The 144,179-nt window shown below is 40.6% G+C and overlaps 1 protein-coding gene across 1 annotated transcript; it reads right to left on the bottom strand.

Moving 5' to 3' along the window:
* Positions 1-59,009: 59,009 nt before the first annotated feature.
* On the bottom strand, positions 59,010-128,362 carry LOC149313145 (alpha-synuclein). The gene is made up of 6 exons (XM_089527105.1): positions 128,040-128,362; positions 119,599-119,745; positions 107,948-107,989; positions 100,440-100,585; positions 65,726-65,812; positions 59,010-59,580 (listed from the first exon to the last, which is right to left on the bottom strand). The coding sequence occupies exons 2-6, from the start codon at positions 119,717-119,719 to the stop codon at positions 59,548-59,550; spliced, it is 429 nt and encodes a 142-aa protein (XP_089383231.1). The 5' UTR covers positions 119,720-119,745; positions 128,040-128,362; the 3' UTR covers positions 59,010-59,547.
* Between the last annotated feature and the right edge of the window lie 15,817 nt (positions 128,363-144,179).

Below are 144,179 nucleotides of genomic sequence, written 5' to 3'. Positions count from 1 at the left end.
TTAAGATGTTGACCTGAGAAATGTAAGCTATGCTCTGCAGAGCAAGAAGGAAGACACTGGTGATGAATTTATCACCACTGGTAGAGAAAAAATTATATGTGGCACAGGGGAATTATATAATTTAGATAAGGAGGATAAAACCCTGTGGGCTGACCTGTAAAACTGGTTTGTGCACATATGTGTGGTATGTCAGTGGCTGGAAGGAGAATGTTAATGTAGAGGAAATCGGGAGGAAACAGAACAATGTTGTATGCCTGGTGCTGAAGGCTGTTCCAGAGACAAAGAAACAATCTGTTCAAATTGGCTCTCTTTCCAGTTCTGAGTACAATTCCATTATTCTTTGTGCAATAATAGAAATGTGTTGTTTTTAATATAACCCAATGGAAATCTACCACCTTCATGACCTCCATCTCCCAAATGTGAGAATGAACTTTGGGAAGGCTGATAAATCATGAACAAAATAAATAATTTTTAGACAAAGTATACCCTCTACTCACAATTATCCTTGCTAATAAGGAATGCCATAGGATGCCTTAAGGCTACTAAGGGGAAAATAATACTATGGCAAGTTTACTAAAGAGAGAACTCCTATGAGGAATGCTGTCAATGACCTCCCAGTTTGAATTCAAGGTGGTTGTGAGGACATTTAAAGCCCTAAATGGCTTCAGTTTCGATACCTGTGAGGATATGTCTCTCTATATGTACCTGCCTGAGGACTTCTGGGAAGTGTGTCCCATCAGTTAGATCAGTACACTGTGTGGGGACACAAGAGAGGGCCTTATCAAGTGTGGTTTCCCAACTATAATTTACTCAAGTAAAAACATGACTGTTTCTTACAGCCTTTGGGCCTCACTGATTTGTGTGAGAATGCTAATGCACATGATTTTAAAACTGCTTTAATAATTTAAACCTGCTTTAACTTCTTGATTGTATTTAGTAGGATTTTAGTTTATTTAATTTTGTATTGTTTTAAATTGTTTTGTTTGCATAGGTTTCACTTGTATGCTGCCCTGAGATCTTTTGATATAGGGCAGGATAGAAATATTTTAAAATATAAATAATAAAATAAATTATTGTTGTTGTTGTGTGCCTTCAAGTCATTTCTGACTTACGGTGACCATAATGTGAATCTATCACAGGGTTTGCTGGGGCTGAGAGTGTATGACTCACCCAAGGTCACCCAGTGAGTTTCCATGGCTGAATGGGGAATCAAACCCTGATCTCTAGAGTCATAGTCCAACACTCAAACAACTAAACCATGCTGGCTCTCAATAAAATAAATATAATAAGTAAGTTAGCAGAACACTCTGACCATCAGAGTTAGCTAATTGGTTAACTTCAGGATATGGGTTTTGGGTTCTGAAAAATGACTTCCATGACCTAAGAACATGAAAGTTCTTTCCTTATATCTTTTATTTAATGCTAAAAATAGAGGCTAGGCTTCTACACTATACACAAAGGGATCTTGAAGTACTTTAAACACTAACAAAGAGAAAGATGTTGGTAGCATAAGCTTTCATAGACTTAAGTCTACAACATTAGATACATGGAGTGAAATGCCCAAGAGCAGATGTTTATAGCTTTGAACAAACAGGTTTTATGCATGAATAGTAATAGAAATACAAAACATGTGGGTATGGTGATGGTGTGACAAGTTCAGTTCTCAAGATAGTAGTTGGGGGACAGAGGTGGAAGGAAAGATATGGCCTAAAGCCAATGTGAGCAGATAACCATATGAATGGTGGAGGCAGTTATTGGAATGTAGTATGGAAGGTTATCGCATGGGGGCAAAACCGTCCCCCGATGTGTTCTAACGAGCACGAGCGCGGGCGCGCACGGAGCGTGATGGGAACCCGATGGGAACCAGAACGCTAGTTTACCGCACGGTGGAATGCCGCCGCTGCCGCCGGCGTTCCCATCGGGTTCCCAATGTGTTCCAGGAGGCGCCCATTGGGAACCCGATGGGAACGCCGGCGGCAGCGGCGGCGTTCCACCGTGAGGTAAACTAGCGTTCTGGTTCCCATCGGGTTCCCATCACGCTCCGTGCGTGCCCGCGCTCGTGCTCGTTAGAACACATCGGGGGACGGTTTTGCCCCCATGCGATAACCTTCATGGTGATGGCCGGGAACCAGAAAGGAGAAGAGATGAAATGGACAAGAGAGCCCTCATGAGGCTGGCGTGTAAATGTGGTTGTTGTAAAGTTGAAGGCTTTCATGGCCGGCATCCATAGTTTTTTTGTGGGTTTTTCGGGCTATGTGGCCATGTTCCATAAGAGTTTCTTCCTGACGTTTCACCAACACCTGTGGCTGGCATCTTCGGAGAATGCTTTGCCTGGAAAAAGTTGGGTGTATATATACTGTGTGAGCCTGGGAATGCAGGAGTGATTTGCATGTGTATTGTTCTGTGCTGATGGCCGGCCTCAGGCTGGGAGGCTAATGCAAAAGAGGATTAATGTCTGCTAATTGGTGATCATTATCTGCTGGGAAAGCCCCTGACTCTGAATGGTTTCCCATTTGCATTTGCTGAGTCCTTATTTTGCTGTTCCTCAGGACTGGTAGCCAAATTTTGTTCACTTTAAGGGTTTCTTCTTTCCAGTTGTTTGTGGATTTCAATGGCTTCCCTGTGCATCCTGACATGGTAGTGGTTGTGGCATGAACTACCAATTTTTTTCTTTCAGTGAGTCTCAAAGGTGCTACATGATCCCTTTCTATACTGATTTTCCAGACCAATATGGCTATGTCTTTGAATAGTTAAGCGGTGCTACACCACCTTTCTGCTGAATAGTGCCAATGTGTGTATCTATGCGTATGCTTGATGTTTCTGCAATCCCAGTTAATCTAGAGAAGGCACTGGCAAGTAGGTTCATGCTGTCCTAGAATGTGTGAATGTTACACTTGAGAAAAACTGCCTAACTCTGCTTATTCAACCGTGAAGTTACACTATGACTAAAAGGGTACCACTGCCTATGTAAGGGAACACATGCATTTGTGAAACACCAGCAGGATATCAGCCATCAAAAGGATTAGGCTGATATTATGTCCCACCACTGTGCTTGTACAGTAATGCCTCAAGCAACCTTAACAGGAAAAGCCAATGAATTTCATTAGGATGACCTTGTGGGTACAAAATAAATTCCATGGCTTTCTAGCATTAGGTCCTTGGGATTTAATTATACTTGTTCGGCACTGCTGGCCAAAGGATGGAATCCATTTCCAGTTCTGACTGTCATTCACATGAGTTATAGTGTGTTGTCTTGTGATGTAAAGGAAAGAGGAGGCAAATATTTCTGTTGCTTTTAAAATTACTGTTGCAAGTGAATGAATATTGATTTATTTAGCATTGGAGGATGAATTTTGGTTATGTGTAGGCCGCAGAGAAAAACAAAACTATTTGTATTCCAAATCTGTTAATTATACCTGCTTGTTTTTCCTCTTTTAGTGCTGGAAACTGAAAGCAAACAGGGAAAGCTGTTTGAGATAAGGTTTGTTGTGTATGGTATGGGTAAGGGTAACTTTCATTGAACTCCCAGCTTTGGTGAATGGATTTTGGAAGATTGCCATGAAAGCTAGGGACTGTGATATCAGTGGAGCAGTATATAATATATAATAATAATATAATAAATATTTATTTATATTTTCCCGCCTCTCCCGACGGATTGAGGTGGGGTTACAGTTATTATCTGCTCCAGGTAATAATTTGAACGTTAAGTTATCCAAGGGACTCAACCTGTTTTGGGGATAGGGTTCACACCTTGGCAGCTCATTTAATGTTGAGAATAAAATCTGAAGTAGAGTCACTACCCTGCTGACACTGGAGCCACCAATGCAAACGTGTTTTAGTCTCAGAATCCCTACAAAAACCATTTGCTAAAATAGGGGTGTAATTATTCACTAATGGATTGTCTGCACTGACAACAGCTTCAAGCTAATCTGAGCCCTACCTGTTTATATGACACATGAGGCCCATACGGGATAAAAACAGGATGAAATCATGCTCTGGGGTGAAAACCAGAGCAAAATATTGTCCAATTTGCTCCACTCCAATGCAGAAAAGTGTGCTCATTCGCCAATGTGGAGAAGTGGAAAATCTGTAAGGAAAGGGATCTTGTAGCACCTTTGAGACTAACTGAAAGTCCCTAATTACAGCATTTTCTGCACAGGAAATGCTGTTTTCTGCACAAAACAACAGTGTGTGAATTTTGCACTGAATGAACTGTGAACACTGTCATGCAGTCCAGGATTCTTCTCATCAGGGTTTCTCAGAACTCAAAAAACATGTTTGTAGTTATTTCAAAAATTATGTCTATCCTTTCACAGAAGGGACAATGTGGGTAAAGAAATGTATGTATGCCGTGGGAAGGAATCTCTCAAATCACTTTCACCTCTCATAAGAAGTATTATTGCTCAAGCTTTGGGATGATTTGAACACATCTCTTTCCCTTTCCCCTGCAGTCACTCATAAGGGTTGTTTTTTCCCTTTTCTTTGTAAAGATGGTGAGCAACAGAGGGAAAAGAAGAGGGAAAGGAAGGAGAAGAATTTCTCCAGTTGAACTTTCCGTCACTTTGGACCCCCCCCCCCTCCCCATACATTTTAAAATTTATTTTACTTGGAAATTGACACTAAAATGTATTTTGGGTCACACTTCACTTCTCTGGGTAAGAATAAGACCTGTTGAATGTTGGAAACATTCACAGGAAGTTAATAATAATAGATATTTAATTGTTTATGATTTGATTTTCTGCCACAAACTCATTAGTTGAACACTTTCAGTCCCGGCTTGGGGGGGGGGAGTGGGATACTATTATTATTACTACTAGTAGTAGTAGGATTATTTTTAACATTATTGCTCACCTCAGAAACCATACAGAAGTTTCTCTGCAGGGGTAAAATGAAACTGCCTGGGATACTGCATGTTATGACAGCACATTATCCCCTTGATGAACCGGTTTGCTGTTTGCTTTGGGGCAGAATTTAAAGTATTGATCTTAATCGACACATCATCACATGCTGTTTTGGAATGCAATCACTCCAGGCTTCCACATCTTCCTTTAACCTATGGCCTCATGGGAGAGGATGGCTGGAGGGCAGAACATGCTCCATAATGATGGACCAAAGATTTTCAGAACTTCCTTCTCTGTAGTTTTAACAATCTTGATTAGTCAGTCTTTAGAAAATGGACTGGATATCTGCAACGACAACTCCAAAAAAAATAAACAAATAAACCCCCCATGTCTAGAGGAGCAATATTATTGTTGGGGAAGTATTTAAATCATGCTGTCTAGCATTACTACATTGGCTGGAATCCCTTTACTGCCATATTTATGTGTACATTCTCTAATGATGTAGTTGTACTTTTTGGCTATTGTGAAATGGTTGTATTCAGTTCACAGTTTCAGAAGCAGAGTTCCACAAGGGCTTAAATTTTGTTGTTAGTCTTGATTAGAGGGTTGCTGTCGAATAATTTATTTATTTATTTATTTATTTATTTCTCAGCACTCCTCAAGGCTGAAGGTGGGGTGCAACATGTTAAAATACAAAAGGCAATTAAAAAAGAAAACACACAAAACCATCAGTTAAAATACAATACTATAAAACTATTAAAATACACTCATACAATGCATTCTTTAAAATATACAAATTAAAATGTCATGATTTAAAATTGACTTGGTAGAGCTTCCTGGAAGAGATGTGTCTTTAATTTTGTTTTAAATGCTGTTTAAATCAACTGTTTTTAATACTAGCAAATGAACTGGATTTACTTACAGATTGACTTATAATGGAACAACTGACACAATGAATCTATTCTAGACTGAGCAACAGAATCCCAGTCATGTAGCTGTGCATTCTTAGATGATGCACAACTATTTGTCAGTAATATTTATTTATTTATTTACATTATTTATACCCCGCCCTTCAGCCCTAATGGCTCTCAGAGCGGTTTACAATTATTATTTTTAATAAGACAGTTCCCTGCCCTCAGGCTGACAATCTAAAAGTAATGTCAACATAACACTTTATTTATTGGGTTTGCAGAAAGACCCACTGTTAATTTCTCACTGAGCAATAGGGGCAAGAAGCAGGTACACTGGCAGAGAGACAATTAGTTGTACAAAGTCAGTATTCAGAGTGGCATAGTACAATTATGTTAGTGTAGAGATGCACTACATGGACACAGAAGTATCATTAGGGGTGTGTGGGAGATATGGCCTGCACTGGGTGACACCCTAAGGTGGGAAAACACATTTTGGCAAAAATGAATTGTAACATTTGTCATGTGCCTTTAAAATCCCGGGGCTCAGTGAAAGAGAAGGCATGAATGAGGTGAGGGTCAGTGGGAAAACAAAGGAGAGGCCCCAGGTTTCTTTAATTTTTTTTACTCTTTTAAAATTTTCTTTTAAAATATTAAATCTTACCAAATGTTACTTAAATCAGATGAAACTATTTAAATGTAAATACATTTAGGCTGTGGTTATGGTCTTGTAATTTAAAGGTATAATTTTAATTTTGCTAGTTGTTTGTGTCACAGCTATTGCCATTCAGTGATACAGTGGAAACTTGCCTTATGCGGGGGATCCATTCCAGACCCTTCGGTGTAAGATGAATTCCGCCTATGCTGGAGCCCCATTCATTTGAATGGGGCTTGTGTGCATGGTGGCATGGCGGCGCAGGAGCGTGCGAGGCGCCCCAGGCGCATGCCTCATTAATCTGAATGGGATGTGCAACCCTTTGCACCCTGCGCTCTCCCCATGCGCTCCCTGTGGCTTGAGCACGTACACTCAAAGCCACGTATAGCATGCCTACATATAACGCGGGCACACTGTATATGAGAATTACAATTTATGAGTAACATCAGCACAAAAAACATTTCTAAAGATTCTGTCTGATGTGATATCAAAGGGGGTCAGTGGGGGATGACACCGTGAGTTACCGCACCGGTAACCAATGCTAGTGAAGCCACTGAATAGGCACAATGTAGGATCTCCAGCAAAACAACTGAGAACTTGAATGAAGGAACAGAATATATTTTTTGCAAGCTGGAAGAATGCAAAGTCCCAAGTTATTATTTGGAGGGGAAAGTGTCCTTGACATCATCCCTGAGGACCTATTGCAAGGGATCCTGTGCTACTGTAGCATAGTCTGGAGATCATACTTCTGCTTTATCATTTGAGTGATTTACTGCATCTGTTTATCATTTTTTCCTAACCACCCAAAGTGGTGCTTAGGCAAGCTAATGATGATAAAATAAAATTTAACGAAATACAATTTTATCTACAACAGAATGTAATAATTTAAAAAATACATTAAAATACCATTTTAAAGATGAGCTACAAGAAATAAGCAGTGGCCAAAGAAATGAAAACCAGCGTAGCATTCTGCTCATAGCACAATGGTTTATTTTTATTTATTTATTTTTTAAAAAATCCAGCTCATCGATAGTAAACCGAAACAAAATTACAATGAAACCAGACAAGTACAATTCAAAGTGGTAAATAAAATTACAAGTATAAAAACAATCCAGTCACCAGAGAGTGGTCTAAAATTAGAGCACAAGAAGGACAACAGAGAAGGGGCCAAATTAGTTACCCTCTACAACTCTTACCCACCATTTGTCTTTGGCCAGCCAAGTATCTGACATTCCCCTTTTATTGTTGGTTTTTCCCCAGTCCCAGGCAATCAGAATTAGAAATTTAATAAGCTCCTATATAGGCCACTGTGTTCGGCTGCTGTTAGGTATGCCGAAAGTACTCTATGCATGTGTTCCTAGAAAATACTGGGTCTAGGTGCTGATGCATTTTGGTAAGAGAGGTACACATGGCAATTGCTAAGATTCGTAAAGTGGCAACCTGCAGTGTTTGTTTAAAATGAAGCACTTGTTTTAGTTTTGGGTCTTGCTGGACAGAAGCCCTTGTGAAAGATCATAAGAAATGAAGAGTAAAAATGGAATTTTTGTTTGTTTTCAATTGGAGGAATTCAATTGAAGGAAGGAAAGGGAAGATGGAAATGGAAAACTGTGTAACATATATTTGGCCCCAAATACAAGCCACAGGTGTAAATGCATATGGGCGTGTTTCTTTTTGATAGCTATGTAAGCAAAGTAGCTGGACAAACATTATGAAGAGTACCTACTTCTAAAAACAACTGATTTCATTGGGTAAACTCTAGAAAAGGGACAACTCTCCACACACCACTTTGCCCATGCCTCCCTTAAGGGGATGTAGATACCCAGATTCGTTCTGATGTTTATCCTGTCCGCAGTTCTGCCCACATTGAAGCTACTGAAAGGAATTTGAAATACTGTATATGTGGCATGTTATTTATCCATGTATCAGCACATTGGCCATCCCAGTGTAGCTGATACTAAATTCAATTGCTAGTCCCAAAGCAAAGTAGACTGAGCCAACTGCTGAATGGTAAGTCAACATTTATGCAAACATAAATACTATGAATTATGATTTGGCTCAGTGAGTGTGCAGATCCCAAAGAAGGGGCTGTTGTTATTAGTTCAGAATATGAGAAAAAATGGAGAGAAGAGGAAGTGGGATTCCAGTTGCCAGTTCTTGTACATACTCATATATAAGTCTCAAAATTTTAGTCAAAGAATTGACCCCAAAAACCTGGGTCGACTTATGCATGAGTCAATGTAAGTACTGTACTTTAACTTTTAAAAAGGAATCATCACTTGGTTTAGCCAGGCCTCACCTGGAATACTGTATCCAGTTCTGGGCACCACAGTTCAAAAAGGATGTTGACAAATTGCAGCGGGTCCAGAGAAGGGCAACCAAAATGGTGAAGGGTCTGGAAACCATGCCCTATGAGAAATGGCTTAGGGAACTGATATGTTTAGCCTGGAGAAGAGATGGTTAAGGGATGATATGATAGCCCTGTTTAAGTATTTGAAGTGGTATCACATTGAGGATGGAGCAAGTTTATTTTCTGCTGCTCCAGAGACTAGAACACTGTATAATGGATGGAAGCTACAGGAAAAGAGATTTCACCTCAACATTAGGAGGAACTTCCTGACAGTAAGAGCTGTTCGACAGTGGGACACATTCCTTCAGAGTGTAGTGGAGTATCCTTCCTTAGAGGTCTTTAAACAGAGGCTGGATGGCCATCTGTCAGGGATGCTTGGATTGAGAGTTCTTGCATGGCAGGGGGTTGGACTGGATGGCCCTTGTGATGTCTTCCAACTCTATGATCCTATGATTCTAAGAGTATAATCTGTCCTGGAAGCACTGACCCATCTCTATTCTCTTATCTATCCAGCCTTTAGTATGAATACAAAGGCCCTGTCCAGATGGGCCATTTTGTACATACTCTGTATGTACTAGGGTTGCCTGGGGGTGTCTCTTTTAGACGCCTGCAACCCTAGTACGTACGGAGTACGTAGAAAATGGCGGTGCCCTGTTCACATGGGTGCCGCCATTTTGATATAACGGCTGTGTCGCGTCCAAACGGCACAGCACGGCTGTTATGTCTTGGCGCCGCTGAAGGGCGCTTGTGGCACCCTTTCAGCAGCACCAGAAGGAACTCCGTTTTGGAGCTCCTTCTGCTGCGCATATCGCTGGCGCAGTCTTTAAATGGCCACACCAGTGATACAGAGAGAAAGGGGCCGCTTTCTCTCTCTTCCCACCGCTGTTGAAGCCCCAGGGACACCCCTTTCCAGGCCGTGGGGAAGCGGCCTTTTGATGCTTCCCCGAGGCCAGGAAAAGCGGCAGATCGGGGCCTCAGGGCTGCCGCTGTGGCAGCTCAGGCCCCGATCCATTGGGGAAAGGGGCAGGGGCAGGCCGCCCCAAAGGGGCGCTCTGTACACCGCCAAAGTTATCCTTGCTGGAATTTTGTAAGTTCTTTGTTTTCCTTTGCTTCATTCTTCAGATCCTTTGTTACACCCCCTATGTTTTTGTTGTTGCTGTTAACTGCCCTCGAGTTGATCTTTCCCCATGACAACCCTGCTGATGAGGCATCTCCCAGACCCTCTATCCTCCACTGATCTGCTCAACTCCTGCAAACTCATACTTGTGATCTCTTTAATAAGGTCCATCCATCATACATGCAGCCTTCTTCTCTTCCTACTTCCTTCTACCTTTCCTAGAATTACTGTTTTTTCCAATGGTTCATGCCTTCTCATGATGTGTCATGCTACCAACTTCTTTCTTTCAGTTAATCTCAAAGGTGCTACAAGATCCCTTTGCATACTGATTTTCTAGACTAACACAGCTATGACTATGAAACAGTTACAGTCATTCTGCAAAGAAATAGTGTCATCCATCACAAAGGTATGGTTGTGATATAATGTAGTTATAGAGGAAATATAATTATTAGAAGTAACTACTTATTTTAATTTGTCACTTCCAGCCTCTTAATTATGACAAACCTTGGAGGGGTTAAGATAATAAAAGCTTGTGGACAGACCTCTTTAACCTTGTTTTGGCAATGTACCTCATTTATTTATTAAATTTATTTCTAAGATGTATTCTTCTTCTTATAGGTAATAGCCCTCAAAGCATCTACAGAAATATACCACCAATATTTATTAAGAAAGACTGTGAAAGTGATTTTCTGATTGTTTCCTGTGTCACTGAGCTTCAACAGTCCTAGCAGCTGAATTAGCTATTAAGCTCTCACTGGAGAACAGGAAGAGTTTGACTTTGATCCATGTGTAAAATAGAGGAATGCATCATTGGGCCTAAGCTTATTGATAGGAAGACTGTGTTCTCTGCTGCTTGCTTCCTGGCAGGCTCTCATAAAATAAGTTAGCTTGTAAAAACAATTTCACCTTTCTATTTTCCAGAAAAGGGAGAGACAGAAAATAAAAAAGAAATTCACCAGTGTTTATTTGCTCCTGCCCATATACATTTGTCCCTCCATATTCACTAGGGTTCGGGGCACAAGACCCCCGTGAATATGGAAAAAAATGTAAATAACCAAAACACCATGTTTTTAGCTCAGAGGACACCTCTCTAGGAATCTTTAGGTCCTCCAGTGCAACTCTGCAGTCAACATCTGACAGACACTGACCATGGAACTGCCTTGGAGGAGCTACGAATGCCTAGTAGAGTATTCTCTCTAGGAATCTCTAGGTCTTTCAGTGCAACTTTTAGTTAAAGTTGACCATAGAGTTGCATTGGAGGACCTAGAGATCCCTAGACAGAATATATTAATCAAATCCGTGAATAATCAAATCCACAAATATCAAAGCCACAAATATGGAGGGTTGAGTGTATTCTGTGGTCCAGTCAGAGCTTGGAAAATGTACTTTTTTTTTTTTTTTTTTTTGGCCTCCAATGCCCAGGGTTGGTGTCATTGATGTATGCTCATCTTATTTTTCCCCTTTTCTATGCAGGTTTTGGATAGCAATAAAACCCTATTAAGCCTATTTGGTGATAATAGATAAGATAAATGACTGCACACTTTGTGAGTCTACCCCAAATGATGCTTATGCCCTGCCCTAGTACCCAACAAAGAAGGAAAGAGAGTCATACACATGTCTAAGGGAATTTATGTTGACTTCTTTTTGTCTCTGTGGAATGAATGTATTCAGTTCTCAGTTGTATAAGTGGAGTTCTACAAATTTAACTGTTGAACATAAGGTTTTGTATTACTGGATGGTACATTACTATATTCAGTACCTTCACTGGGACTGAGGTAACAGCCACTGTGCATTCCCTATTGCACAAGAGGAAAATAAATAAGCAGATTGGCAGATATGCTGTTGGTTGTGGAATGGCAGTATTCAGAAAAAGGGCTGTGTGGCATGAACACTGTGTAACTATGAGCCAGTACAGATTAGAAGAAAGGGGCGGCCAGAAGCTGTCCTTTTCTCCTCCGGATCATTACCGGGGCAACTGCACGGCCACAGCAACAATCCGCTGCAAAAGGGAGCTGTGAAATGCAGCCCCTTCCGGGGATGCTGCTAAGGTGCCATTAGTGCCCTGGGGCATCGCGGTGATGTCACACATGCACCAGCCTGTTTGGACACGGTGCACGTATGACTTCATTGATGCACACGCCATGTGGATGGTGCTGCATAAAGATGGTGCAGCTGTGACGTGCTACAGTTCAGGAGCGTGTGGTTGCTGTGAGCTTCCAAACCCTAGAATCAGCGTCAGCACACCGCTTCCCACCCATCTATATCGGGCCTATGTGAATATAGTTTTACACTATGCATATACAATGTAGGAGCACAGCCAGAGTCTTTTTGTTGGCTTACACATTTTTATCATGAATTGTAAACATTGTGCAGAGAATTTTTCATTGTGATTTAAATGAAGGGTATGGAAGCTCTCTCTTGAACAACTTCTGCTAGAACCAACCTTTCTGCTGGAAACAACCATTATTCTCAAACAAGCTTTGCTGGAAAAAAAGCTCACAATCACTGCTAGACTCCACAGCCTATCCAAGTATATATCTCCTTCTGTCTCTTTCTATGTATACCTTTTTCCAAATTGCCCATTGACGTATGGTGAACCCATTGAATTTCACAAGGGTTTCTTAGGCAAGGAATACTCAGAGGTGGTTTGGCAGAGGCTTCTACCTCTGTATCTATAGATAGAAATTTAGATTTCCTCAAGACAAGACTACTTGTGAATAGTAAAAGATCTCTCTGCAACAGTAAAGGAAACTGGGTTGTTTGGTTTGCAGTCAAGGTCTGAGGCAGGTCACATCACATGTCATCTTTTGTGCTGCCTTCTGTGGAATGGACATAGTGAATGCTCATTCTATGTTTCATCAGTAACACAATTTAAGTTGGTTTAGTCTTACAAATGGTAAGATGATGAGGTGACCTGTCCATGGAATCAGCATGAAGAGCTGTCAACAAGAAACAAATTTGAACTGTATGCCATATGGGAACATAGCAAAATTACCATGCTAGTTACCTGGTGAAAAACAAGACAGATTCCTCTGCCTTTAACACTTCAGCAGCTGTTGCTTGTCATGCTTTCCCACCTACTGAAATTGCCATTTTGCAAAACCATTAAAGGTACAAGACCTCTGTTTTGCTTTTTCATCTGGCAATCCTAGTTGTTACCCAGAATTATGGCACAGAATGCAGATTAGATTCAGAAGAAGGGAAAACCTACATTGAGGCATGTAAAATAATCAAACTAGCTGTACCTTAACAGATCCAGCACAGCTGAATGGTAGGGGAATCGGAACTGTGAATTTTGGCAGACAATCATCTCAGCAGCAGCTATTTAGAATCTCATAGGTAAATGCATCATCTTGAACCCTTCCCTGAAACAAACTATTAGTGAAGTTCCTTCAGTTCTGACAACATACATTAAGATATGTTAACAGCCTTGCAGCTGTATTTTCTGTCTACTGCTCTTTCTAAACTGTTTTCAAAGACAGCACCATTGTTAGAGTTTGCTGCAGGGACGTAGCCAAGGGGGGGGGGTTCTTGGGGTCTGGACCCCCCCTTCCATTAGAAAAATGAATGGTGCGTGCTGCTGCGCCGCTGCACCCAAGCCCCATTATAATGGTGGCACTTAGTCTGGACCCACCCACCCCCTTCCTAAAATCCTGGCTATGTCCCTGTTTGCTGTAGTGGTCAGAGCTGGGAAGAACTAATTTGTGATCTGTCAAATTTATTCCCTGCAGTAAGATAACCAAGATTGGCCACCGTCAAATTGTGTTGTTTTTTTTAAAAGCATTATGTGCTCCAGCTTTTCATCTACCTCTGCTCTTATTTCTCAACTGTGTATACAGACAGACTGAGTTCAGGAATAGGGCATGGATAATTCCTATGTGAAATGCCAGATAAAACAGGGTGGGATGGCATTTGGTACCATCATATAGGATATTATAGCATTATCCAGATAACAGTCATGAAGCGAAGTTTAAATGTCACTGCTATAATCTTCCTGACCCTGATGATTTGTGCCTTAGCTACATAGTCCCAGTAGCCATTCTGTCAAGTAGAGCCCCACCACTAGACAGGGTAGGCCAGCTGCCTTAGGCAGTGAATTCTCAGGGTTGGATACAAGAAGAGGTAGTAAGGTGTTAGAGAAGCTGAACTGCCTTTCAGCACTTAAGATTATCACAGGTGCAGTGGAGAATGCTTTCCAATTGCTGGTTGATCTAAGATTTAGCTGCCAGTCTGGTGAGCTTCAGTATATGGATATCTTTTGCCTCTAGTAGGCCAGCTATGGTTAAGGGAACATGTCTTGCAACTGTCCTGAATTAGCAATTAATTCTCTGTCATCCCACCTTTTCAGTTGCTTTGAAAATGTCCCAGTTTCTCTCTTCTCTTCTCACTTTTTCTTTTTATCCTTAGCTTATTTCAGTTGCTACAAACTGAGTGCAGTTCAATTAATTCAGCAAGGGGGATAAGAAGGGGTGGGGTCTTGCCCTTTTCCTGTAGTCTCAGGCAACAGCAAACTGCTGCAGCCTCTCTAAACTTGTATGTTCTTCCTCATTAATAGATTTTGCTGCCTTGACCATATTCTGATGTGGCTTGGCTACACTGTGTCTTGGTTTTATCTTCAAAATGTTAGAGGGTAGAAGTGAGGTCTTCTAATATTAAAGTCTCTACTTCTTCATGTTGAAAAACTGTGGGTATTAAATGTACCTCTCAAATCAACAAGCCCACAAGTTGTGCATGAATTCGGTCTACATGACTGTTAGGGAGGACTAGATAGATGTGTGACAAATTTTGGCATTTTTTACTGAGTGGTGTAAACTTAGCTTGCTTTATTGGATTTGAGAGCCATCATGGCATAGTGGTTTGAGTGCTGGACTATGACTCTGGAGACTACGGTTTTATTCCCCTCTGGGTAGTCTTGGGCAAGTCACATATTCTCAACCTCAGAGGAAGGCAATGGCAAACCACTTCTGGACAAATCTTGCCAAGAAAATCCCATGATAGGTTCACCTTAGGATTGCTATAAGACAGAAACAAAGGCACAATAACAATAATAACATTGGACATGGGGTATTCATGGCCTTCACCTCCCCTAACCACTCAGTGTCTTCCTTTGGCTTGTTATTAGCCTGGATGGGCAAGGGACTAGTACACATGTGGTGACTCCCTTTTCCAAGGATCCTCTCCACATCCTTGGGCTGCAGATTGAAACGTGTCCATCAGCACTGGACAAGCAGGAGCCAAGGTTATAGCCATCTGAACTGTGTCAACTCTGGAGTCTAAATCAGAGCAAATCTGACAATTTTATCTGTGAAATGGTAGGCAAATTCTTCCCAGTGAGCTGTTGAGTGGCCTGCATTCTTCTCTGGACCAGATTGTAGCAGATGCCTGATGCTCAAAACAGGTACTGCTGAAAGTTTCTGTGCAGAGTATTTTGTAGCACAAGGCAGTAGTAGTCAGATTTTTTAAAAAGAAAAACAACAACTAAAATTAATTATTTTAGATATTTTTATGAAATTAGAATGCAAAGAGTTACTTCTTTAAATGTGCAACTGAAATGGTAACCATCGACTTTTGGGCCTTGTAATTATACTTATACCCAGTCCCCAACTGTTCCCATTTCCAAGTTCTATGGAAAAGGAACTTTCCAAGGTCTGGTAAAAACTAATATTTTCAGCAATTTAAGGTACCACAAATTTAAAGGAATATAGACCAGGTTCTATTATACATTGGTATAAAAAGAGATTTTTGTTGCCTTAATTGAAGTCTTAAAACAGCCAGTTATTTTGACAGTGAGCTTTTCACGTCTCACCATCTATCCAGTTTAAAATTAAATAGATAGACATCTATTTTCTCTGACTCACCCCAGCCATACAACATTGATCTTTTCATAAGGTTGTAGCTCTGTGAATCATTTCAGGTAAAGCCAAACCTCTCTAAAGGCAGCACTAGGTTTGCCATCTTCCTTTTACAATGGGTGGCTGTGAAATGAGATGTGGGTAGTGTTGAAAAGGTTGTTTGACTTTCTTAGAATAAGAGGTATGCCTCATTCTGTGCTTGTCTTTTGTGTCTGTCACCGTTTTATTTTATTTTGAATTCTCTCAATGCCACTGGTGATTTGTAGACTCTGTGTATGTGTGTGTATGTGAGTAATGACCCTGTTGTTTCAAACCAAAGCCTAATGGTGCCTCATGGCTTCCATGTCAGTGGAACAGTGAATGGATTTTGGTCCAAACTTTAAAGGACCAGAGACCACTGTGAGACCAGAGAAAAAGTAATGGTTTGTCCATGAGGTGTGTTTATGTATCTTTCCTGCAAACTGGGATGGCAGTCTCACTGTTCCAGACTACAGTCTCAGGCAGAATCAGTAGTCTCAAACTGGGCATGATCTGGAGCCTAAAGGGACATATAGATCTCTGTAATTCTGGCAGGCCACAAGACCCCATCACAGCTATCACTTTGGCAACGTGATGGAATATCACATCACTTCCAGTTGCTTTTGGGGCAATGTACAAGTCCTGTTTTGCTCTTTCAGGGTAGGAGGTCTCCCATTACAAAGTCTAAATAGATAAAACTAAGTGGGATTCCTTCATGAAAATCGTGTTTCTTTTTCATCTAATTATATTTATGGAGAAGCTGGAGACGTGGGGGGGGGGGGGGTTCCCTACGGCCAGCACTGGACCCCCACAAAGGACCATGGCTGCCTGATTCCTGCCCCTGCATCAGAATCAGTAGTCCTGCTCATGTGTTACATTTGTCGATGGATTAAGCATGTTGGCAGGGACCACTGAGACATACTTTTAGCCATGTCTATAAAGTCACTCCATTTCTTCTACCCCACCATGTTTGACGTAACATCTGAAGTAGGGAGCCTCCTGTATTCCTGTACCCAACTTTGCTTTGTTTAGAACAGAGTGGCAAAACACACCCCAGACCCCCCAGGGTTCAAAAGACTTTATTTTTGCACACACACACACTCAAAATCAAATTGCATTTGGAGACACCTGGATAAAAACAATTTTTGCAAAATTTCCCCAAAACTGTCCCAAATAATGTCCTTTAGGAGAGCCAGTGTGGCATAGTGGTTTGAGTGTTGGACTTTGGCTCATGAGACCAGGGTTTAATTCCCAGGTTGGCCATGAAACCCACTGGGTGACCTTGGGCATTTCACATGCTCTCTGCCTCAGGGGAAGGCAATGACAAACTTCCTCTGAAGAAATCTTGTCAAGAAAACCCACGATAGGGTTACCGTAAGTCAAAAATGACTTGAAGGCACACATCAGCAACAACAAGGGGGCAGCTCCACCCACTTGGCATCCCCCTTGGGTAAATTTAGGCCTAGGAGAGTCCTTTTCTGAAATAGGAAGTGAACAGGAAATTATTTCTGCTAACGTTCTCTCATTACAGAAAGCCTCTTCTGGGCATAACATTGCCCAGGAAGCCCCCCAAGTATATTTAAATTGTGTCCATATTCCCTAGAGGATGTTTGAGGACAACATTAAAAAAAATTGTAGGCATTGGTACAATGCAGAGGTCCAGTTCTCCAAGGTCTTCTAGAACACCCAAATGTTCCCCCCAACTTCCACAATTGTCCACTTCTGGTTTAGAACAGGCCTATGATGCCATCCCAGACATGTTGACAATGGAGACAGGACAAACATTACCTGGGGATGGGACACGGTTAGAAATGACAGATTGGATTTGGGATGGGGCTTCTTCATCCAGTGCCAGATCCAATCTGACCACTAATAAATAACCTATTATTATTATTATTATTATTGGAAGGAGATCAGCTGATAAACTACATTAAATTCTACATGGTATAGGTATAAAGACTGAAAGCATCTGAACAAAAAAGAGACAAATCTATGGATTCTGAGTTGGCTGAATTTCTTATTTCTCTGGCTGCAAGTTTGTTTTGACTCATGTTTGCATCAGTGAAAGGAGCAAAATGCATATATATTTTAAATAGCACATTTCTCTATGACACATATTTCAGTATACCCCTTTTTACTAGTATGTGTGTACATACTTTTCCAAGCTTCCCATCAATAGAATGCATTTCTGTGGGTAATTTTCACTACCACATTGCATTTTTCAGTTGCGAACTAGATCACCATATTTAGAAATGTGTGGGTGTGGACACATACATCCAGTTAGGGGAGCTAGTGTGATGTTGTGATTTTAGTGCTGGTCTAGGAATTTGAGAGATTAGGGTTCAAATCCCTGATCAGCCAGTGGAAACCCACTGGATGATCTTGAGCAAGACACACTCGCTCAGCCTTAGAGGAAGGCAATGGCAAATCTCCTCTGAAGAAATTCTGTTAAGAAAACCCCATGATAACACTGTCATAAATCAGAGCTGATTTGAAGGCACATGGTCCTGACAACAACAATACATCTAATTGGCAAGTTTCTACAAGAATGCTGAATGGGAGAATTTCATTTTGAACAGGTGAACTTCTGCTATAGCTCTCTTCAGTTGGGGGCTAGTCTGCAGGCTTCTGTGTTTGGAAATTTCATTCATGCATGTAGTTTTCTATTAATGGATATGTTTAGCCTGGAGAAGAGAAGGTTAAGAGGTGATATGATAGCCCTTTTTAAATATTTGAAGGGGACTCATTGAGAATGGAACAAGTTTGTTTTCTGCTGCTTCAGAGAATAGGACCCGGAGCAATGGATTCAAACTACAGAAAAAGAGATTCCACCTCAACTTTTGGAAGAACTTCCTGACGGTAAGAGCTGTTTGACAGTGGAACACACAGCCTCTGAGAGTGGTGGAGTCTCTTTCTTTGGAGGTCTTTAAACAGAGGCTGGATGTCCATCTGCCAGGGGTGCTTTGATTGTGAGTTCCTGCCCTTGTGCTCTCTTCCAACACTACGATTCTGTGATTTCAAACTGGAAATACGGTCAGTCCTCCATATTCACCTATTTTTTATCCATGGATTCAACCTCCCACAGCTTGCAAATATTCCAAAAAGATAGAAATTCCCAAAATCAAACCTTGGTTTTGCTATATTACATAAGGGACACAATTTCACTACACCATTGTATTTAATGGGATTAGAGTATCCACAGATTTTGGTATCAATGGGGTTCCTGGAATCAAACCCCAGCGGATATCAAGGGCCCACTGCATGGTAGAGTTGCCATAATTCTCTACTAAAAACCGGGACAAAATGTAGGACGAAATTTAGCCCAAAATGTAGGACAATTGTAGGACAAAATTTAGCCCTAAATGTAGAACATTTAAGAAAAATTGAGGACTTTAAATGTCCTACATTTTGGGCTAAATTTTATCCTACAATTGTCCTACATTTTGGGCTAAATTTTATCCTATATTTTGTCCTGGTTTTTAGAAAATTTAAGAAAAATTGAGGACTTTAAATGTCCTACATTTTGGGCTAAATTTTATCCTACAGTTGTCCCATATTTTGGTCTAAATTTTGTCCTACATTTTGTCCTGGTTTTTAGTAGAGAATTATGGCAACCCTACCTCTACATGTTTCTACTTATGGGTGCAGCCCCTGGGAGCTTGAAATACCTTTGAGAAGGAATAAGCAATTAAGAAGACTTTTTTTTAAAAAAATAATAATAATGACCTTTGGCAGTTGTGGAAAATCAAGTATCTGAAGTATGATGAAAGACTTTGTGAATGTCATCTATCAATTACAAATGTATATAATATTTTCTATTGTCCTCCATGTGCAGCAACCAATAAAGAAATGCCTTTTTCCCCTGGCTTGGTGACCTTCACGGAATAAATATGTATAATCAAAATCTTCCTTTATAATGATTGCAATGCTTTCCAATTTGAAATTCTATCTATCCAATTACCGAAGCTTGCAGTGAATGATTTTTTAAAAACTCTCTCTCTCTCTTGGTGGTTCCCATTTTAATTATAATCTGCATTTTGAAGAGCTCAGCCGTCATTCTGCCAGGAATATGATACTGCACATAAAACTACACAGAATAGCTGGAACTCATCTTTAACCAAATAATACCTTTGTTGAACAATAATAAGTTCCATTCCTTAATGGAAACCCTTTTCCAATTTGCATTGCTGAAAACACACAACAAATGTGCTGTCAGGAGGAAAATGGCATTGTGTTAAATAAAGTTGACTGAGCAGATGTGATGTGTAAAGAGTGAAAATATATACACACACACATACACACAGAGAGAAATTTCTTTCAGGGGAGAAAAAATGTCTGAATACATTTTTAATCTGAAGAAAAGAAATCTGAGGAAAACAAATAGAGAAGAGAGCCTTGGGTGCAAAAATTTTTTATTTACATATGGAAATATTTGGGATATGCCTTCAAGGGATTATTCACACTGTGAAAATAATCCAGGATGAATCTGGGTTGAATCTCTATTGTTGACATGCATCCCAAATGAACTCAATTAAGTTTTTTTTTTGGGGGGGGGGCTGCCAAAAAACAATTTAATCTGCATCAATGGTAGTGTGAACTGATGTGAATAGACCTGGATAAAGTGCTGCATGCCTTGAACGTGCATTTTCATCATTGATTCCATCTTTATTTGAATTCTTCTGCTTCCACATGTGAGCAACTGAACTTGCAGAGATGTGCATCAATGCAATTCCATAGTGTGGATAACAAACTCAGAATCCATGAGTGAAATGATTTGTATCATTGCGATAAAAACATACCCATATGAATGACCCCCCCCGAGTCATTTCTGACTTATGATGACCTTAAGGCAAACCTATTATGGGGGTTTCTTGGCAAGATTTGTTCAAAGGAGGTTTGGCATTGCCTTCCCCTGAGGCTGAGGACATGTGACTTGCCCACACCCAGTGGGTTTTATGGATGAGCGGGGGATCAAACCCTGGTCGCCAGAGTCGTAGTCCAACACTCAAACCACTACACCATGCTGGCGCCTATATTTCAGAATATTGTTTTCCTTAAATGTGCTAGAATCATAGAGTTGAAAGAGACCACAAGGGCCATCCAGACGCACCCCCTACCATGCAGGAAAACTAGTAAAGTGTTATTGAGAACAGGAGCAGAAGGTTGCAGACAAAATTGAGGAAGATCGGGGCAAAAAACTAGAAATTTGGAGACAGTAAGGAAAAAGTATCCTCCTCCTTTTTTCCAAGTATCATAGTCACAAGAAAGGCATGGAGAGTTTGAGGATAATCACTGAGATCCTTTTGCATTTGAGATGTTGACTGTACACTGGTGCAACTCTTAACATAAAAGCTGGAGACAAGCCAGTAGGACAGCTGCATACTAGCATCTTAGTACTGCTTACTGCTCATTGGATGATCTTATTTGAAAATGGAAGTTCATTATAACTACTTTATAGCAATACCTGCAACTTAGACACGATATATTTAGTTCAGGTGTTTTGGCTGCATCAGAGCCTGTTGGGGCACTTAACTCAAGGCGTTTGCCCAAGGACACATAGGGATCAATTCCAGGCTATCTGAAGGAACTTTTCTCCCTTAGGAGAGGAGCTTTCTGGTGGCTGCTCTCAGGCTTTAGTTCTCAGTCCCTAGGAAGACTGGGATGGCTCCCTCCTTGTCGTTCCATTAAGACATGAAAACCTTACTATTTCCACAGGCTTTTAAAGAACTGACTGTAAGGGCTTTTAAAGGTGTGCTTTTTATCCTGTGTTCTGCTGATTTTTATATTTTCCTTTTAGTGGATCTTTTACAAGTCCAGAAACTCCAAATGCTTCAGAATATGGCAGCCAGATTGATTATGTGTACATCCAGAAGTGGTCACATCACACCGCTCTTAAAATCACTCCACTGGCTGCCAATTAGTTTCCGGGCAAAGTACAAAGTCTTGGTTATTATCTTTAAAGTCCTATGTATTTTGGGTCCAGTTTATCTACAGGATTACCTTCTCCTGAATAATCTGCATACCATCCAACATTTTACAGATGAAAACTGGGTCACACATGTGGTCAGAGTATGGTCAACATGCCAAAAATTATTAATGAAGAAGGACACACAAGTGAAGAGAGGCTGCAGCAGTGGGACAACAGAGAATTAATAAGGACCATCTCTGCCAAATCAGTTGGAGGTGATGAGTTTCACTTTTAGTAGAAATGAGGGAATAAGGGGGCAGGAAGAGAAGAGGTGGAAATATCCATAAGCATCAGTTTATATCTCAGAGAATTTAGGATGAGGTGAATTTGTGTCACTGAAAACTATTTAACCCTCCTTTCTTTAAGACATCTTTGACTCTTTAAGTGCTGGGCATTGTTGCATTCCTAACAACCAAATTTCCTGCTTATGAGAGTTTTGTAACTGAACATGGTTACAGAGCCCTTTTAGATATTCACGTACAAAGCTCTAATTTACTTCTGGTGTTCAGGGGGCATTGGGTTGGGATCTCACTTTCTTCCTCCACCTCCTTTTTCTCCTCCTCCTATCATCACCATTGTACATGGAGATTTACAAGTAAAAGACCAATAAAAAATACATACCGTATTTTCCGGCGTATAAGATGACTGGGCGTATAAGGAGACCCCCAACTTTTCCAGTTAAAATATAGAGTTTGGGATATACTCACCGTATAAGACTACCCCTCTTCCAATGCACACCAAATAAAAATTAAAAAAACATCAGATTTGATTTCAGTATGGTAATTTTAATTCAAATGCTTATGACATGCAGGTACTTAGCAGGAAACCTTGTTGTATACAAAGCCTGCTTGGATTGGTCAGTTCTCCTTGCCAGCCCAGCCCTCCCTGTCTCCAAGACTATCACAGCGGTAGCTGCTTTCATACGATCATCGCATATGGTGGGGATGTGGCCGTTTTTGAGCTCCCCCCACCATATGCAGCGACTGCAGATTTTCCAGTCCGGCTCGGAAGTTTCAGCACCTGCCCTATAAGATGACACCTGGCGTATAAGACGACCCCCGACTTTTGAGAAGATTTTCCTGGGTTAAAAAGTAGTTTATATGCCAGAAAATACAGTAGTTCCTTCCCCTCAGGCTTTATTATTTTTGTTGTTGTGTGATATGATGTCATTTCTGACTTATGGTGAACTTAAGATGAGTTTCTATTGACAAGATTTGCCATTGCCATCCTCTGAGGCTGAGAGAGTGTGACTTGCCCAGTGTACTTACATGGCTGAGCTAGGATTCAAACTCTGATCCCTTTAGACTTGCCCAGTATCCAAACCACTACAACCTACTGGATCTCACCCTCAGGCTTACAATCTAGTTAACATAACACAAAAGGAAAAGGAGAGGGTTAAATTCAGCAGATACTGCCTCTTTTTCTCTTCTTCCCAGCAGTTGGAATGGAGAAGAATCATTTATTGCTGTTATTTATTGCTCTACCTCAAGAAACAGGGGCTGGGTGTTGTTTCACTAGTGTAGCTGGTCCTGGGAGGTAGAACAAGACCATGGGCACTGTGACTCAATAAGACACTTGAGAAATGGGCTGCATAGATCTGGCAATGTTGTATGCCTTCCTTGCCATCACTGTGGGACCTGACAAAAGTGTAACTGCTAGTGCAGCACATCTGCATGATTCTGCCAAAAACTTATGTGACTGGTCCTGGTCAGTGACTTTGTATAGTGAAAAGGTGGATAAGGTGTGTACATGTGGTCCCCAAGGCCTTTTTAATGGTTGCATGGCCCCAGTCTCTCTGCCTGCCTGCCTGCCTGCCTGCCTGCCTGCCTGCCTGCCTGCCTACCTACCTACCTACCTACCTACCTACCTACCTACCTATCTATCTATCTATCTATCTATCTATCTATCTATCTATCTATCATCTAATTTGTTCTAAAATGCCTCCACCTATGTGTTGGGCATTTTCATGACATCTAGAGGTCCTCTTCCCTCCAACTGTACAAAAACATGTTGTAAAATGTATCAATTTTGTTTTGTTGTAAAATGTCCTTTAACAGTTGTGGAGGACATTTCCACTACATAGTGACAGGGAGGGGAGACTGGACCAAATGAAGCCCCGGAGAAGTCTTTATTGAAATATAAAGTGACTTCCACTCACTTCTTGCTGTTAAAAAAAAAGCCTCTCCTGAGACAAATATGGCCCAAGAAGACCCCCCAAAACTTAATAAAAAAGCCCTCACACCCAAGAGGGGGTTGAGGGTGATTTGGGAACAAAAAGGTTGTGTGTGGGTGGGTCGGTGGGTGTGGAGGTGGGTCAGGTAGAGGAACTGCGGCACTCCAAGGGGACCAATGTAGCCCCCTCACCTTTCATAGTTGATAATCCCTGGTATAACAAGTGCATTCTCCATTGTTACTGTTGTTGTGTGCCTTCAAGGTGTTTCTGACTTATGGCAACTCTATTATGGGGTTTTCTTGGCAATGTTCATAAAAATCATATCTTTTCCAGTTCTCAAGTGCTGACTTTTCAAGAATGGTCTTTACAAATGTGAGCTTTTGTGATACAGCTCCTTGGTTTTTGCTGGTTTGTATCACCTCTGTGTTTATTTGTTCTGTTCTATAGCAATTTCTTGGCTCATCAGTGTTTTAAATTGGAGCAAGGTTTGCTGAAGTGGTCCTACAGTTTGCAGGGCAAATTTTCTCCTCTGTGAATGTTTAATTTTTTTAAAAAAAATGTTATAGCACTACAGTGCAGAAATGCCATTTTACAGATGAACTATACCACTAGAACGTTAAAAAAAGAAGAAGAAGAAGAAAAGGAGGAAGCAGGTTATTCCAATGTGTCTCAAAACTAAAAAGAAACCCACTTCAGAATGGGAATAAAATATTGCAGTTAGTATGGGGATTTTCCAAAAAATAGTCTGGAACAAGAGAAATGTCACTTGGATTTTTTAAACAACAACAACAACAGCAACTCAAGAACTATAACAACCAATAATGCATGTTTCTCTGATCTGTAGAAGTGCTATTGTTCCAATTAGGCCTTTATCTTTGCAACTTTTCACCACTTGGTGTCGTCCGTGGGTAACTCTATTTATAGTGCTTTGCGTTAGATTTTATTCCATTCTTTCCTCCTGCCCTTTTCTGCAGTTCGACACAGTTGCTCAATTATTTCAGTCCAGCTTTTGGAAGGAAAAAAAAAAAAAGAAGAAAAAAAATAGGGAGGGAGAAATGAGATTCTAAATTACCAGTAGTAAATGATCTCATGATAATAATATAGCAGCAGGGATCATTGCTCTATAAATAGTTCAAATGAGAGACGCAATTCTGCATGCTATTAACATTTTGCCAAGGTTTCCTGCATAGCTGCTTCTTAAACAGGGCTAGGCTAGGATACTTTCCTGCCCCTAAGTCAAGATACAAAGTACCCAAGGCTGGTCAAATTATTTTGACACCTGAGGCAGAAAAATCCCAAAGGCTCTGTCTCCCTTTCCCTTACACTTAAAATATAATAAGAATAAGTTAAATAATGAGCCATTTGGTACCTTGTCATTGCACCCTTAATCAGCTGCCTTAGGCAGGCGCTGCACCTGGTCTAATGATAGGCCAGCCCACCACTGCGATGTCATGAGTATTTTATTTTTAGGAATTAATATTTATTGGCTTGATGGGTTTAGTCATGTAACCAGTCAGAGAAATACAAGGTGAGGCAAAAGCCACTTAACAGTGACCAACGCTGAACATCCACTGAAAAGGTTGGGATAACATATCTAGGTATGTATGATTTTAATTGATTTTGCTACAAATTTAACTCTCTTTTGGGGAGGTTATTAAAGTCATTTGTATCTGAAGAAAGCTTGCCAAGAAAACCCCATGACAAGTTCGCCTTAGGGTCACCATAACTCAGAAATGACTTGAAGGCATGCAGCAGCAGCAGCAGCAGCAGCAGCAACAACAACAACATATTAATTGTATTAATCAATACATCTTTTTTTTAAAAAATAAAATTTTATTATAATTTTGCAAAGGAAAATGATCATATGTGGAACTCAATAACTCATCATTCAGATAGTATTCATAGTTCAATTGTTGTCATACGTATCTCCTTTCCTTCCATAGTTAATGTTCATTCCCACCCCTCCTCCTTGGGAATGGCCTATTATTTATTTTAATATCTGTAACTTTTCATGTGGAACACTGTTTTAATTGTATCCTTCAGTTCCTTGTTGTCTTCTTTCCCATTCACATACTTAACCTGTTTCCCCAGTTTCTGGTCCATACCTCTTCATTTCTCTGACATATATATATATATATATATATATATATATATATATATTAATGAATACAACTAATTGCCAAGTGACTGTTGTCTCACCCTGTATAACCCTGTATCTTATTTGGGAACATTTAGTGCATATAAGAACATGATGCTACCTTAAACTGAGTCAGGCCATGGGTCCATCTAGGTCAGTAGTGCTAATTCTGACTGGCAGCAGGTTTCCATGGCTTCAGGTGGAATTCCATTCTAGTCCTACTTCTAGACGTGGTATTTCCCAGTGGTTTCCCATCCAAATGTCATGCAGGCCTGACTCTGCTTAGCTTCTGAAATCAGATGGTTTGGATTTTTTTTGGGTAGTAAATAAAGAATTGCTTGGCTGGGTCAGACTAGCTTTTAGCAGGGTCAGACAAACCATTAATTCCTAAAGCAATCAGCCAGATGCTTCTGATTGCCAAGAGACAGAGTGACTGCTTTCTTTGTTGTTTGTTCCCCAGGGTATAATGCATCTGTTTATGGAGGTTCCATTTAATTATCCTGGCAAAATAACCATTGATGGACCGATTTACAATGAAACCAACTAGCAGTTATGATGGATGCATATTGCCTCCAAACAGAACTTGGAAAACATAATTTTTGGACACTAGCCCCCAAATTCCCCCCAAAGGACCTTCCTTTCCTCCTCCTCCTCTTCCTTAAAACAGGTTAATTAGTTTCTTCAAGTAGCAACATAAAGGTCATTCAAGCAGTTGAACCGGTATTTTGGGAGGCAAAGACATAAAGGTTAGGTATAAATTCATTCTATGTCCAACTGTTGGCACATCCAGTAAGGAAATGAACTTTAATATTAATGCAACCTAAAACAGACCTATTGAAATCAATAGACCATAGGCTAGTTCTGACTAAGCCTGCACCCACACTGCAGAAATAACCCTGTTTCACACCACTTTAACTGCCAGGGCTCCATGCTATAGAATTCTGGGAATTATAGTTTGTTGTGGCACCAGAGCCCACAACAAACAGCATCGGAGCCCAAACAAACTACAGTTCCCCATATTCCATATCATGGGACTCTGGCAGTTAAAGTGGTGACAAACCAGATTATTTGTGAACTGTGCAGCCCAGGTCCAATTCATTTCAATAAAGTTATACTAGGGAGTGTTAACCATGCATTTAGCTTGACATAGGAAAAGTATGGCCCGTCAGATGTTGTCAGATTGCAGTTCCCAGCATAACTGGCTCTGCTGGCTATGGCTGATGGGAGTTGTAGTCAGACAACATCTATGTCTTGGAGGGGGGATGCATTTTGCCCACCTTTGATTTAGCCATGTATGTATTAGATACAGCATGAATATGAGTGCTGTATTTTTTAAAGCTTTATCTGAGCTTATTCTTTTTCCCCAGGAGTCTGTTCTAGAATTAGCCCAAATGGCTCTGTCTTCATTGTGTCTTTACAATAGGCCATTTCCTCCCTCTCCTGGGATGCTGCTTACACAAACAGGTTAAGTTTGGGATTCCTTTTCTTTTGATTTCCCGCAAGTCAAATGACACATTGTTCAGCATTGTGTACCCATTCAAGAGGGTGACATGTCAAGATAAACACTGGACAGTGCTGACAAAGAATGTTTAGCTGTGGCATATCCTCACGGGTTGCTGTGGACAGAACACTGAAGGCCAAATTTGGTTTTACATCTCCCTAGAGGCAAGTGTTTCCACCTCCTTACAATTCAATACATGACTGTCTTTGCCATTTACTTTACCAATGTACATTTATGGAATACCAGCAGGCACATTTTTTCTGTTCTTTCTCAGCAGTATTACAGGAGAAAGATGACAACAGAACACAAAAAGACTGCAATACACAAATGAAGGATCTCCTTCTCCTAGCTGTTAAGACCAGCATCTACGGAGGTGAGGACATGCCTGAGCATTTTCTTCTGTGGCTATGACAGCAGTGTGAATCATGCATCTGTGGACTTCTTGCAGTCTCCGGCCTGTTTTTGTGGCTCTTGTGGCCCCATTGTAATTAAGAAAATTGGGAAAATCACACTCCCAGAAGTCTCCAGAGGGGAATAGTCTTTTCTAAAACAAATTTCCCAGTCTTGTTTTACAGTATTTTTATTTATTTATTTATTTTTGTCATTGTGTCCCTTCAAGACATTTCTGACTTATGAAGACCCCAAAAATGTGCCTGCTGGTATTCCAAGGCAGGATTTTCCTGAGTGACTCAACCAAGGTCTGAACTACACCGAACCCTGATCTCCAGAATCATAGCCCAACACTCAAACCACTACATCACATTGGCTACTTTAGTGGAGGAAAAACACTAGAAGCAATGTTACTTCCATTCCTGGTTTTACCAAGAGGTCATGGGAGGTCTGTATCCCCTCCAACTGTCCCAATTTGGCAAAGATAGTCCTGATTAATCCTCTGTTGTCCCACTTTTTCAGCTGCTTGTAAACTGTGCCAGTTTCTCTCTCTTCCTCCCACTTTCCCTCCTTTCCCAGGAGGCTCAGGCAAACAGTTGCAGTTACTCTTCACTTGTGTGCCCTACACCTTTTGCCATCTTGACCATATTCTGATGTTGCTTGGTCACACGTGTTTCAATTTTCATCTGTGAAATGTTGGAAGATTGGGTCTGAGCCATGGCAGAATATCAGATACTATGAAGTTGCCCACTCCTATTCTGTAATGTACATTTGTGCCTTATTTAACAAAACTGGATCAAGCTGGTTAATATCTGTTAGAAGTATGTCCATGGTGAGTAATACAGAAGAATACATGAGAAGTATGGTGGTCTGAGGTTTTTTTTATCCTCTTTATTTATTTTTTATATAAATTTATAGTCCACGTTTCTCCCAGCAAGGAATGCAAAATGGCAAGCCTAAAATCTCAGTGCAGCAAATAGGTAAAACAATCATGACAATTCCATATTTAAATCAATAAATATTTTAAACATGATAAAACAGTAAACAAAGCAAGCAAGTGAAAACAGCTTTAAAAGACTAAAAGATTTAATTAAAAAAAAAATAGAGCATGCACATGGTTAAAAGTAAATTAAGAATGTTAGACCTGAACTCCAGGAGACCAGAGTTTAAAACCTAATCAGCCATGGAAACCCACTGGGGGGCTATGGGCATGTTATTCTTTCCCAACCTAAGAGAAAGGCATTGGCAAACCTTGTCTGAATAAATCTTGCCAGGAAAACCCTATGATAGAGTCAACGTGAAGGTACATACCAACAACATCACATAGATTCATAGAATCATAGAGTTGGAAGAGACCACAAGGACTATCTAGTTCAACCCTTAGCCATGTAGGAAGACACTATTAAAGCACCCCTGACAGATGGCCATCCAGCCTCTTTTAAAAACCTGATTAAAAACCTCCAAAGAAGGAGACTCCACCACACTCCGAGGCAGTATTCCACTGCTGAATAGCTCTTACTGTCAGGAACTTCTTCCTAATGTTTCGGTGGAATCTCTTTTCCTGTACCTTGAATTCATTGCTCTGTGTCCTAATCTCTGAAGCAGCAGCAAACAAGCTTGCTCCTTCCTCAGTATGACATTCAAAGGCTAATAGATGTATCTAGGGTAATAGGAAAGGAATGTACTGAAAATTCACAAATTTTGTTACTATGTGATATGGTCAGCTTCCTAATTTAAACTCTGAATTTTTTAGAACTTTAAAGAAGAGGGAACAGATCCCTGTCATCTGCAGCGGATGCTGACTGGTAAGTGAGGATTGGGGGATTTTCATGGTCCCTATGTATCCCTGAAAGAGGGGATATATGAAGACCGTGATTACCAACCTTTCATGAATGCCTAACCCTTGGTTATGCATTTGTAACTACCTAATAGGATTCTGGTCAATACTACTATTACTACTACTACTAGACAAACTTTTAGAGACATATCTGTGAATGGCAGTTAGGGATATAACACACAGCTAGTATTTTCAAGTACAAGAAAAAAGGAACCATCTCATATAAAATACATAATATAAATAAGAAAATATGTCAATATATGCTATATTATTATGATAAATAAAAAAAGGTAAAATAAGATATATATTTTTTAAACTGGAAAAAGACTGTCAATGATCAAGAAATTCCTCTGGTTTCTGTTCTCAAGACTGCTTCTGCTTTTTTCAGTTGCATGCCTACCATTTAGGCCAGTGCTACTTAAAATGTGGTAGCACTGGCCTAAATGGCCATTGATAATTGGTCCCTGGCAAATTTCTAGGAAATAAAGAAACCATTGTAGTCAATGGGCACAAATATAGTACTGACCCCCACCCCCTCAGGCCACTGGGGAAAAAGTTACTAGTCTCTCCCACCAGATAGATGGAGAAACACTGCTTTAGACCACTCCATGTCCAAAGAGCTGCCTGCATGTATAACTTAACTTACTTTGAGGCATTATTTTGGGTTTGGGGCTATATAAAAACTACAAGTATTTTCACATTTTGCATTTTATTTTTTATTGTAAGTTTAAATCTCACAGAAAAGTTAAAAATAAGTATAGCCACCAGATGGAGATGCAGCGTAGTGATTTGGTTTTGAAACTAATTATTTTTTAAAAAGCAGAAGGTATCCAGGGATTTTGCAAAATATAATTGTATGAAGCTAGCAGTGTGAGTGACATGACATGACATGTGTGAGTGACATGTTCATATTCCTCCTCTTTTCTAGCACAAAGGTGCACTTGCCCTATAATAGGATGTAAAGTTTAAAATGCAAAGATTATGATGCAAAAGGTCAATTGCTAAAATTAATGTTCAAGAATATAAAGCAACAATCTCTAATTTTCATGGGCCTATGGGCATATTTGGAAATTTAAGAAACTTTTGTGGCACTACCACAAAATGGAAGGCAAGCAGGAACTTCCTGGTCAAAAAGTTGCTGCCTCAAGGGTTTGAGAAGAGACAGGACATACATTGCCGTTTGAGCTTCAAGTATTAAACTGTGTGTTTGCCTTTATCAAAGAGAACAAAATATCAATTTCACAAATATAAAACTGATCAAAAAACTAAAAATCATAGATCACATGCTTATGAAACTTACTACAAGGCAGAGGATTAGGCTGATCCCCAGCTGCCAAAGCTCACATTTGTCTTTATAGACAAGGGTCATGTCAGCCTTGTAGGGACAGAATTTGCTTATGACTGTTTTACAAACATTGTGGGGTAAAGGAAAGGAAGAGGAAAGGAAGCTCTGGGGTACTGCTTTGCTTTTCAGTATTGCCTAATGCTGAAAAAGCTAAACATTTGGGAGGGTCATGGGCTTTTACAGGATCCAAGGGGAGGGGGTTTCTGGGGATACCACAGGGATCATACCCTTCAATATTTCACACATAAAAATTGGGACATGTGTGGCCAACCTGATTGGATTGTTGGTCAAGGTGGCAAAAATTAATAATGAAAAAATACATCTAGAATTCCCCAAGAATGTTCAGTAAAAAAGTTTTGAGGAAGTAGATTATGATTCCAAAAGTGCTGATACTATACTAAATTTCTTAGACTTCAAGGTGCTACTAGACTAGACTTTTTCTTGTTTTGCTTCAACAAACACATAACCATTTTGAAAACATTTAGTCAGTGGCATTTGAGGATCAAATTAGATTATATGTTTAGCACATATTTAGAAGAGGTGCTCTTTCAAGTGATGAAAGACACCTGACTTTTAGGTTCTCCTGGGATGGACTAAGTTCTCACTTTTTGCTACTTTATGCAGAGAAGGGGATGGTTCCTTTTTTCTTTTGGTAAGAGTTAAGGTACAGTATTTAGACTGATTCATGGGTAAGTTGACCCATATTTTTGGCTTGACTGTTTTACTAGAATTTCTAGACTTTCACGTAAGTCCATTTGCAATACTGCACTTCATAGGACTTTTGTTTTGTAAAGAGTACATGCAGATTGGCATCACATTTCGCAAAGTGAGGGTGGATATCACACATGTGTCACAGAATCGATGTCACAAGTGCCACCTGTCAGAAGCAAGGCTGCCTATACAAAATAATTGAGCAGAATTGTTTTGGAATTAATTTCTTTTCTAATTTTTGCCATTATTGTAAAATAACCTGTGTGCTGTGTGAATGACAAGCAGTAACTGAAGCCATGCTTTTCCTACAACAAATTTCCACATGGATCCAGCCTTAGGTGTCTGCATGCACCAGAATGGAACAGCTGTGGGGTAACCTTGAGCATCCCAGCCCCACAGCTGTCCCATTCTCCCCACGGCTGTATTCTGGGTTCTTTGTTCTGACCTCATAAGTGAGCAATCCATGGTGGTAGCCCATGTAGACAGCCACTGTGGGGTAGAAACAGAGGGCTCTGGGTTTTCCTGGAACATCAGGAGCACTATCTATCTATCTATCTATCTATCTATCTATCTATCTATCTATCTTGTTGTACCTGGGTCTGGTGTGGAACCCAGATGCCATATAGACTGCCCAAACCAGAAATGGGGTTTGGGTCATGCATCATCTAAACTGGACAACTCCAGATGGGCCTTTTGGACCATGAAGAAAAGGCCTTTGAAGCATTTCTTTGTGCCTAGTTTAGAAATTCAGATAATTTATTTATTAGATTGTAAGCCTGAGGGCAGGGAATTATTAAATTTTTAAAAATGTAAGCCGCTCTGAGAGCCTTTGTGGCTGAAGAGCGGGGTATAAATACTCCAAATAAATAAATAAATAAATAAATAAATAAATAAATAATTTAGATGAATTATATTTTATATGTGATTAGTTGAATATTTCTGGAAAAGAAGGAGGTCAAAATCTAATTGTTACTTTCATCTAGAGCTGAGTCATTGAATTAGTGAAATTTATATAACTGTAGACTTATTAAGTTTCTATTAATTCAACAATTCTGCGCTAGCTAGAAGTAACAACTGGTTTAAGGCTAATAAACCCAAACTTGTTAACATTAAAGCCATGGTATCAGGATCAGACTAGGTATGAGATAAAATGCATCTTTGTATTTAGTATGCATGCATCTCTTCTAACCCTACACATCAAAAGCACCAGTTGGAAGGTCTATATTAGGATTGCCATGGTCTTAGAATGAAAAAATTAATCCTTTTCTCCTCTTCAATGCTTCTGAGCCTAAATTATATCTCTGGTGATGTTCTCTGTGTTGGGACGAATTCCCTGTGAGACATGGTCCCCATCTTTCCAATGCAAATGGCACCTTCATCAGAGGGTGTTGTTGTTGTGTGCCTTCAAGCCGTTTCTGACTTATGGTGAACTTATGGGTTTTTATTGGCAAGTTTCTTCAGAGAGGGTTTGCCATTGCCTTCCCCTGAGAAAAGTGTGACTTTCCCAAGTCACCAAGTGGCTTTACATGGCCAAGCTGGGATGTGAACTCTTGTATCCAGAGTGGTAGTCCAACGTTCAAACCATTACACCATGCTGGCTATCCCCTCACCAGAAATTCAGCTAGAGAAAAAAAGGGCTGGGGGAAATATACAGCGGATGCTGACTGGTATAGCTGTAGGATAGGGGGCATTTTGGCCCCTCAAATGACATTTTACTTTGTTCTTTAAATTTCTAAGATTGCATTAACTTAACATTTTGTTGAACATTTACAAATACAGTTTGGGCATACAAAGGGGCAGGTAAAGGGAATGCACATAAGGAGCACTGGTGGTGCAGTGGTTAAATGCTTTACGGCAGCCATTCACAACCACAAGGTTGTGAGTTTGATCCCAGGTTTCCAGGATTGACTCAGCCTGACATCCTTCCATAGGTCACTAAAATAAGTACCCAGCTTGTTGGGTGCAATTGGTAAACATTTTAAATCTCTTAGGGAGTGCTTAAGTGCACTGATAAGCAGAATAGAAATGTACTTGCTATTGCTAATATAGCACAGAAGAGTTCTAGTTGAAAACAGTTTTCAGTGTCTCCTTCTCTGCATTGCTAGAAATTGGGGGACTGAAGGAAAATTTCATGTGACAACAAAATTCTTATTGGGAGGGCAATGTCCTCATTTCTTTCTCCCTCCCCTTGTAGTTACAGCCCTACAAATATGCATTTAACCACATGTCTAGACACTTGGCCTTGTTGGGGGGGGGGGAGAGCGGAGCAAAGCTGAAGTAACTGGCTAATAGATAGTGAGAAAAAAAAATAAGGCTTGGGAAAAAAGATAAGAAATTAAACCATAATGAACAGTAGACATAGTCAATGTGAAAAAGGAAATAACTAGCATTTAATTAGAATGCAAAGCTGTGCCATGTAGGCAGATTTGCTGTTTCATCCTTGCCAACATGTTGCCAATCTAACTGAGGGCTGGTAACACAGAGATAAAACCAGTGCCAGGTCCATGGTTCTTTGGGACAAAAAATATCTGCCCAATCATCTCATGGTTTCTCTGCTCCTTGTTACGGAGCCCTCTGCTTTGTCAGTCTCATGTAGTCAATTAGATCATCTTGCTAAGATGTCTGCCAAAGTCCTAATAGTATTTGGAGAACAGATGGAATTTCATTGGAGACAAGCACAGGTTATGTTGGGGAAAAAGGACTGATTCTAAATTCCCCTGGGCTGGATTCCACCAGTGTTTAAGCAAACTAAAGAAATTCTTTGGCAAAACCTTTCCTACTAATGTTTTGTCCTGCTTTGAAAAAACGAACCCCTGAACACAAATGTTAAATAGAAATTGATTATACAAGTAATTTTTCCAAGGTGAATCCAGAATCAGGATCAACCTAGACATTAAAGAGAATTCATATTCCCTGTGATTAATATGGTTTTTTTTCTTTGAAAGACATGCCTCCACAATCAGACTTACTAATTAAGCTTGTCTTTACCTTCCAAGGTCCAGTCATAAAGCAAAGCATGCTAAATGCAAAATATGTTGATGAGAGAAAGCATGTTTGTCAAACAGTCAGCTGTCTCTCACCTCTTCTAAATATGTGCTAAGCATATAATCTAATTTGATCTTCAAATGCCACTGAGTTAACATTTTCAAAATGGCTATGTGTTTGTTGTAGCATTCCCGCTGGCGAGCCCCGGGGATGCGACCCCCTCCCAGGATAGCAATGTTCATCAAGATTGAGATGTGGCAATCTCGTTGGCAGACCACAGGATTGCGACCCTCTTTCAGGGTGACAATGCTTTATCCATAATTAGATAGATAAGCCCATGTTGACTTGGCTGGGCTAGTCTACACATCCTGCTTCCTTTGCTAATTGGAACTCACCTAAGCACATACTGGTCACATAACCTAGCAAATTATTGTAAGACAGACAATGAGTTAAAGTAAACATTATGACAATAAAAGGCCCAGCCAAGACCTGGCTGGGGAGAAGTCTTGTGCACCCCCATTCCTGTCTCTGCGTGTCTTTGCCGCGACAGTTTGTTGCAGCAAAACAAGAGCAAAACAGTAAGGGCAGTGGAACACACTTCCTCGGAGTGTAGTGTAGGTTTTTACAGAGGCTTGCTGGCCATCTGTTGGGGATGCTTTGATTGAGAGTTCCTGCATGGCAGGGGGTTGGACTGGATGGCCCTTGTGGTCTCTTCCAACTCTACGATTCTATGATTCTAAAAAAAAAGTCTAGTAGCACCTTGAAGTCTAAGAAATTTAGTATAGCATCAGCACTTTTGGAATCATAATCTACTTCCTCAAAACTTTTTTACTGAACATTCTCAGGGAATTCTAGATGTTACCACATGTGCACAACATGTGTGGTAATTGGTGTGTGTGACCATGCCCATAGCTATAAATGTAGTGTACACACACAGGGCTTCTTTCACACTAATGCCAAATGTGTGACTCCCTCTTGCCCCACCATGCATTTAGGCAGGGAATGTAGCTCAGTGGTAGTGGACATGTTTTGCCACAATTACAGCAGAAAAAGGCACCTTTAGTAATATCTTTTGCCTGACACTGCCTTGAGCCCATAGCTGTTGCATCCCCAAAGTGTGGTTAATGCATCCCTTTTGATTGATGGTGGAAACCTGTCAATGCACAATGTCGGTGTTTGGCAGAAGGATGGTGCAGTGCAACTAAACATGTTGTTGTGCACCTTCAAGTCCTTTCTGACTTATGGTGACATTAAGGGAAGCCTATAACAGAATTTTCTTGGCAAGATTTGTTCAGAGGTCTTTTTGAGGCTCTCTTTGAGGCTGAGAGATTGTGTCTAGTGCTTAACTATGTGAATGTAAAACCACAGTACAGAAACATGATGTAAGACCTCAGCTAACATTATTATAGGCAAATCATAATAGATTTCCTATGACACAGTATCTTAGGTATCGTAGTTTCATGTCACATGCTTTAAATTCTATCTCCAGTCCTGCATTCAGAGTTATAGGTTTCTGGTGTTGAAATAAATATTGTGTCAGTTTGAGACTTGTGGTATAAACCCACATTTCCTTTAGATTTAGATGAAAAATGAGGAGACATAATTTATTCACACAGGCTGCCTAGCAGATATGATTTCACTTTAGCCAGAAATCACATAGCTGTAGTATAGTATAGTTCAAATGGCTTAATACATCCAAATAAATGAATAAATATGTCTAGATTCAGTGGGATAAAGACCTAGCTTTTCTTTGTCAGAACTATGCATATCAGTAAGGATGCAGAAATATATGAAAGAGTGAGGTGATCAACCAACCTCTCCTGCTGGCATGATAAGTTATTAAATTACACGATGAATCTAGTGTACCTGAACATTCAGCTGATTGATGATAAGGACGAAAGAGGCTGTCAGGTCAGAAATATATATGAAAAATGTGTGTCTAATAGCACTGGGCTGAGGGATTGATCTCAAGACCATTGAAGTCAATTCACTTCAAGGGATTTGGGGCTTTTGGTGCCACAACTTTTATGTCAAATTATTCTTCTGCCAGGATTTTTTTTTTTTTTTTGCAAAAGGTTGAGCAATATTGGCAGGGTGACATTTGCTTCTTTCTATATTTTTTAACAGAGGAAGTTATTGAAAAAAATGCTTTTCATGGATGCATAAATAGTGGCCACAATCCTGTATGAGATTCATGGATGTATCAGCTCTGTAGTTACAGTACTATCCAGTGACTCCTGGCTTGACCTCTTTAGTCCCCACTTATTGGATTGCAGCTGCTTTGATCAATGGGGGTCTTAATTTCTGTCTCTTGGGAAGCATCTGGCTGCTGTTTCCATCCCCTCCCACGAGTGCTTTCCAGTGCAATAGGCAGAAACAGGACCCCTGTTGCAATTCCCTCTTGCATCAGAGATTGCATGCATGAGGCGGGTGGGACTATTAGCCAGCTGCTTCCTGATCAACATGGGAATGGACAATCCATTCCACACCGGGGGGGCGCCATCTTTACGTAGTGGGCGCGTTGCGTCCGCACGTCACGCGTCGCATATGACGCTGCAAGTGCACCATTTTGGCGCTTCTTATTTGCAGCACAGAGGAGCCTCGCGGTTTGGACGCTGGGGCTCCTCCGCACTGCAAATGGCGGCAGCGGCAGACCGCCCCTTCTGGGCGGTCTGTAACGCGCCACAATAATGCTGGGAAATGTGGAGGGAAGTAAGAAGAGATGGATGGACTCTATTAAGGAGATCATGAGTATGGGGTTGCAGGAATTAAGCAGAACTGTGGAGGACAGAGCATCTTGGACATGTTTTATTCATAGGGTTGTCATGAGTCAAGATTGATTCAAAGGCAGTTAACAAAAACAACAAATAATATTTCTACTGTCTGCTTTCTTTTCTAGTTTTCTACACTTAGGAAGAGGAAGCCAAACTTTGGTTTCCTGTGGAAGAGGGCAGACTGGCAATTTTAAGACCAGTAGAGGCCTTTAATCCAAAAGGAAGTGACCAGCTTCACTTCCTGTTGGAAACAGACCTCCCCTGGGCATAAACAGCTGGTACAGTACCTCATGGGCACACTTTTCAGGAGGGATGTTGTGAGCCCTGGGGACTCAAAACATCTTGGGGCCCACACTTTCCCTAGTTGTGTTCTACACAGCTCTTCAGTGCTACATCCACTCCTTAAATGTGCCATGTGTGCAGTGATGGCAAGATGTGCATGCCCCATTTTACTCTACATGACAGTGAGCAAACAGCTGCACAGGGCTTGAATCAGTCCTGCAGGAACATTTCCAAAAAGCTAGTTTCCAATATTCTGTCACATTCATGATGGACACACAGAAAAGGGAGCTGGCAAGAACATCAGGGACACAAACACATATTCATGAACTAGAAGGAGGAGGAGAAAAACCTGATGGTTCAAGAGGTGTTGTATTAGTCCAACATAATACCAGTTCTTCATGGGCACAGCATCATCAAGGTAATGGCTCATAGAATGGCAGAATGCCTTCAGTTACTGGTAAACAACACTGACTCAACTCTATGACTGGCAAAACTAGGCTATTTGGAATGACTGGCACTGCCAGGCAGCAAGCCCATGTGGTGTTCTTTTTAAGCTGTGATGCATCTTAACTGTATTTACTGACACAGCTGTACTCCTCAATATGACACAAACAAGTTAACTTCTGACATGGAAGTGTTTTACAGGAAGAATATCTGATACTTGGATGCATTTTGGAAGAAGCTGTCAAGTGGCCCGTAGAAGGCTAAAAAATAAAATATCAACTTACACAAGGCTTACATTTCACATGTGCTTATTAGTTTTGGATTGAAAGTTTGCTGAAACATGATGAGCTGTTCTTCTTTTATTGTGGTGTAAAAATGTATCCCTTTTCTTTCAATAATATTATTGCCTCTGATACCAAATTTTCTATTAAAGAAGGAATGCCCAGGATGCATTTACTTAGTTAACTGAGGTATACATGTACTTCCTTTTCAATGGGCATCCCTTAAAGTTTAAAACACGCTAATAATTTGTGGGATAATATTGATGGTAGAAGTATCAGGTTGAGCAGTCATACTAGGCTGTGTATGTGTGTGTGTGTCTGATATTCATTTGACTATGCTGGGTGAAATCTGTAGGGAGCTGATAATTTAGTGAAATAGAAACTGTGCCACAGTTACCCATCTGCTTCAGTTCTTCCAATGAATGCAGGAAATCTACCCAGCTTGACTCTGCTTTCTCGTTATTTTTTATAGGAATAACAAAACCAAGACACAATTAATAGTGCTAACCTCTTTATGATTCACCAAGAATTAAAGAGAACAAAAATATAGAATTCTCATCCCCCCCCCCCGACATTCCCTTCATTGTAGTGCACTTATATAAAAATGTGGCACTAGAAATGGTCACAAGTGATTTATGTTTTATTTATTAAAATATTTATATCTCATTCTTTTTCACGAAGTCTCACAGCAGTGCACAATTAAGCACATTTAAACAGCTTAAAACAATATAGAATACAAGACATAAAAATGTAAGCAGACTGAAACACACTGAACAATGTAATAGTTAAAACAGATTTTAAAAGTTAAAATAATTCAAAAGCATGCATGTGTATATTTGGAAAGATCATTTAGGTCCAAATGGTTTAATAAAAACATTTTTTTTGGCATGGTGGTGGAATTAAGGGTCTGTAGTCATCAGGTCTCTAAGAAGAGGGTAGTACAAAACTAGACCGCCACATCTGAGAAAGCCTTCTCCTATATCCTCCCTCTGTGTGTTGCTTCTATAAGTGGGAAGCAGATGACAGCACCTCCAAGGGCTGTCTATAGTTGCCAGAATATACAGGCTGCCCCTGGAGTTTTCTGACTCTGAATTCCTCCCTTGCATGCTCTCTTTTGCTGTGGGTTTCCAGCTCTCAAAGTAAGCAATGGGCAGCTGCCTTCCCATATGGTACCTGTTCATAATCTGATACTACTGCTGAGGTCAGGATGAGGTGCCAAGCCATGCTATTTACACTGGATGCCTTGTTCAGACCTCAGAGCAACTCATGCCCACAGAGTCAATGCTGGGTGGCTAGTCAGAACTATGAGTGAAGGCAGCCACTATCATCACTGCAAAGGGAGCCATAAGCCCACAGCAAAAGATGAGTTATTAAAATGCAACTTAGAAGGAGGAAGACCCAAATCAGGTGCAGGTGCATGAAGACCGTCCAGACCTCATTCACAGTTTTGGTCCCATGTCATGTAAACAGGCTTTAGGACTGCATCATGTATATACAAAAAGAAATGCCCCTTGGGGAACAGAAGTCCAAGCAGTTTAGGGCTTTGAATATCACCACCAGACTAAAATCCAGAGCAAATGCCTCACATAGGAGCCTCATACTAACACTGATCAGACAGGGGATGATCCCTACCTGTCATCTGAGGTGGTACAAGGCATCACTAGGGGCGTGTGGGGTGTGTGGGCTGCACCAGCTAACACCCAAAGGGGTTGACACCACTGCTCCCCAAACATCTGCCTTTGGGCAGAAATGGCTGTAGCATTCACCTGCATCAGTTTAAAACACCGATGAGATGGTGTGAATGGGTTGAGGCTTAGTGGGAGGAGAAAGGAGAGGCTTGGGGTTTAACAACAAAAAAATTTAATAAAATTTAAAGTAATTTTTTAAAAATATATATTATAAAAATTTCTTTTAAATTATCTTATCTTACCAAACTGTCACTTTAACCTCTTGAAACTATTTACATTTAGGCTGTGCATATGCTATTGTTTTATTTATTTATTTTTATTTTATTTATAAATACATCTTACAATACAAACATCTAAAATCTTCTGTCCCATCCAAACCTACATTAACATAAAACCTATACACATAACACAAAAACACAAAAACAAAAATACATTATTCCGTTCAGTCGCATACATCCAACATAAAACATAAAACACTGTGACTTCCCTTGGTCAATCCTTGAACCGTTTCATTTTCCATTATTTCTGCATATCTTCAATTTCCTTTCATCTTTCTGTTTTCTCTTCACAGGAACACATTGTTTCTACTCCTTATTACAAATTTAACTTCCGTTGTTTTCCATACTTCCATGCTCATCTATCTTTTATCTAATTTTATCAATTTTTCCTAGTTACTTTTAAATTTCATTTTGTATGTTTGGCCATTTTTTCTTTATAAATATATACAATTTTTCCCAATTACTTGTATCAGAATTTTCCCTTCCTTCCGATTTCTCAGTTTCCTTTTTGTTTTCAATTAGTCTCTTTGAAATTATATCTGCTTCCATCATATCTAATAATTTGTTCATCCATTCCTCAGGTTTAATGTCTTTTTTAATTTTCCAATATCTGGCATATATCAATCTAGCAGCCGTCAACATATTGCCAAACTGTTTTTCCACTTTTTCTTCTATCATATTAAGTAGTAAGACTTCTGGCCTAAATTGCAAATCTATTCCAATTATTTCTTTAATCTCCTGTTTTACCATTTCCCAAAATTCTTTAGCTTCTGAGCACTCCCACCACATGTGAAAAAGGTACCCTTTTCCTTAACACATTTCCAACATTTATTTTGTCCTTTTCCGTATATTTTGCATAATTTATCAGGGGAGAGATGCCACCTGTATATTATTTTCAGATAATTCTCCTTTATATCCCGACAGGTAGTATATTTAAGTCTTTTTTCCCAGGATATTTCCCATTGTCTCAGTTCAAACGGTTTTGTACAATCCTTGGCCCACCTTATCATATTTTCTTTTATTATATCTCCTTCTAAATTATATTCCAGAAGTTTTTTTATATACTCAGGATAACATTGCCGATTTCCCCCCCAATATAATTCCTTCTAAATTTGTCAATGTTCTGGTGAAATTACTTATTTTTTTGTCAGTTCTAAATCTAGCCACCAATTGATGGTATAAAAACCATTCACATTTATGTCCTTCTGCTCTGATTTGTTCTAATGGTTTCATCTCAAAGTTTTTTCTATTTCCTTTTAATATCTCTCCATATGTTAACCAACCTTCCTTTTTTTGAGAATCGGTATTAAACAGTGCCTCATGGGGGGATAACCACATCGGAGTAGCAGAACAAATCCATCTTTTGTATCTCTCCCATATTCTATACAATGAAGCTCTTACAAAATGATTTTTAAAGTCTACATTCACTTTCACTTTCCCATAAAACAAATACGCATGAAATCCAAATCTAAGGTCGTGTCTTTCTAATTTCAATAATTTCTTGTCTTCCAATTTTAACCACACACTTAACCATTCTAATACACTTGCTTCATAGTATGATCTTATGTTAGGGACAGCAAACCCTCCTCTTTCAGTTGCATCTTGCATATAACTTTGTTTTATTCTTGATCTTTCCCCCTCCCATATAAAATCAGATATCTGTTTTTGCCATACCATGAAAACTTTATCTTTCTTAATTACAGGGATTGTCCGAAACAGAAATAATAATTTAGGTACTATGGTCATTTTCACGGCTGCGATTCTCCCGAGGAGTGATAATTTTAAATTCTTCCATTCTTTCATTTCCTTCTTTATTTCTTCCCATTTTCCCCCATAATTATTTCGAACTAAGTCCGAATTTTTGTTAGTTATTGTTATTCCCAGATATCTTGCTTTTCTTACAATACTGAAACCCGTCATGTCTTTTATCTTCATTTCCTCTTGTCTCATTATATTCTTTGTGATCACATTTGTTTTTTCTATATTTATTTTTAAACCCGATATTTTTTCAAATTCTTTTATATTTTCTATCAGGGGTGGTATACTATTTATCGGGTCTTCTACTGACACCACAATGTCATCCGCAAAGGCACGTGTTTGTATGAGTCCCCCTTTAAATTAATCCCTTTAATTTCTTTTTCATCATTTATTCTCCTTAGAAAGACATCTAAAGTGATTACAAATAATATAGGAGAAAGAGGACAACCTTGTCTTGTCCCCTTCTTTATCTCTATAGATTTAGTTTTATTTCCGTTGATTATTATATTCACTGATTGTTTACTATAAATATAGGCTGTGCATATGCTATTGTAATTAAAGTTTTTTTTAAATTTCATCTTGCTGAAATGGAAAACCGGGGAAGAAAAATGGAATGAAGTATTCTGGAAAGGGCCTGAAACAATGAAAAGGTGTACATTCCACTGTAAAATTTTTACTACATTAACTAATATTTGCATGACTGATCATCAAGGTGTATTACTGTGGCCTTTTCTATTTTGTGGTCTTTTTTTCCTTTGCTGGTAACTGATTGCAGAATGCTTCTCAACAAATTTAGCCTACAATGTTCTGGCCCTTGAGTAATATTTGCTGCTGCACACTTCCCACAGCCTGCATACAAATGATAATTATTGAATGATTATCCATCAGTCTCAGTGCAGAACACCAAGACCCATGGATTGTTAGACTAATTTCAGCTCTGTATCTGTAGAAAAAAACACACAAATTATCAGTCATCAGTCTTTCTTTTATTTGTTGCCACTATGGTTATATTACACTCTGCTTAAATGGAAAAAGTGAATACAAATGAAGCAACTTCCTTATTTGGAAGTTTTAAGATATTGTTGCATTTTCAGTAGGGCCAGTCCTGCTGTTAGACAGAGGAGTTTGTCACATGGGAGGAATTTCTCTTAATTTCGAATGAAAAGAAAGTGGGGCCAGAACGCATTCATGTGAATTCGCTAGTTCAGCGAATTTACATGAATTTGAATTGCATTTGAACTGACTTCCCATTCCCCAATGGGAATAGCTTGCCATTGCCCAAAATTGCATGTGATCACCTCTCATGCAATAATGTGAAACCCCATGATTGCATTCGGACTGACTTACCATTGCCTTCCAATTTCCCTTGTCTGATAACGTCCAGAGTGCGTGGCTGCCTCAGGCTTCAAATGTCATCAACCTGCTAAATTTGTCTGATTTCCATAAGCCAGTGTGGTGTAGTGGTTTGACTGTTGGACTACACCTCTGGAAATCAGGGTTTGATTCCTCACCCAGCCATGGAAACCCACTGGGTGACCTTGGGCAAGTCACACATTCTCAGCCCCAGAAAATCTCCAAGGAAAACTGCACATTTTCTTACAACAAGAATTGGGAAATATGTTACTTTCTTTGAGACAATTGTGTCTTTCCATGCCTAACTGAGGTCTATTCTGTACACAGTTGTCTTCCAGGTCTGCAAGTATTCCTAAAGCAACATTTTCAAATAATTTCTTGTGGATTTCTTACCTCTAGAACTGTCTCATGATTGATTAAGAATAATTTTCAAGCCATATGGAGATCCGGAAATCTTTGGCACTCCAGAGGTGCTAATTAACTCCCATCTGGTTATCTAACCATTTATTCTTAATAACAGAACATTAATAAAAATCCCAGATCAGAAAAGAGTAATGCATGTATCTCAGTTTAAGTTTAGTGCACTGCTAAATTTAAGGTCAAAGTGGAATGAGCAAAAGTGCAATTGTTCCCTCCAAAAATGAAATGTTGAAGGTGATCTTTTAGGAATGGGGGTGGGGTGGGGTTTGTCAATATGTTTTTAAAAAATCTGTGAGGTGACCCCAGTCTATTGATGCTGGGTCATAAACTTTTAAAGGGGTTGATGGTATGATCAACCTGGCAATAAGGCAGTAAACTCATGATAAGCATCTGTTAACCAGTCCTCACATCTGCTAAAAAGTGTATTACTTCTGATAGTAAACTGGTGGTCACACATTATCAGATGTGTAGCCAAGAGTATGCATACATGTCTCTGTGTACATGTGTGTGAGAAAAAGAATGAGAGAGTGAGTGAGAGAGCAAGCTTACCTGTATCATGGTAATACCCACCATGCTGTATTATGTCAACATTCCCCATATGTTCCTTGCTTGAATCTGGATCAAGTTCATGACATCATATGTTAGGCAGGGCTTTAAAGATGGCTTGAACTATCACTTGTGGACAAACACCTCACTGAGCATTTTGCTGGGGGTTTAACAAGGTTGGAGAATGACACAGAGAGAGATAGACTAGAACAAGCAGTACTGAAAATGAAGATAAATGAGGTAGCTTGTTGGAACACAGTGTCAGGAAGAAAGGGTCAGGTTGGAAGAAAATGTGTTCTTCTAAGCTTGCTTATAAGGTAGAGCAATGCAACTTGATTTGAGCTGCAATTAGAGCTGTCAAGTAGCACTGAGGACTTCAGAAGTCTTTATGGAGCACAATTTTTCTCTAAATCAAGCCTCCTTCTTTGTTTTATCCAATGTCTCCTTTTAAAAAAACAACCAGAAGTAACAATTTGGTCACTGCTTTTGTCAGAAGGGGCTAGTGCAACACCCTGAGGGCCCAGGAGCTTGGCAGGTGACCCATGGACCCTCTTAGGCTACCCATTCCTGCTCCAATAGCTGGGCTAAGTGCTCAGATACAAAATCTAACTAGATTGTTTTTGAACAGAAGCAGCAGTTAGGAATAAGCCTAGTCCAAGGTGTTTTCCAGCCCAAGGTGAAGGGCAAGAAACCGATGGATCTGAAGTCTGATCTGTCCAAAGTGCTGAACTGTTTTGGAGATATGGTTTAACATGCATGGAATACTGATCTTGTTTTTCTTCATCACAGTCTGGAGAACTGCAGCAGGGAGTCCTCACTACTCAGCTGCCTCCCTCCCTTAGCTGTTTAATGGACTAGCAACAATGCATGCAGCTTGCTGTCTGTTGGGGGCTAGGTTTTGGATTCAGTGTAAGAGGCTAGTGAATAGCCCCTTTTACCCCATCCAAAATTTGATACACCTGTGTGTAACCTTGAGTCACATGTGCATCTATGTCATGAAAAGGATTCCAACAATTTCCCCCAGATTTAACCTTCTGAACTGGAGAGACCAGAAACTGAACCTGCAAATGTCACTATGGAAAGTCTGTGCTGAGTTTTATAACAAGGAATCTCCCTAGTAATATTCTGTCAGGTTTTGCTCATATGGCACCAGCTTTTTGCTTGTAAAGCAATCTTCTCCCCCTTTCTTCCTTCTCTGTACTCTTCAGGTCTAATTATCTCATCTCTTCTCATTGAGAAGGAAATTAAAAAACACACACAACAACAACCACCTAATTCTGGGATTGCTAAAGGATCAGAGAGCCCTGTTAGAATCCACCAATGATTCAACACACACATCCAATTGGTAACTCATTCCCGACATAACAAATAAGCAATGATTGGCTTGCCATGCTGAATTTTGATCAATCACTACTTCCGTAGAGTCCTAGTTAGGGTGGTAATTAATGTTTATGTTCTTATTTCCCACTGCAGTTCTTTTTCAACATTAGATGTGTGTGTGTTTTTTATTATGTAATTAGTGTTTGAATAAAGATGATATCATAATATTGGGAGGGGGACCTTTATATACAACTTTTTCTGGAACTGCAAAGCTCTCTGCTCCTGGAGAGACAGCATTCCCCCCCCCCCCCCCCCCCCCCCCGCTTTTCACCTTGTGTCTAAAGTACGATAACCACAGTTTGGTCATTTGAAATGAGCAGAAAAGTAATGCAAATTAAACTATCTTTCACAGTTGTCTCCAGCAGCAGGGCTGAGAGAGATGTCCTTTATCCCCTTTGCTCTTCTGCTACCTCAAGACATGTTGGAAGATATTGTCCCATCATTCATGTTGAAGAAAAACTGAATTTACAGCCCAATTGGCTTAAAAAAAACTTGTAAGGGGTGTGTGTGTGCTCCAGCTTGCTCTTTTTACTCATGGAGTAAAACACCTTGTGGTGATGCTGGGTTGTAATGGTTACTTTAACCTGATTTGTGCTTCCAACTCTAATATCTGGACTGCCCTAGCAATATGGAGGCTTGCTTCAGTGTTGTGTCATGGATGTACTTGTAGAGGTAAATGTGCATTGCTAATAATCCTTCAGAAACAGCTTGTCTACTTTATTTTCCAACTCAGCAGATGCTGTTTTCCATCTGAGCTCCAGACTGAACGTGACAGAGTGATAGCATCTTCCAACTAAAAAAGAACTGAAAAATCTAGAGTCTTTTTTCAAACAGTAGTCAGACTCTTCAGGAAATGAAACTTGGACTGTTATCTGTGGAAGCAACAAAACACGCATTAAAAATACTACATGCAACGTTACCTTTCTTACTCTGGTCCTTTGCCTTGATCTTATAACTGCCCTCATCCCACACCAAGAGAAAAGTGAAAGGGAGCAGCATTCTGCAGGGCTAGCCCAACTAGTAGGCAGAGTGTGGCAACTGCACTACCAGATTACTGGAGATTGATCCAGATTGATGCCATTTTGCTAGAATTGAAGATTGCATGCTTTTTCATTGGCTAGAATCCTGTTGGTGATTTTTATTTTTCTGAAGTGACTTATGTTTGTGGGAATTAGAATTGGAATGTTCTGTAAAATCCATATCCAGAAAAGTGACTGATATACAATAGGTTTGATGCACAACAGGACCGATGCACGTTAGTCCCATTGTGCATTGAGACACAGGCTAGGGAATGCTGATGCATATCAGTAGAGCTCAATGTGCATTGGGACATTCTTGCTGGTGTCTCATTATACATCTTCACCAGTCACTAAGAAACAGGGTTTCTTAGTGCCTCTGCTACATAGCTAAGGATACTTAAAGTTACATAACATATAGACCATGATAGAGAATTTGGGCCATTATTGGCAAATATGTTATTTTCAGAGTTGGTTGAACTGTAGAGGCAAACTAAGCAACTACCCAAGATGCCAAAATTTCAGGGGCACCTGTCTCACCTGTGTAAATATTTCCAAGAACTATTCAAGAAGATACAGTATATGTTATTAACGGGCACCCTGTTCAGGCATTCGCCTTCAGTGTGTGGCGGAAAGAACTGGCTAAGATCAAGACATTTTTTCAGGAGACAAATTAAGCATCTAGAAATAAAATAAAACTTGAAGCATTTAATTTTTTTAAAAAATAAATAGCCCATAAAAGGAAGCAGCATGGGTTTTATTGGGTGTTGAACAGAACATGCCCGTGAGACAATGGTGCTCTTAACATTGCTGAGGTGTTGGTTTTGGGGTTCTGTCTGCACTACTAAATCTAGCAATGTCCATCCCCACAGGCAATATTGCATTGTATGTTCATTGAAATGTGTTTCTAACAGTGCTCAGTGGGACTTCCTTGCTAGAAACAGTTCATAGGAGGGGGCAGGCTTACCCAGCTTCTCCCTCCTTCACTGGCACCAATGCCCCAAAGGGTATTTCCTTTTCCTTTTTTATGGAGTGTGTCTGCAAGTGGTAAAAATCCTTCCCACTTTCCAGTCATCTATATTTATCTCAGAGGTCTATATAAGGCTTTGTAACTGCATTTCATACAATCATAGAGTTGGAAGGGACTGAAAAGGCCCATCTACTCCAAATTCATCTACCCCTCCCTCCACTCTGCAGCGAAAATACAAAGGAGGTGGGCATACAACTTCTGTTTTATCCTCCCACAAAGAGAAAACAAGCCTCTAAGGGAATTTATTACACTGTCATACAGCTCTTACAGTCAAGAAGCTCTCCCTAATATTTAGGTAGCATCACAATTCTTGTCATTTGAACCCATTCTCATCCCTGAAGCAGCAGAGAACAAGCTCATTTCATTGTTTATATGACATCCTTTCATGTATTTAAATATAGGCCTCTCAATCTTCTTTTCCTGGCTCCTTATGTTGGTCCTACAGTGGTCCTCGCTAGGTTGTTCCTAATAGGGCTTGGTTTCCAGACCTTTCAGCACCTCCATCGCCTGCCTCTGCATATGTTCCAGTTTGTCAATATATTTCCTGAACAGTGGTATCCAGAACTGGACAGAGTATTCTAGGTAAGATCTGAACAAAGCAGAATAGAGTGGTACTTTATTTATTTTATTACTTTCCCCTATATGGACATGTTTGGATGAACACAGTTAAAGAACTCCTATTACTGGGAACCTCAGCCATATACAGCTGCCAGGTTAAAAACAAAATAGAGCAAATGAAAGACTGATATGATGGTAAACTTGCGATTTCTTGCTTTGCAATTGCCATTTATGCTATGAACGTCATGAGGCCTTAGGCAAAGTAGCATATGCTATGATTGCTTCCATCCACACAAATCATGGTTTATAACCCCAAATGCCAACAACTAATTCTGGACCTTGAGACAGAAAAATACAATTTATACAGTAATATAGAACTGTAATAAATTTCTGCCTTTTTATTATATTGAGAATCTTCTATCTGAGATGGTTGTCTAACTCATCTTAAGGATAGGGCCACTCCTGAGAACCATGAGGCTGTTTCATGCAAGCACGACCCCTGAGTATATACTGGTTCTAATAAATTACCCTGGTGTTTTGAGATTATTTCAAAGTTTGATGTGAGGCCTTTGAACTTGGACGGTCCTTTCATGCACATAAAACACTGATGAATATTGCAGTCATTAAATGAAGAGAATATCTCTGTGTGAACATAGAAGCCAGGGCTAGATATTCTTGTGGGACTATGCTGACAGATGCAAGGATAATGGGAAGAGAAATATAAGAAAAACTCTGCCAGCCCATTGGCATTGCTGGATTGTGTGCATTGTGTGCAGAACAATGGTCAGTGTTTACAAAATCTTATTTGACTGCCACCTACAGCTAATGGATTTGGGATGCTTCCATATTCAGTTCCAAGGCAGAAAAAAACAAAAACAAAGCACAGTCTTATAAAACCTCACTTGATCTGTTCCTCTGGCCTTATGAGACATGTTTTGAAAGTCATTTACTTAGGAGCAAGGGCATCCTAAAATCCTACGCATGATCCCAGAATGTTTCTTTTTAGCAACACAATTGCTTCATTATTGCATATAATTGATTGCTTTTCTCCCCTCCTTTAAAATGGCCTTGTGAATTAGAGTTCTGAAGTGTCATTGTTGAATTGGTATTTGATGGCTCTTGAAAAACAAGGGAAATAAGCTTGTCTTTTTCAGGGTTATCACCCCTGCCCCTGTATATGGGTCCTTAACTAACACTTCCTTTCTTGTTTTGGTCAATATTGTACTTTGAGATGACTATATTATATGTGAATTGTGCGAATTATAGGAAGCAAATCTTTTCATGCCCTGAACAAAAAATAAACAAAATGAATTTAAGCTTTTCCAGAGGCACTAAGTCTGTGCCTGGACTATACCATAGTTTGGAATCAACCCATGTGATGGAATTTTTGTTTTTGTGAAACTATTCTCTTCCTGTGGAAAGTAGGCATACCAGGAAAAATGCTACACTAAAACATTTTTTCAGTGTATAGTTTTCCATGGGACCCAGCATGGTGTAGTGGTTTGAGTGCTGGACTACCACTCTGGAGACCAGGGTTCGATTTCCATCTCAGCCATGAAAACCACTGGGTGACCTTGGGCAAGCGACATTCTCTCAGCCTCAGGGGAAGGCAATGGCAAACCTCCTCTGAATCAATCTTGTCATGAAAACCCCATGATAGGTCTGCCTTAGGGTGTTAAGTTGGAAATGATTTGAAGGCACACAACAACAAATACTTCTCCATAAGAAGGGATTTTTTTTTCTAGAGTAGCTGAGGAATTCTGAGAGTTGATAATGGCATGGTTTAATGGTTTGATCATTGGATTACGACACTGGTAGATCAGGGTTTGAATCACCACCCAGTCATGAAAACCAACTAGATGACTTTGGGCAAGTCACACTCTTCCAGCTTGAGAGGAAGGCAGTTGAAAGTTTCAGCTGAATAAATCTTGCAAAGAAACCCCTATGTTAGGTTCACCATAAGCTGGAGTCAGTTTGAATAGTCAGTGCAGTGTCATGTTCTGAGTACTCGACAAGGACATCACAAGATCAAGGTTCAAAATAACATTCAGCTATGGAAACCCACTGGGTGACCTTGGGCAAGTCACTCTCTCAGCCTCAGAGAAAGGCAAGTAAAACTTGCTGAGCATCACCGTAAGTTGGAAATGACTTGAAGGCACATAACAGTAACAAACAAGTCCAAACAGTAGCATTTCTAAGCTTTTCAGTTCTTTCCCATCAGGTCATAAAATGCACGTATTAATGCAGGAGGTAGAGCAATACAGAACTTCTTTAGTTCTGTATTACTCTACCGGGTTTTGGAAACATAATTGGATGTAATAAGCATAATGTTTTCATGCTTGATGTTGCTGGAGAAAGAAAGATGAAAGGGATCCTCTTCAGGTCTATTTTTTGTTTTCCTTTCATTATAGAACTAATGAAATGTGTATTATTTATCCATAATAATCATCCTTAATTATCAGCCATGCTGATCTTTTCCTCTATGGACTGGCAACTTTTGAACCAGACCCTTTAGCAGAAATATCATCACTAGCAATTAACAACAATTTGCTTATTTCCAAGCTGTGAAGAATTTCCCTTTCTGTTTTCTGTATATCAAACCTTTAAACTCATGAAATCAAACCAGTCTGTTGACAACTGCTACATTTTGCCATGATGTTTGGCTCCTATTATCATTTGGAGGTGTGAAACTGGTGACACAGTCACTTTAATCAGATTGATCACATTCCATTGCATGCAATCACAGGTTAACTTGCAAGCTTTTCCTGCACAAACTAATGAAAGGCTCTGAATAAATCAGAAATGTGCACCCTTCTGTACCAATAGTATTGATTGTCATCCATCAATTATATATCCCATTTCCAGACATTATCACAAAAAATAGGAGAGCCAGTGTGGTGGAGTGGTTAGAGCAGCCTTTATCTTTTTACCCTGGAGGCATCCCTGAAATAATTTGCAGTCTCAGGGGACCCCTGTATAAAAATCATATCCATATGATTATCTCTTAGCCTGAACTGCCCAAGCTGAAAGCTGTGTAAACAAAGCCCACAAACGGCACGGGCTGACTGTAATTGTGAGAATAATTTGGGAAAAAACAAGAGCCATGAAGTCCACTAGCCCACAGGGTTAAAGCAGGATATGAATGGAACAGGTGGTGCTGTTGATGTTAGATACAGTGCAGCCATGGCGTACGTGAGTTCACCATACACGGACTTGAAGTCATGCGGATGGCAAGCCTGAATATGGGGCTTGACCATACGTGGAATTTGCCTTATGTGGGGGGAGGACCAGAATGGATCCGTTGCGTAAGGCGAGGGCGCACTGTAATGTCATATCATCTTGTTAGACTAAACATTTAGTTTTCAGCTGTGCCTTATTTGCAACCAGAAAGGGTGAAATGTGGTCTTCACATCCCTATTCTGTTGGCCCAATGGCAAGTCTCCTTCTGGTTTTCCCTTCCTTTCCTGTTGCTACTGAAAGTGAAATTTATCATATAAGGGGTTGCTTTAACACCCTCTTGCATCTTAGTCACTCAGATTGCTGCCAAACCTGGATGGCAACAAAATTTAAGGCAACACATTTGGCAGTGGTATGACCAGAGCTGGTTCTAGGGACATTTGGTGTGGCCTTGCGAAGTTGCCCAAAAGCTAGCTGTCTGTCTGTCTATAATGCAGGACAAGTGATGGAAAACCCAAATTGGATTTGGGCATTCTGTAAATAGCATGGACCCCATTCAGGGCTTTGACCATGTGTATACAGTCATCCCCCCACTCAGGGGGAATTCAGAATATATGTCATGCCCAGCCTGGAGGACGACTCGGAGGACTCAGAGGATGAGCCAGAGCCTCTGGGACCTGAACCTATAATTGGGAAGACTAAGGCTGACCCTAGCTCTGCTGGAGCAGCGTGTGTGGCCCCTCCAGAGGTTCAGCAGCCAAGTCTGCCTGGGGCCAAGGCTGTGGACATAGAGGAGGATCTAGAAAGTGTGCCTACCTTCAGGGAGCATTAAGTTGAAAGAGAGGGCCTTTGAAGATCACTGAGGCTTTACCAGAAACGCATTTAATGCCTGCTGCCTGCCTATTTAGGCAGCTGGAGCATGTGTGCTCCTTCGCCAGTGGTTATCTGACCTTTCTGTAGGAAAAACTGTGTCTCTGGTTCCTGTGCCTTCTTGGAACATATCCTTGCTTCTTAGACTGCTGACTATCTTGATTATCTGGAAACCTTGACCTTGGACTGCCTTATCGACCTGCCTGTCTGATACCTTGAATCTTGGACCATTTGACAACTCTTTTGGTAATCCTTCTGCTGATACTGCCTTGAATCTCCAAAACTGTGTTGCTTGCATCGACTCTCCTATCTGGGGGTTTGTTTGAGAACTAGGCTGGCTTAACAACAATTTGGCTGCTTTCCTGGGCAATATATATCTAATGTAGACAAACTCTGTGTCTGGTCTGGAGGGCTGCAGATTACAGCCCAGTTCACTGGGTGATGAACTGTAGACTGTAGTCAGATTCATAGGAGGCTGTTTATCCCATAACTGGACACTGCAGTTAAGAGAACATTTGTTCTTATGTTTTACTGAAGAATACCTTCATCCCTAGAATAGGCTAAAAAAATTGATAGCTTTCAGCTGACCTACTTTCCTGGCTTGTTGGCTATTTCATCTGTTTCTCCCACCTAGCGCTTCCCTATCTGCTAGGCATTTTTAGATCAGAGGAGCTTCCTTGAATATTGCTAAATGTCAGGTAGACTTCATAAGGGCCCACACTCACTTTTAAGCTGATGATATTTTCATATTGTAAAGGAAGGATGGGGTTGGATGAGGGCTTCACTCTATTCTTTCTGCAGAAGTGCCAGAGAACAAAGAAAAAACTGTGACTAGATGAGAGTTTTTAAATTCCAGATGAGAAATTTCAGTCATGTGGAACCTTGATAAGAGCATCTACTGTGGAATATGGTGTCTACAGTGGAACCTGGCTGCTTGGATGGAAGTGTAAGGACCTCACTTTTCATGAACATATTACAGTCACATGGCACTTCACTACATGATTCTCACCAGAAAGTGCTTAGGTTTTGCACTGACTTAGGAGAAACATCTTAATAAACTGTTCAGCATTTTAATAGATTTGCTCTGGACATGATCTTTAATTAAGATATACATGTGGATGTTGGATGGCTATCTGTCAGATATATTGTAATTGCAAGACTCTTGCCTTTAGCACAAGGCTGAATTGGATGGCTTGGAAAGTCTCCTCCAAATCTAACATCCTGTGACTCAAAAACAAGTGGATAGCATGTGTGGTCATAAAACTGCATGTGCCCCATTTATACTGAGAAACAACTACAGACTGGTCTCCCTCATACCATTTTTGGGCAAAGTGATCGAGAGGGCAATTGCCCTCCAACTCCAAGCTGTCTTGGATGAAGCAGATTATCTGGACCCATTTCAAACCAGCTTCAGGGTGGGATACGGAGTTGAGATGGCCATGGTTGCCTTAGTCGATGATCTCTGTCTGGGCATCGACAGAGGAAGTGTGACATTGTTGGTGCTCTTGGACATCTCAGCAGCTTTCGATACCATCAACCATGGTATCCTTCTGGAACGCCTGAGGGGTTTAGGTATCCGAGGCACTGCACTTCAATGGTTCCTCTCGGGTAGATTCCAGATGGTGGAGCTGGGGGGCAGCTGCTCTGCAAAAAGAGAACTTACATCTGGCATCCACAGGGTGCCATTCTGTCCCCCACGCTGTTTAACATTTACATGAAACAGCTGGGAGAGATCATCCGGAGACATGGGGCGCGGTGTAATCAGTATGCTGATGACACCCAAATACACTTCTCTATGTCTCCGACTGATGCAGTGACTAAGGATGGCATATCTCCCCTGGATGCCTGCCTTGGGTCAGTAATGGGCTGGATGAGGGAAAACAAAATGAGGTATTAGCGATAGGTTCCCCAAGTCCAGGGACAGAGATTTGTCAACCTGTTCTGGACAGGATTACACTTCCCCTAAAGGATGAAGTACACAGTTTGGGGGTACTTTTGGATACATCTCTACAGTTATCATCTCAGGTAGATGTGATGGCCAAAAGTGCCTGGCATCAGCTTCGGCTGATACGCCAACTACGTCCCTATCTGGACCGAAAGGACCTTGAAGCAGTGGTACTTGCACTGGTAATCTCTCGTCTTGATTTCTTCAATGCGCTCTACTTAGGGCTACCTTTGTACCAAGTTCGGAAGCTTCAGTTGGTTCAAAATGCGGCTGCTAGATTGGTCACTGGAACACCTAGATCTGACCATATAACACCTGTATTAAAATTCCTTCACTGGTTGCTAATCAGCTTCCGGGCACAGTACAAAGTGTAGGTCATAACTTTTAAATCCGCCCCGCACTCTCAGAACATCCGGGAAGAATCTTCTGGATTATCCAAATACCAGATTATTGTCAATTTCCCAGAAAACATTTATTGTCATGGCCCCTAAACTGTGGAATGCTTTACTGGTAGAGATCCGACTGATTACTACTCTAGAAGCTTTTAAGAACGTGATTAAAACGGATCTTTTCTGGCTGGCTTATCCTCCTGATCTTTTATAAAACTGAAGGGACATCCCATTCTGAGCAAGTGAATGATATGTTTATTGAATGAACTAGCTTAATTATGAACTGGTCCTTTCCATTGGGCTGGAAACACACCAGTATGGACTGCAGGGGAAATAATTCTTGGGGGGGGGGGGGATTGGCCCCTGCCTTTTGTGCTGTTCCATACTGGTGTTTTCTATACTACATCCCACTTCATAAAACCAGTGTAATTTAAGAATACCTTTTGGTAATGGGAGGCATAAATTTTTCTCTAATCCATACACTCTCAAGGCCGCTGCCACACTGTAGAATTAATGCTGTTTGACACCTAATTCCTCAGTGCTGTGGAATTCTGGGATTTGTAGTTTGTTATGGCACCAGAGCTCTCTGACAGACAAGGCTAACTATCTCACAAAAGTACAAATCCCCAAATTCCATAGCATTAAGCCACGGCAGTTTAAGTGGTGTCGAATGACATTAATTCTGCAGTGTAGACACAGCCCAAGTCAGAGAAGAAAAGTAGCTGAAAGCCAAAGTCTCCTACTAGCATAATGGGTATATCTATGTTGCACAGTTACAGCCATTTGATACCACTTTAGCAAGTGTGACTGTGTTCTGAGAATCATGTTAAATCAGGGCTGGGGAACTGTTGGAAGATGTGTTGGCCTCATAAGAGATATTGAAGTACTTCAACAGCCATAGAAAATTTCAGCTTTTTGCTCCAGATGCTAGAAGTCATGGAGGGCAATTATTTGTTTATTTGTTTATTATCCCCCCCCCCCCCTTTCCTCAGCTTACTTCAATTACTGGAAACTGAAATTAAAGTACAAAAGTAGCTTGCACTCAGTTAATTCAATGAAATGGGGGAGAGAAGGGGCAGAAATTTGCCCTTTCTAGTAAGTTTTGGACAAAGCAAGCTGCTGCAGTGCCTCCTGGCTTGTATGTTCTTCCTCCTTAATAATTTCTGCCACCTTCACCACACTCTGTTTCTTGGACACACATGTCCTGTTTTTTATCTGTCAATTGTTGGAGGGTAAGTAGTAGCAATGTGGAGTAGGTGCTGATTGAAAATGTGTTGGGGGTGGCTGTGGGATGCATTTTCCTCATCCTGTCTTTAGTCACTTCTGCGGGAAGATGCATAGATTAGGTAAATACAGGTAAATAAATAAACACATTCCAAAAAGGTGTAAAAATGTGCAAATTTTCATACTAAACACAAAGGAAACATGTTGCAACTTGGCACAAAATGAGAATGGGAAGAAAATACAAATGGGACTTGGAAAAACAACAACGACTGAGAGGCTTTTTGCAAGCCCAAACATGAACTCATACTTTATTTTCCAGGCAGTGCTGCTTAGCACACACAACCCATTGTTGCTTTAAACAACAACATGCACATTGGATCAGCCCTTTGGATTATAGTCATCTTATCTTGGTGTCGATTCAGTTTTGCATCTTATATATGCAGCCCTTCCATTGGCTTCTGTAATTCTACAGGTAACAAAGTAAAAAACAACCAAAACCATTATTCCATTTACTTTTGAAAGATTTACTAGTCCTTGAGGAATTTCATTAAAAATCCACATATTGCTTGTGCACAGCATCATGCACGCACACGAATGCACGTACCCATCCACCCACCCTCCCATCCACAGGGTTTCTATGGTAACCAGAAGAACCTATGGGCAGCTACCTTTTCGGCCATCTGAGGGCAAGCTTTTTCTTTTTAAAGGCACATAAACTAAAGCCTTTATTCACAAAATGACAGTGAATTGCCTTGAACTGTGAATGGTTTGTCTAATGTTTACCTGGAATGAATGAAGATTAACCCAAAGAAACAAACAGAAATGACTCATGTTTCTCAGAGAGATTTATACACTTCATATTTTCTGACAACACTGGCATAGGAATGCAATATGATGGCAAGCAGGCATCAAGCTCTAAATAATTAATATCAAATTCTTCATACATAACGATGAAAAGCACACTTTATTTTTGCATATGTTTTGCCTAAGCCTAAGGGGAGCAAGTGCTGTCATTGAGCTTGAAGACCTTATGTCTTGAAAATTCAAAGTAGGCTGTAGCCAAAGCTGAATATATTCTGTTCTGTACCTTAGAAAATTGACTTAGTTGTACTACAACTTCCAGAACCCACCAGCCAGAATATTCTGCATCTGTACATAAAAAAGTTAAATGGCTGCACTGCAGCTTCTGCACTGTGTCAATAACAGCTGGACCCTCAGCCTTGCATAAACATTTCAAAAGAGCCCTTATGGGACCAGATGGTAGGCCCATCAGGGAGAATCTTCTGATTTTCACCATTGCCAACTAAATGCTTCCAAATAGCCTATGGCATCATTGCCTTTTCCAGTTATTCATTTTTCTGATGATGTGGCTGAAGTACAAGAGCCTCAGTTTAGTCATCCTGGCTTCCAAGATAGCTCCAGGTTGATCTGGTCTAGAACCCATTTCATAGAATCATAAAGTTGGAGGAGACCTAAAGGGCCATCCACTCCAGCTTCTTCCATGCAGGAATACACAAAGCACCCCTGGCAGATGGCCAGCCTTTGTTTAACAATCTCCAATGGAAGATACTTCACTACACGTTGAGGCAGCATATTCCACTGTCAAACAGCGCTTACTGTCAGGAAGTTCTTAATGTTGAGGTGGAATCTCTTTTCCTGAAATTTGAATCCATTGTTCTGGTCTGATTCTCTGGAGCTGCAGAAAACACATGTGTTTTATCTTCTTGGCTTCACTCTTCTCCAGCACCACATCTCAAATGAATTTATTTTCTATCAGCTTCCTTTACTGTCCAGCTCTCACATCCATACATGATGATGTGGCTTGGATTGTCCTCACTTTAGTGTTCAGTTATGTCTTTACACTTTATGATCTTGTCCAGTTCTTTCATAGCTGCTCTTCTCAATCCCATTCTTTTTATTTCTTGACTGCAGTCACCAAGAATCAAAGTTAACTCAAGGGCAGTTAACAACGAAGTTGTAAAGGACATAGATCCTGACTTGTTGTAAACTGCAGCAACTATCATTTGTATGTAGACTGCTGTGCAACATGGGGGTTCCATCTGGCTATCATTAAGGGCTGCCAAAGATAAACCTTCCCCCAACAAACATTTATCTCATGTTATGCAATTTAAAGAGCAATCTTATATGCTGCTTGGAAAGGAAATGTAGAGGTGGCTCATAGAATGTTGCACACCTTTTTCTTCACCCTTGGGCATATTGTTCATTGTCTGAGGTTTTCCTAATGCAGTGGCAGAAAGCTCAGTTGCTGTTGCTGTCCTGCAATGAGGTGACACTGAGGAATAGGGTGTCAGGGAGGAAGAGGAACTGCATGATCTTATGCCCCCAAACTACTATGACATGCAGCCCCCAAAATGTAGTAAAAAAAGGGTGAGCAAATGCAGCCTGTGGGAATTTATTAAGGAGGAAAGGAGGATTTAATGTATAGTGTAATTGTTTGAGCTGGTGTGGTATAGTGGTTTGAGTGGGACTAGGACTTTGAGAAACCTGCCCTTAAATACCCATTCAGGAATGGAAACTCACTGGCTGAGCTTGTGAAAGCCACAAATTCTCAGCTTCATAGGCTGCTAACACATTGCAGAAATAAAGCAGTTTGACAGCACTTTAATATCCATGGCTCAGTGGCAACAGTCAGAGAAAGGCTCTATCAAACCTCCTCTGAATAAGTCTTGCCAACAAAACCTTGTTAGAAGGTTGTTATACTTAGGAGTTGACTTGAAGTCACATAAGAACAACAGCAACAACAAATTTGAACAGATACCATATTTTATTCCATTTGGACACCATTATTTACAGAGACATATTAGTAAAACATTTCACAGAGTACATAAAATTTCACAGTTAATATTTATAGGTGCATAGTTCATGCTCAATTACTTTATATATATGTATATATGTATAGAAATATATTAACAACTTTCACAATAATGTCATCCTTAGACAGAAAAGAGTAATCATCAGAAACATTAAAAAATATTGTAAACAATACTAAAAGTACTGACAATCTGTCAACAAAACATGTACAGCTTTACAAATAAGGAGTAGACACTTAGGTGTTTTTTAAAACTTGTTCTCAAACTTTTTAGAAGTCGAAGCCACAATATCCACACAACAACAATGGCTCTGAGACCCAAACTTTCATTTCAGAGGTAAGGGATATTACTGAAATGAAAACTGGACACAGTTACAGATGTTCCGATCATTGCTGATGGAAGACTTCAAAAGACACTGTAGAAACTATAAAAATAGTTTACGACTGGGCACATTGGAACTCAGCACTTGTACAGGACAGGATGTCTTTGTTAAGGAGACAGAAGTAAGAGAGCGGGATTTATGCTTCAGGTTCATAGTCCTGGTATTCCTCCTGTTGGGAACAGCAATAGTCAACAGGAGAGAAGGAAAAGGAAATGGATGAAAAGGATTAGGGAAAGGAGGAAGAGAAGAAGAGAAGGAAAAGGAAAAAATTAAATTTGAATACACAATGCAACCTGAAGGATAATTTTCACTGTAGTGGTAAACCCGTGTCCAGGCTGTACTTCAAATTTTGAGTAGAGGTGCACAAGCTAGAATGGGTACTTCCCCTCTTTCCCCACCCCTTTCTCTCTCTCTTTCACACACACAGACAAACAAATATTTGTTGTATACATAGAAAACAATCCTGTGAAGGATAAGACTGTCCTAGAACTCTTCTCTGTAATACCCACTTTTCAGACCTGCGAAGAAGGGCCTGGCCTGTACTAGTTTCCATTCAGTTCTTTCATCCAAAGTCATCTCTTCATCTTGTTTCACTCTTCAGAGACTTCAGTTCTCATCAGGTATCAAGATTTAGACTGGTTCTTATCCTAGAATCCTCTTTACCCTGAATGTGTCTTTGGGTTTCTCATTCATTCGCCCATTCACTTAGTTTGCATCCCTCCCCCTTTCCTCCGATAATAAAGACTCATTTTCCTAGGCCAGGTGGAAAAAAGGAACAGAGTAGAATGGAAAGACTATTGGATTAAATTAAGCCTGCAAATCTATGGTTGCCTGACCCACTTCACAAATTTGGGGTGGACACTTCCATTCTCTCACTACTGTTGGAGCTGAACATTACTAGGTTCCTTTTTGGGTGGCTGTTAGTAGTCAATGTTGGCTTTCTATAACTAACAAAGCAGTCTCTTCCCTAAGAGCAGTGGGTTGTGGTCCTGATGGTTCTTGGTAGGGCTGGTTTTGTAGCCATCATCTGTGACCTGTCAGGGCCTGGATCCTTACAAGGGACCCTCTGTCAATCCTCAGAACTTCCTCACCCTTCTTTTCTCCTTGTTATTGACACTGCTTTTGCACTTGCCTTTCCATGGGAAGCTAGGCTGCCCCCTCCCCTTTTTGCCTTTCATTGGCAAGCCAATACATTTTTATTTAAGCAGACATTTGATATATAATTCATATCAAGGTGTTTTTATGGAGCAGGAGGGTTTTAGTTATGCTTTTAACTTTTGTATATTTTATTTAATTTTGTATTGTTTGTAGATGATTTTAATTGTTTTCAACTTTATTGAAATTTTAAAAATTGTTTTTATCTGTGGGCCACCTTGAGTCCCTCCTGGGAGAAAGGCAGCATACAAATGAAAACAACAACAACAACAGTGACAAGAGTGAGGAGATAAGGGAACCTCCTCCTTATGCCTTGTTTTCTCTTCTTTGACAATTGTAAAAACTGGTTCTAAAGGAAGGGAGTCAAGTCCAAGTTATCTGAATGAGTGGATTCTTCCATATGATCCTGCCCATGTTTTTAATACACTATAAAATCATCTAAAACCATACAAGAACAATAAAAATTGCACCACATGAACCCCATTCACGTCTTTCCCCTATAGCCACTTAGGACTGAAACAGACAACCATATAGGGGCAGCTTCACGACACCCCTTTGAGTGCCAGATCAGGGTTACGGCAACCACAAGCTGCAGGCCTGATCTGGCTTTTTTCCAGTGCAAAAAGAAGTGGCAAAATGCTGCTCCCTTTTGCACTAGCAGCTTTTCTGCCGCAGTGGTGGATTTTTGGTATTCCTATGGCATGTGGCATATAAATGCCATGCCACTGGAGCACTGCAACTATGTCTGCTGTCTGGGCAGCTGGGTGGCATGACACTAGCTTGGGGGTGGTGTCAGGGTGTGCATCATCTAAACGCCATGCTGCCACATCACCCCCCAAGCTGGCATCTTGTGCCTGTCTGTTTTATCCCTCAATCACCAAATGCTTATTCAAATCAAAAGGTTTTTACTTGCTAAGAGAAAGACAGCAGGGAGGGGTCTAGCTGAGAGAGTTGCACAGTCTGGGAGCAGCCACTGAGAAGGCTCTCTATTGTGTTCTCACCAAACATGCCTGTGAAGTTGATAGGACTATGAGAAAGCTGTCCCCAAAGAATCTTAAAACTTGGGCAAGCTTGCATCCTTCCGAGGTCGCTAAAATGAGTACCCAGACTGTTGGGGGCAAATTAGCTTACTTGCTAATTAGCTTACTTGCTGTTCACCGCTATGATCTTTGGAATAGCGGTATATAAATAAAACAAATTAATTAATTAATTAAATATAAACTCTCCTAAGCTTCTCTCTGCTGTTCTTACCATCCAAGATCAGATGGGGCTACTTAGCAGGCTAAGGCCCTGACTGCACTGGTATGGAGCAGTCTGGAGTACCCTGGCCTCAGGACTGCTCCAACCCGCCCCCATTGCAAAGCCCTCTGTTCTGATGCTGGGCAGCTAACTGCACATGTGTCCTACTGGGTTCAGTGTTTCTGTCATTGCTCTGGGTCGTTTCTCTCTGAGGTCAGATCAAACAACCAGCAGCAGTGGTGAACACACCAGTGGGATGCATTTCAAACAGTTGCCCAGCATCAGAATGGATGGCTCCAGATCTTCTGGGAACATCCAGAGCGAACAGTTTGTTAAATCTGAGGTAAGAGGGGTAAAACTCGGTTCTGGTGCACAACATTGCCTGTCTGCTCGCACCAGAATCAGGGCTGTATGTTGTCTAGTCTCTCTGCCAAAGGAACAGTGGGAGGCCATTGTATTTGGCCTGTGCAGACAGGACCAACTGTGAGATTCTTCTGTTATGGAATCGGTGATGGGGAAAAAACTTCAGAGAAGCTTGTTCCTTGTTTAATATTCTGTACTGAAATTTTTCTTTCTGTTTTGGCTTATTCTCTTTTTTGTGAACATGCAAGAACAGAACCCCAAGAGCCTGACCTCACTATTCCTATAGAAGGCAGAATGTTGCTTAAGGAGAAAGGGGAAAGGCTGTTTCCCACCATATTATATGGGTATTTCTGCCTTTTTTTTTGTCCCACAGTAAGGGCATTCTCTTTGCTTGCCTTCACAGGAAAAACATATTATGCTATTCTTTTGCATTTCTATAAAGTGTAGCAAGGAGATAAATACTATAACTGTGTTTAAAGATGGTAAAGATGAAGTTTTAACTGAGACAGGTTTTCAGAAAATGCTGCAATTTGCTGAAATTCACAATCCATTAAGGTCTGTAATTTTGTATTTAAATTTGAGCAGGTATCTCTATGAAGTTTCTGGCGCAAATAAAGCAGATAATGGAGGTGGGGTGGGGGAAGTGTTTTGAAGAAAGATAAAAAAATCTACAATTCTAAGCAGTATTCAGATACAGCAGAGGCAGGGAAGAAAGATGTACATGTATTTTCACACTGCATAATGTATGCATATTTTTCTATGCCTCTTTGATACTGATTTAGGATCTGATCATAATTAAAGTCCTTACACTGAAGGTACCAGCATAAAACATGAATCAGGGACTGGAAAGCTGGGCTCCAAAGACAGTTTGGTTTTAACTCTTGTCACCACAGTCAACATGTCCAATGGTCAGAAATTATAGAATCAAAGAGCTGGAAGGAACTGCAAGGACCATACTGTACAAATCCATGGCATGCATGGATTTATAACTCCTGAGAGATGACCATCCAACCTATGTTTAAAGAGGCAGTTTAGGCAAAGGTTATCCAGCTTCCTTAGCCATTCTTCATTAGGCTTGTTTCCATTGGACCTTTGATCAGTGGAAACACTCCTCTGGACACATCCCAGTTTGTCAATAGTTTTCTTGAACAGTGGTGCCCAGAATTGGGCACAGTATTTTACATTACATTTTACTAAAGCTACTACTACTACTACTACTACTACTCTTGATCTGGACAATATACTCTTCATCTGGACAATATACTCCTGCTGATGCAATATATAATTGCATTGACTTTTTTGGTTTTAGCATCACACTGTCGACTCATGCTTAGCTTGTGGCCTACTAAGACCCCTAGATCCCTTTCACAGGTACTGCTTTCAAGCCAGGTGTTACGCATCCTATACCTTACATTTATTCTTGCTGAAATTCATTTTGTTAGTTTTGGCCCAGTTCACCAATTTGTTAAGATGATTTTGAATTCTGATCCTGTCTTGTGGGATATTAGCTACCCGCTACCCCTCTTAATTTGATGCCATCTGCAAATTTGTAAAACATGCTTTCTGATCCATCATTCAAATCATTTATAAAGAGACTGAACAACACAGGGCCCAGGTCAGAACCCTGAAGTGTATTCCCCTTTGTGCCAGCTTGGGGGTGGTGTCAGAGTGCGGTGTTTAGACGACACATGCTCTGACACCGCCCACTTGACCACATAGCTTTGTGGCACATGCCACAGGAACACTACAAAGCTGTGGTGGAAAAGACGGGCTGGGGGCATGGCGTGTGGTTGACACGGCCCCGACCTGATGTTCAAAGAGGGACTGTCAAGCTGCCCCTTCAGGACTGTCTGTTTACTTTCAGCCCCAAGTTCATCCTAGGCAAATTTGTATCAAAAGTCTTTTGCTGTTCAGGCTCCTCAGGAATCATAAATTAAAAGTCCACACAAATGAAGAAGTACCATATATTGCATATACTATTGCATATACTATACTGTGTGTGTGTGTGTGTGTGTGTGTGTGTGTGTGTGTATATGTATATATATATATATATATATATATATATATATATATATATACATACACACATCTCTCTCTCTCTCTCTGTGCACACATGTGCGTGCATGGGTATATAAGCTCACACATACCCTGCCATTGTAATCAAGCCAGTATTGTAAGTGTATGTAAGAGTGTTTATGGTCAAAGGTGAGTGAATGATAACAGAAGGGGATTCAGTCTGTGCTGGATTGGGTTATCCAAAACAAACAAACAAACAAACAAAAAGCTTCATTTATATACCGCTTCATACTGAACTAACAGTGTCTAAGTGGGTTACAACTGTAAGCTAATTGCCTCCAACAATCTGGGTACCTTGAGCCCTTTCGCTGGTATTGAACTTGCAATCCTTATGGTTTTGAGTGAGTGGCTGCAGTACAGGCATTTAACCACTGCACCACCAGGGCTCCATGTCCCTATTATTATTATTATTATTATTATTATTATTATTATTATTATTTATACCAATGATGTATAAATACCCAATGATGGCCCTCTTCCCAGGTAGCTATGTGGGTATTATATTTGTTAGTGAGTGGGAGAATTGATTGATTGATTAATTAATTAATTATCCTACCTTTCTCCTGACATGGGACCAAAGGTGGTTCACACCATAACTTAAAACAAAGCCATCTCTCTTTTTTTTTATGAACTCAAATGATAAAATAGTTAATAAACACTTAAATAAACTACCATATGGAAATATTAAAACAATATACAATTATGTAGAAACATGACAATAACAACACAAGTACAGTTGGCCCTCCATATCCATGGATTCTACATTTACAGATTCAACCATCCACAACTTGAAAATATCCACACACAATTCTCCCCCCCCCCCCCGCCCAAGCAAACCTTGATTTTGTCATTTTATAAAAAGGATACCATTTTAATACACCATTGCATATAATACGACCTGACCATCCATCCACAGCGGGGTCTGGAGCCAAACCCCAGTGCATACTGAGGTTCTACTGTACAGCACAGACATGTATTATGGAAAGATTTTGGAGAGGATCCTTTGATGGTCATCACAAGCAATATAGGAGCACACTGCTATTTTTAATTCCTAAGAAATTTAACTGGTCACATGTAAACCCCCTCTCTCTCTCTTTTTACTTTTCTCAGAGAATTTCTTCTGAATAGAATTCTCAAATTAATCTCCACATTTTAATTTGGGGGGAACATTTCACTACTAGATGTTTCAGTCTGCAGCTCCCATCAGTCCTGGCATGTCCAATGGTAAAAGACTGCAGAAATGTTCTTTTAAATTATCTGGATGAACAAATGGTATTCACCACTGATTTAGATAAAATTTAATGGGAACTAGTCTATGAAGTCAGATGAGCTTTGTCCACTGCCTAGAGAGTTTCTCCAGTGATTTCAAGACAGGTCTATTGTATGCTAGTTTCCTAATTTCCCAAAGGGTTGCAAACATGTGTCCAGAACATGCATCAAGAGCCAGTTACTCTGTGAAAAGCTGTCAAAGAAAGATTTACCTCTGGAGGCATTTCGTAGGCTTCATTTTCAGGGTCTACTGGCATGTCTGTGTTATCCAGCATTCCTTCTTGAGGAAACCCTTCATTCTGCAGATGTAAGGAAGAAAATAAAACAACATGGAATTTTTTAAAGTTTAATTTTAAATATGAACACATCATTCCACATTTCAAATATGGAATATTTCAAATATACTAGCTCTCTCTGTGTCTCTAAAATAAATTGCCCCTGCGAAAGTATATAAAAATCTCCAAAAAGTGGAGAGGAAACTGAGGAAAAGACAACTCTTTGTCTTCAGTTTTAATTTTCGTTTGTTTGTTTGTAAAAAGCCCAACAACAAACCTACTTTTTGCACTAACCAGAAGTCTTTGGGGGGAAAATCCCATGTTTTTTTGCTTTGCAGAATAATTCCTCCAAAACAGTTTGGGCTGTTTGAATACCAGAATTAAATTGTCACTGGTCAATTTTTCTTCCTAACAGTTTTCTAACTGTCAGGAAATCTGTTTTTGATGTGGTATTGAATCTTTACAAATAAGGGTGTTACATACAGATAGGCTATATTTGATCTTCTGACAGGCTCACAGACTTCCATATGAAAATTAACAGAGTCCCAACCATTCCTAATGACAGATTTGTGCCATTTACATCCTCTAGTAACCGTGTATTTGATGACAGAGTCCTGGGTGCAATATATCATGAATAAGAAAAGGTGTGGTGCTGCAGTCTCCAGCACAGTCTATCTGTATGTCACACACTAACAGTTCCCCAGTGCCTTTTTATTTTTTATAAAGTGAAGCTGCTTCAAAAGACATTTCAGAGGCAGTGTGGGAGGAAAATGATACCCACTTTTGACTCCTCTCATTTTTTCAGTTCAAAATGCTGATCATTGACATCTTTTGCTCTTGTGGGATTCAAAAGAAAGGCGAACACACACTGGAATCTATGCTGGAGAAAGAAGCCGTTGGGAATGAAATAGGGATGTAGCAGACAAAAGAGTTAAAAGCCTTCACCCTTTTCTGTTCCCAGAACTGCTTCCCTTTTCTAAATTAAAGAGCAGCAAGTCTTCATTTTGACACATGGCCCAGTTATTGTAATGGTCTCTAGATCCCTGACCTGCTTTTCATTGCATATGTATGTATAATATTAATAATTTATTCAGTTTGTACAAATTGGGTTTCCTTGTATCAGAATCAGAGATGTTTTCTCCCCCCCTCCTCAGTTTACAATTCTAGATCTTTTGGTTTTTAACTGTGGCTTTTCAGGATGATTTTCTACATGTGCTTCTAAATAGTGACCAGATTCAATAGTGGGAAGGAATTTTGCCCACTTCATCCTGATCAGATTGGCTAATAATGTTCTTTGCTCCACCATGGAAAAGCTGTGTGTGTAGCTTGAATGTATCTTCCAAGTATGTAGCATCACTTTCTCTGAAAGTAGTTTTTATATTATAAATCATTGCTGACATGTTGGTGTTTGTGTCTGCATAGATAATTTGATGGTGCAGGGAGGAGGCATTGAAGTATTTTGGACTCTGTTCACACTACACAATGATAGTGCTATTCCTCTTTAAATGCCATGGTTCCATCCTTTGGAATCATAGGATCTGCAGTTTAGGGAGGGGCATTTAGAGTTTAGAGCCAATTAGCTTCTGTGTGCAGTACAATTTGTTGGTTATTACCTTTAAAGCCCTATATGGCTTGGGCCCAAGTTACTTGAAGGAACGCCTCTCCCTACACAATCCGCCCAGCACTCTCAGAATATCAGGGAAGAATTTATTAGAACACCATAAGTCCAGGCTAACAACAACTTCTCATAGATCATTTATGGCTGCAGTTCCCAAATTATGGAATAGCTTACTGGGAGAGATCCATTTTATTACCACCTTAGATGCCTTTAAGAAGGCTCTTAAGATGGATCTCTTCCAGTGGGCTTACCCGCCTGACCTTTTAGAGGAGATTTTAAGATAAAATGCTTTACTCTGGTTATAACAATAAGTTTTTGGATGTTTCTGGTTGTTCAGATGATGTTTTAATTTAAAAATTATATTGTTAGTGTTTTATTATCTGTATTTTTATACTTGTATTTTACTATTTTATTGATGTAATCCCTCCTTGATCCGCAGGGAGAGGCGGGAAATATATATAAAATTATTATTATTATTATTATTATTATTATTTAACCGAATTGAAACCAGGTTTTGCATGTGTTCATTGTAATGGCTTTACTGTATTCATTTTCAGAAATCACATTTCATGTATAAGTTATAACATGAGGTATATATGCGCTTTCAACTTCTGTACTTATACAACTCAAATTTGAAGTTACTAATATAGGTGTATTGTCTTTTTTTAATAGCTGTCGCGGGAGGTTTTCTCAGTAAAAAAAATGTTGTAAATTAATTTCTGGAACAAACTTTTTTTTTACACCCCGAGACTCAATCTTATCTTTATATTACATTTAAACAACAACAACAACAACAACATTGCCCTCCCCCAAAGGCAACAGTCAAATGAACATATAGGTGATAACTGCACTGACTGAAGATAAAGGGTCATGCAATTTATAATTGGGGGTTGGGATCAATTAGTATTTTATTTCCAATGCATTTTTACTGTTGTAACCCACCTGGATTCCTAGTGATTGGGCGGGCTATAAATAAAACATTTATTATTTATTTATTATTATTATTATCATTCATTTTATTTTGGATACCATTAAGGACATGCGTGAAACGGAGACATCATTAAAATTGTACACGGGGCTTCACCTATAGAGCATTCAATCAAACTACAGGACCAGAATATTTCTGAATCTTATACATATTCAGTCCACATCACTTTTTTTTGTGACACAAAATTTGTCAGTGAGTTCATTCCCTGTGGTGTACTGATACATATTTCTTTTGACTCACTTTTGCTTCTGGTTCACTGGAGCGGAAAATGAGATGAATGAGTATGTGACCACTCTTTCAAACTTTCTATCTCTCCAGGCTACTTTGTGAGCTTTGATATATCAAAATTTCTTTAAAATAACATTAATGAATTAGTTCTGCTTTATACATCTTTTACTTTAACATCTACTTTATTTCTCAGTGTGTTCTCTGAGTGCATTTTTCAGTCTTTTTACAAATGGTTTACATTCAGGTTAAGTAAGTTACATTTTAAGTCTCATTAATTTTAAAGGAATCAATGGAATTCAATTAGGGGACTAAATTCCAGTTTTCAATGGACAACTCTGACCAATCTGCCTCCTGGAACCCACTACTGCTGTGCCATTTAAAATTCCTTGGGAATTTAGGAAAAATCATTTAAATCAATCAAAAAATGCTTATTTTAAAAGTTTGTCATTGGATTTTGTTTTTGGTTTCGAACTGCAAAAATGTAGCAGTATCATTGGGTAGGCTAGGACTTACATAAACAGGACTTTGGAGTCTCCTTCAGCCAAACCTTTAGGAATTCCTGATTCACAACCTGATTCCGAATTGATTCGGAAATAAATCTCACATAATTTAGTGGGATAATATTCTCTGGGAAGTATGCAGCAAATTGCGACCTCAAGCATAACAATTTTCATCTCCCATCAGTTGATAGTGGATTTAGGAGTGGTTGTGTGCTGGTGTTTACCACAAGTGTAATATTTTGTGGCTGTCTTTTCCTATCAATAAAGAGCAGAGAGGTCTATTTTTTCATCAGTGAAATATATCAAGGAAAACACATTTATGAAACTGCTTTTGAGTTTCCACATGAAAAACTGTGGGCTGTCTAACAATATAAAGTAGTAGGAAAACTGGAAGTAACTCATTTTGCCAGCAGTGCATCACCAGTAAAAGTGAAAAGAACACTGTTTTGTTGCTAGAGGAGTTGAAGAGGGATATAAGCATCACAAACTGCTTGGCCAAATAGATTTCTTAAATATAAACCTCAGGAATGGTCTATACATTTTTTTTTATTACACCTATCAGAATCTTTCACATACATCTTGCCTGGGGGAATTCTAGGACCTCGAGTCCAAATGAATAATTTCCTAAGCTCTGGTTTGTTACCTAAAAAAGTGTGTGTGTGGGGGGGGGGGAACTGGGGTCTCCACCAACTTGTAGCAGCATCTCCTTCAGTGTTGGGAAAACTGCTTACGTTCAAAGAGGCCTGTGAGAAGTGGGTAACTGGGGGATCATTTCATCTGTTTATACCACTACTAACTGCAGTGGAACTCCTACTTTGGTGAATAAATGTTTTATTTAGAAACATGCAAGAGTGCAACCAAGCAAACAGTAGGAGTTCAGTCAGAAACACCATACAAAGCTAACTGAAATAAAGGTGTGGGATATTGTATAGTGGAGGCTTAGGGTTGTAGAGAGGATGATATTTACCAGTCCTGGAGACGAATCCCCAGAAAGCGGAGTATGGCTCAGACAGCATCTGAGGGTGATATAGGAAGAGGAAGCTCTGTATGGTTGGACAGAGCTCTGGTGTTAGCAAATTTGATATGACTAGGGTGGATATTAATGTCCTGTTTCGTATCGTCAAGGGGTACTTTGTTTCCTTGAGGAGTACACACATTTATTGTGTTCCTTCCATTCTTGACCATCATAATTGCTTATTCTTTAAACTGGCATTTATAAAATTAACCCAGGTCTTGGCTTTGGATCCTTGCCTAGAGATCCTCTTTGGCCTACCAACCAAGTTCCACTCATTCTTTTTGAAGAATGAATCTTGAGAGCTTTCTCATCATTAATTTGTCTCCTTCATTATACTTCATTGGTGAAAGAAACATAGATTTACCTTGCCCCCCCTCCCCACTTTTAAAAGTTTTCTCTGTTTCCAGTTAAATTGTACAAAAAAAGTGTAATTGTTTATGGTTAGTAACACAAGTAAATGAACATGTTTAGCTAGCTAACAATATAAATAGATTATATTTTCATGTTTAGTTTAAGGAGCGTTTCTGAAAGTAACTGTGACAGCAACATTTAAAAACCAAATTGAGATTATTATTTAAATAAGAAGCTCTGCTGAACAGGCAGATATCTATTCTCATCACAATTACAATACAAAAATAATCAGTGTAATTATTCTTGATAACACTGCAGAAATCTACCTCTTTGAATAAACAGTGTTTAGAATAATTTCCTATCTCCAGTTGTTGCTCTCTGGTATGCACTGAAATATTTGATACCTTTATTCAGTTACAAGTTCAGCCTTTCCTTAATGAGACCATCTTGCTTAACAAAACCTATTCCATTTTCAAATACAAATAAAAATCCTCAGCTTTGTTTCTCCACAATTTGTCCATCTCCAGGTGCCTCCTAATATGGCACTCTAATATGGAGGATGATATCCACCAATTATTCTGATTTGGTAGAGACAATCCCAATTAATTCACTATTATCACACTTTTGAACGGCTTTGAAAATGTTTGTTTCTCTCTCCCACTTTTCTCCATTGTCCTCAGCTTATGTCAATTGCTGTAAACTGGGTCCAAAGTGGCTTCTGCTCAGTGTAGTCACCAAGGTGAAAAGGAGAAGGGAGGGAGCCAAATCTTGCCCTTTCCTGTAGACTCAGGCAAAAACTAACTGGTGCAGCATATTCTAATTTACATGTTCTCACTCATTCGTAACGTTTGCCATCTTGATCACATTGTGATGTTCCTCTGTCATGTGTGTCCTGGTTTTGATCTGTGAAATGTTGGCAGGTATGGAGAGGACTTTGAAACACATATTGTTTAGAGGGTATGGCTTCTGTGACCAAGCAGATGGTTTCTGGAATCCTTGTCAGCATCACAGCCAAACATTAACAGCTCTTCAGTGGCACAGTAAAGAGTAATTTGTATTTAATAGGCCCTGATAGATAGTTTCATTTTGGTTTGGCAGTTCAAGGCTGGGAAAGATTTATAGCTGGAAAAGAGAGAGGGGGGTTAACGTTCCTGTTATGAACTCCAGGCTTGGGGTGAATAAAGAGAGTTTTATTTAGAAAAAATGCAGAGTGGAGTCACACACACAATACCATCCACATAGACACAGCATTCAGAGCTAACAGAAATGGAACTATGAAAATGGAATAGCAGAGTTTGAGGGGTTTGCAGGGAGTGATAATTACCTGTCTGATGAGTACAGCATGGGAAGCTGGAGTGGTTCATACTGGAAGGTCTGACATTGGCATAGTTTCATACATGGAGTGCAGCCTGAGACAACTGTATACAAGTTGTGAGTGCACAGACACTAGGTTCCTGAGACCCATGCTTATACCTAAAATCTTGCCCCAAGCAATGGGCTATTTTGGAAGGTAACAAAGGCTTGATACTCTTTCCTGGGAATTGACAATGGGATTCTGGATTGGTTGGTGGCTTTAATTTTAGTGTGACAAAAAACAGCCATAGAATCAGGATATTCCTAGGATGGATAGACAGGGAAGTTTGGTTGGGAACACAATAGGGTAGGAAGGGAAGCTGGCTTACTGCCTTGAGTGCAAGGCAATCCTTTTTCTCAAGGTGCAAGAGGAAATGCACATGGAAGGAACACTTAGTACATCTATTTAGATTTGATTGTCTTATTACCTGGATGTGCACATGCTCTGGGTTTCACTCCTTTTCTCCTGGGAACCTGACCTGGTTTTCCTAAAGGTCATTATGACCTCTCAAGAACATACTGGCTCCAGATATGAAATATGGAGATCCCAAATACAGTGTGGGATTAAGCAGGGTGTGCTAACAGTAGCAAAGGTAGAAATAACATGGAAAGAACAAGGATAGATTCTTACAACACAAAAGAAGAGTAGTTCAACATGTTTCAGAAAACTTTTAACCCAAAACTAATATTATGGACATATGAAATGGAACAACCAGATCAGGTAATCTTTGCATAAATAAACAGAAACAATTTGAGAGACCACTAAAAAGCCTCTTCCAGAATGCATCCTAGCATTTTTCTTTCTTTCTTTCAGCAGCTTCTACTTTTCTTATGATTTCCATTTTGGTGGCAAAACATATAGATCTATGCCTTTTCAACATGCCAGGCTAGCTGGTGAGGCATGTTAATCTATTTTACCCTTTCCCCCCATTCTGCTCTTCAGACATGCTTAATAAGTGATTCTGGAGGCAACTGTTTACCTTGCTGGATGCACATATGCACACATAGTTACAGTAGGATCATCATAATCCCATTCCTTTCCAAGTCAACCTTTTCCCCATTCTTTACTGCATAGACACCAAGTCTATGCTGAAAGAAACATCAACTTCTACCTAGACAGAAGACAAGAAAAGGGGTGGGGAACTGGGTTGGGCTTCCATAAAAAGACATCATAAAAAGGAGCTTCTTTGTTAGAAATGAAATATACTTGTATAATGCATGAATAGGATATTATTTCTGCATTGTATACTAACATAGAAATAAGTTCTGCATTTGCAAAACTCTTTAAAAAATGACTAGTTTATTATCATCTTCTCTAACAAGCTACCAGTAGATTCATACCATCTGCAATTCATTGCCTCTGGGGCAAAATAATTTCTAGTCAACATTTTAACAAATACAAATTAAGCAGTGGCTAGGACTGACTAAACACTCATGCAGTCTTTCTCTCTGTATAATTTATCTCCTCAGAATGAGGTAAAAGAACCATAATTGTGCTTACCTATGATTAATGGAAGTAGCCTTTTTGTAGCAGAAACTGCAGCTAAATTGGGCCACAACACTGAGGGCTGTATACCTGATTATATGTTTATTAACGTCACTAGAAACACCCACAATTTATGCTGCTTGGTAGAATTAGATCTTTGGCACATTAGGTGTTTATTATACAGAAACATTTTTAATATTAAAAAAAATGTAATAGCATTGAAATACTATTTGCTGTTTTTTGAACTACTGTTAGGGTAGTTCCACAAAATTCCAGCTGTGTTTCTGCTCTTGGTTTTGGAGAATATCACAAAATAGTATCATTCTTAGAATTTAGCCACCACCCTGCAGATTACTGTGTATAGGAATATTATTGTGGGTTTACCTTGAACGCATAATGAATCCTATTTGGGGACCAGACAAAGGAGTATTAATAGTGTGGGATATTCAGAGGACCTTTCTTAGTGTAAACTAATGACTAGAAGCTTGCTATTTAGATCACTCTGGGATGCTTTGAATGATTACCGGGGGGTATTTATGACTAGCATACCCTCCAACATTTAACAGATGAAACCAAGAGACACATGGCCAGGCAACATCAGAGTTTTTTTTAAAAAAAAAAACCATGGAGCCTCTCCTTTCTCTTCCCACAGAGCCTCACCCCACTCACGCCATCTCTTCAGCATTTTAAAGATATGCTGGCGAACATCACAGCCCTTTTCTGCCAAAAGACAGTCATTTGGAAAGCAGTGGTGTCAGGGCCCCTTAGGGTGTTACCTAGTGCAGTCCACACCCCAGCACCCCACTGGTGATGCCCCTGTGTCTCTGCCCAATAAGGACAGTTGAAGGGTTTGTGGATATGTCCTTAGATTCCTCTGTGATATTCTGGAGAGAATGAGTGGTTCATGCCCTTCACATTTAGCTGAATTCTACACACCAGCCACAAATAAAGGTGACAAAATATGGAAAAGGGAAAAGCGTAAGGGATTTATGTGTTAACAGTTTCCCTGAATACCCTCAAAAGGTATTAGGAGAAAATACCAAAGATAACCTGTGGAAGTGTTTGGAAGCTTGTAGTGTATCTAAGAAAAGGCCCTTGCTGTTTTTAAAGTGGTTGTCCTGCTGTTCCTGACACTGTAAGTGCCTTGCCCAAGTGTTCCCTTAAGTGCAATGCAGATGCTACCCTTCATCTACCAAAATGGTTAAGATTTCAGCCAGTTGGAAGAAAAGGCATATGCCAGGGAAAGGACCAGCTGTGATAATTACAACTCAGAATTCTTGATTCTGTATATTTAACTGCTTGGGTGAAGGAGAAATATTCAAAGGCAGGTGAGGATACACAAGCAAATAAAGCTTTAATTCATTTGTTTACCTTTTAGAAAGTAGGTAAACCATTATTATTGGTGTTAAGGGTGTGGGTTATGTCAGGCGCTGAAGGCGCGGTTTGTCCGCTGCGGTTCTCAGTTTTACCAGTGGTGATAATTGTTTAAAATTACAGAGCAGAACCTTCCTCTCCTTGGCAACTCACCTGGAAGTTAATACAGATTTTTAACTATAATTGAGTATATCCAGTGCTTAAGTGGATAAGGGTTGGAAAGCCTCAGATGAGAAGAAAGTAGGGTCTGTTGTTCTTTGCCTCACCTTCTATGGCAGAGGTGGCCAAAGTGCAACCTGTGAGCCACATGTGGCCCTCTAGTGCATGTGAAAAAGTGGCACATTACAGACTGCCCAAAAGGGCGGTCTGCCGCCACCGCCGCTTGCTACGCCAGGGAACCACAGCAGACAAACCGCGCAATTCCCTGGTGCAGCAAAAAGAACCTGCAAAAAGCCGGTTCTTTTTGCGGCACGGTTATGACGCCACAAGGTGCCAATGGCGCACTTGCGGCGTCATTTCCGCACCACGACATGCGGATCCTAAGCATCCACTACGTCAAAATGGCGGCGCCCATGTAGAATGGCACTGCCATTTTGTACGTACTCGGCACGTACTAGGGTTACGAGGCCTCCAGAAAGGATGCCCCTTCCTAACCCTAGTACGTGCCGAGCATGTACTTTTTGGCGGTGTGTAACCCGCCAAGGTCACTGGGAGAAATGATCATAAATTCTCACACAGTTCCAGAGCATCTACTGCATAGACTGTAATGGGACTGAATGGATCACACTGTTGTATAGTTAGAAATAACAGGCAAAGATGCTACAATGGACACATCAACCTAACAGATGAACATTCCAATGGATAACAGGCTGGGAATTCGGTGTCTCACCAGGGAAGTCATTACATTGTTTGTCCGGATATGGGAAAAGGCCTTCTCAACTGTCATCATCCCAACTGTAGAAGACCCTCCCCTTAAAGGCCAGGCTTCTGCCAACACTGACTTCATTTAGGTGACAAATAAAAACATGGCTGTTTATTGAAACCTTTAGGCCTCCCAGAATTGTCTCAACATTCAAATGCACTTGATTATAAACTGTTTTAATCTTTTGTTTTAACCAGGTTTAATATGCATTTAGTCTATTTAAGTTAAAAGCATTTTATTTGTTGTCAAGTGTTTTAACTTGCATTGATTTTATTTGTATGCTGTCCTAAGATCTCCTGGTAGAGGGTGAGATATATTTTAATGATGAAATAAATTTTATAAAATTATTCTGGATAACCAGTGGTTCCTCCCTCCCACAAGCCTAGCTGTGAGAAATGGAGTGGGACTCCTTCTACATGCTCAGACCTTTTAGTGGAGGATAGAGTGCTGATGTCTAATTTTGGGAGGAGGTGGCAGGGGAATCTAAATATTTGGACATGTAATAACTATTTATATAACTATAGGTTTTTTATGGATTTTTCGGGCTATGTGGCCATGTTCTAGCAGAGTTTATTCCTGATGTTTCACCAGCATCTGTAGCTGGCATCTTCAGAGAATGCTGACCTAGAAGAGAGTGGAGATTATACACACACACACACACACACACACTGTGTGAACCTGTGTGAGGAGGAGTGATTCCCACATTAATCTGTGTATTGTTCTGTTGTTGATAATAGGGCTGCAGGTTGGGAGGATATGCAAAAGAGGATTAGTGTCTGCTAATTGGTGACCATTGTCTGCTGGGAAAGCTCCTGACCCTGAGTAATTTCTCGTTTGCATTTCCTGCTGAAGTTGTCCAAGTGTTGGTGGATTTCAATGGCTTCCCTGTGCATTCTGACTTGATAGTTGTTGGCGTGGTCCAGGATTTCAGTTTTTTCAAACAGCATTTTGTGCCCAGGATGGTTTATAATGTGTTCTGCTACTGCTGATTTTTCTGGCTGACACTGCATTTGGTGGTCCATATGTAGACTTGTCCACAGCTGCATGGTATGCGGTAAACTCCTGCAGCTGTGAGAGGGTCTCTCCTGTCCTTCGCTGAGCGTAGCATTTGCTGCATTTTCTTGGTTGGTTTGTAAACTATTTGTAGGTTGTGTTTCTTCACCACTTTCCCTATTCTGTCTGTGACTCCTTTGATGTATGGTAAAAATACTTTTCCTTTGGGTGGTTGCTTGTCTCCACTCCTCTGGGTTTTTCTGGGTCTGGTAGCCCTTCTGATGTTTGAGCTGGAATAACCTGTAGAGCCCAGTCTAGGTGTTTCAATTCATCTTCCAAGAAGTGCAATTCACAGATGCATTTTGCCAGGTCTACCAGTGTTTTGATTGTGCTTCTTTTTTGTCCTGGGTGATGGTTGGAGTTCTTGTGCAGATATCTGTCCATATGTATAGGTTTTCTATATACTGTGTGACCCAAACATTGGTTAGGTTTGCGGATGACTAGGACATCCAAGAAGGGCAGTGTTCTTTCCTTTTCTTTTTCCATAGTGAATTAGATGTGAGGATGTATGTCATTCAGATGGTTCAGGAACACAGCCAGATCTTCTTCTCCATGGCTCCAAATGGTGAACGTGTCATCCACATATTGGAACTAAGTTGTGGGCTTTTTTGGTGCTGTTTCCAGGGATTGCTTTTCTAAGTATTCCATGTAAAAGTTTGCTATCACGGGGCTTAGAAGACTTCCCATTGCTACCCCATTTCTCTTCTCGTAGAATCCATTGTCCCACTGGAAATAGCTTGTGGTGAGGCAATGTTCAAACAGGGCTGTGATATCTATATACCCACTCTCTTCTAGGTCAGCATTCTCTGAAGATGCCAGCCACAGATGCTGGTGAAACATCAGGAATAAACTCTGCTAGAACATGGCCACATACCCCGAAAAACCCACAAAAAACTATGGATGCTGGCCATGAAAGCCTTCGACTTCATATTTACAGTATATAACTATTTATTCCACTGTTTATCAGCCTGCCATTATCTTTTTTCAGACCTCGGAGTGCAAGCATACCTACAGATGTGTATGATTTCAGGGCATACTCTCTGTGGAATGATGCCCTCCATGGCAGATAAGAATAAGCTTTCTTTGCTATGAAACATCCACTATATCCATTATTTAACCAATACATCATCACCTATACAACTTGCTTTATCTCATCCTGATTATTCTCAGATCTGCTTTGATTAATAATTTTCTGTTTCCCCCAATATCTTTGCACCGTTGTTAATCAGTTCCTCCTCCCACTGGATACAGTCAGCTCCCCATCTCCAAGTATTTTGCATTCATGGATTCAATCATCCACAGCTTGAAAATGTGTATTTTTAAAAAATCCTAAAAGCAAACCTTGATATTGCCATCTTATATAAGGAAAACAATTTAACTACACTGTTGTATATAATGGGACGTGAGCATCCATTGATTTTGGTATTCATGGGGGGTGTGTCCTGGAACCAAACCCCAGTGGATACCAAGGACCCATTATACTGCTCTCTATGGCCCAAAATGCATGGGCTAAAAGAAGCAGATTCTGGCTGCTTTGGGGGTGTGGCATTCACATGATGCACACCCCCAAAGCAACAGGAAGCTGCTCCGAGGCTGCATAACCGAGCCTGAAGCTGTTGCAAATGGGTGGTGTGGCTCGGCCCGCTTTGAGAGCAGGCCGTGTGGTCACTGCAGACCTGGCCCGATGGTGGCTGGGGGCCACTCATTGCCGTCTGTCTGCTCCACCTGTTCAATAACATTATAAAAAAGTGAAACAGAAAGCATGTTTCAGAAGCATGGCAGGGGGTTGGACTGGATGGCCCTTGTGGTCTCTTCCAACTCTATGATTCTAAACATGAAATGTAAATGTGGCTGGTGGCTTCTATGTCAGTTGAGATGGTGAACCTGCTCTGGATTTCAAACTGAGCTTTAAGGGGGCTATCCAAAGTGCTGAACCCAATCAGCAAAACAGATTCAAAATGTTGGACAGTTTTCTTAAGATTCAGAATAAAACTTGGAGCAGCTTCTCCAGGCCACTGGCATGGGAGCAACCATCTGTAACTGGATCTTGGTAGATGTGCTAGAAAGTCCACTAAATCACCAGCAAGAAGAAAATGGGCTTACAGGCTTTACCTTACTCAGAGGAGAAATTTCATTTTAATGGCACTGGGTATATATTATCTGTAAAATAATATATTCTCTCTCTCTCTCTGTGCTACAGGTTGAGACACCTTTATCCAAAACACTTGGGACCAGGAATATTTTGGAATTTTTCATATTTTGGAATATTTGCATATACATAATGAGATATCTTGGAGATTTGACCTAAGTCTAAACATGAAATTCATTTATGTTTCACACATACCTTATACACATAGACTGACTATAATTTTATACAGAATATTTTTATTAATTTTGTTCATGAAACAAGGTACAATGAACCATCAGAAAGCAAAGGTGTCACTATTTCAGCCATCCATGTGGACAATTTTGGATTCTAGAATAGTTTGGATTTTTGATTGTTAGGTAAGGGATACTCAACCTTGGATAAGGAATACTCAGCGTGTGCACGCGCACGCCCACACACTATATCCCACTATATATTCCCTGTAAAATACTACCACTCTTTTAGCATTGCTTTTTTTCTGAACATGCAAAACATTGCTCATATAAGCATGAATCAACTACTTGATAGGAATTTAAGATATTTCAAACCTGCCTAGATTAAAGAGGTCTCTCAAGATTTTTGAAAATCATCTACATGATTTAGTGGTATGCAGTATCACAATATAAATAGGCAATTGTGCTCAGTGGCTCTCAACACATGCAAGAAACACATTCAAAGCCAAGTGGTGTTCTGCACTATGAAAAGTGATAACATCCCAGGTGTGCTGATTGCTTTCAGGTTTTATGAGATACATGTGGCTGCCTGCAATTATGGTTTCTTCAGATATTATAATACACACTTCTATTAGGTTATTTTTCAGTTCTTCTCCACAAAGTGAATTATGTCACAGAGCCACCTACAGCCATCAAATGATCTGGTCTCTAAAGCTGCCTCCAAAGTCCAAAACAGAATAGAATTCCAGTTTTTTCATTTGCTTAGTGGTTAAATTGCATTTAAAGTCTTTATATCTGAAAATCTGTGGAGAGCTGATATAAGCACAGTACGGCTTATATTTATGTGATCATTAGACTAATTCTAGGAATACACTGACTCAAGTAATCATCAGCAAGATACATTACTGAAGCCTTGAAGCAAATGATATGGAAGATTCAGCTGAAGAAAGTACATGTGATCTCTCTAATCCCAAGGAAGAACACACCTATCCTAAAACAATGTCTAGCTATTGGTGGGATACAGACCACCCAAAAAGGGCAGTCTCCCGCTGCCCTGGTTTGCTGTGCGAGGGAACCGCAGCGGACAAACCACGCAGCTCCCTCGCACAGCAAAAAGAACCCACAAAAAGTGGGTTCTTTCTGTGGTGTGGTTATGATGCCGCAAGGCGCCAATGGCGCACTTGCACCATCACAAGGGTGTCGAGACATGCGGATGCTAGGCGTCCATCACATCAAAATGGTGGCACCCGTATGTACAGGGCACTGCCATTTTGACGCCCTCGTCACATGCGAGGGGCGAGGGGTGTCTGAAAGCGCTGCCCCTCACACGTCACGACGGCGCCCCATAGGGCCCGTCTAGCCATTTCTCCCCTAGTCTTGCTGTTTCCCCCTTTTATATCAAGCACAAAAGGACAGATTACTCATTTCACTGGTCATTTCAACAAAACAATAGTTATCACAGTTTCCAACTGTGCACATTTTAGAAAAAAAATCATAAAAACGAATCCTAAAACGTGGGAAAATCTCTCAAATGGAGAGCCCACCATGGAAAATAATTGAAGTAAATAAATCTCACCATCTTACTGTGTGGAGATTTTTGAGATGTTCTCTCAAATCCAAGCCAGTATTTATTTACACTCCTAGCTTAAAATACAAAGCATAGATTCACAAAGAAATGAGATGATTCTACCATTCTACCCTGCAACAAATAAGCTTGTAAGTGCATTATACAGGTGAAAACCAGACACACAAGCTAGGAAAGGATGCAGCAGTTTGCTTCTGTCTAAGTCTACTGGGAAGGGCAGCACTCCACCCCTCTTCCCACCTTTCCCCTGCTGAGTTAATTGAGTGCAAACTACTTTTGCATGTTGAACTCAGTTTGCAGCAACTGAAGTAAGATGAGGACAAGGGGGGGGGGACAGGAGTAAGAGAGAGAAAATGGGATATTTGAAGAACTGCTGAAAATGTGGGATGACAGAGAATTAATTGGGATTGTTCCTGCCAAATTGGGAAAGTGGAGAATACTGTCAACCTGTATCTTAGAATACGAGTACCAAGAACATTCTTAGAAATGCAAATCTTTTCTTCTCACAGACAAAATTAAACAAGTACTGAACACTTGCTTAGTTCTACCACAGAAGTTTCTTGATCTGGAAAACACCTTCACTGTACTGACTGCTAACTCCCACATTGCATTTGGGAATTCTTTGCCTTCTGTTTCTCCCCTGGGACTAGACAACTGATCAAAATGTTTTCAGAACTATACCTTACTGGAAAAGATGGGGTGGAGGATAGACTAAGTTATCAGAAACTAGAAAATGCACAATTTCCCCAACAGGAAATGGCAACTGTCAGACTTAGGAGACGGCTTTTCTCTCTCCCCTCATCAGCATTGTTTTAAATTAGCAAATAAATAAATAAATATTTTTTTAAAATATAAAATCTTCCTGCAAATGCAAGAATGAGGTTTAGCACCACAAAGGGCTGTTTTTCATTAAATTGTTTTATCCCTGTAATTATTTTTAGCAGGAAAAAAATAAATAAAAAATAAATAAAAAACTGAGTTATTTCTTCGTAATTTAAGGACATTACATAACCTGAAAGATCATCACCAAGATCTGTCAACTGAGAATACCGGCCTGATTGAAAAGTAAATGGGAAGTTAGGCTACACTGATCACAAGTACAGTAGGAGCAGCCGGAGGACAGTCATCACAGCTCTTCCTCCCACAAGTAACATTTGTGATTGAGCTAATGAATACTGACAATCTGTCTGGAATTATGTAGCAATACTAGCTTTTAAGCGAGCATTGGTGCTGCTACAGGATTCAAATTGTGTGTGTTATTTCACATTTGCATAGATGGGCAAAGCCAGAGAAATAAGTGAAGTATGGAATCATACACTCTAATCATCCCAAAGCAATATCGGTTCACAAATCATGATCAGAAGAACACAGTATATATAAAAAATGGTTCTTTAAGGCTCCCATCTGTAAAACAAAGCAAAATGTTTACTCTCTTAAAAGAGTTTTCGGAGGATTAATGAAACGATGGGGTGAAACACACAGGCCAGATAAAGCAGTTTCAAACCACTTTGAAGGTAGGGCGTTTACCTATGTTACCACTCCTGTAATAGATCATGTATATGTTAAATTGGGGAGTGGGTTCTAATTCTGCAAAAGCTGCAGGACCCCAGCTACCTGCATCTGACAACACCACATATGTGTGTGAGAACAAAGACAGTAGAAGCATTTCAGGGACAGTGAGAGAGGTATGTCAAAGACGTCTCTGATATCTATTACTATGTGCCTCACTCCACTGGAAAAACTGACCATATTCTCACAACAGAAGGAGACAAGTAGAGGGGTTACTTTGTTAGTTTACAAAGTAACACACTTTTCCTTGGTTCTTTCCACTGCTTTTAGCAACAAAACATAGAGGCACTTAAAAGCTGCATTTTCATTCCATTACATTCAACTGAAACCACATTTTCAACAAATGCTTCTCCAGAAGTAATGTCCATTGAAAGGTAGCAAAGCAGACACAAGTAAGCATGAATGATATGTAGTCTGAACTTCCTCAACTCTGTCTTCTCTCCTATATTTATTTTGCATTGTTTTCATTCAAATAACACTTGATACCAGGCAATTTATCATTGGTTATGTTTTAATTTCACTCCTATAGATCCTGAAGATGAAATGTACCTGCAGCAACTGAGACCTCTGACTGAACATGGTGCTCTATGAGCATGTCTGCCAGCGTGTCTGCTAGTAGGCATTCTGATATCTTCACTGACAGCATAAATGCATACCCTTCAACTATCCCAATTTAACATGGACAGTGCACATTAATCTTCTGTTGTCCCACTTTTTGAGCTGCTCTTAAAATGTCCCAATTTCTGTCACCTCTTCCCATTTTCTCCTTTGTGCCCTGCATATTTTATTGTTGCAAACTGATGATAAATTGCAAAAGTAGTCTAGACTCAATTAACTCAGCAGGGGGAAGAGGGCAGGATGAGGCAGAATCTTGCCCTGCCCCATAGACTCATGCAAAAGCAAACTGCTGTAACCTCTCCTAGCATGTGTGTTTTTTCTCATTAATTTTTGCCATCTTGACCACGCTGAATTTTTGTCAGCACAATAAAGGAAAGGGGGCAAGAATAAAAGAAACAGCACCAACACTATTACAGAACAACCGTAAGGCTAGCAGCTCAGTGGCCCACAGGAGGGATGCCCTGAGGGACTCAGGGTGCAGGTTGTCCCCTTGTAATCTAATGTACTTGCTTTAGTGAATGTCTGGAGGATCCATCATTTGCCTGGTTAACAAATGGGAAGGCTACAAATAATAGGGCATAAAGTATTGATAGATTTAAGAACAAGTTCTTAGTCTGCATGACAATTGTATTTATGAATGTAAGGAGACAGCTCTTTCAGCAAGTACTGAAGTTGTGAAACACATAAGATTTGACTAAGAAAATCTGCTTGAGAGGTGTAAGTGTGACAATTAGCAATGGCAGAACCAGCATCATTGCTCGCCATTGGCAAATGTGTCTGGTGGGGACCATAAATGCAGCAGAGCAGCATAATAGATAGTGAAAGAATATTTATAGGTATCAAGGAGGGGGCTTACAGCTTCAGGCCTCCTGCTGTGTAGAATCAAGAGGAAAAAGAACAAAGTTCCCCAAAACTATCATTACTAATCCAATTTATACCCAGCAATGAAAGCAAGTGTCAGAATAATAGCTGGTGTGAAGCACAAGAGCTGCTGCTTTAGATTGCCTGTTCTTCCCTTTCTACAGCTGGGGAAGCAGTTATATAGCATGAGGAACTGAGGAAATACTTGTTATTTAAAAAGCAATTTTAAAAGAGAACAAAGGGTTGGGGGAAGCAAAAAGACAGGAAGGCTTTTGTGCTTGATCCACTTGTAAGCTCTCTTGTCTTTCCAATTACTTCCAATAAAGTTGTGGAATTTATTTTCTTTATTGACAAAAACCAGCATGGTAGGCATTTTAGCACCAGGGTGAAGCAATGTTGTTTTGTCATTGGGACAGTATGCATGGTTGGTTCCATGCATTACATGGATGCACAGAGTGTTGTGAAGATCAGTGTCTTGTCCTGCCCACTTTACCATAGAGAATAGCCTCAGTTGGTACATATTTATAAAAGTGTTGGGAAAGGAGATACAAATGCCAAAGGTACCTTGAAACTGTAGGAAAAAAGAGCCAAACTATTGAAATGTGATAGATGTCTTCTATCTTCAAGGCATTTCTTCTTCCCCATAATTAATTAAAGAATCAGCCAGTTTATTGATTTTTACCTAAAGCTATTGTAAAACATATAATAAAGTTACAAAAACATAAGCAGATTTTGCACACACACATACAAAGTATTTTTAAATGACTACCATCTGAAGCCCTAAACTCACCACTCATTCAGAAGACTTTTGAACAACCCAAAGGATTATTGCTAATACTAAACAACACAGAAAGAAGAAATAGTTTAAAATGTACAGCCTAGATGATGAGTTTCCACCCAGCTATCTTGAATATTCCTTGCTCCAAGGGCAAAGCAGGCTACATTATAAGAAAACCTATTGCCAGCATCCCTCAGTACAAATAGCATTTTTTTCTTTCTGAGCTGTCCACAATAAGTGTGGGTTAGAGAAGCTAAATATTTTTTTCCTGAAAGGTTCTGTTTCAGAGGGATAAGAAACTGTGACTACTCTAACCATACTTTCCCTCCCATTTCCATAGTAACCACACATGCACACTCCTATCCTAAACCCTTCTGGCCTTTCTCATATAACTGAGCACATAGGGTATCTATTACGTAGCCTAAATGGATTGAAAAACTGTATTACAAATAAAAGAACTATGAATTCTAGTCCTTGCAGAAGGTATATGCCTAACCTCTTTGATCTAACAAAACAAACCATTTCCCAAAAGGTGCTGTACAAACAGAGAAATCAGGCAGCAAAATCTAACTTCTGCAAAGTGCATTGAGCAAACCAACCAACCAGATGACATTTTTCAAACTGCCAGAGGTCATGTATCAAATTCTAAATTCCCATAAATAAGCAATTTCTTCTTTTTTCCATCTCAAAATCAGCACAGCCAAACCTCAAACTGCTCTGACTGATGCAGCCAAGTTTCAGATCAATCTGTTGGGCTGCTATCAAAATACAAGCTGTAGAATATGCTTCCCATCTCCCCAATTTCTGATTGTAATTGTGGGATGAAATTCATATGATTTATCCTTACTATACGGCTGGAACTATGCAGCTCTGTCATTCCACTTGAGTGAAGACAGAGTCTCATAGATTCAAACTAATATCTTCTCCTTGCTGACTTTTTTCTTTTTGCTACCTTCTCTAGTCCGAATCAAATTTAGCACTTGCCACTCTTGATTCTTAATAATAAGCAAAGCATCTCAACCTTTATCTACTGGTGCATGTCTTACAATGCTTTTTTTTTCACACACTGCTACCACCTTCCAATCATCTTCATTTTACTTTTTTAATCCTTATATAGAATATTTGGTGCATCTATTCGTTGTGATATTTTATTTTAACCTTTTGGTTCTTTTTAAAGGCTGTTATACAAGGGAAAGCCAAGCACTGACCTATGCAATCTTCTAAGTGTTGCTCTCTGTCTCAGCAGTGTGCATGGACTGTACAGACTGCCTGCAGCCCCTTTTAGAGCTAGATTGGGACCACAGCAAACCCATGCTGTGACCCCGATCTCGTCTTTCTGCGGTACAAAAAGGAGCCCCAAAAAGTGACTCCTTTCTGCACCATGGAAAAGGCACCACAGGGGTCTGGAACAGATCCCCCACAAAAACAGAGGGCCAACTGTACTTTTGCTGGCATTTATCCCCAAGCTAAGCCTTCTGTGCTGCACTACTCTAAGTGTACTGTCATACTTCTCCAGTATTGCTGTGTAAGAGGTGATAACATGGCCTACTGGGGTGGCTGTAGAAGCAACTGTAACAGTCAGCAGAACTGGCATCTGATCAAAACCAGTCTTATGGAAATGAGAAACTGTTTTATGAGTCTGTCTAGCTCTGTGATTTTTCCAAGTGGTGGTGGGTTGCCTGGGTCATTCTCCAGATTTCTACTTTTAACTGCAGCTGGTAGGGATTAACCCCTACTTCAAGCAAGACATGTTTTATAGTACTGTGACATGTTGCTTGGCTGGAAGTATCCCAGTCCTTCCTCCATGAAGGTTGAGGGGATATACAGTCGGCCCTCCATTTTCATGGGAGATCTGTCCCAGACCCCTCCCCCCAAAAAACAGAGACTCACAGATATTCAAGCCCCATAGGCTTGAATGGGATGTGTGCCCATGAGCACGTGTGGGGCATGTGCTGCGGGGGCGTGTCCCATTAAGAATAACGGAGGTTGCCTCTCCGTGAATAATCAAGAACGCAGATCCCAAGTCCTCAAGAAAGGACAGGAGACTGTATATGGTTTCCCTTCATCCTTTCATCTTCCCAACATTCCTGTTACACATATTAGATTTACAAAATGAGTTTCAGGATTGGGTGGGGATTTAGAACCTGTGTCTAACTCTCTTGAACTTATTTGAGGAAGATGGATATAAAATAAATAAATATATTTTTTAAAAAATTCTGATCTTATTTCCTACTTTTCAGTTCATCAGAACTATCTGAAGGACAAGAAATTGAAATATATAATAAAATAACAATCCACATAATAGCACTTCTCCAAACACCTTTTATTTGAGACCTTGGATCTTTAGAATGGAGAACCTGTTGTTAATCACCAGTCATATAACTATTGTTGACTTTGAATTTTGCTTCTCAGTGGGCATTATAGTTAAACTGAAGAGTCACACATTTCCAGCATCAACAAACTAAGTGTCTATTCTCTGTCTATTCCCTTTCCACAAATGCATTCATTCACTTGGTCACATGGATCAAATGAATACATAATACTGTAATACATAGGCTTGAGCACCCACCCTGTACAGTTTAGGTCCTTGAATAAGAATCCAGCTATACATTTTTGAACAATTAAAAATGTAGCATGGGAGGATTTGCGGTTTTACTGAAGCTGTGAACATAGATGTTCATTTCTTCTGATATGCCTTAGACAATATTGTATTTGGTAGTTCAGGGCAGAATCAACAAACAGAGGGATACCCATAAAAGGGCTTTACATTTTGAGAGTTCCTTTCCCTAAAACTACCTGTTAATACTTCACAATTGGGTTGCAGTTAAAGCTCCAAAGTAATGTGTTAGAAGTAACAATGGCCCATTACAGATGGGCCTTTAAGTACGGAGTCAGTCCGTACTAGGGTTAGGAAGGTGCCGTGCCTCCACCCCCCCTAACCCTAGTACAGACTGAGTCCGTACAAAATGGCGGCGCCCCGTCTACATGGGGGCCGCCATGATGACGTCACGACCGCGCCGCCTCCGCGTGAGGACGTTTAATGCACCCTTTGCGCGGAGCAGGAAGGAGCTCTGTTTCGGAGTTCCTTCCTGGTTTGCGGCACTGCTTTGCGTCGCTGGGCGCAGCCTTCAGACGGCTGCGCCCAGCAACGCAAGGTTTCTCCTCCTCCCCGCCTTGAAGCCCCAAGGACACCCCTTTCCAGGCTGCGGGGAAGCGGCCTTTTGCGGATCAGGGCCTCGGAGGCTGCCAGTCTGGCAGTTGAGGCCCCGATACCCCAGGGAAAGGGGCGGGTATAGGCCGCCGCTTTTCGGTGGTCTGTAACGCACCTAAGTTATCTGCACCACATTTGAAAATAATGAGGGCATAATTATGTTCCCCTCATCTCCCAAGTAGCAAGCCCTCCACATGTTCTGACTCTGACTTTTTTGGTCCAAAACACACTGCAGAAATAATCCATTTTGAGACTGCTCTAACTTCCCTGGATCAGTCGTAGGGAATCCTGAGAATTGTGGTTTATTGAGGCACAAGAGTTCTCTGATAGAGAAGGCTAAATATTTTTTGTTCGTTCCCTTCTCTTTGCTCAAGGTAGGAGCAGGATGTGGGTAACAGCTGGCCTTGGCATTTTTAGAAATGGACAGCAGGTATTGCTTTTTTTATCCTCAAATCCTAAACACAATCTGATACCTGCAGCACTTAAACAATTGGATACCTGCAGCAATGACTAATTATTTCAGTAGAGCCTTCAATCTGCATCTTTAGAATGAATCTTCTGGCTGTAAAGTTGGCCTAATTTTTGTAGAATCATATTATTTTGAAAGACCTCGAGGCCTATGTAGTCCAACTCCCTGCCAAAATGGTACAGATAGCTAAAGCTCTCCTAAGAGATGGACCTCCAATGAAAGAAAGTCTGCCATCCTCCATCACAGTCTATTCCACTGCCACACAGTTCTTGTACCTTAGGGGCAAAGCAGACTGGCAGCTTGGAGCAGCCTCTGGTCATTCTAGCCCTGATTGGCCCCTGACTGGCTGGCGACCATTGCATGATAGCAAGGAATGGCTTTTCATCGCTCCTTTTACCACCAGCCCTGGGCCCCCTTAGGCAGCCTCAGAATGGCTTCTAGCTGTTTCAGGTATGTGTGTCATCTGCATGGTGTGCCCCTAAAGCAGCTGGAAGTGGCACATTTTGACCTATCTGTTTTGGGTCTTAGAAGTTCTTCCTAATGTTCAGGCAGAATCTCTTTTCTTGCAATTTGAATCCGTTGGTTGACGTTCTAATCTCTTGAAATAAACTAGCCCTATCTTCTGTTGTTGCTGTGTGCCTTCAAGTTGCTTCCAACTTATGGCAGCCTTAGGGTGAACCTATAATGGGCTCTGGGCTGAGAATGTGAGACTCGCTTAAGATTACACATTGGTTTCCAGTGCCAAGTGGGGAATTGAACCCTGATCTCAAGAGTCATAGTCTAACACTCAAATCACTACACTACACTGCTCTCATCTATCTGACCCATCTTCCACTTGACATTTATCTGACCCCTACCTATCTCAATAAAGCATTTTGGGCAAGTCAAAAGGCTGCATGCTATTTTGTGGTGTTTCATTTGCTCCTAAGATATTGTCAAACTGTTTTAATTTCAATCCATGGCCAAAATTCTAGATGGCACAGCTCTGCGACTGCTTCCCCAAACCCTTCACATGAGCAGCCAAGTTTGGTGGGGCTGCTCTCCTGTTAGACAGCTGGGCATGGGTATTAAATAGCTTGGGGGGGGGAGGAAAGAGGGGGTGACTGGGCATCTGCAACTGCCCCTTGTTCCCCTGCAATTCATGTATATGTGAGAGATGCAGAAGAATGATGATGTTGTTTCTCTGCCCTTCTCTTCTGCAGTCTGCAGGGGGAGGAGAGACTACTCTCTACTGTCCAATTGACTCCCCCTCCATGGGGCTAGGATGCTGCTGGGGCAAATGGTTTTTGCTGGGGTGAAAGAGACTAGCGAATAGCCTCTTGAACTCCATTCAAAAATGGCACTAACAGGATACCAGCTTAGTTCTGGTATACATTTTTTTTTTAAATATGTGTACATTATCTTTCACTCATCAATATTTTTTGCTAGAAATGAATCAAGATATCCATTCCCCATGAAAAGGTCTTTCTTTCCCATACTGAAAAATTGTGGGCACAGGATTTCTAAGAAAGGAAAACTTTTCAACATCTAGACATGAATAATATAAAGTTAGGGTACAGTATCATTATGTCATCGATGGTAATAAGGAGAAGACATATTTCTTCAGAAAATAACATCATAACCCTAGAAACCAATCTCTGATTTTCTCAACAAAAGCTCCCAAAAGAGGAAGCAATGGTATTTCTCTCATTTTTCTCTCTTATTTCTTTGAAACAATCTGAAAGAGCTTGTGACTCAAAAAGGGCTGTTAAGGAAATACCATCAGCCACTTGCATGAGATTATGACTGATGCAATGGTCTACAACTCTCATAACTCAAACATAGAATGGCTATGAGGGTTAATCATGGTGGGAAATATAAAGCAACATATTTGGCAGGTATTAGTTTAGGGAAAACTTGGTTACACCAAGGGAACGATCAGAGAGCATACTTAGATCTTTAAAGGTAAGTGGGTCGTTTTATGCTGGTAATTTAGATGGAAGAGTGTGTGGGACGTCTGCATGAATTTACTTCAGAAGAATAGATTAGAAGTGTCATAGTGGGACTGGAAAAAAAATTACAGAATTGAATGTTTCAGGGTCCAAACCGACAGGTGTGGCCCTTTTCTAGGTTACTCTCTTGCATTCTCCCTTCCCTTTCAATGTTTGTCCTCTCCATCTTATCAGTGAGTAAACATTATATTTATCACTAAGCATACTAGTTCTTACTGGGCCTGTTTCCCTTTCCCATTATTTATGGTTATTTTCTGTAAAAGCTTTTTTGTACAGCGCGCCCGCTCCATATGCGGGCGTGCCATACACGGCTTCCAGTTTACATGGAAGCCGCGCTGCAATACTCTCAATTGTGTGTGTGGCTGCTGCATGTGCGCACCGCCATATGCACGAGCCCCATTCACTATAATTAGGCTCAAGGATAGGTGGAATTCACCTTATGCGGAAAGGTCCGGAATGGATCCCCTGCGTAAGGTGAGGTTCCACTGTATTTCTGAAAACTTTGTGGCTCTACTACCCTCCCCCCCCCCATGCTTGGATAGTGCCATCATGGCTACAAAAGAATCCATACTTGAAGATGCATTTGCAGCATATGGATGAATTCCTCACCTTCTTGCATGTGTCACTGGATCATGATTAATCTCATTTCTAGCTTGTTCTTTCTCCAAGATGCTGAGATGACATAAGGCAATCCAGTTGCAGCCCTGTGAAAGTCCCCCCCCCCCTTACATTCTGTCTTTAGGGTTTTGTTCTGGTATTTGATTTTTAAAAATCTTTACAACCACTTTCAGAGTGTTTGTTTGTTTGTTTGTTTGTGGGGTTTTTTGCTATGTCTTTTCAATATCTCCTGCCCCTCACCCCCTGCCCCTTTTAGTTTAATGTTCATCTCTCAGTTTCTTTTTCCAATGGATCACTCATAGAAGAAAGAAATGTGAGCTCAAGCAAGTGCTACAGATCACTCTTGTGAATTCCAAAGACTGCATTTGTGATCTCATGTCTTCCAGCCTTGCTTTTAGATATGATACTTATACAAAGTAAGTTTAGTTTTCCTTTTCTGTGTACAGTTGGCCCTCTCTATCCACAGATTCAACAACCTATTCTATAGCTTGAAAAAATATTTTTTTAAAAATAAAAAGCATACTTTGATTTTGCCATTTTATATAAGGAATTACATTTTATTTGCCATTCTGTATAATGGGACTTGAGCATCCAGTCTTTGGTATTCACAGGGGGTTCTGGAGCCAGCAGATAACAAGGGCCACTGTAATGAGTTCCATCTTTTGTAATACAGAGAAATGTGAGCTCTAGGAGATATCACTGGATCCACCTACTGTTAGCTGCCATTCACTCTATCAGATTCAATGGACACCAGCCAACACTGAGCACGCGCACACATAAACACACTTTGTATTCCTGAATAATCAAGCCAATATATATCTTTAAATCTCCTTAGCACAAGATGCACTTTTTAATATCATTTGAAGATGAGACAGAAAGACTTCCAAAATGGCACCTCAGAGTACCATAATATACAAAATAATGAGTTGACATCCTGGTTGTGAGATGTTTCAGTAATCCTATTCTCCTGAGCCTACTTCATGGGCTTTGGCACATGAAGAATGAAACTTCTGTGATAGATCCATTCCAACCTTTTATCAAAACACCAGCCAAAGGGGGAGTGGGATGCAGGAAGAATACAGAGGTGATAGGATTTTTTAAAAAAAAGTTTAAGAATCAGTAAGTCTTAAAGTGACACCTGATGATAATTCAACCTGATGATAATTCAGATATCACTGTGTGAATGGTTTTCGGAGTCTGAAGAAGGCAAAACAAGGAGAGATGTCAAATGAAATCCTGTAACACAGCAACCGCTAATAGCCTCTGTATGGAAAGTTGGAAGGCAGCCACAGCCATCAAAGTTACATCAACTATTCTTCCAGGCAATGAATGAGCAGGAAATAAAATAGTCTGTAAACTGACTGCAAAGTATATCATTGTATGCCTGCATTTACCATTTCTCAATCATTTTATTCACGTATCTGATTTACAGATCATCTTTGTCTCAAAACTGGGAGTAAGGGGAGCTCAAAAGAAGACCAGTATAAAAACAGGAAAAAGTTATTAAGACACAATTAAAGAAATTATAGGATCAACATACAATAGAATTAAAATCAATTTAAAGACACATCTATTTAAAAATGACAACACCTATCTATTTGAAGTTCCCTCCTTAGCAACCACACTGTTGCTCACAGTCCACCTAAAAAAGAAGGTCTTTGCCAGTCGCCCAGTAGTACCACAGCAGCAAAGGAGCCACATTCACCTCCCTTGGATGGAGGTTCTACAGCTTTGTTAGACATCCACAGTCTAACAAGAAAGCTCTTGAATCTTCACTGAGTGTGCTTGGGGAAGGTGGTAGTAGACTGAGAAAGCAGGCTTATTTGAATGTTTCAAAACTAGGTCAGCTTGTATGACACTCTTTCAGATATCCTGAATCCAACCTGCATAGGTCTGTATAGGTCATAACCAGCACTTTGAACTGGGCCAAGAAGTAGCACAATTACCTAAAAGATGTATGTGTTTATAACCAGACGTTCCCACAGGTGATATGGTGATCTGTTCCCTTCTAATGATGGAAGTTACAGATAAATAATTGTAATTAAACAGCCTGGGTTTCAGTCTTGTTCAGAGCAGGTACACCAAGCTAAAGCCACCCTATTTGCAAGAACATTCAAAACATTTCCAGTGCTTTTCTTATTCTTAAGAAATCTGCAATTTCTTATTCTCGTTGAGATCTAAAATGAAGCCAATATTGCATGCCCTTATACTCTCCAACATTTCACTGATGAAAAATGGGACACATGTTACCAAGCAACATCAGAATGGCAGCAAAAGTTATTAATGAAGAATGCACAAGCTAGGAGAGGCTGCAGCATCTTGCTTTTACCTGAATGGATTGCAAACTCCTCCTCTCTTCTTGCCCCACAAAGTTAATTGAGTGTAAACTATATTTGCCACAGCCCTGACTCAGCACAACCTGAGCATGGCTGTTTATGACAGGGTGACTTGGAGGTCTCTCATTCATATGGTTGCCATGGATAGAAGTTGACTTGCCAGCAGCTAACAACAACATGAGGAGGAAACATATGAAGACTTGCCTAGATGTTCTACTAAATGCAATGAGATTTGCTGCTGAATGTTGAGCTGTAATTTTCTATCTTTATATATGAAATAAGAAATGGAAAGCACCTAAAGCTGTGAACATCTTTAAACAGAGTACTCCCAGAATTTGCAAAAGTATATTTTGATCTATAGCTGCTATAATGGTCACTAGCTGGGTTGGGGGGTTGGAGTTGGGTACTGCAGTCCAAATAGTAGCTTTTTCAAGCTATGGGGATATCCTTAGGTAGAGCACTATTCTCTGACAAGCCTTCAAACATAGAACTGTCTTTTCACAACCCTAAAGTGGGGCATATGGCTCATCACCAGTTTCAGTAGATCTCAGAACATGCCATGTGTCAGGGAGGGGGACGCCTCACAACAATCTTTTCAGAGAACTCCAACAACTTATCTCATAGGCTGTGTAGGAGGTGGAAAGAAAAAGTGCTAAATATGCATCCAATCCTGTAAATACTCTTCACACAACTTGCCCTACACACACACACACACACACACTAACTTACTGATAAAGTGCTGTACAGTTCTTAAAGATATGTAAGCACAGGTTTCACTTTATGTACAGCCTAGCTCTGAGACGACTCTTAACCTGGAATGCAGAAAAATCCAATAGTCTCTTCATGGCTCATTTCAGTTGCTGCTTATCAATATCTGCTGCCTGAAGTGACAGCATCATTCTGCCTAAAGCAGGGCTAGCTCTGAAGCATTGCTTATTCTCTCTCTCTCTCTCTTTTTCTCATTTATATCCTGTCTTTTTCCCTGTATGGGACCCAATTTAACTCTGAAGTTTTTAAACAGTTAGTAGGTACAATTGCAAACATCACTTAGCATGTAGAGGTAATTCGATGTTGTGAAGACAGCTGTGGAGGTAAGCTAGGGTCATAAAGGTGGGGAATGTTGCTTAGCAGTCAGGTAGACATGAGGCAGTTTCCCCTGAACCAGGTGTTCTTGTATAGGAAACATCAGCTCTGCTCTGCATTCTCTGTCTTTTATAACCTAGTGAAGTCTGCCAAGACTTCCCTTTGCTGACTTAGGCCCTCTTCAGACGGGCCTTTGCGGCATTCCCATCACGTGCTAGGGGTTGGCCGAGGGCACACCACCCATACTGGCCTCACCCCTAGCATGTGACAGGGGCGTCAAAATGGTGGCGCCCTGTACACACGGGTGCTGCCATTTTGATGTGACGGACGCTTAGCGTCTGCATGTCCCAGCGTCATTGTGTTGCCACAAGTGAGCCATTGGCGCACTGCGACGTCACAAACACGCCACAAGAAGAACCCACTTTTTAAGGGTTCTTTATGCTGCATGAGGGAGCCGCACGGTTTGTTTAGTTATTCAGCCACTCAGCCTAACTGCTTCCTTTTCTTTGCCAAAGTGCTGGGGAAACAGTAAATTTATATTAAAAAGCCCAGTTTATTCCAGCAACTAATCCTGCCAGAAGTCATGCCCATGGATGAAGCTAAATGTCAAGCAGGAGTTATGCAACTACTTCTCAATTCTGTGTCAAAATGCAGAAAACAATGCAAATGTAAACCTAGCACTTTTCAAGTGTTGCTGTTACTAATGTGGGCTTAACGATGTGGCAAAAGATGTCCTCCTGCTTTGGTGTATAGGACACATACCTACAACATTTCACAGATGAAAACTGGGACACATGTGGCCAAGCAACATCAGAGTATGGTCAAGATGGCAAAAAAATTATCAGTGAGGAAGAATATACAGGCTAGGAGAAGCTGCAGCAGTTTCCTTTTATCTGAACCTACTGGGAAGGGCAAGACCCTGCCCTTCCTCTTCTCTTCCCTCTGCTAACTGATTTTAGTATATGTGCTGCTGAAGTGAGTACCTCTCTGCTAACTGAAGGTGAACTACAGTTGTACCTTTCTGATATGGAAATATATGCTTTACCATGTCTGAAGGCAGCAGGCTTACTTGGGCAGGATGCTTAACAAACAGTTGTCTCATTCAACACCATGCTGCAGCTTGAGATGACTATTGACAGGGTTGGCCCAACTCATGGCCTTTCAAACTGGGGTGGGGCTGGTTTATTCTCTGTGTTTCTATGGTTGGAATACAACCCTTCTCCTGTTTATTCAAGTCTGTTCCCTATATCTTACTTACTTTAAAACAAATGCCTTGAGAGCTCGAGACAATAAAAAGATTTTCCATTGGGATGTAGTAAAGGCCCCCAAAATGAAACTGTTATGACATGTGAGTGCAAAAGCTGCTAGAAATGGATGCATTTATTTGCATCATTGACTCACTTCATGAATTCATCCTGATGCAGGTTGAACAAGTATTAAATGGAAGATTAGTACATTCCTCAAACAGGCAGCACTTTAAATGCTAATGAATCAATGGTTTCGTTAAAAAAAAAAGTAAGTAGCAATTGCAACTGATGTTACACATGATAAGCTATGAAACTAAATCAGCATATCTAGATCAGTAAAGCCAGTATTATGGAAGAAGCACATGAAGTCCTCCAGATATCATTTGAATGTATTCTCTCTCAGAACTGGGTATGCTGGCTAAAGATTGCAAGACAAGCTCTCCAACATTTGCATGGTTTCATTTTCTCCACTTCTGGTCTATACTTACTAGCATCAGTAGTCTCAGACAGGATGTAAGGAGAATTTCACAGAGCCTGGGAGCATGAATATAACAAATTTGCAAAAATATTCCAAAAATGGTTTTAAAAATAAGTTCTTAAGTATCAGGAAACCCTGGCAAAGAGTGTCATGGACTGATGAGAATCTCTGCAGCTCAGGATGTATTCTGCACAAAATTTCCCAAGTGGGACTTTACACAGAAAACAGCATTTTCTTTACAGACCTGCAAACAAAAATATTATTTTCTATACAGAAAATGCTGTTCCCTAAACAAAAAACAAGATGTGAATGTTGTGCAGAATAAGTCACTAATTACAAAAAAAGTTGTTTTCTGTGAAAGAAAACCTATGTGCAAAATTGTAACAATATTAGTCCCAAACTGCAAACATTCTTGAAAAAATGTGTAAGGACTTTATCACATAGGGGAAATAGTGGGTTTTCCTGGGACAATTGTGTGATAACGGCAAATATTTTCACACAACGTCATGATTAGAGTGGGCTTATCCCGGGAAGAACCAAGAATGCTCCAGCAACAAATCATTCATGACAAAATCCCGTGAATGATTTGTTGCTGGAGTATATCTGGTTCTTCTTGGGATAAGTCCTCTCTAAGTATGATGTGTGTGAAAATATTTCACCATGATCATGTCACTGTCCAAGAAAAATGCCTTTTTAAATCCAATTTCCCCCCATGTGATAAAGTCTTAAGTTTCCAAAGACTTTCTTGCAACAGAAATTACTTGTTGCTTCCTTCAAGAAAAAAAAGTTAGCAAATAATTACATCTGTAGGGCATGGTTCTCTGTAATTAGTTACATTTTGGGTAAAGAGGATATAAAAAGCTACCCTTTAAAAGAAATGTAACTGGTAAGGACAAAGTAATTGTTTCTTGTTGTTGACAAAAGTTATTGTAAGGCACTTTGACAGGAATGTTGCATGTTTTGCAAGAATGGAAGTTTTATTCCATTTCCCCATCAATCTTAATATCTTTTCATTTGACCCACAGGCTTTGTGTTGTTCAATCCTGCAATAGCTACTTAGACAAACAAACAAAACTCAAGCATGTTTCAAAGTGTAATTCTTTCCAAGTTTTCAATTATGTATTAAGGTGCTACTGGAACAGAATACAAGATGATATTTAAATACATAATACTGATCTTCTTTACTTCCATGGACATGATCAATCTGACAAAGTGGTGAAGAATTTCAAGCTTAGATAAGCTCATTTCAAGTGCATCTTTGGGATTAGATGTTTAAAATCCAGTGACAAGAGATTAAGGTTCCCTGCTCCCACTAAGAACAAAGGAAGTTATTGTAAATGCAAACAGATGGGACATCAAAGTTTCCATTAGGAAAAAGTCAGGGATCATGAGTATTGGAAACAGAATTTTAGACAGTAGACAGATATGGTTGTAGTGGTGTTTCTGCATATGCCCAGGGCAATTGTCTGACTCTCGTTTCATCACAGCTGCAGCCTGTAACCAGGAACAAGCAGCTTGTAAGAAGCAGCTTGTTATTATTGTGTGCCTTCAAGTCATTTCTGATTTAGGACGACCCTAAAGCAAACCTATCATGAGGTTTTCTTGGCAAAATTTGTTCAGAAGGGGTTCGCTTTGCCTTCCTCTGAGGGTTGAAAGAACATGACTTGCCCAAGATCAGCTAAAAGGCTAAAAAAGGAAAGAAGCCAGGGATGTTGAATGCAGGACTTATATGCAATGGGCCCTATTAAGCTGTGTAAATAAGGAGGGATTAAGCAAAGAAATAATACATCTAACCTTCTAAGAGATATCCCTCAGAAATGATTCATGCTCAGCAAAAGCATGTACAGTGAGTCCCTGTTATCCACTGGGGTTTAGTTCCAGGACCCCTCATGGATAACAAAATCCATGGTTGCTTGAGTCCCATCAAATACAATGACATAACAAAATGGTGTTCCTTATATAAAATGGAAAATCAAGGTTTGCTATTTATCCTATCATCTATCAGAGTCATTAAAACATGCAACCCCTACTTGCAGTTTGGGTGGAACAGTCCAGCTGCATATACATTCTGCCCTCCACATTTGCACCTTTAACATTTATGATTTTTTTATTCATGGATTTAATTGATATTAAATATCAGTTTAATATCACTGGGTTCTCCAGTGTGACTCTGTTGAACGTTGAGCATGAACACAGAATCATGCTGGCGGACCTAGAGATTCCTAGAGAAAATACTTCTGTAGGCATGTGCAGGTCCTTCAGCACAATTCTGTAGTCAAACTCTGACTGATCTTGACCATTTGCAGTTTTCCCACTTTCACGGGGGTCTTGCGCCCCTAACGCCAACAAACATGGAGGGTCCACTGTATACTCATAAATTCTGCTGCACAACACCCATCAGTGATTATCTTTCCATTAATCATATTAATCACAGTTTTTGAAGATATTCCAAAGGAAAGGTTACAATGACTTTCTAATGGCAAAGCCAAGCTATGTAGTGGGGATAAACAGGGTAGTCATTACAAGTACTAAATGAGATTAAGCCCCCCCTCCCCCACCTTCCTTAGTGTCTGTACTGGACAATGCCTCACCGACAGCCCTCCAAATAGGAAACTGCCCTCTGTAAGTAAAACACAGGCCTAAATCCAACTGTGAGCCCCAAACACAGTGGGTCAGGAGTGGGAATCATGTGGCCCTCCAAATGCTGAATTACAATTTCCAGCATTCCTCATCATTGGTTATGCTGGCTAGGGTTGATGGGATTTGGAATCCAACAACTTCTGGAAAGCTGCATGAATCCTGCCCCTGGAATGGATGAACTGAATCAACGGAAGCTTGTTTAATGTTGATTTACTCCCACTAATATTTTGTATCCACTCTAGCTGGAACTAACAACTGCATTTAGGTGATGGTCACATTATTTGTATTTTCATATCTTTACTACACCAGTATGAACATGACTTTCAGAGGACTATGTACAAAGACAGAATAAGTAATAAATATATAACAACATAACAACTGCCTTTTACTCCCTCTAAATCTGATAGAGAGGGAAGCTCACTAGTGATAAAAATATATGTAGCAACTTTCCTTTTAACAGTTTTTTATCCAATTCCCTTATGATTTGTTATTTGTTAGTTGTAAGTGCTTAAAAATGGCATTTACACAAAGAAGCTAAGCCAAATGCACAGTAAAGCACCATTTCATTTAACATTTTAATCGCTTTGTGTTTTAAAATATTGTGAAAAATAGGTACAAAAGCTTCCTACAATATCTTAGAGAGAAGATACAATAGAGTTCTTTTAAACTAACAGGGTGTACAGATAAAGGCCAGCCTGGGGGCGGAGTGGGGGCATGACATCCACACAACACACGCCCTGACTCAGCCCCCATGCCAATGTGATGCCAAACACCGCACCATATGGCGGGCGGGATCATGGTGCTCCTCTGGCACTGCATCCAAACGATGCAGCACCAAAGGAGCACTGAAAAACTGTGGGGCTAGTGGTTATGGTGCCCTTTCCGCAGTGCAAAAAGGAGCCACTCTTTGTGGCTCCTTTCTGTGCCATGGAAGGCCAGATCAGGACGGTGGTGTGAAGTTGCCGCGGCCCCAATTCAATGTTAAAAGGGGCAGCTGCAGGCCGCTCCTTAGAGGCAGTCTGTCAAGCCCCAAAGACAATAGTGAGTCAGAATGAACAGTTTACTGAGTGTTTCCCTGAAGTCACTTGGTGAATAATTAATTTAAAGTACCACAATAAAAGTACCGCATCCCCACAGCTGAAATAATCCAGTTTGACAGCACTTTAACTTCCGTGGCTCAGTGCTATGGAATTCGGGGAACTGAAGTTTGTTTGGGACACCAGAGCTCTCTGACTGAGAAGGCTAAATGTCTCACAAAACTACAAATCCCAGAATTCCATAGCACTGAGCCATGGCAGTTAAAGTGCTGTCAAACTGGATTATTTCTGCAGTGTGTATGCAGCCAATGTTATGCATTGTTGCAGGAGTGTTTTGAAAGCTCTTCAGAATAAACTTATCTCTTGGCATTCTCCATATTCTTCTAACCTGTTCACAGGACCTAAAACATTACATGGTGTCAAGGGATGTGGAAAATGAGAAGTACATTTAATTAAGTGGTAGCAGTTTTCTGGCTGGGCAGCTAGAAATAAGATAAGCAGTTGTGGGATCCAAGAGGGGTGACATTTAAGAAATGTAATAAAGTGAACACCCACATGCTGGAATGCCACAGCACCAGGTTGATCTCAACAGCCAACAGTATGAAGCAGGGCAAGGCAATGCAATATAATGATAATCCACCATGTACTGTGTTTACCTAGATCTGGCTGGGAGTCATGAAACCCTACTGATGCTGTTGGACTGCATTTCACATGAACTCAATGATGGAACTATAGAGGAATAACATCTAGAGGGCCACCCCACGCATCTCTAACCCAAATGTTATGGAGAAGGTAATGGGGGGAGGGAGGGAGGGAGGGAGGGAGAGAGAGAGAGAGAGAGGAGCAAAAGTAGTGTGTTAAGCCTTTAAAGTGTTTTTAAATGATAAATTGGCCTTTTCCAGATCCAGAGCAGCTAAACAAACCTGCTTGGCCATCTGGTCCTTCTTGCCAAAACCCGTGGCTGCAGCAATATTTCCAGCACCTTCCACCGTCTTTTGTGCCACAGCTGTTACTCCAGTCACTACGGCTCCCCCAACATTTGAGACTTGCTCTTTGGTCTTTTCAGCCACTGTGCAAAACATGAAAAGGGAGGGAGGGAGAAACTTGAAATTTCTCATGTTTAAGTAACAGTGCGGGACATGGTGGCTCAGTGGTTAAGACCCTTACTCTGATGATTGCAAGGTCAGCAGGTCAACACTTCGAGGCCCATGCGCTGTATGATGGAGTGAGCTCCCATCACTAGTCCCAACCTCTGCCAACCTAACAGTGCAAAAGCATGTAAAAGTGCAAGTAGATAAATAGGAACCCTTTTGGTGGGAAGGTAACAGCATTCTGTGCAGTGATTCTGGCCACATGATTGCAGAGTTGTCTTTGATAATGCTGCCTCTTCAGCTTAGTAACAGAGATGAGCACCGCACCTACAGTTGGACATGACCAGTCAATCCTGTCAAGGAAAAACTTCTACATTAACTTTTAAGTACTGTGCTCAGTTTAGCTGTCTCCCAGAATTACATGGGATATAAAGTAAGAGTAATTTGGCACTGAATTACTCTTTTGAACTAGTAAATGGAAAAGAGACTTCTCAAGTCCCCAAAGTCAACATTAGAATACAGGCACAGAAACAGCAACAATCAGGGCATGATTTTAATTTTTAAAAGGAACTAGCTACATCTGATAAACCAATACATCATTACTTTTTACTGTAGCCATGAAAGAAATTCACTGGATTACATATTATAAATAGGTTACCATTACTGTTATAGTATGGCATTGAAAAATACAAGAAAATGTTCTTTGGTGTCCTCCTCATCTCTGATTATCATCATAATAAATTATTTTGAGTAGCCCAGCATGGCATAGTTTGAGTGCTAGACTGACTCTGGATACCAGGGTTTGAGTCCCAGTTCAGTCATGAAACCCACTGGGTGATCCTGGGCAAGTCACGTACTTTCAGCCTCTGGAGAAGGCAATGACAAATCTCCTCTGAACAAATCTTGCCAAGAAAACCCCATGATAGGTTCACCTTAGGGTCACCATAAGTCAGAAATGGCTTGAAGAACAATAACAAAAATGACATGGGGGCTTCCTCTTCCCACTCCTCCACAGGTACCATGTAAGAGATCATTTGGCTGCCATGTGCACTGCACACAGATCTTTTGGGTGGGCATGCAGAAGTAGCCACTCAATTTACCAGACTTCTCTATCCTCTCTCTTCCACAAAATTAATTTCAGTCTCCTGCCTGAGCTGGTATCAGGTGTGCCATAGGAAAGCTCCCTTAGTCTCTCTCATGTGCATTTCCTGTCCTACCATTTGGAGCTGCCAGCCTGGCAGGGCTCTTGCATGTACTCACATTGACTCTTTCCTTCTCTTTTTGACAGTGTCAATAGATTTTCATTTCGGCAGAATGGAGAAAGGCAGAAAAAGTAGGCCAACTTTTTTTAAATTTATTTTTTTGAAACATTTCCAATTAATCTGAACCTTCTGTGCAGGTAATGTGCCTTACACACCTGCCTTCCTTCGTACCTCATTAGAAGCTTTTCTAATTTTTGTTAATAATAATAATAATATATAATAAATTGTTTATTTATAAATTGCTTTTCCCAGGATCAAAGAGGTGTACAATATAAAGGTAAATACAATACAAAACAAATGACATATTAAAACACATCAATACCCATTAATTACACAAATATTGGCTAAAAACATTCCACAATATTAAAATCGCAATTATAAATACCTACATCATCAAACAGTAAGGGGAGGGAAACTTTATTACAAGGAATTGGGAGGGTAGGCTTGTAGGAAGAGGTAAGTTTTTAATGCCTTTTTAAAGGCTTCCACCGTTCCACTAAGGCGGATCTCTTCAGGTAAAGCGTTCCAAAGAGAAGGCGCTACTGCCGTAAAAACCCTTTGCTGGGTAGTCGCCAATCTCACCCTAGGCTGACTGAGTACCAATTTTCCTGTTAGCTACACAGCACTATACACAGAAGGATATAGTCTCCTGACCTCCTATGAAGACTATTGGTATGGAACGAGAGCATCTGATCCTGCGATTGATTGATCCTTCATGTTTTTAGCTGTGGTTTTAATTATGTGGTAACTAATGTTGTAATATTGTAATTGTTTTTAACTCTGTTGTGATCCTGCCTCGATCCATTGGGAGGGGCAGGAAGATATAAATAAAAACTATTATTATTATTATTATTATTATTATTATTATTATATCTGCCCATGTGACTCTTCCTTCTTTCACTCTCATTGTTTGGGTGGAGCCAGAACACACTCAGTGATAGGTAAAAGGCAGAAACCCTATTATATTACTCTCAAAGATAATTTTGAGAGTCAAAACTAGGTATTAAAATCTGGCCTCCAAAACAGCTCCACTATATTGGTAAGATATAGTGGGCATTTCCACCATTCCAAAGATCAAAATGAATTTTTGCAATAATAATAATAATAATAATAATAATAATAATAATAATAATTTGCTTCAAAATATCCATTAGAGACCCCAAAAGAGTCACATTCTCCCTGTCTTCTAGAGGGTTCCTGGGGGTATTCAAGGGCAATTTTTTATTTTTGTGGGAGCAGGTGTGATGTGGTATATGGCCCTCAAAGGTCTTACAGTTGCCCATCCTGGCAAAGAAGAATAGGGACTATCACTTCTGTTTGCTCTCTCACAATTTCTCACAGGGTAGTGTGGAAGACTGACCTCATTTGGTCCAAACCTGCCACCATAACACTCAAGAGGGGGAATAAAGTTGTGTGAGGGAATATGTGATCTAATCGCTCCTACTAGCACTGCCCAGAGGAAGATGATGGATTTCTTTAAAAGAGTTTACTTTTAACCTTGTGGGGGGGGGGGAGTCCTGAAAGTCCCAGGTACTCTTGAACTGTTAAAAGTTATACAGAATTAATTTGTCCAGTGATAACTGCACACCCACCCACCCACAGACAGTTTAATTGTTGTTCTTGTTGGTTTAGAACAAAACAAAAGAACCAAAGTGCTGAGGAGCAGGGGAAAAGAAAAATTAACTCCTTAGTCATTATGATGAACAGAAGATGACGAAGCAGTCTGAGGTAGCCTTGGTATTTTCACAAAAGCCAGGGCTCCAAGAACCAGTATGAGCAAACACCTTGTTGGCTGTCCTCTTTTAGCCTTTCCTAGATGACAAAAAGATTCTGTGGCTTCACATGGTTCAGCAACAGGAATCCAACCCACACAAAATGAGCCACCAGTTGTCTAAATGTCTCCCCATGCAGAAAATTGGACACCAGGGAGAAGAGAATGCAAGGGAAGTGCATTTGTTATCCTGTATCGTCTTATGCTTCACTTGTCAATCCACTTTACCCTGTAAATATGCATGTGGTATACCTAACAAAAAGCAGAACATTGGGTTATGTCAAAGCCAATAGTGCCATTTCCCAACATGTCCCTCCTAGAATCATGCTGAGAAGGAAACTATCCCCTCTTCCTTCCATTTGCATAATTTTTCTCTCCCTCACAGTAGAGTTTGGAAAGGTTCAATCTATAGACTGTATGCAGATCACCAAACTTCCACAGCAGGCCCCCAGAACCAACACCCTCAAGGTAAAAAAATAAATAAATACAGTCAGCCCTGCATAACCACGGATTCTTCATCCATGGATTCAACCATCCACAGCTTGAAAATATTTTTAAACAATATTTTAAAAATAATTCCAAAAAACAAACCTTCATTTTGCCCATTTTGTATATAGGTCACATTTTACTATGCCATTGTATTTTAGTGGGGCTTGAGTATCCACAGACTAGTATTATTTTATTATTAACTTTATTTATAAAGCACCGTAAATCTACACAGCGCTGTACAAAACCAAGTATCTACAGAGGATCCTGGAACCAAATCCCAGCATATACCAAGGACCTCATTGTAATTCTGCCTAACAATGGACATTTGCATCTTGACCCCATTCACATTACAGGATTATAGAATTATTATTCCACTTTAACTGACATGATTCTGTCCTATGGAATTCTGGGTTTGCCATCAAGAATTATCAGCCAGAGAACTCCAGTGTATAACAAAACTACAAATCCCAGGATTCCATGGAAAAGGTTTAAATGGATTTATAGTGGTATAATTCTATAGTGTGAGTGGATCCCTTCTGTTGGCAGCATTTACAACCCAGCAGACCCCATTTCCCAGCTACAGTGTGAGTGAAGAAATGGATGGTGTACTGAAGTTACTATGTACATCCAACATTTTAGCCTCCCTCCTATTAGCTGGGACAGAGACAAGGGAACTGCCAACTGCCTCATACCTGAAAAGGAATGTCTCTGGACACACAGGGAGTGCTCCTTTGGGCCCATAGCCTGATCTGTCAAAACACAAAGCCAGTTGTTCTGAAGGCTCACATCTGTACACAAAGGAAGCTCTGGTTTTGGAACTGCTCTAGGGCTCCAGCCACCTTAATCTGGCCTAGCCTGTACATATATTGTTGCCTGAACAAACATCACTGTAAATTTCTCCAAAAATGAAAGCACACCCTTTTGGCCATGTCTTCACAGTCGTGTTAGAGAAGGAAAAGGAATGCATGTTCCCAAGGCTTGTGCACATAATACTAAATGATGGTTTAACATTACATCTGAACTGGACAAGTGCTCACTAGGAGGGACAGTACCATTTAGGGTTTCCAGAAGAGGACATTTTCACTGATTCTTTTCACTTGAGATTCCAGAGTTTTAGTATGGAATCTTCTGCAAAGCATGTACTCTGCAAACCTCACAACAAACCACAAACCTTACAAAAGGATGCTCAAAAAACAAGATCTGTAAAAGAGATCACAGTCCTTCCTACACAGTGAATATCAACTTTTCATGAGAGAAGTGGCTCTGAGGATACTGTTGAATGAGTTTCTTATGCTCGGATAAAGCATGTGCTGGAAAAGGCACAGGATAAGGAGGTCATAATACTGCTTGTTTCATTACACAGGAGCATGTTACAACACTGAACTCTGTGCAGCTCTTAAATAATTTAAAAGGGTCAGTGGTCTGGACTTCCATGAGATTGTTTCCTCTGCAGAGCACTTCTGAGCCCTTAATTACTATCTGAGCATGTATCTGTGCATACTTCCCAACATCTCACAAATGAAACCTGGTAAATGTATGGTCAAGCAACATCACAGCTTGGTAAGGTTCCAAAAGTTATTAGTGAGGAGGAACAAACAAGCCAGGAGAGGCTGTAGCAGTTTGCTTTTGCCTGAGCCTACTTTCCTCTCCTCTCTCTCATTAGTTAATTGATTACTTCTGTACTTTGAACTCAGTTTTCAGCAACTGCAGTAAACTGAGGATAAACTGGGATATTTTAAAAACAATTGAAAATGGGACAATAGAGGGTTAATTTACCAATCAGGACAGATAGAGAATATGTGTGTACATATGTATAGATGATGTATGCAGTGTGTTACCTTTTTGCAGTGACTGGATTGGGCACTCCTATGAGGCTAGAGGATATACTGATAGCAGCAATGCTGCTGGTAAGGTTTCGCATGTCAGACAGGCTTTTGCTCAGGAGCAGACTAAAAGTGCCAAACAGCTACTGAGCAGCAATGGTAGTGGGGGTGACACTGGGGGAGGATTTCTCAGAGACAGCAGCAGTGGCACCATAGCTAACACTTGTTAGTACTGTGCAGAATGAGGCACAAACTCCTTTTGAATGACTTTTACAATAAAAATCCCACAGTAAGTGAATCCGAAATGAAACAGGAGATAGTGCCAGAAGAAGAGGCTTCTAAGTCAGATGGCACTCAATGAGCTACTGGGGTAGAGCAGAAGACACTTTAGCTAATGATGCAACTGGACTAAAGGCAAAAGGATGTTCAGCTATTGATGTGCTCTGAGGTGAAAGGAAAGTCCAAGGTTGCACAATGCATATTATAGGAATATGGAATGTGAGAAGTATGAAGCTAGACATAGAATTGTAAGAAATGGAACATATAAAGATGCAATTCTTGGGGTGGGCAGGAAAGAGACATCTTGAGTCCGGTAATTACACACTGCTTTACTAAAGAAATGAAAATCTAAGTAGAATTGGAATGGTGTTAATAGTGAAGAGAGCTGCAGCAAAAGCAGTGAAAGAGTATTATAAAAAGTTTGGTCAAGTAATACCAATAAAACTTCAGGGAAAACTCAGCAATATAAACATGATCCAGGTTTATGTTCCAACTACAAAATAAGGAACTGAAAACTTCTATGCTGGAGTCCAAGAAGAAACTGATCATTCACCAAAACAAGGCTTCAAAAAATAAGCAAGTAAACAAACAAACTGACCTGTGTAGTTGCTTACATTTTCAGAGAAATGAACTGTGTTGTCTGAAGGATGCTAGAATGGAATCAGCCCCTCACAGCCTTCAGTTATCCTTCCTTACTTTAAAAAAGGGGTGGAGAAGTGTAGCTTGTGGGCTTCATGTGGCCCTAAATTTCACTTATGTGACCAGTGAAGTCCCCTGAAGCCCTGCAAACATACTATATTGATTTTTGGGACATTAATTTCAGGCAATTTTCACCTGAAATCATTCCAACATATCCCAAACCAAATGCAAGGGTATCCGTTTGTTTTCTCTACCCCTCAAAAACTGATTAGACCAAAAATCACTCCAAAATGGCACCAGGGAGTGACACGTTACCCCATCTGATACATCGGAAAGTATAGGTGCTAACCATGGAAGGTGGGGTACCAGAGCAGAAACTCCCCTCACCCTTGTTTAGTTGCTCACTCTACTTTAAAAGGATGGGAGTCAATAATGGAGAATATGATGCAGAATTTCTACAACAACTTTTCCCAGAAGAACTGAATCTATAAATGATTGCCAATGTGTCAAGGGAGGGTCACTTGTCATATATCTTCCATCTTAAACTGAGGTAGGCAACTGTGGCATTTCAGATATGTTTGCCTCTGTCTCCTAGCATCCTTAGCCAAAATAGCCATGGGTGAAGGGTTCTGAGAGCTGGGGTCTAAAAAAATCTAGAAGGCCACAGCTGCCATCCCTGATAGAAGAGGGATTCAGATGCAGAGTACAGCCTCATCTGTGCCATGATTTCCATTTGAGGCTCACTAGACTGAGCTTCAAATTGACACCAGCTGTTATCCAAGACTACATAAAAATGTAAGCCAATATGCTGATAGCTGAGCATCCCTTGCTCTTCTAGAGGGTTTTCAGTTGTTAAAGGAACTAGAATCATAATGCAAATTAAAACCCTTTAAAGTTTTACCTACAGGCACATTCATTCCCCAGTGAGACTAACTACGTGCTCTCCTGCACACTTGATTTCATTATCCACCTACTCACTTCCATGAATCAGAACCCAGTCAGAGATAAAAGGCTTCTTTAGGGGGTTGGTGGAGATTTATGATGGACTTAGAGACAGAAATGATGTTGTGTATTTACCTGTTGTGACTCCATGAACAACTCCATCCCTTGTCCTTGAACCTGTTTGTTTAAAAAAGGAGGAAAATCAGTCATCAGCAAAGTTGAATGAAAAAGGAGGTGGTAAGCAAAAACATAAAGTTAGAGAACTAGAGTGATTCAAGAGTACTTTCCTTCTCCTACTGGTAGCAAGATCCAAAATCAATCTTTTTATAGGCTTTGTTTTCTTGTAGAAAGAAAATTGGGGCATTTTGGTATGTACAGTAATGGGGAAAAATCCCTTTCCATTCAAGGACCAAATTTGTTTCTGGATGCCTGCCACAGGTCTCATACACACAGACCTATCTACACATAGACACTTACACTCAACACTTTCATATACATCCATACATAATACAGACACCTGAACACAGCACATCTTCACAGACATAGACATTCACATATAACATAGGGCCTGTACAGACAGGCCAAAATAAAGCTGCTTCGGGTCACTTTGGAGGTATGCTGTTTAAATGACACACCCATCTTAAGAGGTCAGAAGCTGCGCCAAAGCTGCGCTACAATCCTTGGCACTGGAGCATGGCTTTGGTGTGCCTTTTGGCCTCTTAAGACACATGCATAATTTAAACAGCATACCTCCAAAGTGACTCAAAATAGCTTTTTTTTGGTCTGTCTGTATAGGCTCATACATTCTGATATATACTCTGAGAAATAGCACACATTCATAAAGACACATATCCTTCCTCTCTATATATATATCTTCTGTGTGTGTGTGTGTGTGTGTGTGTCTGTCTGTCTGTCTGTCTGTAGGTTGACTCTCTTACCCAAAATGCTTGGGACCAGCAGTGTTTTGCATTTCATTTTTTTTTTTTTTTAGATTTTAGAATAGCTGTATTTGCAAATACATCATAATGAGATATCTTGGAGATAGGACCCAAGTCTTAACACAAAATTCATTTATGTTTCATATACACCTCATGCACATAACCTGAAGGTAAGTTATACAGTATTTTAAGTAATTTGCTGCATGAAAAAAAGTTTGTGTATACTGATCCATCAGAAAGCAAAGCTGTTACTGCCTCAGCTAACCAAGAACAAAGTTTTGGTTTTTAGAGTACTTCAGATTTTGGAATTCCACATAAGGGAGATGCAATGGAGACTGTACACACACACACACACTAGTGGCAGCTGGTGGCTTCCATGTTTGTGAGCTGCAATCCAACCTTCCCTCAGTGCAAGTATTCTCAGGTGCACTATGCACTGAGCAAAACATGCGGAAATGCTCATTCCTATGGTCCTCCGCACACTGACTCAATAGGCCTAGATTCTGAGTCGACTCACATAATTACACTGACAGCTCTCAAAAGCCCCAGCAGTCTTTTACACACTGCTTCTTGACAGACAAGTTTAAATAAAAGAAATAAAAAGAGGAAGATTTATTCCTCCTTCTAGACCAGGGATGGGCAACTGTGAAAGACTAGGAAGCTACATAAGACATCTGAGAGCTGCACCAATGGATGTAATGTGAAGATAATGGGGGAATGTGGTAGAAGGAGAGGAAATGGGGGAATCTGAAAAGCACCTGAAAAAGTGGGATAAGAGAGGATTAATCAGGACTGCCAAATTGGGACAGTTGGGTGGCATGTTCTCATGACTCATGTCCTTCAGCATGCACCATGGTACCCTGCACCTCAAGATGCTTCATTCATCAAATAACTCTCACCTCCCTCTGCTTCTCCTTCTGTCTCTCTCTTTTCTCTGTGCTCCTTCACTCACATTACAATCAGCTGCTCTCTTTGCTGAGGGTCTATGTATAGAGCATCACCTTCCCAAAGCTCTAAACACTAATGCTCCAAAGATGATCACTGTCATTTCCCTAATTTGCAGGCAGAGAGCCACTATTCTCCTGAACACACACAGAAGGTCTGGCATCTTTTCTAAGCAGGCTACCGTATGGCTCTATAACAGGCATGAAGTCATTACTCATGACAAAGGCAGAACAGCCTTGTCTTGAGTAATAATCAGTTCTGGCTCTCATATTTCCCTCTGCTCTGAATACTAGGTATTTTCAATGGTTCAGGAGAATCAAATATAATATAGAGGTTGGTTCTATGGATTAAGGCTGAGAGAAATAACAGACAAAGCTGTGAGAAAACAAGTGATAAGCCAGTGAGAGGAGCTGCCTTTAATTTGATTTACAGTCTTACTGGTGTTGAATAAATTCTCCCAATCTTGCTTGTGTGTGTCTTCAAGTCACCTGTTGATTTATGGTGACCCCATGAATCTTATACGGTTTTCTAAGGTAAGGAGTACTCATCTGCATTTCCATTGCCTTCATCTGAAATATTACTTACAGCACTAGTATTCCTTGAAAGTAAGCAATCCAATTGCTAGTTAGCCCTGACCCTAGTGTCTGGTGCCTCAGGGGTATTTAGGCTTCTGACCTTGCTTTTACTTCTAGGCAAAATGAGTAAGATGTAGCTGCAGACTACTCTTGTATGCAAGATGTCTGAGTTGTAGATGCCAAAGGATCCAGAACCTTTAAACTGTTTTGCTGCCTTTAGTTGTAGTAGATATACAGACACCAAGAAATAAATCTAAACCCTCTGGCATCCCTGCAGTGAACATGCCATATTGACAGATATTTCACTTGTTAATGTAAGAACCCAAGCAAAAATATATAGCTGTTGGATCCCTAGACATGGTGAGTTATTCACTGTTACCTGTGCTGGTATCTTGGATGGGACTAGAAGTCAAACTGGAGAATCTAGATAGACATATTAAATATAGATTTTTGTGGGTTTTCAGGCTACGTAGCCATGTTCTGCAAGAGTTTATTCCTGATGTTTCGCCAGTACCTGTGGCTGGCATCTCTGAAGATGTCAGCCATAAACTCTTCCAGAACATGGCCACACAGGCTGAAATACTCACAAAAATATGGATGTCAGCTGTGAAAGCCTTCTACTTCACAGTACACATCAGAGAATCAGTATTCTTGCTGCAGAAAATGTGAGAATAGATATGAAATTCTGTTGATGCTCCAATCAAAGAGCATGCTTTTTGATCTAATTTCTTTTATTGCTTGTAAAGGCGAACTAATTGTTCTTGGGAATTTTAACAAACAACAACACCAAAACAACAACAACATGCTGGCTCTTCGAAGCCTGAACTTTCCCCCTTTTAAATCCTATTTTAAATTCCTTTTTACCCATCAGAATAACATGCCTTGCCATCCCAAAACACACTGCAGAATGTGTGGTTTTATATTGATCTGCATGTCTGAAAGATGAGTCTGCCACACATCTCAGTTGATTTTGGGGCAGAAAGAAAAAAATATCATAAAATTCAACAGGTTGCTAAGTTTCCAGCATAAAATAGCTGCATAGAGTGCTAATAAGCTGGCCTATGGTTTGAGTTTAACAAATAAATCAAGCAAATAATACAGTGCCCGTGGTTCCCTTGGAAATGACCCAATGGTCAACTGCTAGAGCCTCACAGACATGCTGACATGCAACTCCACCTCTTGCAACAGCTTTTGCCGTCCATGTTTGCTAGTGGCTCCTGGAAGTCAAAGTACAAAGAAGTCACTTTCCTGAGCTTTGAAGAGTAGTGAGCATTCAGCTGATTCCAGCCAAGAGGCAGGTAATGGATAAAATAATACAACACATTGTGCATAGTTAGAACAGGGTTGGAGGACATAAGGCTCCAACAGAGGCTGCTGGACTTCAAGTCCCATGACACCACAATTGGCCATGCTGGCTAAGGCATGTGAGAGCTGCATTCTAACATTCTAACTAACGAGTAGAGGTTTCATTTCTTCTTGTCAAAATTGTTCCAGCTCTGTCTGATTGGCCTGGGATCATTGATGAACTGCAATTTTCAAGTCTTGCCATGGACTTTCAATGAGATTTAGACCTGGGCTTTGACTAGACCATAGCAAGATATTCAGGTTCATGTTTTTAAACAATTCTAATGTTACTTTGGCTGTGTGTTTATAGTCTTTAGCCTTCTGGAAAGTAAATCCCAGGAGTTTATCACATGTAATTTTCATGCCGAGCCGTGTATGGGATGGGATTGGGCTGGAAGGGGTTAAAACTGATTTTACCACACTCAAAATTGGTGCTGTGCTGCTGTCTGACCATCACCCATCTTCCAGCAGTGCTCTGGTGGCTGATTTTGGTACCACAGAAAGTATTTGTAGTATCAAAATTGGCTGCCACAGCACTGCTGGGGGATGGTTGGGTGGCAGCATGGCAGCAATGTTACATGCGTAAAATCATTTTTAAACCATTCCAGCCTGATCCCATCTCGTGCCCTGGTCAGTGTGAAAATTACATGCAATAAACTCTCCAGTTCCTTTGCAGACTATTTGGCTTGTATTTGGCTCTATCCACCTTGCCCTCATATCTGACCTATTTTCCTAGTGCCTGCCAAGGAAAAGCATTCCTACAGCACCATGCTTCATTGTGAGGATGGTATTCTAAGTGCATTGAGAATTGTTGGCTTTGCATCACACGCAGCATTTTGTTGTAATGCCAAAATATTAAGTTTTAGTTTCATTAGACCAGAGTATTATTTCTCACAGGTTTGCTGTGTCTCCTACAAGCCCTTTTTGCAAACTCCAAACAGAATTTGAGATAGACGTCTTTCAACAATGTTAAACAACTTCCATCTTCACAGTGTTAAACAACTTCTGTACATCAAGTGTTAACAATGCCAACTGAATCCATTTCAATTCTGGGAGCAAAAGTCAGAGGGGATGAATACTTCTGTATTATCTAGGAATTATGGCAAAAAGATAGTGTACATTTAGGTGTGGGAATAATGACAAAGCAGTGAGAAACTCTCCAGTGGTTCAAGATCCATGTTGTAATCATTAGCAACAGATCTTATGTTCCTGAATATGAAGGAAGGAGAGAGTCTATTCCAATCAACATCAACACATCAGAAGATGAGAAGACTAGTCATGTATATTAGCATTTATTTAATACCAAAACTTTAGTATTACTGTCACAAGCATGTGAGCATGTTTCTACTACATTACACTGCATTTAATGGATGGAAAAGTCACTGATAATCCTGCCATTTTTTAAATCAAAGGACATGCAACCCATCAGAATAGGGACAATTAATGGTATAACAACAATGGGGAAAAATGAAAAATGAAATATGAATGAACTTTAGCTAATGAATTAAATGAAAGAAAAGAGCCTGCTATGCACTTTGAAGTTAGTGGCATGATTAATGTGTCTTAAAAATCATGCCATGTAATTAAATGCCGTACGCAACACTCTGCTGGACTGACTTAGATATTTAACTTCCTAGATTATTTACAGTATATGGAATAAATAATATTGGGAGGAATATAACAGAAAGTCTCTTTCTTACTAATTTTTAAAATTTAAATTATTTGGCACATATCCTCTTCTTTTATAGGTTCTCCATATCCTCCATTCCAAAACATGGACAACATCTCCTTACTTTTGGACGTGGGCCCAATGCTTGTTCCTGCCCATGCAGACAATTTAGCATGACACACACATATATCACTATGTTACTGTGGGTTCTCAGCATTGTCCTTCCCCAGGGTTCAGCTGCACCTCTAGAAATTTGATCTCCAAGTGATAAATGAATAGTTTTTTGTGGGTTTTTTTGGGCTATGTGGCCATGTTCTATAAGAGTTTATTCCTGATGTTTCATCAGTATCTGTGTGCTGGCGAAACATCAGGAATAAACTCTTATAGAACATGGCCACATAACCTGAAAAACCCATACAAACTATGGATGCCAGCCATAAAAGCCTCCAACTTCACATTGATAACTGAATGTTTCCATGGTATATTGTAGAGCATCATCCCATTTCCCCAGTTGAAATAAATAACAGCTGCCATTCATTCAGTTTCTGTATAAATGATGAAAGTGGAGAATACCATCTTGTCTTTTGCCTTGGGCAAAAAAAAATGTCTTGGGTTACCCTCGCTATCAGATGTTGTGATAAAGAATAACATACAGCTCATGACTGGGAATCTTTTAGCCTTCTGAATGTTGTTGGACTGCAATTCACAGCAGTTCCAGACAGCATAGCTAATGATAGATAATGCTGAGGACTCCACGATTGCCACCCTTAATAGAAATGTCTATAAATTCTAAGCCTCCAGCTATTCTGTTTTGGAAAGGGCAGTCCTAATTCTTGATCATCTTGCTTTTTCAGCTCCTTTTAAAATGTCCCGATTTCTCTCTTCTCTTCCCCCTTTCATCCTGGGGGGATTCTGCAAACTGAGTTCAGAATCCAAAAGTAAGTTGTGTGCAATTGACTTAGCAGTGGGGAGGAGAGAATCTTGCCCTTCCCAGCAGACTCAGTTAAAAACAAACTGCTTCAGCCTCTCCTCGCTTTGTGTTCTTCCTCAATAACTTCTGCCATCATGACCACATTCTGATGTAGCTTGGCCACATGTGTCCTGATTTTTATCTGTAAAATGATGAAAGGTACCTCTAAGCTACTATTTTATATGCTACTTTTGCTGAGCTACATTTTAAATTGTTCATAAACCTTTCAAAGACCAACTATGATTTTTATGTATGTTGTTTTGGTTCATAACCCTTTTGTCTTTCATGTCAACAGGGAAGAGGGTAAACCAAGGTGCCATCCAATAAAGTAGTGGTGATAGTGGCATCAGCTTGTGGAACAAAGCTTTGGGGTGAGATTTGAGCTCTCATTATGACTTTGTCCTGTTTTTTTCCATCTATAACAAGCTAGGGATATAAGCCAAAGCTTTTAAGCTTTTTGCTAGGCGAAGGAAAACAAATTTCCTTTTAGAAGCTTGAGATAGCTCTGAAATAAATTAACTCACTAAAAGAAAATCCCATTCTCAAATGCTTTCCATTTAGCTCATCACCAAAAATCCAAACCCATATTCCCCTGATCTAAATGTTCCAATTCAATTTATTGAAAGAAAGAATGCAAAGATTACTACAGTGGGAAGAAGGGAAAGAGAACCATTCTTATAATCACCAGCCACAGGAGGAACCCACATATAGTCTTTTCCCAGTGCAAAGCAAAGGCATGCATTGCTCATTATGTGGAAACTGGAGGAGGCATGCTCTGTGGCCATGTACCCCTTTGCTAATGGCAGGGGAAACCAAACATTTTACCTCAAGGCAAATCAATTATGTAGCTCTCTATTTCTGCTCAGCTGCTTACATGCCAGATGGTAGAAGGGGGGAGGGATAGGAAATTCTAAGCGAATGCATGTTCTAAAGCAGATCAGCTATGGAAAAGCCACCCTTACATCAGCTATGAGTCATGCAGTTACTCCATGGGGGGGGGGGGGGGAATCAAGTAGCCCAGTTCTTCATGCTACCAGAATCCCAATGGAATTATCTCAGATATGTCCATCAAGAAGTGAATTTTCATAAAAATTCTTTGGACATGTTCTAACATATGTGCAGGCTAAGCAAGGCCCTGGCACCACAGGCAGTCCCTCAGGCTGATTTTGCAGCTTTTGTTTCTTACAGATTCTGGACTTTCAGCCAAAAAAAAAAAAAAAAAAAAAAAAAAAAAAAAAAAAAAAAAAAAAAAAAAAAGGGGGGGGGGAGAAAAGAAAAAGAAAAGAAAACAGAAGTAAAAGTGAAATACTTTCTTTAGATGTATTTAGAAAACTAACCCACTTCTTAAACAGGCTGGGTCCTTTTGCACTATTTAACTTTTTTTTTAAATGCTAGTTTCTCAAAAACAAAAGCAGACTTCTCACCAATGCAGTTTTTTGGGGTTATGCTTTGTATTTTTGGCAGTCCATGCAGACCTTGGGGGGAGGGGCTCTAGGGATAGAAAATTAGCTCCCAGACCTGTCACAATTCCCATCCTTGTCTAACACCATACTTCCAAACAATCAGAAAAAGGAAGTAACTCTGGTTGTGATGATGCTTCTCAGTCAAGGAGCTCCAATCTGACACACAGGGTACATCAATGCTATATAGTTACAGTACTCTCATATCATTTTAACTCCATCCTTCCAGATCCTGGAGTTTGTAATTTCATGAGGCAATCAGGATTCTTTGCAAGAGAGCTCTAAAGCTACACTTCAGGGAATGCATTAGCACATTCTAACCACCTCACCAAACTGCAAAATGCAGACATCTTTGGACAGAGCCATGGCAATTCAAGTAGTATCAAACAACTATATTTCTATAGTTTGGATACACTAGTATACACTATTCAAGCCTAATGCAGCCAAACAATTTCATATTTAGTAGTTAAATGCCCACAAATATTTCTCCATGTTTCTGAATTGAGTTGGCAGATCTCTTCATTACAAACTGAGATGTGATGCTACATTTATAAATAAATCAGACTATAATAAAACAATGTTGTGAACCTGCCTGTGTGAACCATTGCTAAACCCACTATAAATTAAAGTTTTGATCAGACTGATTTTAAATACCTGCTGAGGGTCAGTGCCAGCACTGGTATGGAACATAAAAATAACTGCAGCATATTCTGTCAATTATGCACTGACTCACATTCCTCTTCTGTTTCAACCAATCATTAATACAGGGAATTCTGCAGCAAATATTGATAATTGTGTAACTTGTATTGTGTATAGACTGCTCACTCAGCCACCCCAACTGACACAAAATGAATGTGGTTCCATTTAGTATACAGTTTGTGATTGATTCATTGGAGACCAACCTTGTAATTTGACTTACCCTTTTTAGGGTGTATTCTGATTTAATAATCCTTGTGCGCGCGCACACACACACACACTGTTTTACATTTCAGTCCACTTTATAAAGCTAATACAATAGGCTCTCACTAGAAAATAAGGTGCTACAATGAAATAAGGCTTCTGGCATTCAACAGTAACGTGAAAATAATTCTCTGGACTGTACTATTTTAAATTTCAGTTAGAGAAAGAGTAGTTACATGTTAGGAAGTTCTCTTAGATGAGCAGCCAAAATAATGTAGAAAACCCATGTGTCAGGCAGATGAGTATCCCATATTATTTCTTCTGTTGGTGCATGGTCAGAAGGATTGGTGTGGCCTTCCAAAGTCCTGTGAGATAGAATGCAGCTTTTGGACCTCTAGAAATTGCTCAGTACTGTACTATAGGATGGTCCTATTATATGGAGGACAATTCTTTATTTGGTCAGTACTCTGTTTGAAAGACAGTTATGTCCAAGTCTGGTTGAAAGACAAAAAAGAATAAGAGACCTGGGAGCAGAGATCTTGAAGTCGCCTGTCTACAGTTAGCCCCTCGATAATAGGGCAACTGACCATAGCTGTCTCCATTATTGTGTAATAGTGTATGCTACTGTATTTAAATTTAATATTATTAATAATAAAATTTATTTATATTCTGCCTTTTCCTGGAGGAATCAAGGCAGATTACAGCAAAAAAGATAATAAAATACAAATAACAATAAATTATACCAATTAGTTCTACATTTATAGAAATTACTGATAATATACACAAGTGTTCTACAAAACACCATACAGCGGCACCAACACAACTATGGCACCATTTGGAGGGCACAATAAGGAGCTGCTTTTTGCAGCTCCTTTTTGCACCCTCCAGAGGATGGATCAGGGCCATGGCGCGAGGCTGCTGCAGCCCTGATGCGGTCAGGAAAGGGGTGGCTGCAGGCCACCTTTTTGGGGCGGTCTGTATAGCCCCTTAGTTTCCTGGAGTGGTGGTGGTGGTAGCCATCCTGTGGGTTTAAAAGGCTTAATACAGACTAACTCTAAAAAGAAAAAAGAAGCATTAGTGAAGGCAGGTGCATGCCCCAGACTGTACACAATGGCTCAGAAAACAGAAAGAGAAAATACTGATAAATAGAACTAGGAAGTTACTAATTTTTCTAATGACTTGGGCCCGGTACAGACTGGCGCCTTGCACCAGCCTGAAGCCGATTTTAGGGCTTGGGAGAGTTGAGCATCTGAGCCCTACCACGCTGTCCAGGCACCATCATGGCTCACATGGGGGCCGCCATGATGATGTACGTGTGACGCAGCATCCAAACAGCACAGCGCCACAAGTACATCACTGATGTGCATGACGGGTACAATGGTGCTCTGGGCACATCCCAGAAAGAACCCGCTGGAAGCAGGTTCTTTTTATGCCTTGCTGAGGCCACGCCATTTGGTTGCTGCAGCCTCTGTCCGGAACAAAAAGGGGTGTCGAGACTTTCCCCCCGTCTGTCGAGCCCCTTAGTTTGGTAACTATGTGTTGTTGTCTGCAGCAATGATTTGGAACTGAGATACTTTTTCTCCTGTAATGCCTATGGTTCTAATTCATTACTTTTCAGTGTCATCAAATCTTTCCCCATACTTCCAAGGTGCAATATCAGAATTGACCATATGGGGGGACCAAAGAGCATTTCTGGTATTTAGTTCCAATGGCAGAATAATAACTGGAACAGTAATAAATTAGTAACAAATAATGCACTGAATTACCTTTCTGGATTACAGTAACAACTAATAACTTGTCAGGGGATCTAAGTAATAAGTAAAGTAACTACCTTTTCTTTAAAGTAGCATTTCAAGCTTTGCTGATAAGCATAGTAACAGGGACATAGCCAGGATTTTGGGAAGGGGGGGGTCCAGACTAAGTGCCACCATTATAATGGGGCTTGGGTGCGGCGGCACAGCAGCACGCACCATTAATTTTATCTAACTGAAGGGGGGGTCCGGAACCCAAGAACCTCCCCCTTGGCTAGGTCCCTGATAGTAATGATATCATTTATCATCCAATAAGTGCCTATAGCAACAATTACAGTCACTTTCTCCAGCAAAATACATGCATCATACAGTCAAAAATAAAATTATCAAAATTAATTAAAAAAAAGTATTTCCCAGGGAGAGAAGTGATCTTTAAGTTGCTCTTGTTGTCTTGCTACCAGAGCCAGCTCAAGATATTTTGCTACAAGGTATCTGAGGCAGCATTTCCTTTTTGTCCACATACAAGCCATCTGAACAGGTAGATTAATTGTCCTTTAATCCTGACACTGAGATAGAATCTTCCAAACAAAAACCATAGGGAAGCAGGTTAGTTAAAAAGATATAACTCTACCCTCCAAAGTAGAAAGCCCGATAGAGCTGAGGGTTAATAGTAGCCTCACAAAGTTGCTTCACTCAGTTTCATGATAGGGATCCCCCTGTTTACTGCTTCAGTTACTTATAACTTTGCCCTATAGAGAACTAAATATTAAAAGATAATGGCATATACAGTCCAAAAAACCTGGGGGGGGGCACAGTTGCTTACCCCAGCCAAAAATGTGCCTCATTTATACCAGTATAACTCCCCCACTACAATCTCACTTCATTCTCATCATTCTTTCATCCCATATAATAACCCAGTGATCTCAACATGAATTCTCACTTTCTGGGGAAACTTGGCTAACAAGTGATAAGGTGGATTTTTACCAGATAAAACATTCAGATGTGAGGTATATTGGTCACTTGAATCTATGCTTTAAAACATGGGGAACCTGCAGCCCTCAAATGTGGATGAACTACTCCCACCATCCTTCATTACTGGGAAGGCTGGAGTGGGGATGATGAAAATGGAGGTCCAATATCTGGAGGGCCACATGGCCCGCATATAAACTTCACCATTCAAAGCAGGAAAAGAAGACGAATGACAGGCTCTGTCAAGAGCCTCCTGTCCACTTACCCATATACAGGACACCTTCTTTTGTTTTCCCTGCTGCTTCTGCCACACCCTGCTTGGTTTTCTCTGCTGCGGCCACAACTCCATCCTTGGCTTTATTAAATCCTTTCATGAACACATCCATGGCCAAAGAATGATTTATGTCAGGCACTGGAAATAAAAATGTTTGCATGAATAACAGCTTGTCTATGCATTCTTCTCCAGAGTGATCTATAAACTGGTACAGTCAAATTATTACAGTGATAATCCATGTAGGGAGGGAGCAGGGAATAAAGACCAAGACAAATGGACACTCCATATCATATCTTCTGTATTGATACTGTGTATGTCCCAAACTCACACATAGCAGAGTATTCAGAATTCATTGGAGACAGACAGTCCATTTATCGACACTACACAATTATAGCAGTTTGATTCCACTTGAACTGTCATGGCTACATCCTATAAAATCTTGGGATTTGTAGTTTGGTACTTAGAATTTCTGCTAGAGCAGTCTAGTGCACTTCTCTACAACACTGAATTCTCTAGTAGGCTGTTAAGTATCTAATCAGTGCATAAATCCCATGATATTTTAGGGTGAAGCTATGGTAGCAAAAGTGGTGTCAAACTGCCATAACCATGTAATGTGGATATATTGTAAATGAAGAAGTGCTATGCAGAACAACCAACCATTGGTCTTACTTTTCTGAACCAATCACCCTCACATTTCATTAGCTGCACAGAGCAAATAGTCATGTGGACAGAGACACACCCTCACACAGCTCTCTATCAATTGCTTATTTAGTACTTATATTCACATTCCAAACATCAGAACTAACAAGAACCATATGAAACAAATTAAAATATGAAAATATCATTGAAACTATAAACTATAAATTATATGTGTTAATATTACAAGTACAGATGATTATCATACTCTCTGAGGTTACATATATGCAGAATTAAATTCTGATGTCCCATATTTCCTACAGAAAATGTGATGCTCAAGTAACATGGTGCTTATGTTATTTTCTAAGATTTCCCCCTCTTTTAAATCTTCCTTCCACATGGTAACTAATATACCCAAGTGACATAGTAAAATATGGCTATCAAGAGATGTCTTAATGGGGGGCATTTTTATTTATTTAGCATGGTATTTATACCCCACCCTTCAGCGCTAAAGGCTATCAGAGCAGCTTACAATTATTATTTTTAACTAGACAGTTCCCTGCCCTCAGACTTACAATCCAAAAAGACATGACACAAAAGGAGAAGGGAATGGTGGTGGGGAAGGGGATCAGGTCCAGCAGTTCTTCTCTCCCTCTGAGGCTTGGACCAAGGCAGATGGACTGGAGGGAGGGCTCTGCTTCTTAAGGATAGGCCTGATGGTGTTGGGCCTGTCTTTTCACTCCCTCCCAGGCCAGATCGAGTCAGATGCCATGGAGGGAGGGCTCTGCTTCTTAAGCATAGACCCGATGGCATTGGGCCTGTCTCTTCATTCCCTCCCAGGCCAGATGGAGTCAGATGCCATGGCTCTGCTTCTTCTCTGCTCTTCACTGGTCCCATCTAGCTGTATGTTCTCCAGTTGTTCTAGCTATCCAAAGTCTCAGGCGAGGGTTTTCCCTGGAGACATCAGAAGTTGTATCTGGAGCCTTAAATATAGAGGACAGGTGCTCTCTCTCTATTTCTCTCTCACACACATGCACACAATAAGAAAAGAAGGTTGTACTGTGCTTTAAGAAAGGTAAAGTAAAGGTAAAGTGAATGTCTAGTCATAACCAACTGTAGGGGTCAGTGCTCATCTCTGTTACTAAGCCGAAGAGTCAGTACTGCCTGAGGACTGCTCTTGTGGTTATGTGGCCAGCATGACTGCACTGAATGCTGTTACCTTCCCACTGAAGTGATACCTGCTTATCCACTTGCATTTGTATGCTTTTGAACTGATAGGTAGGCAGGAGCTGGGACTAGTGATAGGAGCTCACCCCATCATGCAACACTAGGGCCTCCAATTGCCAACCTTCCGATCTTCCAATTGTCAGAATTGGCATCTTAACCACTAAGCCACTGCATCCCCCACACACAGCGAAAAGAAGTTGTACTGTGCTTCAAAATAGCTTGCTTATTTCCAGCAAGTGAAAAAAATGCATGGATTGACAGGATATTGTCCACCAGTTTCTATAAGAGTGACACACACACACTTCCTTTTTTTGTCCTTCAACAAGAAGGGATATTGAAACGCCATATCATGTAATTCAAACATAGCCATGTGCCTGATCACACACAATGTCATAGTGGAAACTGGACTTGCAGAGTTGAAGCACCAGGATGTTCTGACCAGCAGGGATGGCAGGTTCATCTGCTATAGGTTTACCTATTTTCTCAGAGCTTATCTTAGCCTGGAAATAAAATAGATTTCTCCAGCAACAATTACTGGTATCATTAGGGGGCTGCAGGGAGCACTGGGTGACATACACAAGAGGAGGGATGAAACCAGGTTGGGCTCTTCTCCTGCAACAGTGTGTGTGTGTGTGTACTCTGATGCTGTCTGGAACCCACCCCTTTCTCTCTGCTGCCCTGGCTCTCTCCATGAGGAGAAAGGGCAGTGCATACTCCTTTCATCCCCTCTCACTGCCTCACTTGCTTGGCTGCCAGGCAAGTGAATGAGTTAGGCAGCTGGGGGGGAGGAGCATGGAGGTCAGAGTAAGTTGCTGCTGTTGCTGCCACATGGCAGACCTTCTGGGTCTGGCCGGACAATGTGTGGCCAGGGTGGGGGGCAGGTGAGAAAGGGGGAGGGAGGGTAGGCATGAGTGCACATTCCTCATGTCTGCTCCACTGACAGAGCTCCCTCCCTGAGGAGGAAGCTGAGGCAATGGGAGGGGTGAATGTGCCCCTTCCATCCCCTTCCACTGTCTCACTTGCCCAGCCACCCTGGCAGCAGAGTTCTCTGCTTCCACAACCCAGCAGCACTTGCAGGGTCTGGCCAGGGGCAGCCAGCCAGGTAGCCAGGGACAAAGGGTAGACAAGCTACGCAGTGAGAGGAGGCAGAAGAGGCCACTGCCCTCCCACCAGCCCTCTGCACTGGATGACAGTAAGGCTAGTGATGCCACACTGGCAACAATATTTACTTGTAAACTCTGAATTGTGTGTACACAACACACATATATGTAAGAACACACAAACAAATCAAAACAGCTGCCTGAATGTACAATGGATCTTGTTGTATGCTGGGGTTTGGTTCCAAGATCCCCTGTGGATAACAAAATCCATGGATGTTCAAGTCCCATTAAATATAATAAAATAGCAAAATGGTGTCCCTTATGGAAAATCAAGGTTTGATATTTGAAATTTATACTTTTTTTGAACATTTTCAAACCGTGGATGCTTGAATCTGTGTATTAAAAAATCTGTGTATAAGAAGGGCTGACTGTACTCTCCTTCTAGTGCAGTGGTTCCCAACCTGTGGGTCGGGACCCCTTTGGGGGTCAAATGTCCCTTTCATGGGGGTCGCCTAAGACCATTGGAAAACACCTATTTAATTACAGTTATGAAGTAGCAATGAAAATAATTTCATGGGTTTGGGTCACCACAACATGATGAACTGTATTAAAGGGTCGCGGCATTAGAATGGTTGGGAACCACTGTTCTAGTGCATGGCTACATGATTGTTGAGGCAAATTATTTACTTCCTTGTATCTTGGAGATTGTACAGTCCGCTATCTTCGAGGAGCTCAAGGTATTCCCCACTTCCTTTTAAGCAACAACTCCAGGAAGTGAATTAAACTGGCAGATAATAAATAGATTAAAGTTAGCCTAAGTAAGGACTTGAACTACCAAATTAGATACAGTTTATTACTTCACCTGAAAAACACAGTAGCATTTTCTTCAGTTACAATATTTTTCAGAGTCAGTAATCTTTCTTATCCATCAACAATTTATCCATTGACAAGACACAGAATGATGTGCTTCTGAGTGATGCACATCTTTCTGCGTTGCCTCATTAAGACATTCTATTCCTTCAGTTGTTTCCTTTTCAAGCAAATAGGAATGAGCAAAAGCTTATATCCTTACATTCTTGATCTTATTCACTGCTCAGTAAAATGAGACCCATAAACAGTTGACAATTTAACTACCATTTATAAACTGGCATTCCAATTGGTTTATTCATTTCCTTTGAAAGTGCATTTTCATACTTCCATTTTGAGTCCTGCACTATGATTTCTTTTTGGAGATGGGTGGGTGTCAACTATAATGGAAAAAGGAAAGAAAACCTGCCTTGAATACAAAGGAAAGAACTACAATTCAACTGGTTTGTGTGGCATTCAGATGGTGCATTAGAAGTCTGATGCAACCAGTGATTACTGAGAAGCCAATTCTATTGATTTCCTCAAGGCACCTTGCTTTAAGTAATTGTCAGGGCTGGCCCGACCATTAGGCAAAGGCAGATGCTTCAGCTGGTGGGAGTTATTGGAGAACAGAACCAAATGAACCAAGCCTGTTACTCTAAGGGTAGAGCTGTTTCATCACTGCAGTCAAAAGAAGATCCAATGACCTGTCCAAACAGCTTCAGAATGAGGGACATCTTTCAGCAAAAATGGTCTGATTCTGGTAAATGTGTTTGCAGTTACAACCATCCAGTTTACTCCAAGCAAGTGCCATGACTCCCAAGGAGATTTCACCTCCTAAACCCCAGCAGGATTGTAGAATGAATTCTCTTGCTCCAAAATGAATTATACAGTCGCCCCTCCTAACATGCAGATCTGAGATCTGCGACCTTGAATACTCACAGAGGGTCGACCTCAATCACGCCCTGCACACGCTTATGGGCATGCACTCCATTCAAGCCTATGGGGTTGGATATGCACAAGCCTCCATTTGTGTGTGTGTGTGTGGGGGGGTCTGGAACATATCCCCCACGATAATAGACGGCCAACTGTATTTTAATATCTAAGAACATAAGGGATATCTTACTGGACGCGATCCATCCAGTACATCCAGTAATGGCTAGTGGTTCCCATGTCAGTAGAATAGTCCATCTACAGTTCTCTGGGTTTAAATTTGGCCTTTAAAAGAACTTTTCAGGGTGCTGAATCCTACACTCAAAATTATAGGTTTAACACTATGGATAGCTTCTTTACTATTCAGATTTAACATTTTTAAACACTTTAACACTTTTAGATAGCTTCATTACAGTTCAGATCAAAACCAGGAATGGGATCACTGGCCCACTGACATGGAAGTTGCCACTCCAACAGCATCTTTCCAACTCTATTTTAAGCAGATAGCACTTTGTTGTCTACTTGTGTTCTAGTCAAATTAAATATTTAATAATTCTGAGGTTTAATTCTGCCATGTTCAAATGCCAGAAAGAGCAAAAGCTCATATTTCTGCTTTGGTTGCTGTACAGCTAGCCCTTCTGAACCATGATTAAGTGAGTAATTGTTTTAAAAATAGGAGTGTGAATTGTCATTTAACACACCCAGAGGTGATGAAAAGAGGCATCCAGCAGCTTTAAGGGAATGATATGACTGGGAAGAAGCATTCAACAGTCTTTATAAGGAAGGTTCTGGCATTAACAAGTGAGACAGCATCTCTCCATGTTGTTTTTAAAAATTTTCCCCATATTGAAAGTGTTCAAATACCAATTACAGAGTTACACAGGGATATATTTGCAGTCAGAGAAGGAGGGCCTGTCTCTATGCCTTTGATTTTGTTTTATTTGCAGTGGTACAATTCAAAACAGAAGAATTTCACTTTAATTTCATTTCAGAGAGATACAGAGTGAATGAGTAAATAGGAGATTATTGCATAGCTGAAAAAGTGTCTTACCACTTCTGTATTCAAGCTTTATTTGGGATGTACCCTAGTGTTATCGCATGGATTTTGCCAAAACTGCTGTCCAGGTCCAGTCCGGCTCCAGTGTGGGTCCTTGAACTCGCTTTGGCAGCTATTTTTCAAAGTTGGAAAGCTCCCGACTTTGAAAAATGGCCACCAATGTGAGTTCAGGGACCAGCATTGGAACTGGGCTGTGCCTGGATGGCAGTTTTGGGGAGAAAAGCCATGTGATAACACCAGGGTACATCCCAAACGAAGCTTGAATTCAGCAGTTGCAAGATGTTTTTTTCAGTGGTGTGATAATCTCATGAGTGAGAGAAGTTGCTTTAACTGTTTTCAGTTATTAGGGCAGTATTTCAAGACCATGTCTAGCCTAGCTAGTCAGATAAACAAGTCCTAACATCTGCCTGGATTATCTTTACTCCTGGAAAAAGTGCAGACTTCTTCAGGCTTCTTAAGAAAGATAGCCAATTCCCCTGCCAGGAGATCCCTGGCTGAGTCTGTTCTTACACACTTTATCAGAGGCAATGGCCTGTTACAGACAGCCAAAATAAAGCTGCTTCGAGTCACTTTGGAGGTATGGTATTTCAATGATACATGCGTCCTAAGAGTCCAAAGGCCGCACCAAAGCCACGCTCCAGTCCTAAGGACTGAAGTGCAGCTTTGGTGAAGCTTCCAGACTCTTAGGACTCATGCATCATTGAAATACCATACCTCCAAAGTGACTCAAAGCAGCTTTATTTTGGCTGTCTGTAACAGGCCAAAGTGTAAGTAAATGGGGTGTATCTATAAAAGCTTAGGCTAGAAATTTCTTCTTCCTAGTTTGCCTCAAAAATACTGCTGGATTCTTTCATATCTTCATGTCATGGAAACCCACTGGGTGACTTTGAGCAAGTCATACTCTCTCAGCCTCAGTAAACCCAGTGACAGGTTTGTCTTAGAGTTGCCATAAGTCAGAGGTGATCTGAAGGCACACAACAACAACAAGAACAGCAACAACGCAGGGCAATGCAGAGCATAAATATGTGGAAGGGGAGTGTTAATGGAGTCCCTGTTCTGGGGAAAAGGTGGAAGTAAAGAAATAAATTGTGTTTGTCATGCCTTCGAGTTGTTTTAAATCTATAATGGGGCTTTCTTGGAAAGATTTGTCCAGAGGAGGTTTGCAATTGCCTTCCCCTGAGGCTGAGAGCATGCATCTTGCCTGAGAAAACCCAGAGAGTTTCATGGCCAAGCTGGGCATCAAACCCCAGTCTCCAGAGTTGTAGTCCAACACTGAAATCACTTCAAACCAACAACCTGAAATTAAGCAGACGGGCTGCATTTGTACCATGTCCAAATGATAGCCTTATGAGCCTGTTGCAACACAAACAACCAAGAAACCTGTTATCTTAAAGCAAAGCTGGGCAAGTTGCTGCTTTCTGGGTGCCACACCACAAACTCCCATCTGTCCCCATCCCTGGCATTGCTGCCAGGGCCCACTGGGAATCACAGTTCAACAACTGGGGGCCCCCAAAGTGTGCCCAGCTTTGCCTCAGAGTCCTGTTAGTCTTTTTAATGCTGTAATTCTTGTTGTTTCCATCTGCCCATGGGAGCTTTAGCAGTGAAACCTGCTAGAAGGGATGCAGTTGAATTCCTGAGCAGTCATTCGGGGTGAGGCTCTGGAGGTGTTTGCTGCTACTCCTTCCATCATTTCAGAAGCAGTCAGTGTTTCACTGGGGAAAGAGAGAGAAGATAGAGGATGCTGTCCTCCATGATCCTGGTTGGGAGACAGGCGCATGTGTTGCCTGTTAGCCAAAGTGGCTGCCGTTCAAGCCTCTCTCTTGGAGGTTCTTCAACATTCCAGGCAGATTCCCAGGATCCCAGAGATGTGATGCCAATTGACTCCAGTGCCGCAGGAGGGAAGGGGGAGAACTGAACCACACATCTCTCCATTGGAAAGAAAAGGAAGCAAAAGATGTCTACAGGTGGATTCGGAGTTCTTGAAAAACAAGTGAGACACCTGTTCACATGAACCTGCTTTCAAGCTATGGAAGATGCTCCCTGGGGCACCCACAGACCCACAGCCATCCTCTTAAACCAATTCTAGAGATTTGTTGTAGCAATTGTCATGATCTCTATCCACCCCCACCCCTCAAAAAAAATCCCAGTCAAAGGTGTCTTACTGCTTTGATCTAATTCAGGCATTTTTTGTTGTGTGCCTTTGAGTTGTTTCCAACTTGTGGTGACCCTAAGGCGAACCTGTCATGGGGGTTTTCTTGGCAAGACGTGGTCAGAGTCATCCCCTGAGGCTGAGAGAGTGTGACTTGTCACCCGGGGGTGTCTCTGTGGCCGAGGGAGGATTCAAACCCGGCTCTCCAGAGTCTTAGCCCAACCCTGCTTTGGAAAAGGGCCGGCCACAAGGCTGCCTGGGCAGGGGTCCAAAACACACCTCAGAAGCAATCCAGTTTGAGACTAGGAAATCCTGGGAGCTGCAGTTTACTGTGGCCCCTGAGCTCTGGACCCCACAACAAACTCCAACTCCCAGAATTCCATAGCCTTGAGCCAGAAAAGACTTAAAGTGGGGCCAAACCGGGTTATGGATAAAACTCAGAAGCCCAAAGCCCGCCAATCTCCCTCCATCCCTTCTTGCTTACCTTCCTTCGCCAGGTGACTTCGCTCCCTGGAGCCTCGGGACTCGGGCTTGGAAGAAAAGAAAAGGGGGAGAGAGAGAACAGAGAGAGCCTTCCCCCTTCTCCTCAGTACATCCCGGCAGAGGAAGGATGGAGGGAGGGAAGAGGAGGAGGAGGAGAAGGGAGGCAGAGGCAGTGGTCCCCGGGAGGCAAAGGATGGGAGGAAGGCAAGAAGGGAGACCAGGCTGGAAGAGATGGAGGAGAAGGAGGGCTGCCGAGGCGCCTCGGGGCTGTGGGCGGGAAAGAGGGAGGAAAGCAGTCTCTCCTTTTTTCTCTCCCTCGCCCCTTCTTCTTCCTTCCCTCCGTCGTCAGGCCGCGCCCAAAAGGACCCCACCCTCCGCACTGCAGAAATAATCCGGTTTGACACCGCTTGAACCGCCAAGGCTCAAGGCTATGGAATTCTGGGCACTGAGCTTGGCTGTGCAGCAGAGCTCCGCTCCAAAAGAATCATCATCATCATCATCATCAACAACATCATCCTCCCAAAGAAACTTAATATATGAAATGCTAGGATCCCTAGACCTCATTTTATTGCCCAGAAAGAAAGCCCTGGGCATAACAACAACAACAACAACAACAATAATAATAAGGTGCAGGTGTTGCATTTCTGTTCCCATAGGCTGCACCTGCACCGCAGAAACAATCCGGTTTGACACTGCGTTAACTGCCACAGCTCAAGACTATGGAATTCTGGGCATTGTGGTGGCTTGTAGCATCAGAGATCTGCTCCAAGGGAATAATAATAATAATAATAATAATAATACCTTAATAAGACCTTATTTCATTGCCCAGAAAGATAACCCTGGACATACAAAAAACAACAACAAAAAACAAAAAACAAAAAAGATGTTATGTTTCTCTTCTCATGGGCTGCATCTGCACTGCAGAAATAATGCGGTTTGACACCGCTCTAGTCGCCATGGCTGAAGGCTATGGAATTCTGGGAGTTGTTGCAGCACCAGAACTCTGCTCAAAGAGCAAGTCCTATTGCCTCCAACTCTTATTTGTGGGCTTCCCAGAATTCCTCAGTTAGTCACTCTGGGAAACAGGCCAATGAAGAGATCTGTTCATTAACTCCTACCCTAAGGAATGTCTGCCATAAGGAAACAGCATTAGGAATGGATGGCTGTGAAAAAAGGTGAACAGCAAAGAAAGCAGATTGGAAGGAAATCAACTCACTTGAAATGTGATGCTGGAGGAGAGTTCAATGGACTGCTTAAACATGAATAGAGTCTTATGGCAAATCTAACCTGAACTCGCATTAGAAGCAAAGATGATGTACAGTCATCCCTCCATATTTGCGGCTTTGATATTTGCGGATTTGATTATTCACGGATTTCATTAATATGTTCTCTCTAGGACTGTCTAGGTCCTCCAGTGCAACTCTGTGGTCAACTTTAACTAAAAGTTGAACTGAAAGACCATTTGTATCTACTCCAGTGCCATTCTATGGTCAGTGTATGTTGGACATTGACCACAGAGTTGCACTGGAGGACCTAGAGATTCCTAGAGAGGTGTCCTCTCAGGTAAAAACAGTGCTTTTGTTATTTGCGGTTTTTTCATACTTACGGGGGTCTTGTTCCCTAACTCTAGCGAATAGGGAGGAACAACTGTAATAACGTAATATAGATGATGATGTAAAAGATGTAAGTATTTGGCTGAAGCCAAAGGGTGCTCAACAATGGCTCCTTTTCATCCTGGAGAGAAGTGACCAGTGGAGTCCCACAGGGTTCTGTCCTGGGCCCAGTGCTATTCAACATCTTTATCAATGACTTGGATGACAGAATTAGGGGTATACATATCAAATTTGCAGATGACACCAAATTAGGAGGAGTAGCTAATACCCCAGAGGACAGGATCAAAATTCAAGATGACCTGAATAGACTAGAAAGCTGGGCCAAAGCTAACAAAATGAAATTCAACACAGAGAAATGTAAGGTACTGCACTTAGGGCGGAAAAATGAAATGCACAGATATAGGATGGGGGACACCTGGCTGAATGAAACTACGTGTGAAAGGGATCTAGGAGTCCAAGTAGAATCATAGAATCATAGAGTTGGAAGAGATCTCAAGGGCCATCCAGTCCAACCCCATTCTGCCATGCAGGAACTCTCAATCAAAGCATCCCCAACAGATGGCCATCCAGCCTCTGTTTGAAGATCTCCAGGGAAGGAGACTCCACTACACTCCGAGGAAGGAGTGTGTTCCACTGTCGAACAGCCCTTACTGTCAGGAAGTTCTTCCTAATGTTGAGGTGGAATCTCTTTTCCTGTAGCTTGCATCCATTGTTCTGGGTCCTGTTCTCTGGAGCAGCAGAAAACAAGCTTGTTCCCTCCACAATATGACATCCCTTCAAATATTTAAACAGGGCTATCATATCACCTCTTAGACCACAAGTTGAACATGAGTCAACAATGTGATGCGGCAGCTAAAAAGGCCAATGCAATCTTAAATTGCATCAATACCAGTACAGTGTCTAGATCAAGGGAAATAAAAGTGCCACTCTATTTTGCTTTCGTCAGGCCCCACCTGGAATATTGTGTCCAGTTTTGGGCACCACAATTAAAAAAGGATGTTGAGAAACTGGAGCAACTAAAATGGTGAAGGGTCTGGAAACCATGTCCTATGAGGAGCGACTGAGGGAGCTGGGCATGTTTAGCCTGGAGAAGAGAAGGTTAAGAGGTGATATGATAGCCCTGTTTAAATATTTGAAGGGATGTCATATTGAGGAGGGAGCAAGCTTGTTTTCTGCTTTTCCAGAGACTAGTACCCAGAGCATTGGAAAGGAAAAGAGATTCCACCTCAACATTAGCCCTTGTGGTCTCTTCCAACTCTACAATTCTATGATTCTATGACTAAACTGAGGACTTTATCGCACCGCCTCTGGTGCCCCACTTACTTGTTCCGAATTTGGCTCAAATTAACTAGGGTTGCTGTGTCCCTGTCCCTCATATCCAGGCATCTAATTTGCATTTTATGCAAATTGCTAAAATTTCTTATTGCTTCCTTTAAGAAGAAATTTGGTGGAGAATTACGTCCCTATTGAAGAATAGCTCAGTTTGTACAATTAGAAGGACTGCTAGGTCTGAATTGAGACTCTAGAAGGCACAGTTAGAGGAGTTAAAACCCTTTGCCTCTACTGCAGTCCAGCTCCACTCACCTCCCTTACCTGACCCTGGTTAACACCTGCAAGTTGCTTTGGAAAAAGAACCTGCGAAGTTCCCAATGGAAACATTCCTCCTTATATAAATGTGGTCATATGGGGATCATCTAGATTGGAGCCATGGGGAAGAGAGGAGGGAGTTAAGGGCCTCCCTTCCTTCCATATCATCCTTGCTTGCTATTTACACTTTACAAAAACATTCACACTCACACATAAGAAAATCACTATGCCAATTTGCTGTTTTACAGGTCAGTTCAGTGTTACATCAGCCTTGATCTACAGTAAACAAAGGGTATAGATAAACCTCTCATATTCACCCTTGAAATAAAGAGGTGTTTTTTTAAAAAATAAATCTGTTCTCAAGCTTGGGGCTCTAGTTCTTAATGCACTCAATAAAGTTGGATTGTCGTTCCTCCTTCACAATACTTTTGTTAGCCATTACTTCACCTAACCAGGGGGTGGGAACCATGCAGCCCTCCATGTGTTTTTGGACTGCGACTCCTAGCATCCCATACCCTTGGCCAGATCTACATGAGGGAAAAACTGAATTTTGCCTGAATCTGTGCTGATCAGGACACATGGTGCCTGCTAATTTTCCTGAATCTGGCACAGTTGGGGCACATGATGCATGGTCCAATCAATACCAAACTCAGAGTAAAACTTCAGTGTAGACTACTGCTGTGAACAAAACAGGTGCGGGTGGCTCTGGGGCAAATGGACAGCAGAAAATATGAGAAGTCCATTGAGACTTTTCCTCATTGGCTCTGTGATCTTGGGATGCTGATAATTTCAGCCCATCCATAGCTGAATGATTATGTAGTTTGTGTTCCTGGTCACCACAGAATCTGATAGCAAGAGTAGCCCTATACATTTTGCTGCCTGTGACAAAAAGGCAAAATGATGTCTTCCCCTTTCATTTCATGCATAGAGGCAGCAGAAACTTTCACTCTGGCTGTAGGATAGGGTCCTTTATTCCACCTAAAATCAGCAATCTATTTTATGGGGTGAAGATCAGCTAGGGTGCAACACACAGCTTTGTCTTCCAAGAGAACAGAATGACCTGGGAACTATGGAGAAACAGCTTGGGGGCTGTCACTGCTCCTCCCTCCCAGAATTGACCACTTGAAGAAGTTGCCTCAACCTATGTAATGATAGGGCCAGCACTGTCTGATAGAGGTGAGCAGCAAATCTTTATGCAATTATCCTATGTGAAATTCCATTTTTTTGTGTGTTTTCAAATTCATGGGCTGACAAATTCATTTTATCTAGCTTGCAAGTTGCTTAGCATGCTTACTATCTCTAATGTAAGAGAAGGAGTTTTGTGGAGGACTTATTTCCCTCCTACGTGCTGGGAAGGGAAGGACTGAGAACTATAATGTTTGTTGCTGTTAGACAAAAGCAAAAGGAATACTTTTTACATTTTATCTTCTTCCACTATCCCTCTGTTTCTTGCTGGTCTAACCCAATGCAGAGGTTCAGACAGAATGCAAGATGGGCTCAGTATTCCTCCCTTGAAGTAACCCTGTGGAGATTATCACACACAGATGGAATAGGGATGGGATCGCTCTCCCATCCTTATCTTGTCCATGACAGTGATCACGTGAAAGGCTTTCAGATCCTGTCATTGAATCAGCATTGCATTAATGTGAATTGCCTGGCAATGCCACTGCAATGATAGGACAGGACAATGATGAGACAATGATGAGACAACGATGAGACAACAACGAGACAATGACAGGATCTGCACAGTGTCATCTGAAAGTCTTTCGTGTGATTGCTGTCAATCATGCTTTCCGGACAGGATAATGTTTGGATAAGCACAACGTCATCTGAATGTCCTTCCCATGTGGGAAGGATGGGACAGGGACGAGACAAGGATGGGACAATAACATCCCCTCCCCCATGTGATAATCTCATGTACAGCGCGCACACACACACACACACACACAGAGAGAGAGGGGGGAAATGAACTGGGTTGAGGTAGTATGAACTCTATGTGGGAGTTATATCAGTACAGCAGTCATTTTTTCTTGAGAAATTTGAAATGGTGCTATCAGCCACAGGGTGTTAAATAAGCTGTTTTTGAGAAAATGAGCAAAATGTATTTCAGTAATTCTATTTAATTTACATTTATTTAAAGTGTGGGTCTTGCAAACATAGTGACTTCAGAAGTGTTAAATGTCACACTGTAATTATAATAAGACTTTGTGTCTGTTACTCTCTAATAGCTTCCCTTACTTGCTGGGATCCCAGTGGAAGGTCATGGGTCCAATGTCTGTGAGGTGGTGAATCTATTTTGGATTTTATTCCAGATTTCAAATGAGCTATCCAAAGTGCTGAACCCATTTCAAGAATAGGGTATGAAATGAATCTAAGGCCCGTTACAGACTGCCCAAAAGGGGAAGTCTTGGGTCGCTGCCAGTTTCAGCGCGGAGGAGTCGCAGCAGCCAAACCGCGCAACTCCTCTGTGCTGCAAAGAAAGAGCGCGAAAATCATGCTCCTTTCGGAAACCCGGAAGAGATGTCACAAGTGCCAAAGTGCGCACTCGCGGCGTCACTTCCGGGCCGCGATGTGCGGACGTAGAGCGTCCACTACGTCAAAATGGCGGCGGCCATGTGGAACGGCCACTGCCATTTGTTATGGACTCTGTCCGTAACAGGGTAAGGGGCGTCTGGAAGAGACGCCCCTTTTCCAAAATGGGACGTCCTAAGGACGTCTCTTATGGCGGACTGTAATCCGCCCATATTTCAAATTAAAACTCAGACCAGATTCACTACCTCTGTGATACTGGAGCCATCAGCCACCTCTGTGGGATACATTTATCCTGTTTGGAGGATTTTACTGCCTGAGGCAAAACACTAAGTAAAACCCAATACCCAAGACATTTTGCCAAAGGCATTTTGCTGCCTGAGGCAGAACACCAAGTGGCATCCATCTTCCACCTCCCATCTATCCATCTTATAGTGGATAAGTTATTTCAGCACATGCAAAGTAAAGTCCCATGAGCATTGCTGACCACATGTGGCAGAAAAAATTTTATGCACTCATTTAGCATATTTACACTCTGCCCTTCAGCCAAAAAAGGTTCCCAAGGGAGTTTACAATTCATTAACCTGACAGTTCCCTGCCTTCAAGCTTACAATCTAAATAGTACATGACACATTAAGAAAAATGGAGTGGCAGTGCAGGAAGGAATTAAGTCCAGCAGATGTTGGGACCTTGGTAGTGGTGGTGTGGACCCGTGACTGGGTGCTCTCTTCTCTCTCAGAGGCCAGAGCAATGGCAGTTGCAACATGTATCGAGTGGCTATCGCCAGCTACTGGCGCACCACATGATGGAATATGTTTGGCTGCTCTTCTCCCCTTCTGAGCTCAGATCAATCAGGAATTTATTTAATTAAATAAGGAACAAGTTGCTGCCCTTTCCAAGTCTAGTGGGAAAGCTAGTACATGCAGAGAGAGCTGAGACACATACATGTGCAATGTGGTTGGAGAATAAAGGGCCATGACTTTATTATTTACAGTTTATACTAGTATAGGCCTGGCCTGGGACTCATATCCAGGGATCAAACAACCTGCTTGTTATTTAATGAACCCCATCTTTTGCCTCATCTAGGTGGAGAGGGGGATGGAGTATGAAGGGCAGCTATAATATTTACATCAACACAAAGCCATTGCATGATTTCCTTGCAACCTGGGAGTGGAATAAGTCAACTAGCCCTGCAAAATTGGCTTGACTGTTAGCCCCAGAACCCCAAGGTCCTTTCAGAGGAACCCTTAAATACAACAGGGATAATAGTCTCCCAGGCCTATCATCCTCTGAAACCTGGTCTAACCACAGAACCAAGTTATGACAGAAAATTATCCAGATTAATATTATATTTTAAGGACGCAGAAATAGGGGGTGGCAAGGCATACTCTGCCTACTTTTGGGCTAATCTTTCTAGCAGCTCTCATCTCAGTTTGGACTCTGCTTAGGACTGCATTCTCCCTTTCAACCCAGGACTGCCTAGACTACACTTCTGTTTGTCATCCTGTGTAACGCATGAGATTGACCTGGCCTTTCCAGTTCTTGTGGACTATCAGTGTGGTCGCTTAGGCACTTGCCAGCTTTAAACAGGACAGAAGCAACTTTCCCAAGCTCTGGTTCTGTTCGAAAGGTGCCATATTTTGGATTGGATCCTTGTTCCATTTGGTTTAATATGGTCTACCCTGAATGGTGACTGCTCCCCGGGTTGCAGAGTCTTTCCCATGCCTATCAGGAGATACCTAGGATTAATCTTAGGACCTTTTCCATGTAAAACAGTGATAGGCAAACAGGAAAAGTCTTCATTAGCCTCATTCAGCATGGGGGTGGACAGTTGCCATGAAGGTGAAGCATGTTTCAGAAGGCAACTCATTAAAAATTATTTATTAAATATTATTAAATTCATTAAAACCATCTCTACTCATTATTAAACAGTAAAATCCCTCTATTCATAAATTATATATTATTATTAAATTTATATTTATATATAAATGAACTTTAAATATACTTAAATTGACTTTAATTAATATGGTACTGACAATGGATATTGAAACAAAAGGAATTAAACTGATTAAAACTTTGCCCAGCTTGCCCTGTTACAGGATGTCAATGAATGTGATGTATTCATTATTTGGAGTGTGAAGAAGAGCCTTCTTTTGTCTTGTCCTTAGTTTCCTGCCAATCAATTTAATTGGATGACCCGAAGTCTTAATGTTATGAGAAAATGAAAACTATAATCTCTCTCTTCACTAATTTCACACAGTTAATGAATTTATAAACTGTAATATGCTCTATTCCTCTTCCAGCTTGATTCCCCCACATGTAAGATTTTGTGAGTGCAAAGGCTATAACATATAGAACAAAGACACAGATCTTGGAAAACTGTTTGGAAGGAGGATTGTAGTTCCCAGAATCCCCAGTCACCTATCCTCCAGTTGTTCCAATTTGGCAGGGACAGTCCTGATTAATCCTTTGCCATCCCATGTTTCCAGCTATTTTTAACATCTCTCATTTTCTCTCCTATTCCCGCCTTTGTCCCCAGATTACCTTGGTTGCTGTAAAGTGAGTTCAAGATGCAACAGTACTTTGCACTCAGTTAACTCAGCAAGAGGGAGAGGTGAGTAGAGGCGACAGGAGGCTTAGGTAAAATCACACTGCTATAGCCTCACCTAGCTTGTATATTTCTCCTCATTAATAACTTTTCCACCTCAATCATGCTCTGATGATGCTTGGCCACACATTTCCTGGTTTTCATTTGTGAAATGCTGGAACGTATGCAGTAGATATGCTTGAGTGTGTATGCTATGTGGAAGATTAGAGGATTTATAGTCCAAAAAGTAACTCTCAACCTCAGCCAAGGATAAAGCTAGTAGTGAAAGTGCCTTGCATGGTGTCATACTATGGATTCATCTTGTTCAGTATTGTTTCCTCTGATTGGTAGTGGAGATCGTTCTTATCACATCAGACACAAAACTTTTGTATTGATTGCTTTAAATGGAAGTACCATGGAACCCAATGATACAGTCTGGCAATTTTAGACTCTACATTGAAAAGTGTGATGTGGGCCCCACTCCGGATTGTGCTTGTTCAAAATATTTCAAACTATACTGCTCCAGTCTTACTGATTTGCGGACATTCTGTTCATTCACCTGAGTAAAGACCTAGGCATCTGCCAAAATGTTCTGCCTTACTGCCTCAGGCAGTAAAATGTCTCAGGCCAGTTCTGGTAAGATATTGATGGTAGTCCCCCTTGTTGAAATTAGCAACTCTTTATTCTACATACTGTGTTTATGATTTGAGTTACTGTTAGATGTGGGATTTAATTCTGCTAACAAGAAGTAAATCCAATTTACTTTCTTTTCAAAATTGTTACTGATTTTTTTTTTTAAAAATCAAGTGAAAATCATACATGCTACTAAAAAGTGGATTTGCTTTTCTTTTCTTTTTTCTATTCTATACTAACAAAATCTCTAAGGAGTTGAGAGATTAATTAAAGCCACTGGTTTTCTAGCACTGTTCTCTGTGGGGAGAAGAATATATTCCTTAGTGCATTACAATATGGAAACTTTTCCAAGACATTTAGATAGTAAAATCTAAAAGGTAATAGCTAATATGTTGCAATATTCTTAGCCCAATTGTAAGCATTGGCACATGTTCAGTATAATCATTGACAGGGGTTGGAAAAGTTACTTTTTGACCTACATATCCCAGATTTCCCCAGCCATCGTGACCAAGTAACTTTCCTAAAAAGTAGCATTGCTAAGCTCTGAGAGGGATGTTTGTATCACATAACTAATACTGTCTATACATTAAGAATCTGCATATGTGCATTTATAAATCCACATCCATGATAGTTTGCCCAGCATGTCTAGTCTGTCACACTGAGGTTGAGGCATGAGTGTGATTTTCAGTAAGTCTGCCAGACCTTGAGATACTCTTAGAAATCAGAAAGCAAAACCTGACAGTTCCAGGTGAAGGATTTATTTACAGAGGATAAGGAGTTGCTATTTACAGATGCAGGACAGAGTTCCAGGATGGAAGCAAACACTCTTCCTTAGCAGCTCACAGCAACACAGAGGCATACTAGAACTCTCACTAATACTCACTAACCAACACCAACTGCATTGACTCTCCACGACTCCACAACTATAACCCACACTTGTTTACATTAGGTTCAGCCTTATATACACTTGGCTGATGCAACCTTCCAGTACATGGTATTATACATTACATCATACAGAGTCACAGGTGCAGTGTGCAATACACAAGCAAGTGTCTGGCCACTTCAAGGACATTTATTACCAGGTGTCCCAGCCTTGTCACACAAAGTACACACACATTATCACTGTGCAGTTCTGCAGATCTAATTTCACATCATATTATAGTGACATGGAGCTTATTGCTCAGGATTTTAAACCAGCTTCAGCCTCCTGGATTGAGCTGGGATGTGGGATGGAGATGGGGATTATTGCTCACTAAATTGCTGCTGAGCTACTGGCCGCCATCAGCCCGAGTCCCAGCCGTGCTTCACCAGCACTTTTTAGAAGTCGGAAAGCTTTCCAACTTCTAAAACGTGCTGGAGGAACATAGCTTTGACCCAGCTGGGACCCAGGCTGATGGTGGCTGGCAGTTTGGCAGTGATTTAGTGAGTGATAATCCCCACCTCCACCCCCAGTTCTGGCTGCAGCGTGAGAGGGTGGAGCCAGTTAAATACCCTGAGAGATACGCTCCATAGTCAGTGTCTGGTTCCAGTTAGTTTTAGGTTAACTCAGTCTGAGTTTCTTTGTTTTCCATTTTGTTTATTATGTGAATGGTAGTGGTGCAGGACTAGTTGGTGTTCATCTTCTGCTTTTGAATACAGTGGGCCCTTAGTAACTGCTAGGGTTTGGTTCCAGTACTTCCCTCCCATCCATGAATACCAAAATCGGTGGATGCTCAAATCCGTTATATACAATGGCATAGTAAAATGGTGTCCCTTATATAAAATAGTGAAATCAAGGTATGTTTGGGGAATTATATAAATCAAGAAGTGAATGGTTGAATCTGTGGATGTAGAATCTGTAGATATGGAGGACTGACTGTGGTCCAGTTTTGCTAGATTATTTCAGAGGGGCGCAGCCCCATGCCCACAGTTTATGTGGAGAAGACTCAAGCCCTTCACTACCCCACTCTGGGGTTCATGACTTGTTACAAGACAGGAATATGATTAACTTTGTCCCCTGGATTCTAGGTTTGCTGCAAAGTTTAAGGGAGCCTTCCAGACATCTTGAACTATGTTCCACAACATCCCAGTTGGCAAGCCTGGAAGGGAATGCTGAAGTTTATAGCCCAACACAATTTGGGAATTCCTAGTTGAGAAAAGCTAATATGAGATATTAGCTTCCCCATCTAATTTATTGATTATTTTAAAACACTAATCTCCTTCTAGTTCTCCTGCCTGTACAGATTCATGTCTGTCTTGCTTTCCTCACATTTTGTCACTCATCATCAGGTCTCCCTGCCAAACATCCAGTATGACAAGAGGAGAGATTGCACTGAGAGCAGCTTCCTGTGATCCCAGAGAGAACCTTTACAATTTCCAGATAACCTGCTCTGTTCCAGATCAGTAGACTATGGACAGTTAAGACAGAAAACTGTCTCTCTTTTTTGAATCATTTTGCTATCCAGGGAAATGGAGAGCTCTGAAGAAATGCCATACAAGGAAAGTGGTGCAAAACTGAGAAAGTGGTGCTCAAATATTATTTGCATATGAGGAATTGTGGAAGGCTGTATTCTCTATACTTGGTTTTCTAAATTGGTTTTCTGAAACCTGGTTTGAATTTCAAATCCCTATTGTGAAAGGTTTCAGCATACTTGGTGTCAGGGTGAATGTAATGAGTACTGTGATTCAAAGGCAGTGTAACTCATTAAGAGCAGAAGTGTGTGTTCTGCCATTCTCTACAGGCACGGAAAAAGAAATTGCTTGGTATTGGGTGGTGAATCCAGCATTCCCAGGAGCTCAGCTTTCATGTTTTAAAACCTATATTCCTACTATTTATGATATTTATATCAAAGTAAATATGAAACACGTGTGAAAATCTCAGATGCCATTGAGCAGGACATCCAAAGGTGGTACTGTCTGATGTTTGCTATGCATCGTTTGTCCTTCTGTATGAAAAATACATATACAGTATAAGGAAACATAGTCAGGGGTAGCCATGTTGGCTATTCAGCCAGAAAAGCCAAACTCAAAATCCACAAAAGAGGGATACCATTATTAGCCAACCAATATACAAAAAAATAAAAAAATAAAAATAAAAATACATCATGCAAGCTTTCAAAGCTCCAATGGCTTCTTCACCAGGTAAAGGACATTTGAAGAAAATGCAGGAGAAGAAAAGTGACAATGATAGAGTCACATTTTTAAAAATCAGATGTTGTTTCTGTTGTAGCTCAGCTGTTCTGGAGGGATCTTGATGCAAGCAAAGGTCATTATCTTTCTTGGCCATGTGGGGACCAGGGACAAAAGGCAATAAAAGACTGGTATTAAAACTCTATTAGTAACAGAAAAGTAACTTCCCTTGAGATCCAGGTTGCCCCTGTCCTGATGGAAACTAAATGCTTCTTTATTTCTCTACCTAAACAAGGTTCATCAGATAGCTCCTTCAACATTTGGGCTAAGATTCACTGTCCAGCTGGTATGGGAACCATCAGCTACCATAGCTGTGGTATCGACTTTGGCACTCTTTTTTCAAAATGTACATCTTCTGTGACTTAAATATAACCAGTTTTGTTTTGTTGTCATAATAATAGTCAAAAGACATAAATAGCGTCCAGCAGCATCTAGGGGATAGAACCTATTCGTCATTCACTTTCCAAGACAGGGGAAGAGCTAAATTACAAATAGTGACAGCACTATGATAGAATCTATAGTGACCATCCTAAAAAGGAAAAGAGAGAGAACAGAGAAAAGACAAGGTGCTCCTTCCAAACTGCAGGAGTAATCCTCTCCAGTTGCCAAAGGAACAAGAGAAGAAAGACAAAGCATGCAGCACAACTTTCACAGCAAAAGGAGAGGTCTTTAACCAGGGGTAAGAGAAAAACTGGTCCATGAAAATTAATAAAAAGTCCATAAATTCAAAATTTATTGTGAAATCAGTTCTACACACTAATTAATTCATTAATCATAATGGATTAAATGCAAATTAGAATATCGGTTTGCCACAATAACAGTGAACAAGTTAGTGACATGCTAGTTTGTATTTTTTGTATCTTCTAAAAATATCTTCCAATCATACCCAATCTAACCTTATTCCCAAAATGAGAACTTTAGAATTTTTAGCAGATTAAAAATGAAACATTGATCTAGCATCTGTTAACATCTATCAAACCTCTCACTCTATAGACATTTGACCTTTTAAACACCTTTAATTTTTATTGATCAAAATGATTATTTACATGGGTTTTAATAGGTTGTTTTTAATGACATTTGTCAGCCCCCTGGAGTGCTATTTTTACTGGAACAGTGAGATAAAATTTAATACAAATCAATGCTGCTGCCATTTAACAATCTAAAGAATTACGTTTAAAATCATAGTTTTTAAAAACAAATTAGGGGTAACAAATTTATTTTTTAACATTAACATTTTTCCAACCTTTGCAACAGCCAGACCCCCCCGGGGGGGGGGGGGTTCACACAGAAAATTAATATTGCAAGTTCCCTTTAAGAGCATTAGTTGGCTCAAACTGAATCTACAGGTAGATTGACTTGGAGGGTTTTTCTCCAACTTGGAATCCTTGAAATGTGTGTCTGGATTAAGAAATGCCACTGCATTGTGTGATATCAAACAACTTCCTCCAGGTAACAGATAAAATTAGATCATTGATGTCTGTGAGCTCACCCTGTTCACCCCAGCTGAGAAGCTGCTCTGAGCTTTATTTTAATCATTTTCAATCACAATGGGATCCAAAATTTGGGTAGAATAACAATCCTGCAAATAGGATTAAGATTAGGTTAGAAGATTTTGCTAAGAGTAGTGTGCTAAGAATCAAACACCAAACCAACCTCATCCCGTCTCTATTGTTTGTTTTCCCCTCCTATTAAAGTCATCAGAAGCACCAGGATACTATAGCCAGAATTCTCTTGATTACCTAAATTGGTGCATCCAGGGGTTACACCCCTGTCACACCCTCTCAGCCTCAGAGGATGGTAAGGGCAAATACCCTCTGAAGAAACATGCTAAGAAAACCCCGTGATAGATTCACTTTGGGGTCACCATAGGTTGGAGACAACTTGAAGGCATAGAACAACAACAACAGGGTTACACTAACATACCATATTTACTCAATTATAAATCAACCTCATGTATAAATCAAGGGCAGGTCTTGGTGCCAAAATTATGCATTTTGATATGTCCCATGGATAAATCAAGGGTAAAACTTAGGGGCATGTAACAAAGGATCTAAAGGATGAAGCAAAGGCAAATGTTGCCAAAGAACTTTCAAAATTTTAGCAGTTTGTGCTTATCCTAAAGAGCTGGATGGATGAGGAATCACACTGGGCAATGTGTGTTGGAAGCAACCTGGCACAGGTGGGGCTAAGGAAATATGCATCTGTCAAAAGGGATGAAAAGGCAATGCAAAGCAAATGGTGACTACATTAGCAGTTATTATAGTCTTTAATTTTAATGTGGTAACTTTGCCTGATTTTAACCCAGAAAAGCTGACAAACATATGCAAATATCTTATTCAGATCTTTCAAAGCCTAATTCCTGTTAGTGCTCCTTTGAGCAGAAGTATCAAAGAACTTCCCCCACCACCATTTTTCCACAGTGGCATTCATATAGGTCAGAAGTGGTGTCGCAGTGCAAAGAGCAGAGGGGTTGGTGCTTCATTTAGATGCTCCAGGGGAGGACATGATTTTTGACTAGAATTTCTAGACCTATTGATGGTTATATATAATAAATACTTTCTTGGGTATTGACCAAGGAGGTAACCAGTATCTCCTTTTATAACATTTCCCCCTTGCTACCTGATGACAGTTGATGGCACCTGGCAGAAATATAACTACAGAGCGTACAAAAAGAAGGTATTCCCCCCATATTAAGGCTAGAGGTATCCCATGAAATGCCTCAAGCATGTCCTTATCAACTATGCCTGTGATAGTAGTGGGACCCAAAGAAAACCTTCATCCCAAGGTATTAAAATGCAAGGTAGCCATATAGGGAGATACAAGGTGCATCTACATTGTAGAAAGAATGCATTTTGACTCTGCTTTAAGTGTTGTAGCACCATAATATGAAATCCTGGGATTTGTAGTTTTACAAGGACTTTAGCCTCCTCTGTCAAAGAGTGCTAGTGCCTTGCAATACTACAAATCCAAAGTTTCTGTAAAATGCAGCCACAGAAGTTAAATTGTTGCCAAACAGCATTATTTCTGCCGTGGAGATACACCACATTTTTTAAATACTAGATCCAAGCATTTTCTTCAGTACTTCAATGACACAAAAAGAGTTGCATGATCCCCACCCTTGTCATGCAGTAAGAAAGACCAAACCGAGGAGTGAATGTGAAAAGATTTAATTTTTGTAACCTTTTTTCTCTAAGGAAATTCATCTTTGGGCCTGAACAGACAGGCCAAAATATAGCTGCTTCGGGTCACTTTGGAGGTATGCTGTTTAAATACTGTATGCATCCTAAGAGGCTGGAAGCCATGCCAAAACTATGCTCTAGTCCTAAGGACTGTAATGTAGCTTTGGCACAGTTTCTGACCTCTTAAGATGTGTGTTTCATTTAAAAAGCATACCTCCAAAGGTATGCTGAAGCAGCTTTAATTTGGCCTGTCTGCTCAGGCCCTTGATGAAGTGAAAACTGAAACGAAACTGAAGCTGGTCATATTATGAAATCCGCTGTGATATGAAAATACTGACAGGGAAGTTTCCTCTATAGATCTTCTCATTTCAGCAACCCAAGTGACATGCACTTGGGCCATGGTGGTGAACCTATGGCATGCGTGCCCTCACTGGCCTATGAAGCCATTTCTGAGGGCACATGGAGAGATGGGAGAGTGGGGGAAGAGTAGGAAAAGGTGCACATCTTTTTGTCTACTTCCTCCTCTCCTCCTGGGCCTTCAGCTGTCTCTGGGGAAGTCCCACCCCTTGTGTGGGAACACCTTTGAGTTTGGGCACTCGGTCTCTAAAAGATTTGTCATCACTGCCCTGTGGATTCACCATGGAGGCCCTTCAAAGGAATTACCAAACCCTCAGAGATTCTTTGGGGACATTTTAAAATCAACTCATTTAAGACTAGTATTGATTCTGTAAAAAATGCTGTAGCATGTTACCTGATTTTAAGAAATCTCAAAATTACCACAGGGATAAAAATAAAAATGCTTTTGATTTCACCCCCTCTTTTCCTCACAGACCTTTCACCTTTAA

Source organism: Sceloporus occidentalis, unplaced genomic scaffold (assembly GCF_023333645.1).
Source record: "Sceloporus occidentalis isolate IW3139 unplaced genomic scaffold, rSceOcc1.0.p SCAF_5, whole genome shotgun sequence".
In the NCBI taxonomy this organism is placed as follows: domain Eukaryota; kingdom Metazoa; phylum Chordata; class Lepidosauria; order Squamata; family Phrynosomatidae; genus Sceloporus; species Sceloporus occidentalis.
Note: the sequence above shows the minus strand (reverse complement) of the source record. Positions and strands in the feature narration are given on the sequence as shown.

Excerpts from the sequence above, each read along its gene's own strand:
- LOC149313145 (XM_089527105.1), bottom strand. The coding sequence starts at position 119,719 with ATGGATGTGTTCATGAAAGGATTTAATAAAGCCAAGGATGGAGTTGTG. Across the intron at positions 65,813-100,439 it reads AGGACCAGATGGCCAAGCAG|AATGAAGGGTTTCCTCAAGA; the intron begins GTTTGTTTAGCT and ends TTACATCTGCAG. Across the intron at positions 59,581-65,725 it reads CCTACGAAATGCCTCCAGAG|GAGGAATACCAGGACTATGA; the intron begins GTAAATCTTTCT and ends TGTTCCCAACAG.